The 140,434-nt window shown below is 55.6% G+C and overlaps 3 protein-coding genes across 3 annotated transcripts in view; 1 reads left to right on the top strand and 2 right to left on the bottom strand.

Annotated features, from left to right (window-relative positions):
* Positions 1-22,035: 22,035 nt before the first annotated feature.
* Positions 22,036-77,598, top strand: FAM222A (family with sequence similarity 222 member A). Its single transcript, XM_049619166.1, has 3 exons — positions 22,036-22,085; positions 51,241-51,368; positions 74,354-77,598. Exons 2-3 carry the CDS (start codon positions 51,287-51,289, stop codon positions 75,634-75,636), a joined length of 1,365 nt encoding a protein of 454 aa, XP_049475123.1. The 5' UTR covers positions 22,036-22,085; positions 51,241-51,286; the 3' UTR covers positions 75,637-77,598.
* A 7,940-nt stretch (positions 77,599-85,538) lies between these two features.
* Positions 85,539-120,947, bottom strand: TRPV4 (transient receptor potential cation channel subfamily V member 4). Its single transcript, XM_049619165.1, has 16 exons — positions 120,872-120,947; positions 106,317-106,733; positions 103,801-103,973; positions 99,913-100,065; positions 99,013-99,153; positions 97,686-97,984; positions 95,248-95,427; positions 93,856-94,014; positions 93,503-93,595; positions 93,177-93,250; positions 92,311-92,476; positions 92,020-92,086; positions 89,166-89,482; positions 88,259-88,386; positions 86,742-86,863; positions 85,539-86,285 (listed from the first exon to the last, which is right to left on the bottom strand). The coding sequence occupies exons 2-16, from the start codon at positions 106,700-106,702 to the stop codon at positions 86,128-86,130; spliced, it is 2,616 nt and encodes an 871-aa protein (XP_049475122.1). The 5' UTR covers positions 106,703-106,733; positions 120,872-120,947; the 3' UTR covers positions 85,539-86,127.
* Positions 120,948-131,760: 10,813 nt separating this feature from the next.
* GLTP (glycolipid transfer protein) overlaps positions 131,761-140,434 on the bottom strand; it is a 23,633-nt gene continuing 14,959 nt past the window's right edge. Inside the window, exons 2-5 of the mRNA XM_049619164.1 lie at positions 138,741-138,799; positions 137,573-137,706; positions 134,785-134,935; positions 131,761-132,924 (exon numbers count right to left, since the gene is read on the bottom strand). Of these exons, the coding sequence (XP_049475121.1) occupies positions 132,742-132,924; positions 134,785-134,935; positions 137,573-137,706; positions 138,741-138,799 (527 nt within the window). The 3' untranslated portion in view covers positions 131,761-132,741. The remainder of the gene's footprint in view (positions 132,925-134,784; positions 134,936-137,572; positions 137,707-138,740; positions 138,800-140,434) is intronic.

The raw sequence follows: 140,434 nt of genomic DNA, 5'->3' as shown, positions 1-140,434 counted from the left end.
GTGTGTGCGCGTGAGTGGGGGAGGGGCAGAGAAAGAGAGAGGGGATTCGGAGCAGCCTCCACACTGTCAACACGGAGCCCACGCCAGGCTCAAGCCCACAGACCTTGAGATCACGACCTGAGCTGAGGTGGGACGATCAACTGACTAAGCCACTTCCTAAGGGTAGACGAGCAACCTACGGCTGAGTTAAGGCCCCATTCATAACACTTGCCATTTATCAATTATCTGCCGATGGTCAGATACTGTGATTTCAAACCCACCAACATGTTGGTGAACGTGGGCTTGGGGAGAGACGCACAGATTCCACCGTATAGCATTTCCGTTATAAAGATGCAATAGGGAAAAATAACTTCAAATGCATACAAGTAGCACAATGTAGTTAAAGCATTAAGGGGGCACCTGAGTGGCTCAGTCGGTCGCGTGTCCAATTCTTGATTTCAGCTCAGGTCATGATACCACGGTTGTGAGATTGCGCCCCACGTCAGGCTCTGTGCTGACCATGGAACCTGCTTAAGATCCTCTCTCTGTCTGTCTCTCTCTCTCCCTTTGTCCTTCTCCCCCACTCATGCACGCTCTCTCTCCCGCTCTCTAAAATTAAAAAAAAAAAAAAAAGAAATGATGAGTTTTGAGTATTTACTAGTTATGATATGATTGACTTAGCTGTAAGTTTTTGTTTTTTTTTTTTTTAATTTTTTTCAACGTTTTGTATTTATTTTTGGGACAGAGAGAGACAGAGCATGAACGGGGGAGGGGCAGAGAGAGAGGGAGACACAGAATCGGAAACAGGCTCCAGGCTCCGAGCCATCAGCCCAGAGCCTGACGCGGGGCTCGAACTCACGGACCGCGAGATCGTGACCTGGCTGAAGTCGGACGCTTAACCGACTGCGCCACCCAGGCGCCCCTATAAGTTTATATAATTTAAATGTCAGTAATCACTGTGTGTTGTGTAAAAAAAAAAAAAAAAAAAAGTGGCTGAACTTTGTCCCTGGTTCCTGAGAGGAAGACTGAATCCTTGGACTTTCTGAAGTGATGGGGAGAATGTGTTATTTGTGAGCCCCTGGGATCACACCGGAGTTGATGCTAAGAGATGGGGTGACTCAGGATGGGGCCGGTCACCAGAAAAGACCCACCATGTGATTAGAAGGCTGGGGCTTTCAGGACCTCTTCTCCAAAGGGGCAGGGGGAGGCCTGGAGACTGAGCTCAATCACACGGCCAATGATTCGGTCAGCCCTGCCTAGGCAACGGGACCCCCATAAAAACTCTGGATGCTGCGGCTCAGTACAGCTTCCTGGTTGCTAAACACACTGATGCGCCAGGAGGGTGTTGAGCCCTGATTCCATGGGGAGAGGGCGCGGAAGCTCCGAGTTTGGGGCCCTCCCGGACCTCACCCTTCATTGGGCTGATCCTGATTTTATCCTTTATAATAAAATTGTAATCTTGAGCATAGTGCTTTTCTGAGCTCTATCTGCCATCTGCTCCAGCAAAGTCTCAACGCTGAAGGGAGTTTCGAGACTCCCTGAATCTGCACCCATTTGGTCGTGACCTTGCCATCTTGTTGGGATACATGCCCCTCCACCCGTCGGGTCTGACGCTAACTCCGGGCGGTTGAGCGTCAGACCTGGATTGGATTACGAAGCACCAGTTGGTGTCAGAAATACTGTTTTGACAACTGGCTCGCACGGCTTCTAACAATTGAACGGTTGGTTCCTAGTTCCACTCCTGGGCCTTCGTTTATGTCATTCCTTCTGGCTGAAGGCTCTCCCTCCGCTCACGTTCATTCCAGGGCTCATTCACTTACTGACCGAGTCTTTCTTGAGGGCACGCTCTGTGCCAAGCACTGGACTAGGTGCCCGGGGTAGAGAAGAAGATAGACATCGCCTGCAGCGGGTACAATTAGTGCCCCGCTCAGATCCCCCTAGGGTCCCTTTGGCCGTTTCTGTGTGCCCCTCCACCAGCTTCTGTGTGCTTTCCTTCCATTTGCCTACGTTTCTGACTCCTTTAGAGAACCGTCCTCCAGCTGCCGGAGCCACTTTGCTGGCACGTGCAGAGAGCCAGGGGGTTAGAACCCCCTCACCCCCAGGCTGGGGCGGTTCTCAGTCAATGGCTGGCAGTGGGTGAAGGGCCAGCTCCCTTGACTCAGGTCCCGATAACTGTGTGGTGTAACTCACACTCCCAAGCTCCTGTGTGAGATCGGGCTGAAGCCACCCTCCATGGGGCTTTGCCTAAGATTGCACCCTCCTTGGCTTTCTCCTATCCCCTGTCCTGCTCCCCCCACTCCCTTACTCATCTCCCGAGGGATCACTTCCTTAAACAATCCCTTGCATGCCAATCCTTGTCCCAGGGTCCAACCCAAGGCCTGCCCTATGGAGCTTGTAGTCTAGTGGGGAGACAGGCATTATTCACAGAGTCCTAAAAACACAAATTTCTTCATCAGTGAATATCAGTGCTTTGAAGGGAAGCAACAGAGTCAGAAACAGAGTCTCTGAGAGCTGTTACAGGGACATGCCCCATCAGAGTGATCAGGGAAGGCTCCCTGGAGGAAGTAGTGCTTCTTGTAGGATGAAGTCTGAAGGATAAAGGGGAGCTTAGCAGGGTGAAGGAGACAAGGGGGAGGGAGGAACTTTTGCAGGTAGATGGCATAGCAGGTGCAAAGGCCCTGTGGCAGGGGAGAGAGATCACTGTAGCTAGAGCACAGAGTGAGATGAACCTAGAGGAATTGATAAGGGCAGAACTGTGCAGCTTGGCGGTACAAGTGGGGATGTGGGTTCATTTTCTTTCTTTCTTTTTAGTGTTTATTTTGAGAGAAAGCAAGAAAGCATGAGTGGAGGAGGAGCAGCGAGGGAGAAAGAGAGAATCCCAAGCAGGCTCTGTGCTGTCAGCACAGGTTCCTTGTCTAAAAGGAGTGGAAACACATCTAAATGTCAAGTAGAGGGCTGACCTGAGAGATTTAAATTTTGAATTTTTTCACGCTTTGAAGTGCAAAGATTCTTTGACCCCCAGGAATTTGCCCTGTGAATAAGGCCACTTTCTTGTACAAGGATGTTCACTACAGTGCTGTGGATGATACAAAATGAAACACAGAACCTACTATAACATCCATCAAGAAAGGACAGGTTTGGGGGCGCCTGGCTGGCTCAGTTGGTGGAGCGTGTGACTCTTGATCTCAGGGTTGTGAGTTCGAGCCCCATGTTGGGTGTAGAGACTACTTAAAAATAAAATCTTAAAACAAAGAACAGGTTTAATAAATTTGGCTCATCCCTTCAGTGGACCCTCATACAGCCTTTAAAAAGTATGAGGGAGGGGCACCTTGGTGGCTCAGTCGGTTAAGTTTCCGACTTCGGCTCAGGTCACAATCTCAGGTCACGTGGTTCGTGAGTTCGAGCCCCGCATTGGGCTCTGTACTGACAGCTCGGAGCCTGGAGCCTGCTTCGGATTCTGTGTCTCCCTCTCTCTCTGCCCCTCCCCTATTAGCGCTCTCTCTCTCTCTCTTAAAAATAAAATAAACATTTTAAAAAATTTTAAAAAAAGGGTAACTGCCCTGGTGCTTGGCACATAGTAGATAGTCACTAAATATTAGTTGAGTGATTTCATGAATGAATACATTGTTGCTTCTGCAGAGAAGAATTGAACTTAAGAGAGGGTTTTGCTTGTTTCCTTTTCAGTCTCATGTTCTTCCAGGAGGATTAGTTTTCTACTTGCTGGTGGGTTTTTTTACTGTAATCGTTTCGCTTTCTGGTAATGTGATTTCCACACAACGAAATTCACTGACGATAAGCGTGCAACTGGGTGAGTGTACAAATGTATACAAATGCATATAACTTGGGGGCGCCTGCGTGGCTCAGTCTGTTGAGCGTCTGACTCTTGATTTCAGCTCAGCTCATGCTCACAGGGCCGTGGGATCGAGCCCCACATTGGGCTCTGCACTGAGTGTGGAACTTTCTTGGGATTCTCTCTCTCTTTCTTTCTCTCTCTCTCTCTCTCTATCTTTCTCCCTCTACCCTTCCCCCGCTCGTATGCATGCATGCGCGCACTCTCTCTCTCAAAAAAAAAAAATGCATGCAATTTGTATATAAATGAATATAGTCATGTAAGCGACACCATAATCAAGATACAGAACATTTCCATCACCCCCAGAATTTCCCTCTTGCTCCTTTGTGCTCCATCCCTGTCCTTACACTTTGACATGCCCCCGGCCACCCTCCATCTGCTTTCTGTCGCTACCCTTTTGCCTTTTCTGGAATTTCATACACATCACACAATACCTTGTCTTTTGAGTCTGGCTGTAAAGGTGGAGGGGGAGTTTAGCCAGGTAAAGGGGTCCGGGGGGGGGTGTGTGTTGGTGGGTAAGGGAAGAAGCTTTGCAGGCAGATGGCGTAGCAGGTGCAAACATACAGTGGCTGGGTTTGGTGTTGAGGTTCAGGCATGTTGCTTGTGTCAGGGCTTCATTCCTTTCTATCGCTGAGGAGTACTCCAAGGTACGAGTGGACCACCGTTCGTCTGATCACTCACCAGGTCATGCTCCTCACATACCTGTTCACATGCCCGCTCACACGGCCCCGCCTCCACCGCCCTGGTAGAAAGCCGGGAGAAAGTTGGGCAGAGAGCCAGACAGAGGGCCTTGGCTGAGGACGCTCTTGGTTGGGGCCCCAGCTTCTCTGGGTCTGGAGAAGGAAGCCAGGATGGTTCCTTCCAGGGCTACCAAGCATCCCCCCCATGCTCCCAGGAATGACTTCATGAGGTCCTTATACCACCCGGAGTGGGATGGGCCTCCCCATTTTGGAAATTGGGCAAGGGCAGCTCAGAGAGGGCAAGGGCTTGCCGGAGATCACACAGCTCAGAGAAGGTGCAAGCTGGGACTTCACCTCCTGCCCTGGCTATCTCCTACCGAGGTGCTTGAAGGTCCTGCAAAAAACAGAGAGGGGGTGGGGGGGAAAGCCCTGGACACACTGAAGCCACTGAGAATGTCTGAACGGCCCCGGGCCAAGTCATCCCGCTCCTCCTTCTGGGAACCAGGCAGGGAGCAGGAAACATTGCTGCTTCTCTAGACTGTCTGCTGTGTCTCTCTCTCCGTCTCCCCCCACCCCCCCACCCCGCCCCGCCATGAGCTCGCCTGAACCACTCCAGCTGTCACCTGACTGAAGAGGAGAGAAACAATTGAGGGGTCTCTCCGGAGCAGGCAGGGTGGAAGGCTAGACCCCAGGGCTAGGAGGAAGGGGATAGTCACCTGCCACACTGAGAGCTGTTCTTTCTACCCTACCTGCCTGTTTACACTCCCTGCCCCCCTCCCTCCTAATAAGCCGGTAATAATAATCCATTTTTTTAAACCCCCACAGTCCCTAGTTCTGGGCTCAGGGATGCGAGATAGCAGCCTCTGGCTGTCCATAAATGTGAGAGACAGATGTTGCCAACATCTGGAGATCAGGAAGGCTCAGTCCTGACTGGGGCTGGGAACAGTGCCCAGCTGGGTGGAGTGCTCCAGCGGGGAGGGGACCCCAACCTGTCAGTCATCTGGCCAGGGGCCACTTGCACCGCAAAGGAGGGCCCCTAGGCCCTGGGCAGGGCTCCCAGGCTTAGAGGCCCTCTGGAGGGGAAGCTGGGCGGGTGCTGCCTGCAGGGAGGGGACTTCAAAGGCTCCCTAATCCCCGGTGACATTTTCAGACACAGGAGTTTGCTTTTTTATGCTGCGGATCAAAGCCCAGAGCTTTATAAATAACCCTCATAAAAGCCAAGGAGCTTGTAAAGTTAAACAATAAGTCACAAACAGTGCAAGCATTCAGGGGCAGGACAGAGGCTGGGGGAGTTGGGCCTCTACCCCTTCTCTGCCACCGGATGGCCACCCACCTCCACCCTGTGGGGGGCAAGGCCCTGTGGGAGATCAGCAGGGGCCTGGGTTGGATTTGGAGTTTCCTCTCCAGGCTCTGCCAGCCCCCAGTAGCCATCCTAGAGCTGGCTGGCCATTCATTCATTAAATCATTTCTCCTTCCTTCCTTCCATTAGTCAATCAACAAACGTTTCCTGATCATCTCCATACGAGGCCCCTGGCCAAGGAGCATAAGCTTTGACATTACCAGGATTCAGATCACAGTGCTGTAACTTCCAAGCTGGGTGCCTTCCAAAAGCACCACCGCACCTTTCCGAGCCTCGGTTTCCTTATCTGTAAAATGGAGAGACATTTTGAACCTGTCCTAAGACAGTTGCTGGGAGGCCTTGGTGGGCATGGCTCCTGGTAAGGGCTCAAAACCTTTCCTGGGTGATTATTACTGTTAACCAGACAGCAAAAAACCTCATCAGTGGTCTCTACAGGGGGCTTCTTTTCTTTCTCTCCTACTCCCGCCCCCAAATTACTTCCCCTTCTGCCCCCATGCCATGCGGCCCCAGCTGGGAGGGGGTTTTTGATTTATCTTGTCTGTGTAATCAGATGGGCCACAGTAGGTGCTCAGTAAATGACCATAGAAACTTGCAGCCCTTCTCCCAGTGGAAATTTCCATCGGGAGATCCGAGCATCTGTGTGGAAGGGGAAAGAGGGACAGGATTGGCAGATGGTGAGGGTCCCTCAAAGCAGCACACTGGGAGCTGATGCCTGGGCCCTCCCTTGGGTGAGGAAGCCCAGTCTGGGACAGACTATGCCCGCATGGATCCCCCCCGCCCATCCGCCCATCCTGGGGTCTTCCCTAAGCACACACAGCAGCTCCAGGATGGAAGGTCCATTTCGTAGATGAGAAAACTATGGCCCAAGGTGGTGAAGGCCTTGCGTGATTCCAGATCAGCCTTTTCTGCTGCTCCCGTAGGCGCCAAAGGTGAACAGCCCAAAGCCGGCTTCTCCCCAGCAGCACCTACCTGACCAGGGCCATTCTGGAGAAAGCAAATGAGCTCCCCGAGCTGAGAGCCTGGCTTTACATCTGTGCAGCTGCCGTTACGGGGGATTCAAATTTAGCTGTTGCCACTCAAGCTGCCAGCTTCCTGGTTCTCTGCAAAGAGGGGTGGAGGTTGGGAACCAGGAGAGGTGGGCATGTGTTGTAGTCGGTTCGGGCTGCTGTTAACAAAATGCCAGAGCTTTGGAGGCTTATCAACAACAGAAATTTGTTTCTCACAGTTCTGGAGGCTTGATGTCTGATGTCAGGGAGGCAGCAGGGTGGGGTGAGAGCTGTCTTTAGGGTCGCTGACTTCTCACTTTTCCTCACATGACTGTTGGGGTGAGGGAGCTCTTGGGGGTCTCTCTTTTTTTTTTTTTTTTTTTTTGAGAGTGAGAGAGAGAGAACAGGGAAGGGGCAGAGAGAGGAGAGAGAGAGAGAGAGAGAGAGAGAGAATCCCAAACAGGCTCCGCACTCCCCAGCAAGGGGCTCAAATTCAGGAACCACGAGATCTTGACCTGAGTGGAAATCAAGAGTCAGACGCTTAACCGACTGAGCCACCCAGGGGCCCCTTGGGGCTTCTTTTATAAGGGCAGGGAGCTCATTACCAAAGGCTCTGCCCTCAGGACCTTGTCATCTCCCAAAGTCCCCACGTCCCAATGCTGTGATCTTGGGCATTAGGTTTTCAACATATGGATTTTTAGGGGGAGACATGCACTCCCCCTGTCTTTTAGGGGGAGACATAGAAGCATGTCAGGGAGTTCTGTTAACTGGTTCCCTCATTCAGTTATTCAGTGAGTGAGTCAGTCATCAGACAAACATTTATTAGCACCTGACACGTGCCCAGGCCCCATGCTGGATGCCAGATCTGCGGTGCAAACCAGATAATCCGGGTGCCTGCCCCCACGGAACTAACAGTGAGGAAGGCGAGATCAAAGGGGAGGCTAGGGGGAGCGCAGAAGTGAGACTCACCCCATATGTGGAGGAGGGGCAGTGAGAGGGCTTCCTCGTGGAGGTGTCAATGGAGGTGGGACCCAAACATGAGGAGAAGTTAGCTTGGAAAGTGGGCGGGGAAGGGCATTTCAGGCAGAGTGAAGAGCCTGGGAAAAGTGAGAAGGGACACAGAAGGGACCTCCCCCACCAAACTCCTTTGTTCTGTTTCAAGGTCAGAATCCTCTGAGCAGAGCAGGGCAACAGCTCACTTCCAGAATCCCCCCACGCCCATCCCCACATAGGTAGTATTCCCATTATGACACCTGAGGCAAGGGAGGCTCAGAGAGGTTGAGTAACTCCCTCAAGGCCACACAGCAAACTCACTTTGGATCTGGACGAGCTTGGTGGATGTGGGCATCAGGGACCCTCCCAGAGCCTCCAAGGTTTACAAACTGTGCCCCCCAGCAAATCACCTCCCCTCGCCGAGTCTCAGTTTCCTTATCTGCAAAATGAGACCCAAGCGCAGTCCCCCCGCACCTCCTCCCCCACCTGTTACAGCCACATCTCTCGCTGACCTCATTAGGACAGTTGGCCTGGAAGCAGCAGTCCCTGGTGGAAGGTCGGCCACAAACCCTGTCCCAACTAGGCCAGCCGCGACGGGATCCCCCTGTGGGCATCTGGCCTAATTGACACCCCCGTTCCCCCCACCGGGAGCTGTGCCAGCTTCTCTATGATCATTTGACAATCCAAGAAACACTCTCCTGGAGCCCCTGTGAGCCAACCTCAGGACTCAGCTCCTCTGTGGCCAGAGGACGAGGTTCCAACCCTAGTCCGGGCTTCTCTCCCTGCCAGGCTCATGCTGGGTGCCTCCCATAGATGGCTTCGCTTGATTCCCAAAGCACCCGGCGAGGTCAGTATCTATGTCCCCTCCTTCTGGATGGGTCCCAGGACAAAGCGATAAGGCGGGGGGGGGGGGGGACCACCCACAGAGCCCTCAGCGTGCAGGAGGCAGCCTTTGAGGGGCTCCCTGGAGTCCCAGACCCCGGTTCCCCCATCTGGAAAACGAGGATGGTGAGGGCCATCTTGTGGGTAAGGCATTGGCTTCAGTTTCCTCGTCTGTAAAATGGTGTGGATCTGACGCGCCCGGGGTCGTGTAAGAATCAACCACCAAATAATAACAACAGTGCATGATTATTGAGCACCTGCTGTGTGTCAGGTACTTTTTAGGGGCGCTGAGTGATTAACTCTTTCAATCTTCGTAGCAATCACAGGAGGTATCTCCTGTTATTATCCCCATTACGCAGTTGAGCAAACAGAGGCCCCGAGAGGTTAAGAAACTCACCCAAACACAGGTAAAGGCCTTAGCACAATAAAGGTTAGCTTTTATTTCTGTGCCACTCCCTTTAGCATCCAAAGAACCCCTTGCCACCCTCCCCCACCCTTCCTGTACCTTCCACCTCCTTCTAGACAGCGACAGAGGGTGTCATTCATGGGATCACATGCGGGACAGAGGCGCAAATGCTTTCCCCTTGACTAAAGTTAGACAGCAGAAGGAACTTCCCAGCCATGGGGGCTGCGAGGAGAGGAGCGCGTTCCCCACGGTCAAGGCCAAGAGATGCCGAGATGAAAACGTGAACTAAGACAGCAATAGGGACAGGTGGCCCCTCCAAGTTCCTTCCAGCCTTGGGATTCCAGAGGCAGGACAGCAGTGGGGCCCACGTGGAGCTGTCTGTCTTGGTTGTTTCTTTCTGAGGTTGGGGATGCCAGGCTATTGTCTGGCACTGGGAGAGGGGGAGTGCCTCGGTGACAGGATCCTGGGACTGGTGAGAACATCCCTTCCCCACCCTGCGCACGCCAGCCCCCCAGAGCAGCTGGGCAGCATTTCTGCTGTCTGCGGGCTCATTTATCATTCCGAGGGGGGCATTGCCGCCGTGAGGTCCCCCGGGACAGCTCTGCCATGGCCCCATCTGATTGAAATCCAGGCTCAGTGCACACTCGGCCCAGGAAGTGGCTGCCCAGAACCCGAAATAAATAATACCACAGGCAGGAGGCACAAATCTGCCGCTAATTACGGCATATCCTGATTAAATGGGGTGCATAAATAAATATTTCAGCTTGGAAGATGAATCAGCCAGGAAGATCGCCACACCAGCCGTACTCTGAGCCTCAGCTTCTTCCCCACAGGGGCAGACAAAGACAGAGCCTTGGCCCACTTGCCATGTGATTCGGGATCCGTCCCCACATCCCCCAGCTTGGCCTCAGTTTCCATATCCATCAAGTGGGGTGTCAGTGATCACCCCGCAGTCAAGCCCACAGATCTGGAGGGAGAATCAGAAAGGGCATTTGGGGTGCCTGGGTTTTGACAGAGTCAAGGAGGCAGTGATTATAAATAGTAAAGAACAAAGAATTCGGAGCCAGGCGGTCTTGGGTTTGAATCCCAGCTCTGGGACCATCCCTGTGCCTCGGTTTCTCCTTCTGTAAATCGGGTGGATGTGACCAGTCAATGAACACTCAGAGCCACACCTAGCACACAATTAGTAACCACTCTCGGGATTAGGAACACCACACGCTTGAATCCTGGCAGTTACTGTCATTAAACGTGGAGGTCCCCAGAAGACCCAGCCCCAGGCAAGGTCCACACTCTTCACACCCGCTTCAAGGCCCTGCCTAGAGACGTCCGTGCCTGTCTTCACAGATGCCACCTACTCATTTCCGAGAGGCAGAGCGATAATAGAATCGGGGGGCCCAGGGGAGGGGAGGAGGAGGGAGACTCATCCTGGAAAAGTTTAAATCAATTAACTCCCTTCCAGAAAACAGGCTGAGAAATGTAATGGAGAAGTAATGACTTTTCTCCACAGGATTAAATGACACAGACCAGGGCCCAGCGAGGAATCGGGAAGGCGGGCACAGGAGCCCTGTCTGTGACTGCCTGCGTGGCCTTGAGCGAGTCTCGTTTTCTTCCCTGAGCCTTAGTTTCCCTATCTGTACAAGGGGAGGGCTTGGGACGGCAAGGGAATGGCTAATAGAAGGCCTGCCTCCTGTCCCTGTCCCCACCCTTGCCCGAGCAGACATTGCTAATCAATTGCAGCGCTGTTCTCGTTGAGCCTGCAGGGGGTGGCAAAGCCAATCCAAGCCAGAGCTCCAGGCTTTCGCTCCGGATGGGCCAGGGTTGGCGTATAGGCACCAGACTAGGTTCAGATGGTCTGCGAGCTCTCCTGTAGCACTAGGGTAATACTCACCGATGGTGTTCTTACTGCTCTGGTAGATTCAGGGTCCGTCATACCACTGATAGCAAAGGTTAACATTGACTTGAGTGTTAGCTGTGGGCCAGGCACTCTTCTTTATATATTTATATGTGTGTATGCACACGTATATATATGTATATTGTATATACATTTATTTATTTTAAATGTTTATTTGTGAGAGGGAGAGAAAGCATGCTTTTGAGCAGGGGAGGGGCAGAGACAGAGAGAGAGAGAGAGAGAGAGAGAGGAGAGAGAGGGAGACAGGGGATCTGAAGCAGGCTCTGTGCTGAGGAGAGAGGAACCCGATGTGGGACTCGAACTCACGAACTGTGAGATCATGACCTGAATAGAAGCTGGACTCTTAACCAACTGAACCACCCAGGTGCCTATATATTTATATTTATATTTATATTTATATTTATATTTATAATATATTTTTTTAATTTTTTTAACATTTATTTTTGAGACAGAGAGAGACAGAGCATGGACGGGGGAGGGTCAGAGAGAGGGAAACACAGAATCCGAAACAGGCTCCAGGCTCTGAGTGGTCAGCCCAGAGCCCGACGCGGGGCTCGAACTCACGGACCGTGAGATCATGACCCGAGCCAAAGTCGGACGCTTAACCGACTGAGCCACCCTGGCGCCCCATATATATTTTTTAAAGTAGGCTCCATGCGCAGCGTGGGGCTTGAACACACAGCCCTGAGATCAGAAGTTGCAGGCTCCACCGACTGAGCCAACCAGGTGCCCCTATGCTTTCATATATTACCTCACTGAAACCTCATACCCATCAGGCAAGGCAGTCACTATGATTACCATGCTTATTCCACAGAGGAGCATGGCCCACCGCCCCACAGCTGCTATGCCGCGTCAAGATTTGAACTCGTGCTCGTCTTCCCCGAAACAGTCCAGGTCGGGTAACGTGACCCTTCTCTTTTCTCCTAATTGGAAGTCTGGGGAAGGGAGTGGCCACGTCTCCACGCGAAGCTCTGTGCCACGTGCATCACACACGTCGTCGGTTTGGAACCGAGGTTCTCCTCCTTTTCCACATGGGGAAACTGAAGCTCGGCGGGACGATGGGAACTGCCCAAGGCGTGTGGCCAATCATTGGTGGGGTGAGGTGACACTGTTCATTTCCCTCCTGCCCCTCTCCCTGCAGGAACGGTGCCCATGTATCCTGGAACTCTGGTGCCCAGCCCAGGCCGGGCACACAGGAATAGTAGAATGAATGAATGAATGAATGAGGCAGCTATACTAGAGTCGTGCCAGGGTTAGAGTACACCCCACCCCTTCCATTACTAGCCCTCAGACCCCTAAGTTGACTCCCTATCCCTGTCCCTTACTGACCCACCTGCCTGGCTGGATGACCTCTCACCTCTGCCCGTGGCTCCAGATGACCCTGGGGGCTTCTGGTCGGGGCCCAAATCCATCATTCCTGACTGGTCTGTTCCAGCCCTGCCTCCTCCCATCCATCTTCTCACCGCAGCGAGAGAGAAGGGGGTGGTGCTGGGGGGCAGGGGGAGGGTCCCACTCCAGAAAACTCTTGGACCTGCTGAAGTCCTCTCCAGTACCCACCTCCGCCACCTCCCACGCAGTCACTCCCTCCCTGCAGAGCGTTTGGTCAAATACCTTGGAACCCAACATATAAGACCGCCAAAGGCGGAGGGCTCTAGCTGGAGGGTGCAGGACGTGAAGGAGTCCTGCCTGGTGCCCCACCCGCCCCTTTGCGTCCAAGTAGCCCCCAGGGTGGAGCACCCCTCCCCCCCACCGAGAACCTCCAGGAAGCCATGGAGAACGACTCCGTCCTGGGGACCAGGAGACCTGGGTTTCATTTCCAGTCCGGCTACTGGCTCACTGTGTAACCTGGAGTTACACCGTCTCTCTCAACCTCAGTTTCCCCATCTACAACACGAGAGGGTTGAACTCAGTTTTCAGGCTTTTATGACTGGAACAGTGGAAACCTTTTGTTCAAATTAAATCACATGCTGAACTCTGATATGAAAAAGATGAAATTGGTCGTGCTGTAGTTGAAGTGGGTGGGGCAGAGGGGGGAGTGTGGACCCCGGAGTTCTCTCTGGGGAGAGATGCCCGGAGAACTCCGGGGAGTTCTCTCTGCACCTCCCCCCCCCATAACTAGTAGTCCCTGACATATCTTCCTAAAACCGTAAGGTTCCTAGAAAGATTTTGAAAATATAAGAATAGATATTTTTTCGATCATTTTATTATGAAGCATTTCAAACATACAGCAAAGTTGAAAGACATTTACAGTGAACACATAAATATCCACTAGTTGGGTTCTACCATTAATATTTTACCGTACTTGCTTTATTAAATAAGGGTCCCCTCTCAGCTCTGTAAAATTCCGTGACTCGGAGAGGACTGTACTGGTGGGTATGTGTTTGGGGGAGAGGAGGGGGAGGGAGGTGTTCTGAGTCCTTCCTGGGAAGTCCTGTGAATCTGTAACAGCAACACAGCAGCTGTAACAAACAGACCCTGGCGTCTTAATGGTGCAACTCAGCAAACGTTCAGTTCTCATATAATAGTCCAAAGCTCGTGCTGTTGGTCAACAAGTGGGCAACTTTCCTCCACCAGTGATTTAGGGCCCCAGGCTCCATCCCTCTTTTGGCCCTGCTCCGCCCTGGAAAGGTCCATCGTCTGCCTTGGGGCAGAAGAGAAAACTGTATACAAGAGGCATAATCACTTCCTACACTCGGCTTGCTCACATTTCACTGGCAAAAGCTACTCGTTCAGCCATGCCTGGAAATGTAGCCCTGAGCTTCATCCTCCCGCTGGGCTCTGCTTCCCAGCATCCACTCCACTCCGTGGAAGGAGGTATGAATTTCAGCCGGTGAGTTAGCCGTGTGTGCCATACGGTGGGGCTAGAAGCACCCCCAAACCCATCCTAAGTCATCCTCGCCGTCCCCTTGTCCCCATCCCTTTGTATCCCAGGCCGGATAGAGAAGGTCTAGTCGGCTCTCTAGAGGAGTTTACCCTTGTTCAATAACCACGTATTGACATCTTACCGTAGACCTGGGCTCTGTACCAAGCATTGACCATACAAAGATGAACAGGACTAGGTCCCTGTCCGTAAGAACCTTCCAGGAAATGGAATGGATAACTCTTTCCTTGGAAACCCTTTCTTTCCCGAGAGAAATCCCATGAGGTTTTCCATTTTATGAGGGTGGGTAGATCTGAGATTGGAACACTGGAGGAAGGATCTGTTTTGAGAAATCTTTCCAAGGCACCTTCTGCGCACCCAGAACATTGAGCTCATTTGTTCTTCTTCGCTCTTGCGAAGGCACTTTCCCCATACTGCATGAAGGGAAGGAAGGCCAAGGCTCAGGGTGGTAAAGTGACTTGCCTAAGGTCACACAGCTAGCAGTGGAGTTGGGATTATGAGCCCAAGCATCACTTCCTAGTCCCCTGGGGTCTTTTTCTGCCTCATCTAGGTGTCTGCTGGGATCTATAGTTGAAGAGAGACACAAGAGGGCCAGCTTCCCGACACAGACCCAAAGCTGTTTCTTCCTACCTACCCCCAGGAAGCTGGTGCTGTTATTCTTGCATTTCAGAAAACAGGAAGCCAAGGCTCCGAGAGGTGAACTGACTTAGTGAAAGTTACACAGCCAGTTTGGTTTCATATCCTGATCTATTTGACCCGATTGGGGCACGTCTTGACAAATGGGTGGTTTTTATGGCTAAACATAGAGGCAGTGGGATTGTTCCTTGTCACGGGGGTGGTTCAATAGGCAAAGGACTGCTTTTTCTATTAACAATGGCGTGAACTTATTTTAAGGCAAGGGAATGGCATCTCGGAGCAATATAATGGTTTACAAAACAGCTGCAGACAGCTTACCAGATCCCCTCCCTGCTGGATCGCCGCCAGGAAGGGGCTCTGGGGCAAGGGTGGAGGCACCTTTCTGGAGCTCTCTGGGTCTGAGCCGGGGGTGGGGCTATGGGAGGGAGCCCAAGGCCACCGGGCAGGAAGCAGGCACCTGGCCTATCGACAACGTGAGGCCCAATCAATGCTATCTCCCCAGGCCATGCCTGGCCAGACATTGATTTCTGCCGCTGTTGTTAACTCCCTGTTTATGTAACGCCTGAACTTTGCACAACTGAACCGTTTCATGTGCAGAAGAGAGCCCGTTGCCATGAAAACCAGGCTACACATGACAGCCGGGATGTGGCGGTATCCCTGTTTTATTGGCCTGCACTGAATGTATTTTAACCTTGATAAGTCAATAACTTTTTGTACAAAAGGAGATCTGCCAGGCGGGGTTGGGAGGGCCTGGTGGCCTTTCCAGGCCAGAGGGGGGGCGGGGCGGGCTGTGTTTAATCCCCTGGAAATCTCCCTGCCACTCAGAGCCTGGGAGAACCAGGCCCAGCTGGTCAGAAGAGCAGAGATCGACCTTGCGGGGGTCGTGGGGGATCACCTCCACATCCGGTCGCTGCTTCCTGTTTGTTCAGGCCTCCGGCTAAGGCAGAAACCTATCACACAGACCCATCAGGGTTCGAATCCTGGTGCCGCCCACCCAGGAGCTCTCTGCCACCTCCAGCAAGACCGCTGACACCAGCCTCAGGGTCGACGTCTCTAACACAGGCCAGCGGTTCCCCTTCGTGGGCTTTGCTGCGAGGTTTACAGATCATGTATGAAAAGTACCTGGGGCAGTGCCTGGTCCGTAGTGGGGAATTATTACTATTGTTGTCACTTTGTTTTACAATAATAATCATTGATTCTGTGTACAGAGTCCATTAGGCTTTTGGAAATGTTATATCTGTTTTCTCATTGTAGTCCTTCCTTGAGATAGGCAGGGCCAGGGTAAGTAGAGTCCCAACTCTCAGTTGAGCCCAGGGAAGCTGCCTGACTTGTCTAGAGGGGTCACATGATAAGATGGTGGTGCTGATTGAAGGAACAAAACCCGGGACTCCCAATCCAGTGCTCTTTCAACACTCCCCCTTCATAGGAATAGCCCCTGCGCTGCTGGTTCCCCAACAGCTAACCCCAGACTCAGCAGACGTCACTAATCGATGGCAGCACAGCCCTCTTTCCCTCCTGAGCCTGGGTGAAGAGGCCTCAGAATCCTCCTCAACACACAGCTGGTGTGTGAGATGAGCCTCAAATGAAACCGTATGCCCTGAGAGGGCTCTGGGTTCAAGTCCCACCTCTGGCCCAAACCTGCTGCATGACTTTGAGCACGGGCCTTCCCTCTCCGGGGTTTAACGGTTCCCAGATTCTCTTGGGTTCTGCCAGGTGGAAGGGACCCCACCACCTTCTGGCTGCTCTCCCAACTCCCCAGGCATCTTGAACCTTCCCCAATTCTGTCAGCAAAATAACGACATAGAACCTACTCTGTGCAAGTGATTATGCAATGTGCTGGCGATCCAGTACCGATGATGACAAAGAGTCCTCCCCACCACCTCCCCAGAGCTGACAATCTAGACTGGGAGACAGAAGAGAAACAAGTCAACCCACAAGGGCCCTGGGAGTTGCCGACAGTAATCAGTGCTGGGGAGGGAAAGCGAAGGAGGGTGCTGTCGGGGAATAATGCAGATGGGGTGGTCAGGAAGTGCTTCTCTGCAGATGTGACATTTGAGCTGAGACCTAAAGGATGATAATGCAAAGAGCAGAAGGAAGAGCGTTCCAGGCGGAGGGCACAGCTTGGGCAAAGGCCTCAGTGGAAACAGTTTGGCACCTGCAAACAATCAAGGGGACGCCAAGGTGGCCAGAGGGGAGCATGGCAGGGGCCAGTCCCCAGGGCTCCCTGGGCCTCCTCAGCCCCCCTCTTCTGGGCTCCTGGCCCCATCTCCCTGGCCTGCCCTGGAGAGAGACTCTAGGTACTTGGGGGGCAGGGCTGGGTGAATAACAAGGTTACACGTGCTTCTTCATCTTTCCCCTTTTCTCCAGGAGGAGCATAAAGAGCTCTTTCTTTTCTGCTTATTAATAGCTCTGATTAAATTATCTCTGAAAAACCTACATGGTGTGCACCAATGGGGGCTCGGCTCCCTCCAGGCTCTGGCCTAGATTATGGCAACAAGGGCAGGTGAGGCAGGTGGGGGCTGGGGAGGGAGGCTGGGGCAGGCCTTCTCCCCCCACCAGGACAAAGGCTCAGTCTCTGCCTCCCCCGCCTCCCTCCCCAGCCCAGCTCAGCCTCTGAACCCCCTCCACTCTTGGGACACTCACAGCCCCCTCAGTTGGGACACTGGACCTTTGCATTGGCATTGCCCTCTGCCAGGATGACTCTTCCCTCGCCCCTCCCCTTGGTTACCTCCTACCCATATTTTAGGGGCTGCTGAGCAGCCTTTTCACCAGCACCAGCCCACTGGCTGGGTCAGGTGCCTGCTCTATGCTTTTCCCTCCTGTTACCCTGGATGATAAGTGCTAGCTGTCTTATCTGTCCCTTCCCCCCCCCCCCCCCCCGCCATGAAACCTGAGCCCCACAAGGTCAAGGACTGTGTTTAGATTACTGCTGAATCCCTAGTGGCTGGCACAGAGCAGGTACTTGGGAAATTTTGAATGAATGAATGAATGAATGAGCAGAGTGAAACAGGGAACAGGCATGACTAACCTTACATATATAAGAAAGTGGGAACAAAAGTTCCAGCCTCCGGTCTCCTTGAGCAGTACCTACGTGGCAATTAACCCCATTTCCCGGTTGGGGAAAACCAAGGCACAGAGCAGATGAGCCACATGGCTATTAACCTGAAGAGTCAGGATTCAGATCCAGCCAGTGTGATGCCACTCCCTCCTCCTCTCCCTGCTTCTCCACTACAAGAGAACAAAACAAAACCTGGGCCACATTTATTCATTCGTTCAGAGATGGACTCAACAACACTTTACTGAGCGCCGACTGCATACCAGGCCTGTGCTGGGGTGAAAGCAGTTCAAATGCAGCTCCTGCCCTCACAGAGCCCTCAGGTTGGCGGGGAAGACTGTCAAATAATTGGGCCATTATAAAATAGACTGGGTACATCTAGGAAGGGGGGAGTGCTCCAGCCTGGAGGGCAGTAGTCAGGGAAGGCTTCCCGGAGAGGGGGCACCCTACCTGAAGTCTGAAGGAGGAGCAAAAGTCACCTACCTGGAGGGAGGATACTCTAGGTGGAAGGGACAGAATGGGTAAAGACCTGGAAGTTAGCCTGTGCACAGGGGCTATGCAGGTATTGCAGCAAGGCTGGGATACGGTGAGGGCTGAGGTGCTGGCTGTCCCACAACCCCTTCAGGGCCTCTTGAACCCCTGGTTGGAGCCGGCATTCAAGCGCTGGCCCGCCTGGTGGTTCTGTGGACCATGGCAAATCTATCTTGACACTGTCTCCATTCACATAATGCAGAGTTATTGCACGTGACCAATAGCAAGGGAAGGCTGGATCAAAGCTGGGAACTGGAGGGCTAGGGGACACTGACGGGAAGGCCTGACCTCAGGGAGGTAGGCACTGTGAGTATGGGAGGGTGTAAGTGAAGACCTGAGGTTGAGCATCTATGAGGCCGTCCACCTGCCTGGAGGGGCAGGAGAGGAACCTGGAAGACTGAGCTCTCCGCCTATACACCTGCCCTCCAGCCCACCGCTGCCTGAAATCCCACCATTAGCACATCATGGGCTCACAGACCTTCGGAGATGGAGGGGTCTTTTGAGAACTTCTAACCCCCTGGCTGTACATTGGAACCACAGTGGGACCTTTGGGGGCTACTGAGTCAGGGAGGGGTGCCAGCTCAAGAGAGTCCGATCGGTAGGGCTCAGTTACAAGCTCCACCCTCCATTTTACAACAGAGGAAACTGAGGTCCAGAGGAGGAGAGGAAACTTGCCCTCAAGGCCACAGCCAGTCAATTAGTGGCCGGTATGGGGTGCAATAAATCAAGTTCGAGGGCTCCGGTGTTCAGGACCTGGTTCTGTCACTGTGTGACCTTGTGCAAGTCACATGGCCTTCCCCGGCTGTGAGATGTGGATCACAATCGAATAGACCTCACGGGGTTGCTATGAAGGTAAGAGGAGATAGAAAGTGATATAAACAGCACTGAGCACACAGCCTGCACGTAGTAGGTATCAAGTCATGGTAACCTACTATGGAAAAAAATCCCAAACTTTGGAAAATAAATGGTGTGGCCCCATAGCCTTTTTCTGCACTTCCTTTCTTCCCACGTTTGGTTTGTTTGTTTGTTTGGTTGGTTTGGTTTTTGTCCCTCTCCCTGCACCTGGCTTGAGTCCTGCACCGTGTTCTCCCCACCTGTCCACACCCCAGGTCCACCCAATGTGTTGCCCAGGCAACCTGCCCAGGTGTCACTGGAAGCTCTGGCAGCTGGCCCCTGGAACAGCTTGAGCAGAAGCGGCTGAGGGTTGGGTCACGTTCCCAGGTAAATCCCCACCCCCACTCCAACTCCACGAGGGTTGGGTGGGTCAGCCCGCGAGAACTAGAGCAGGGCACCGAAGCCAGGAGCTACTGGGAATGGCACTCGCAGCAGCCGCGAGGACCTGAAATAGGGCCAGCTCCTGCCCTAGATAAGGCGGCAGGTGGCCTACTTGGTCGGGCCCTGGAGCTCTCCCTCTGGCGCCTCTCCCAACCTCTGGGCAGGGGGTGGGCTGGATCCTAAAAGTAGGCTAGGGCCTGACTGTAAGCAACCCATCTCACTGGGTACACTCACCAGGGTCTTCAAAGCCTTCCGTGTCTGGATGACCACTGTTGGCATTCATGAAGCATGTAGTGTGTTCTGAATCCTTTCCAGCAATAACTTTTTGTCCGCACAAGAACCCCCTAAAATAGGAATTACGATACACAGACAAGACAGGCACAGAGCCACGAAGACAAATGACCGAAACCAACAGCTAGCAAGGACAGGGATGGAAGGCCACCCAGGTTCCATGGGCTCCAAGGGGTCACAAGACACGGGCTGCGGTCACACAGACATAGCCGGCTGCGGTTTTGCCTTTCTGTAGGGACCCTGAAGTCTTTCCTAGAAAGCTGGCTCCCCAACTTGCTGTGTGATGGACACATGGCAACGGGGAGAACTGTCCCTCCCAGGACTCAATTTCTCCAGCTGTAAAATGGGACTGCTAAGCAGGCCACCCGTGGGCTCTCAGACAGACCTACTGAGAGCGTATGGAGCTGCTTAGAAAGTGAAACACAAGGTGCAGTACAGTTTGATGGATTCAAAATTTGGACACCAGGGGATACTGTGCCTCAGGTTCCCCATTTGTTAGGTGAAGAATGCCTGGGCCTGCCTCCCATACATGTGGTGTGGATACTATGAGATGGACCTTGTAAAGAGCCCAGCACGGTGCCTGGGTTTATAGTCAGTGGTTCACAGATCTTAAATGTGATGCCAGTAATCATTGGCTGCCAAAAATAGGCCTGGGGGCAAAACACTCAGGACAGAGTGTCACTTCACATCTCTTAGGCCCAATTTCCTCCATAAGCTGGGAGTATAATACTAGTACCCACCGTATCGTTTTTCTCATCTGTAAAATAGGGATGATACCAACCCTCTAAAGGGTTGTTGCGAGGCTTAGGTAGAGTCCTTCATTACATGAGAGTTAACTTGTTATTATTTTTAACAAAATTCCTCATAGGGTTGTTTCTAAGATTATATGAAACAATGCAGATAATGCTCTTAGCACAGTGCCTTGCCCCAAATATGCGCTCCATAAAGGATACTGGTTTTTCCACCGCTGGGTCCCGACAAAGGGACTACAAATACGAGCATGCTCTGCGCCCCAAGTCGGGGCCCCTCCGCCCGGCGCCGGCGCGCTGCATGCCGGGAGTTGCAGTCCTCGCGAGGTAGGCCCCGCCCCGCCCCAGCTTGGGGGAGGAGGTTGGAGAGCCGCCCTGCCGGCCTTTGAATTTTGCCGCGAAAAGCGCGCGTGGCGGCCCCTGGCCCCGCCCCCCGCAGGACGCGGCGCCGCGTCACCCTGGTAACCGCCTCTCGGCCGCCGCTGATTGGGCTGGATCGCAGGGGGCGGGCGGGGGGCGAGACGCCGCGGCCGCTGCCGGCGCTCGCGCCTGTCAGTCGGGCCGGAGCGGAGCAGCGGGCAGGACTGCCGGGCTGGCGGCTCCGCAGAAAGGCTGCGTGCTCCAGCCGGGGGAGGTGAAGAGCCCGGCCCGCCGCCTGCGGGACGCTGCGCGCGGCACCCGGGCCTGAGGCGAGGCGAGGCGCCGGCGCGCGCCAGGCGGCGCGAGGCTGAGGCCCCGGGAGCCCCTGCTCGCCGCCAGGGGCCATGGGCGCGTGAGAGCCCGGCGCGCGCCGCCCCTGCTGCAGCTCGAGAGCTCGCACGCCCGGTGTACCGTCCTCCTGGCCATTCCCACGTCCGCCCTGCGCCACCCGGACCAGTTATTTCGCGGCGCCGAGGCCCCCGGGACTGCATCCGAGCCTCCGCCGCCCGCTGCCGCCGCCGCGGCTGCCTCTGCTCTCCAGCTTCCCCTCCCCCCACACCCAGGGCTTGGAGTAGGAGGAGGAGGGGCCGGTGCATTCTCGCCGCCGCTCTTTGCAACCTGCGGGGGCCGGTGCATGCCCGGCGAGGAGTCGGGGCCGCTGCAGGTGCGTGCAGCCCCAGAGGAGACGACCCCCTCCCGCCCCCGGGCGGACCTGGGGGCTGCGAGCCGCGGGCGGGCGGTCGTGCGAGAGGAAGCAACAAAGACAGGCTGCAGCTGGGGCCGGCGAGAGGGGCCGCGGCCGCCCGGCTCCTGGCGCGGGCGGAGAGGGCGCCCCGGGGAGCGGCGCGGGCAGAGCTGCAGCCCTGAGCAAGACCCCGAGGGGAGGCGCAGCGCCGCCCGCCGGACGCGGTGAGCACAGGCCCCGGTGAGGATGCGCCGCCTGAACGCCCGCACCGCCCAGGTCCCGGGCGGGCACGACCCACGCTGAGCCGAGAGACCCGCCACCGCCGACTTCGGACGGCGCGGGCCGGTGCCTGGATCACTCTCACCGACAACGTCCCTTTCCACCCGGCGAGAGGCATCGGCCCCCAAGGGGGGCTCCCTCACGCAACCTCTGCCACCTCTGCATGGCTGCGACCCGGCGAGCAGAGAGTCGTCGCCGCTGAGACCTGGTGCCCTTCAACGGCCTGGCTGATCTGGTGAGTTGCGCGGGGCGGGGTTCCGGGCTGGAGCTGGGGGCACTCCCTGGCGTCTGGGCGGCCGGATCGGAAATAAAGGGGCCCTGAGCTGTTGGGAATCCTGAAGCATTGGTGCTCCTTGTCTTCCCCCCACCCCTTTCCCTCTCACCCGCAACTTGTCTAAGCCGGCCAAGCGGCCGGAGTGGAGGTTGTGGGGACTCCACGGAGCCCTGGGCGAGGCGTATGCCAGAGAGGAAAGGTCACCCCACCCCTAAAGCCAACAGACAAAGATAGCAGCTCTGTCATCCGAAAATTCCCTGGGAACTCCCGTGTCTTGGAGGGCTGGAACCCTTGGGGTTCTCCCAAGCAGCCTCTGAGATCCTCAGGGGACATCAGCTCAGGGGGTGGGGGGGGATGTGGAGTCCTGGCCGTGCAGGTGGTTGCGTTGAGGATTGCGCCCTCCAAGGCTAGACCATAGCAGGGTCTCCTGTACAGCCCTCGTTCTTCAAAAAATCTTGCAAGGATGGTGGGTTCTCCAATGGGGCCACAGCGTGACGTCACTGCCAGGCTTCTGACGTCACGGGTTGCCGGGGCGACGCGACTTGCCTTGACCCAGGGCCGGAGGGGGCGGGGTTGTGGTAACTCCTGGTGAGACCTGATGCCTTTGGGTAATGGAGGGGTGAAGGCAGATTCCCCCACTCTCAACTGTAGTCCTCTGACCTAAATCCCCAGCTCTTGGATGAGGTGGGGGAGGGAAACAGTGCCAGCTGTCCCGGCTGATGCTCCTCCCCCCAAGGACAGGTGTTCAGCTTTGCCCGTGTAGCCTGGCACTGCCTGGGGGCTCAGGACTGCCAAACAGAGCAGCAACTTTATGCTTTCAAAAGGGATGCTACGGTGAAGACCTCGAACCCCACCATACATACACCCAGCCAGGAGGCTGAAGTTCCCAGGGCCCCCAGAGAGACGGGGGACCCCTGCCTTAAAACAGGCCACTTCCACTCAGGAAAAAGTGTGTGCTCCCCCAGCCAGGGAAGGTGCAGGGCAGCTGCTGCCTGCCAGCCCTCAAGTCTAAGGGTTTCCTCTACTGCACAACCCCAAGATGAAGGGCCTCGGCCAAGCCTGAACTCCTGTCGGCCCTGCTCTCCTTTTGGCATTTAAGATGATTTTGACAGGCACAGTGTGGTGCTCATTAAGTGAACAGAGGGCAAGTCAGGCCCGTCAGTGCCAAGGTCTGAATGAAGTGTGCCCCTGCCAGGGGCCAGCTTTGATGGGGTCAGGCACCAGCCCTTTCTTCCCCACACCCTTCAGGCACTGGCCCTGTTCCTTGTGAAGGCCCAGAGATCCCCCCCCAGCCAGTATCCTGCCGCTGGTTCTTTGATTCCTCTTCTGAGTTCCTTCCAGCAATTGCTACCATTGTCGGATGTGGGTGAAACTGCCGAGATCACATTTTGTGGTAAAGGTTAGAGAACTGTGTCATTGCTTCAGCGTGGGGTAGGGTGAGAGCAGAGGGAAGTGTGTGTGTGTGTGTGTGTGTGTGTGTGTGTGTGTGTGTGTGTGTGTGTGCGTGCGTGTGTGTAGGAGGGGGTCATGATGAGAAGCCAGGCCCTAGTCTCTATGCAGCCAGCATTTTTTCTCTTCTCCTACCCAGCTCTCCAGCTAGATTAACAGGTCAATAAATATCAGTGGAGCTGCTTTTGGGGGCTTGGCAGGGAGATGATATTTCCAGCTGAAATGGTGTCGTTAAACACACAGGCTTCCAAGGACAGAGCAACAGCAGATGGGGGGAGAAGTGGGAGAGGTGGGCAGAAGGGCTGTTTGCACTGCCTCTCGAAGCTTCCCAGTTTAGAAACAAACCCGGAGTGCGCGCCAGAGATCCACAAACACAGGCAGTTGGAGGTCCTCCGTGGAGTATTTACACTTCCACAGCCAAAGCGGAGGGAAAGGCTGTCAGAATTGGGCAATTCCTTCTGTTCCCTTCCCTAGGCTTGGCAATAGCACCAGGCGACAAGCAGGAGGGAGTGCCAGCTTACCCAGTGTCTCCCTGTGTGCCAGGCATCGTATAGGATCTCAGTTATCGCTTGGAGTGGCTCGTGTGCTGTGGCCCATTTTACAGATGAGGAAACAGGCTCAGGTGCTCAGCCAGGCAGCTGTAGAGGTTTGGCTCTGAAGTGCCTTGGCTCTGGAGTCCTCGGGTCTTCCCACACCCTTCCACGGGTGGAGGGGAGGCCTTACACCACTTGTTGGACAGGGTCCCTGCAAAAGTCAGGGACTGTTGGCTACGGAGGGAGTCTGGCCTCACCAAGGTTCCTTCCTGCACTGAAACCTGGGTTTGAATCCTGCCTCCCCGTTACCTACAGGATAGTGTTGGGCAGAGTAGCAACTTCTGCCCTGGCCTTGTGGACACCCTGCTTCCCTCACCCCTGGCACCCCTCTTCTCCAGCACCGGGGGAAGGAAGGTGGGACATGAAGCCTGCCTGGCAGGAAGGGTTGAGAGAGCTGGCCCCGGGTTCCTTGTCATCTGCCCCTCTGGGCTCCCCCCAGGGAGGGGTGAGGCTTCAGTCAGTTACTGCAGGGACCCTCTTGGTAGGCACTCAGCTGGTAGGGAAGTCAAGGATGTAGGTGGGTCGGTGGCAACCCTGGTAGATGTGGCTCCTGACCCAGCCTGGAGGTTGAGGAGGGCCCTCTAGGAAGGGTACAAGGTGACTCTGGACAAACGGGGATCTGCCCGACAGAGAAGTGCAGAGCGTTCTGGTCATTGGGTGTGGCCTGTGAGTGCTCTGGGGGTGCTGAATGAGGGGAAGGGGTGGCCTTGGGGTGGATGTGTCCTGGAGATTGAGGTAGATGGGAGAGGTTTGGGCAGGGGAGAGGGTTGGGCAGGGGAGAGGATCCGGCAGGGCTCCCTTAACAGGGATGGTAACCCTGGACAGTCTCCTCTCTCAAGGTTAGCTCCCTCCCCCAACCCCCCAGTAATCCTTATCACTGGTCTAATTCCATGTAAGCTCGCCCATCCCCTATCCCTTCTGAGCGTCACAGTTGCTCTGGCGGGGAGGGGGCAGGGTTGGGCTGAGTTGCTTAACCCCCTGTGGTGGGCAGTGGCTCATGGTTAAGAGCCAGGCTATGGAATGGGTCCACCCTTGTTGGCTGTGTGACCTTGGGTGAGTAGCTTTGCCTCTCTGAGCCTCATCCTCAGAACAGGGCCGCGAATGACTCTTCCTGCCCCCCCCCACCCCCACCCCGAGCCAAAGATCAAAGACTGCAGGGTAGGCAGGGACCCTTCCAGCTGCCTCCGCTGGATCTCCCACCCACCTACCCAGGGCACCCCACGTGGTGAGCACACGTGGCTCCCATCTGAGCTCCTATGGGGCTGGGGCCTGGCCAGGGGCCCCTCCCCAGCCTTCCCGGGCCCCCTCCACCTTCCAGTCCCTCACGAACCGGAGGAAGCAAGCGGAGCAGCTCATATTCATGAACCGTAATTCAATCAGGCGGCGATTCCTCTGGGCTCGGGGCGGGGGTGAGAACGAGGAGGCGCGCACAAAAGGGCCGCTTTATTACCTCCCGCGGGCCGGGAATTGCTGTTCTCCCCCAGCAGCGGCCGGAGCCGCCTTTATTGTGTTAACCCATTTGCGTGTCAAGAGCTATTGTGCGCTTTCTCCGCCTGTGCCGGGCGGACTGCGGGCGGAGGGCTGCACGCCGGCCGGTCACCTCCGTGGGCGCCGCCCACCGCCCTGATTGGTTGCTAAGTGATTTGCATCCAAGGTAATCACTTTTATCTCAGAAGGATGTCGACTATAATTATAAGCTACTGACATCTTTTGAAATCTGCCTAATGACTATTTTAGTCTGCACTGGGCTGGGGGTGGGGAAGGGGATTCTGGAGGCTGGGGTGGGCGGAGAGGAGGCTGGAAGGGGGATGGATTCCTTACACCTGGACCATTGATTCGTTAGTTGAGAAATATCGGAGTGCCTACTGCATGCCTGGAACAAAAGAGGGGTTCCGAGATGGATCCGGGTTGCATTTGTGTGGGCGGAGTTAGTACCATTTCAGAGATGGGGAAATAGAGGCCCCGGGGAATATGAGCCACCTGCCCAGAATCACAGACCCAGTAAGTGGTTGGAACCTGAGTCTCTCTGACCCCCAAATTCACGTGCTGGCCGCCGGATAGGGGTGCAGACAGAAATAATAGTGGTGAGCATTCCTGGGGAGAGGTCACCTGTCTGGTACCTCCCAGGGTGGATGTCATAGCCCTAAGAAATGCAGATGCTGCTACCTGCCCCCCACCCCCATTTTACTGGTGCGTGGGGTGGGACCCGGGCACAGAGAGGTTACTTCGCTCCCCAAGGTCACAAAGCCAGGAAGTAGCTCAGGTGTAAAGTCTGTTGGTGGCCAGAAGTGGGGGGGGGGGGGCAGAACACAGCACGGCCAGCTAGAGGAGGATGAAGGAACAAGCCTGGGCTCCAACCACCCCCCCACCCCCACCCCCTGGGTCCACTTGGGTGTTTGGCATCAGGGTGGGCAAGGGCACCCTGCCTGCCACTGTGCAGGTGGCAAAGCTCTAAGAAATCAGATGGCCCACAGCCTCCACGGGGAGGAGGAATCTGCAACTAATTCGGATTCTGGTCAGAGCCCGAGCAGGGCTGGAGGAGAGACATGCAGGAGGGAAAAACCACGTCATGGAGGGCTTCCTGACAGAGGGGGCTTTTGCTTTCAGGCCTGAGGACTGGGTGGATCTGCCCAGCACGGAGTAAAGATGATGTTGCTGGCAGAGGGACTTTGAGATTCAGTGGCATGACCAGGAAGGGCAGGGGGAGCTTCTAAGAAGGCAGAGGTAAAGGGAGAAAAACTAGGACGGTGTGCAGGGCCTTGAGTGCTGAACTAAGTAGTTGACATGTCCAGAGGCAGAACAACCTGAAGCCGGTGAAGGCATCTTGGGGAGGGGTGAGGTATGATCGGAGTGCTAAAGAGGTCAGTCTGGCAACATTTGCAGGGAGTTGCAGATTAGGATAGAACCCTGGGCTTTTGCACTCTCACTGGCTGTGTGTCCTCAGACAAGCCGCTTTACCTCTCTGGGGCTCACTTTTCTCATCTGTTCAAGGAAGTAATAGCAGTTTTCTCCCCAGCTGGTGGGTGGGACGAGCTTGAGTGTGCAGAGTACTTGGGTGAGTTTGAGCCCTTCACAAGTGGGTGGGCTCAGGCACAGGCCCCAGCCAGTCACCCTGGCCCCAGAGCAAACCAGCATCCCGGCCACAGCAGCTGTTTGGGGCCCTGGGAGCCCCTGCCATTGTGCAGAGGGCACAGAGGACAAAGACCCGGGAGGTCAGGGGGTAAGGCCGAGGCTGGCTGTGAACAGGCTCCTGGGGACAGGGACTTAATGATGCAGAACTTAATGACCCAGAGTCTGTGGGGAGGGGTGGTCTCCCTCAGAGGAGGAGGTCGGTCCAGCCGCCAGCTGTCTGCTCCAGGACTCGTTGCCAAGGCGGGCGCAGCTGCCCCGTGGGGTCCAGGCCTGGGCTTGGCACTGGGAGACACAGAGGAGGCAGGGTCTTTCAGCCTGCAGTCCCCAGGCCTGAATTTGGGGCTTGGCCCTGGCCCTCAGCATCTGCGTGATCTCAGTCTCCTCATCTGTCGGATGGGCCAGGGGTCCGCTTGGGAGGGCAGCTGTGAGGCTTGGCAGTAACCCACAGCAAGTGAGCAGTAAACAGGAACTGCTATTTTTACTCTTGATTCATCCGTTCATTCAGAGAGATTACGGCTCCGTGCCAGGCTCCCTGCCAGGTGCTGGGGACGCAGAGATGAACAAGCCCAGTTGCCTTAAAAGGTGGTGAGGCCTCAGACACGCCATCACAGTGCAGTGGGTCCGTCGCCACAGTGCAAGAATTCACAGTGTGCAGGCATTGTGCCAGGAGCAGGGTCGAGGGGCCTGCAGTGAACAAGCCAGATATGGCCCCTGCCTTCCGGGGCCCCAGTCTCTCAAAGCATGCCGGGAAATCGGGTAGAAACTATTACTGCCGGCTGGGATAGCCAGGGAGGGCTCCGTGGAGGAGGAGGTATTTTCGACTGCTGACTTTGGAGATTCCTGTCTAAACGCCTTTGCCTATTATGGGAATCACAGGGCACTGTTGGCCTCTGCCCGTGCTCCAGGCTAAGCTTCCTGCTTGGGCATTTTGGCCTGTCACGTAATCCCCAAACGACTGTGGGAAGGGTGTTTTTTTTTTGTTGTTTGTTTGTTTTTTTTTATCCCGGTTGTATGCATGAAGAAACGGAGGCTCAGCAAGGTAAAATGACGGCCCAGGGCCACACGGCAGGACAACAGAATCCCCTTCATTATCCATGCAAGCTTCTGCCTGTCTTCTCCCTGTGAGAGGACCAGGCTGGGTGGGACTGTCATGGGAGGATCCTTGGGCAGGGTCTGAGGGGATCCAGTTCTGGGCCAGCTGTTTTCTTTATGAGATGCACGACCTTGAGCAAGTTACCTCCCACCCCAGCCCGGCCTCAGCTGCGTCCTCTGTAAAATGTCAGGGATGGCGTATCTGTGGCAGGCCTGGCTTGCCTCCCACCGCTGTGCCCTTGGCAGACATCGCCAATCAATTGCTGCCCTCTTCCCCTGCTGAGTTCTTCCCCTGACCTTGGGTTCTTTCCAGGGCTCTGGGCAGGCAGCTCCAATCCATCAGTGGGGCCTAAGAGCTGAAGCCCGCTTGCCTGCCTGGCCTTGATGAGCTCAGAGGCCACGCCAGCCCATCTCCATATGGTACCAGAATAAGGGACCCCGGGGGATCTTCTCTGAGGATATAGGTTGTTCAACAGTCACAGGAGCTGGTGAGGTATCAGAGTGTGTTACCTTTATCCAACGCCCAAACACACCTGTGTCTGTGTAGCCCAGTGCCTGCTCATTTCAAGTGCTTTAGGCCGATTCCAGATGCTTTCAGTCTGCATAATAATAACGTTGAGTGAGCTCTTCCTGAGAGCTTGGTCCTTCTTGGATACTCCGTCATTTATCATTCTGCAGAGCACCTGCAATGTGCCCCTCGACCACCTCTAGGAAGAAATCTTAACCCATTGTAGAGATGAGAAAACTGAGGCTCAGAGCCATTAAGCAGAAGAGGATCATGCCCTTGCTGAGTGGCTGAGCTGACAGTCACACTCAGGTCTCGAGGTCCACAGCCTGAAGCAGGGCTGAGGGTGGCAGGCAGACAGGGCAGGCTTCCTGGAGAAGGTGTCACTAAAGGCCTTACAGCTTGGTGGGCTTCTGACAGGTAGGGCTGGGTCTTCTAAGAAGGTGACGGGCCCCTCTGGGGGAAAAGAGCAGCCTGAGAAGCAGCTCAGAGGCAGGCAGGCAGGCATGACTAGTGTGGGTTGAGGGACCAGCATGTGGCTGGATGTGCCTGGAATATGGAGACACGCGGGGCCTGTGGAAGGAGCCAGGGCTGGTCTTGGCATCTGGACTCCGTGGTAGGGATCTGCAGTGGCTCTTTGGGCAGAAGAATGATCCGGTCCCATCTCCGTGTATTTCGTCAGCATCTCCTCGAACCCAGGGTGAGGTTAGCTGGTGCTTGGGGCTACCCCCGCTCTACCTGAAGTCTCACCTAGAGCACGTTGAAGGAATAAATGACTGAATGCTCAGCTGCCTGGCTGTCGTGCTCCTGACCTCCCAGGGGGCCCAGCTGCAGGGAGGAGAGAGGCCAGAGGCCTGGGGTGGTGGCCGAGGGAGGGAGCCAGGCAGGCCCTAGGGGCCAAGGCTTCCCTCCCGGCCCTCCTCACCTTGCTGTCCATCCCCGAAGCCCCTCCTAGACCTTCCTGCAGTGCGGTCCACGTCTGGCGGGCAGCCTGGACCCGGTGCTTGGGGGGATAAAAGATGAAGGTTCGTGACCATTTTTTAACTCAATAAAGGGAGAGACAAGCTGCAGGCTGCAGGCCGGAGATATAATTAGTTCGCAGCAGTGGCGCTTTCTTGATTTAGCTTCTGAGAGAACAAGACAAGGATGTTATACCCAATTAGCAGTAACATCCAGTCGGAGCCTCAATAGGTGAGATAACAAGCTATTTTTATGACTTTTCTTTCCCAGCTTGGAAGGGGCGGGGGAAAGGGGGTATCAGGGCCTTATTTCTTTTCACCGGGGAACAATTATTAGCGATCTCAGGATTTCCCAAAGCCAAACGGTGCATTTGTTAACCCAAACAAGCACGCATCCCAGGGCAGCAGCTGGGGTGGCCGGCTGGCATTTTGAGGCCAAGAGGAGTAGAAGGGGTATAGGCCCCTTGCCCCCATTCTAGAAGCCCTCTGAAAAGGCTCCTAAATGCAGAGAGCCTGTTGGTTTGGCAGGGGAAGCCCGGGCCCCTGAGAGGTTCTTGGTGCCTGCCTTGATTTCCCTACCTGTACAGAGGCATAAGGAGGCTGGCCGGTTCTCCTGGGGACGAGGAAGGAGCCAGTTCTGGCTCTTGGCAGTTCTTCCTGGCACCGTGCTGGACCTTTGTGCCAACTGGGCCAGTGGTTCTGGCTCCTCAGCCTTGAACCTGCCATTGCACTCTGCTTGCTGGACCCCCATTATGGCTCACACTGCTCGACCACCCTCCTGCCTGTCCTCATCCCAGACCCAATCTCTGGCAGGGCTGAGTGGTGATTAGCTCCTCTCTCTCCCTCCTCATTACCCCCACAGCCAGGGCACCAAGCCCTGGCCAAGTCTCTGCTGGGCTGGGAAACCCTGCCAAGCCCCACCCCAGCCGCCTGGCCATACTCCCGACTCCTGGCGAGGGCTGGGGGATGCCCAGAGAGGGAGCTGGCGTGGCTGTCCTGCCGCCCCATCGGCTTGGGCCCCAAGCCCAGAGCAGGTTCCTGGGCCTCCGCCCATCCTGCAGAATCTGGCCCCGCCCTGCCCTGAGCCCCATCTCCCCCGTTAGCGTGGAACCCCACACTTGAGGTTCAAACAACTGACAAATCCAGCCATGCAAAGTGGGAGTTTAATTGCAAACAGTTTTTATGGATCATGGGCCCATCTGTGCCACCATATGCAAAAGGAAAAAAAAAAAATCCCCATTAAAAAAAAATTTCTCCCTGCCCCACACCCCACACTGACTCTAAAAGAAACATTTGCCAAGGTTTTTCTGGCTGGAGCCAAGCACAGAGCAGGGACCCATCCAGGGGACTTACTGCAGGGAGGGCCTGGCAAAATCAGGGGGCTGGGTGAGACCCGGGTGGCTGCTGAAGAGAGGCTAGGGCCTCCTCAAACGGAGGGCATTTTGAACCCCGCCCGCCCCCACCCCCTGGGTTCTTTTATAGCTCTGGGCCTTTGCATGTGCCATGTAGCTGTCCAGGGACCCGCTCTTCTTTTGCAGCCACCTCGCTGATCCTGTTTGCACGTCTTCCACAGAGAGACTTGTCCCAGAGCGGGCCCTGCCCAGTGTTGATGGAGATGTGGGAAAGAATGTCCTGGGGCCCACAGAGGAGGGACTTCCCCTTTCATTTCTAGCCCAGCAGGATGGGGCTGTCCAGGGCCTCACAAATTCCCTTCTTCCTGGTGGTCTAGGCCTCCTGCCACGGTGCCCAGATGAGACCCACTCAAGGGGTCAGCCTTCCGCAGGCCCTTAGAAAGGACTTCCACCCACGTCCCAAGTGGGCTGGCCATCAAGTGGGTCTGAGAGGTCTCCCCTCTGAGGCAGCCTGCCAGAGTTCGATTGCCTGGGTGACTTCATTTCTCCCTCTCTGTGCCTCAGTTGCTCCCTCTGTAAGACGGGGATAAGTCGATGGGATAGCACATCCGAAGTGCATTTATATCTGTCGTGTCTCTTCCCCAAAGGGAGGATCTTTGCTTTGTTCAGTGATGTCCTCCCAGGTTCCTAATGAGGACGCTCGATGTTTACTGAAAGGATGTGTGTGAGCGAGTAAAGTATTTGGAAGGCTCTCCTGGAGGTCATGGGACACAGGCTCATGGCAGGCCAGAAATTCAGGGTTTTTACACCCTTTCTGCGGGAGTCTAGGAACCAATCTGCAGCCTGTGGGGATTCTGAACTCCCAGGTCTGCAGATGAAGAAAACTGAGGCTCAGATCAAGGGGCTCCCCCAAGGTCATGCCGCTGGGACTGGCATGCCGACCTGTATGCCTCTGGCTGACCAAGTCCCTGTTACATTACAGGTGCAGAAGGCCAGGCAGGCCCTGAGTGGGGAGGGGATTTGGGCAAGGTCACATGACAAAGAAAGAACTGCCAGCATTTGTGGGGTCCTTCCTACCCCACGTCCTGAGATGAGGGAACTGAGGCCCTGCAGCCTCAGAGCCACACCAGCCAAATACCCCTGTGCTTCTCCCTTCCCTCCCTCCCTCCCTCCCTCCCTCCCTCCGCCCCAGGTCTGCGCCCAGGATCACTGTGCCTGTGGGTTTGCCCATCAACTCATAAGCCAGCAGCTTGGCGTGTGTCGGCAGCCAGGCCCCGTGTGGGGGGGTCCTGGTGCCCAAGGCTCCGGACTTGATGCAGCCCTCCCGCAGGTGGCCGGGGCAAGCGGGACCCCTGGGACCCAGGCAGGCACAGACTGGTCAGACCCCTGGCAGGAGCCCAGGCCAGGCGCCAGGCAGCCCCTTCCCCGCCCGGCAGCGATCACCAGCTCCCGTTGTAATCATTAAAACTATTAGAAGGAAATGTTCGCTTGAAGCAAATGTCAGGCGCCGAGTTGTGCTTTGTAAACGCTCACAATTAATGCCAATCAGGCCCGGAAAAAAGCCGGCCCGGAATCCTGTCTGTTTCGTCTCATTTGTCAGCTGGTGCCGCTCCATGTTGCACATTTTCATACAATTGCTATAAACATAAAAGGGAAACTCCATAGTGTTCCTGGGCGCCCGGATGGTGTGCGCCGACTTAATTACTTGGTATTCCGCTGCTCACTTGGCCGCCCCGAGCGGGTGGGAGAGAGAAAAGGGGGACTTTGTGCAGCAGGGTGAGGGCTCCTGGAGGTCAGCCAGGGGGATGGGTCAGGCTCCAGGCTCGGGTCTCCCGTCCCACCCTCCGCAGGCCGCATGGCCCACAGAGCCGAGGCCGGCTGTGAAACGAGAAAAAACTGCCCAAACACGTTTGCAGAAGAGGGCGAGTCAGAATCCACTGGTCTCGGTCGGCTTCGAACCCCGAGCCCCTCTCCAGAATGATCCAGCAGGTTTATTGCCCTCCTCCTGCACACCAAGCACGGCGTGGCTTGCCAGCTGGGCCTCGGTTTCCCCTTCTGTGAGTTGGGAATGATAGCTCAGTGGTCAGGAGTTCAGGCTTCCTGGGGCTGTGCCCTGGGCTGGGGGCATCCAGCAGCTTGTCCTCATTGGGCTGTTGAACTGACCTTTGGGAGCACACTGCCCTTCTTATCCGCAGAGCGTGAGGAGTCTCACGGATGGAAGCGGTGCCGGGCTTCCGACCTGTCTCACTGGACTCCAGAGCCTGTCGTCATTGTGCCACCCTGCCGCATGTTCTCAGGGTAGCAGCGGGGTCGAAAGGAGACGATAAATCCTAGCGCACAGTCGGCATTTCGTAAACCGTAGCTACCGTCATCCCGCGGGTTGCAGATGGGCTAGGGCCGGAGAGGGCTCACCCTGGCCTGAAGGTCAGCCTAGGTGGATCTTGCCGGATGGAGAGTGGGGATGGAGTGGTCCACAAGGGGTGCTGTGCCTCCTCCCTCCCCAGGGGGCTGGGCCCACCAGGCCCCCAGGACAGGGCTCCCCCAGTTGCCTCTAATCTGACTCTGAGGTGCTGTGTGCTGGGCCCTGCACCGCCTGACTGAGCCCTCAGGAGCCCCAAAAGTTGGGCATCGTCTCCATTGTACAGATGAGAAAACTGAGGTCTAAACTGACCGAAGGCCGCATACACAGCTAGGGGCAGCTGGAGCCACATTCAGGTTCGTCGGCTCCAAAATCTTTTTCACGCCTTCCTAGCTGCCTCCCCATCGTGGCCTGGACGTGAGGCCTCGCCACACACTGTGAACCCACCCCAAGCCCCTTTTGAGCTCTCTAGCTCTCTGTGGACGGGGTCTTCTAAGGCCAGGCTGGCTTGGCAGGGACACACCGGCCTTTGTGTAGGCTCGGGCCAGGCAGGGCCACCAGCAGAGTGGGGAGAGGGCGGCGCGGCCCAGCCGGCCAGGGATAAATGCTCAGAGCAGGGAATAGAGGCCCCTTTGTGTGGTGCTCAGTGGGGGAAGGGGATGCTGCCAGCTGCCACCCTGTGTGACCGGGGAGGCCCGAGCCCTCCACAGAGGTCTGCCACCAGCCCCAGGGGACTAGCCAGGGAGCCTGTCATCTTCTGCCCCCCCCCCCCCCCCCCCCACCGCCACCTTCCACCATTATTTGCCTGCTTTTGTTTTCTGGGACCTTTGGCTGCTCGAGAAGCCAAGGGCAGTCATGAACCTGGTTGGCGGTAGGCCTACTGTGTGCCAGCACCGGGCCAGATGCTCCGCCAACCCTGCAGGTAAAAGGGTTGAAAGGGGGCAACAATTTTAAAAGTCCTAGCGCATAATCGGTGTTTTCATAAATGACAGCTGCCATCATCCCGCTGCCTGCAGATGGGCCAGGGCCACGGGGGCTCACCCTGGCCTGAGGGTCAGCACCAGCCAAGGCAGGTAAAGGGCAGTGGTCCTGTTACCAGTGAAGACAGGCTCAGGACAGCGGACTGGCCATACTCACAGCTGCTCACGGGGCCAGTATTTGGCCAACTCCAAAGCCTTTTCTTTCCATGGAGTTGCCTTTGGTGCCCTGCTGGTGTCGGGTCCCAGGACCCGGGGCTGCAACTTGAAGTCCCACCTCAGCTGCCCAAGTAGCTTTAGGAAGGCTGTCGGCTGTCTTTGTTCCTTGGGCAGGCACCAGGCACCCCTTCTGTCCCTCGGTCCTGGCCAGGCTCTGCGGTAGCTGCCGTAGCTTTAGTGGAGATCCGGGACAGGACCTTGTTGAGGGCCACCCTACCTACTAAACTTTCTCTGAGTCTCAATCACCATAGCTTAAAAATGGGAATGGAACAGAATCCCTGCATTGGAGACGTGCTAGGACATGGGCAAAATGCTGAGCTTAGAGCCTGTACGTGCTCAGGCTTCATGAACATGTCCTGGGCTTTCTGGCATCCCTGCCCCCTCCTGGGAGAGGTAAGAGGACAGGTGAGGCAACGTGCAGGTGGCAGGGATGTGGGGTAAGCCTTGGGAGCATAAACACATGGCAGGGATTGTTTCAAGGGGTTCCTGCCGCAGCCCTATTTTACAGATAGGCAGACTGAGGTTCAGATAGCTGAAATGACTTGTCAGGGGTCCTAGGATCACAGGGAAGGTGGTTTCCTGGAAGGCCAGTCCTTAGTCTCTTCCTGACCTCCACCCAACCCACTGGGCAGCTATCCACTGTAGACACTGACCAAGTCCCCTCTGTGCTGTGGGAGGCCCAGAACACCCACCTGCAGCCCCAAAGGCCACTCGGCTTCCCAACCTGATCAGGTGCAACCTGATACCCCAGCTCGCACCCACCAGACCATTCCCTCCCCTGTGGCTTCTACTGGGGCTGCCTTCCCTGTTCACCTTCCCAACACACACACACACACACACACACACACACTCACACACACTCACACACACTCACACACTCACACTCCACGCGTATCCGCATCTTCTCTGCAGAGTAAGTCCACCTCGCCTCTTCCTAGTTGTCCCCCATCCCGGAGGGGCTTGGAGTCCCCCTCTGGGTTCCATACCCTGCCTTCTGCCACCAGAACCCCAAGCCTTTTCACCTCTCCCAGTTCGTTGCCACAGTATGGTGCACAGTAGGCTGTCTCTGAAGTCCAAGGTGCGGCCCTGGCCTCAGGGACCTGGCCCCCGCCCAGCCAGAGAAATGGATACAAGCAGATCAGAGATGAGGTTGCCTGTCCGGGGATGGGGTCAAGTGCAGGACACCTGGGGAGCAGGAAGCTCTCACCCCAGCCGACCCTCTTCTCAAGAAGGGAGCCAACCCTTCCAAGCCCCCAATGTGCTCCTGAAAATTTAGCCGTCTTAATTTTAATCCTCCCGAGTTTCACAGATGGGAAAAGGAGCCTCGGGAAGGCAGACACTGGCCAAGGCCACCCAGCTGTGGAGGGCAGAGCCTTGGCCTGAGGAGCCTTGGCCTGAGCCTCAGACCACATGACCCCAGAGCCGGTATGTGCTTTTCTCCAGGGTGGAAAACTCAGGTGCCCACTGGGGCCAACCAGGTGACGCGATGAGCGAATGCACCTGCCCCACTGGGCCTCATGGGGGTGTGGGCTCGGTGGTTCCTGAGCTGCCAGTTTTCATTCGTTTGTTTTCAAGGCAAACCAGACAAGGAGAATTTGGAGGAGAATTTTAGTTTTTCTTTTCTTTTTAATATTGGCAACCATGTCACTTTTTTTCCCCCCACTACAGCAAACAGGGCAAAGAAAAGCTGTTTGTGGGCGGGATTTGTACCCTTCAGGGATGTGGTGGTGCCTGGGTAGAGAGCACAGCCAGCCAGAGCCCCCAGAACCCAGCGGCAGCTCCAAGCACCTCTCAAGACACCCCCAGATGCCGCCTTCACTGCCAGAGGCAGGAGGCAGGGCCCAAAGCCCCGCGAGGGCACCACCCAAATAGCTATAATCAGCAGCCTCGCCAAGACTTCAAACTCACCCAATTATCCTGCGAGGGGAAAAAAAACACAAAATGAAAACAAATTAACATGTTTGCATAGAAGCTGCTGCAGCAACACACACAGCCGCGCGCGCGTGCACTTGCCGGCGCATGTCCCAGCCAGGCCCCGAGACGCCGCTGCCACCACCGCCTCCCCGAGCCCGGCACCCACTGCCAGGGCTGGGCTGTGCCAGTCTGTGCCCACTCCCCTGGGCCAAAATGTGCCCTAGGCCCAGCGACTAGACCGTCACCAAACCCGAGGGGGCAATGTCTCAGTCCTCCAGCTTTCAGGGTTTTTTCTCCGCTCCCCCCCCACACCAATTTAATAAATACCTGGAATTCACTGTGTGCCAAAATCCAACCTCACTGATGGGGAAATAAACAGAGAGGTGAGTTGACCTGCCCCAGGCTGCACAGCTGGTGAGTGGAAGAGGTGGGGTTTCAATCCAGAGAGGCCAGCTCCGGAGTCCTCCCGTAACCACCAAGGCTTCTCTGTGGCTCCCTCTTGTCCGTGGATGAGGTGCCAAGACCTCAGCCTGGCCTTCAAGACCACCACCCCACCCCAGCCCCTCCAGTCCGTGTCCATTCTTGCACACCCCACCCAAATTGCCTACCCCTTGTTTTTTTATGCTGAGGGGCCGTGGGTGGGGTGGTCATGATCGCGGAGCCACACGGATATGGGTTCAAATCCCCGACCCACCGGTCCCTCACTGGATGGCTTTGGGCAAGTGGCTTCCCTTCTCCGTGCCTCAGTTTCCCCTCCTGGAAGACTGGGATAATAATGGTCTCTACTTCAGGGAGGTTATGAGGATTCAGTGGGCGGATGACGGCTAGGTACTACCTCTGGCATCTGCACGTGGGGTGGGGTCTTCCACTGGAATACATTCCCACCCCTGCTCTACCGTTCAGTGAGCCCTACAGGCCTGGCTCATCAGACTCACTAAGCCCCTCTCGGTGTGCCATGTGCTCCGTGCAGCACCCTGCTCTGGGCTCCCTCGGAGCTCCATCTGACCGGGGTTGGGGTCGTCGGGCGTGTGCCTCACCATCCCTGCCGTGCCTGCTGGGTCCCCACAGCCCGGCACTGCAGGTGCTCAGGCAAGGCTTGGAGCATGCAGCCACCAACGCCCACTCTGACCTGAGCGTACGTGGGGCTCGTCCCTGCGAGCTGAAGGATAAACCTTACTGGAAGAGCTGGGGTTCAGGTCTTGGAGCCCAAGGGTCCCCAGGCCAGGGCCACACGTACCTCGTCGGGTCCCCTCGCGCTGCTCTGCATGGGCCGGGGACAAATCCCTCCCCTTGTTGAAGCCATTGTCCTCTCTGGCCCACGATGGTGAAAGTGGGGGGTGGATGCTGCCGGCACGGTGGGCACCCAGTGGGCGGTGGATTTCAAGGGGCTAAGAAGGCACCGCCGAGCAAGTGACTGCACTCCACGTGCTCCTCATCCTGCCCAGTCTTCTCGGCCCGGTGACAGAGGTGCCGTTTCTAGCCCCAGTTTTCAGATGGAGAAACAGGCCCCCGGGGACCTGCTGACTTAGGAGAGTCCTGCCGGAAGTGGCAGAGAGGGCCCCGGGTCGCTGCTTCAGCCTTCGCGCCCACTGCAGGGGCTAGGGGGGCCGTGCCTTGCAGCTCTGGGGCGTGAGGCCCAGCAGGATGCCATCCTGGTGGTGGCGGTGGGAGGCTGACTTCACTGTGCTCAGGACGGCCCCTCTGGCGTCAGCCCCTTCCTTGGCCTGCAGTCCTGCTGACTACTCAGAGTCAGGGCAGTGTCCAGGGGAGGTGGCCCAGTGCCCACCCCAGGAGCGACCAGTGGGACGCCGGGCGCCCACTTGGAATCCCAGCCTTCCCTTGGTCTGCCCCAGCCGCCGGCTTCAGAGCGCAGCAGACCCTGCTTCGTGTGCAGACCCCACCAGGTGACCTTGGACAGACCCTGGGCCTCGCTGAGCCTCTGCTTGAGGCATGGATATGCCTGTGCTTCTCAGGGCGGGCTCAAGGCTGGGTGGAGCGAGGGGCGCCCCTCCCCGTCTTCCAGAATCTTCCCAGCCCTTGAGCCTCCGTGACACCACTTGGGGTGGGGCTCACGTTGCCGCCCGGCCCACACCCCACTCACCCATCTGCACTGTCAAGTACCCACTTGGTTCTCTGGGGGCCTTCGTGTTCCAGATGTGTGGAGGGGTTTGTTGGACTGAGGTGGTAGGTACACGGTGCGGTCAAATGAGGGAGAGACCCCAGGGGCCAGGGCACGTCACCAGAGAGGAGAGCTGTGGGCCCTGGGTCACACAAGGGGTGGTCGGGAAGGAAAGGCCCAGTGCATTCCTCTGTTCATTCGGTGGGAATTTACTGAGCATCTACTGTGTGCCTGGCCTTGGTGTAGAAAGAAACTAGAGATGGGCCTGTGAGGCCCCAGGTTCGGCCACCTTCCTGCTGAGCACCGCTGGGCCAAGCCACAGTCTCTCCAGACCCAGCCTTCTCACACAGGGTTATGGAGAGGGTCACTGGGAGGTGACGTTCGGTGCTAAGTGGTTGAGAGCCTGGGAGTCACACACGGAGGTTCATCCCCTGTCCCACCCCTTGGGGATCAGGTAGGAGCTGGTCCATGGAGCTATGTCATGGAGCTATGTATGACAGGGGACACGTGCTCACCCTTCTGAGGCAGAAGCTGGGAGCTGGTGGGGTGTAAGAGGTAGGGAGAATGTTCTCTTTCCTCCCTCATTACAAAAGTAAAATTAATCTTTTAGTATTTGGAAGCAATATGACTGATAAAAATTCAGCCACCATCCAGCTGCCCAGAGCTCAGCACTTGGTCTCATGCTGGGGACATTCCCCCCAGGTGTTGGGTGTTCGGGAAGGATCTGGTTTCACCTTGTATAAATGACGCCCTGGTCAAGTGGGGCTTGTGTGAGTTAGTGTGGACAAGGCCAAGCCCAGGCCTGGCCTGGAGGAAGGGCCCGCGCCGATAGGCACATTCCGGCCTGGGCTTCTGGGAGCCACCTGCCCGCCCGCCCAGCAGCCCATTGTCTGGCATGTGGGGGCTCGGAGCAGCCGTTGTTCTGCACACATCTGATCCTGTCTTTTCCACATCAGATCATTTGTAACCGTCACCAGGCAATCGGGCCCGTCGCTGATTCAATCTCGGCTTTGTGCTGTCACAGCTGTTTTTCCGCGCCGGGCTGATTTTGAAAGGAGGCCCATCTTCTGGGCCCGCTCTTCAGAAGCAGGGGGAGGGGGTGGGGGGTCTTTATGTGTGTCTGTGGGTGTGCGCGTGCCCGTCACCCCCACCCCCTGTGCATCCCCTGCCCCAAACACACATACACACGCCTCTGCCTCCCCTCGCCGGAGTCGAATTCGGAATGAGGTACACAGATAAGGGCCCCGGGGCCCCACCCCATCCCCTACCACCTGCCCACCCCGGGCACCTATGTGCCCCAATGTGCAAACACAGTAGAGATTGTGCTCCAGTGGAAGAGACAGATGCTAAATTGTTCATCAATAAGGTCATTTCAGAGTGGTAATGACAATGAAGGACCTAGAGCTATGATGGAATAGTGGCTGGAGCAGTCAAGGAGGGCCTCTTAGAGGAGGTGATGTTTGAATTGAGGTGTGAATGAGGAGTTGAGCTGGCACAAAAGTGTCCCCCCTTCTGAACTGAGATGGTCTGTAAGTGTAAAATCCATCCCGGATTTCAAAGGCTTAGCCGGGGGTTGGGGGTTGGGGGTGGGGGGGAGGGTGGGACATAAACTATCTCATTAGTAATTTTTAAATATTGATTACATGTTGAAGTGATCCTATTTTGGACATATTAGATTAAATGAAATGTCATTAAACAGAATTTCCCTTGTGGATACTAGACAATTTGTAATTACATTATATTTCTATTGGAGAGCACTGGTGTATTTAGGAGAGACAAAACTATGAGCGCAAAGGTCCTGGGGTGATACCGAGGTTGACCATTGACCTGTTAGAAGAGCAGGGTAGCAAGAGGAGAAGGATAGTGTAGATAGGGAGTGGAAAGACGCTCACATAGAGCCTTAGAGGATATTGATAGAAACGCCATGGAAGCCAGTGGGGGAGTTTAGAGTAGAAAAGGAAGTGAGTTCCACGTAGAAGCTCAGCCTGGCCCCTGCGGGGTGGAGAGTAGAATGAAGGGGCCCTGTGGAGGCTGGGACGTGATGGGGCGCATGGCCAGAGCATGGGTCTGTTGTGGAAGAGCTGCAGGAAGGACCTGCTGGAGGGTTGTCTGGACCAGCTTTGCTTCCCTTCACGCCTGGATTTCAAAGCCTCTGGGCCCTCTCGTGCTCCTGCCTCTCTCTCTCTCTCCACCCATCCCCACCTTTCCCAGCCACTGCCTCCTCCCTGAGCAGCTGCTCCCTGTCACGTCCAACAATTTATAATACATCCAGCTCCTCGCCTCCGGGTGGTCAGTGGTTGAAATCCTTTTCAAAAAGTTACTTAAGGGGCACCTGGGTGGCTCAGTCGGTGGAGCATCCAACTCTTGATCTCAGGGCTTGATCTCATGAGTTCAAGCCCTATGTTGGGTATGGAGCCTACTTAAAAAAAAAAAAAAAAAAAAAAAAAAAAAGTGATGCACAGTCACTGTAGAAAAATTAGAAATAGAAGCACAAAGAAAAAGAATCAGACTCCCTAGAGATAAACACAGTCACATGGCCAGGCTGTGGCAGAGCTGGGGTTTGAACCCAGGTGGGTTGGCCCCAGCATCCCAGTGCTGAGATCACAGCACCCTGTGGCCAGATGACACTGAGGGAGCCCCTCTCCCAGAAAAGGGCTTAAAGACGCGGCACCCCAGCCCAGCTCACAGCAAAGGACAGAAGCTGGACACCTGGCCCACACACAAGTGGGGCTTGGCTCTGGGGGGTTAACATATATATAAATCTATTGATGATATAGTTGGGCTAGAGTGCCTCGTCTTGTTTCCCTGTCCCCTGTCCTTTGAAGGCTCTGCTCATTTCTGTTCTAGCCTGATCCTCTGAAGCATCTGTTGATCTTTGGCTCCTGGCTCAAAGTGAAGAACAAACTTCAACCAGACACTTTTATCCACCCCTCCTCTTACCCCACCCCACACCTGGGCGTCTGTCTCCTAGTCTCCTAAGCACTCCTGGCCTTCCTGCCCTGGGCCCAGTTTTCTGCCCTTCCTCCCTCCCCTCAGGGTCTAAGTCTGGCCCAGCCCAGCCCTGCCCCTCCACCAACTAACTGCCTGCTCTGTGGCCCTGGACAGCGCCACCCCCACCCCCCCCCACCGCCTCCCCACAACTCTGTCCTGGCCTCTGTTTCCTCATGGGTACACAGACCGTAGTAATCTCTTTCTCTAGGTTGTGGGGTTGGTTAAATGACGTGATGTCTGTAAAGTGCTGAGCCCATGGGAACACTAAAAATAAAAATCAGCTCCTATTATTACTCTGATTATTAGATTTTCTGCTTCCCTGTTGTTGGGTTAAGCCTGAACTGTGGGGTGCAGGGACCTGGGGGCATGCAGGGGGATAGGTGAGAAGATGCATGGGAGCACTGAGCCCCTCCCAGCTCCACGATGGGTCTTACGTTTGCCCTTTGCACAGTGTTCCCCCTTCCGGACTCATTATCCCCAGTCATCTCTCTGGTAACACCCGGTATCGTTTTAGTTTCCACTTGTATGTTGCTCCTCCACAAAGGTTCCATGACCTCCAACAAAAATACTGGGTTGGGGCCTTTCTGCTGCTGACATTCAGTATATTGATGCCTGGCTTCACCCCCACCCCCCCATCCCTTGGCTGGAAGGTAACAGTGGAGACCTTGCTGTCACTTATGCCTAGGTCAGGATAGGGGAAGAATGGATGACCTGTACAGTCATGCCACCACCACCCCCGCCCCGCCCCCCCAGCACTTCCCTTCCTGGGATCTGGCTCTCAGGGAGTGGAAGCTGGGTAGGGGTCTGAGATTTGCTAGCTTTGCTTCCCTGGCTAGGGCTTCCTGAAGGCTCCTTTTTGTGAGAACGAGCCCCACCCCCATTCACTCCCCTGGTGCTCCTGGGCCGTCTTTGATTCTGGGAGGAGACCAATCAGGTGTGATGCCAGTGCCAACAACTACCCCCTCACCCCATCACTAGAGGGAGCGGTTTTCAAGCCTTTTTATGGACCCACCCACCCACCCAGCACCTTCTCTTAGCCTCTCCCTGCCCTGAACCAGCACTTGGCCACAGGAGGTGGATCTCGCCACCTCGTGACTGAGGTCCCTGCCCCTGGTGACCCTGCCTGGCCTTAACGCAGATGGGGTGCTCTTAGTTACTCATCAAGAGGGTTCCTTCTCCTTCCTGGAGCTGCTGCAAGTTCTTCACATTCCCGTTTTTTTCCAAGTCTTCATAGGGACCCTTTCTCCTCCCCTCTTCACCTGTTTACTACCTATCTGTTGATAATAATCATAAATGATACTAATAACAGCTACCACTTGGACAGTTACTACTATGACCCTGGCACCTTATTTGTATGATCCCTGGTAAGAAATTAACCCCTTTTTCAGAGGAGGAAACTGACTCTCAGAGGGATTTGCCCTAGGCATCAGAGTTAAGGGATAAAGCTGGGGTTCAGTTAAGGGATAAAGCTCAGACATCTGGTTCCAAAGCCTGGAACAATATTGTCACTCTCCTTAGGAGGCAGTGGAGCTGTCCTTTCATTGTGACACCCCTAGGCTAGGTAGGGTGGCCCCATCATGGCTACCCCTTGTCTGCCTTGTCGTTGCCCTTCTGACACCCTCATCCCGCTGTCAGGGTCTGTCACTGCCTCAGCATCTCACACAGGACCCCACACACAGTAGGTGCTTAATTTGTCATGTCTCCAGAAGTTGGAGTGCCACCCAGGGCAAATAACATCTAGATTAGTTCCCATGGTGACTGACGTCACTGTGCTCCCAGGCTCTGCCCTGCCCCTTTCCGCCGGGGCGCTCGCACTGGGAGCTGGCCGTGGTGCTGAAGGGCTCGGGAGAGCCACCCACCCTAAACCGCCCCCTCTGTCCTAGTTGGTCATTTTCTGAGCCCTGTTTTGCCTCAACACCCTGGGCCAGCTTCTTGCCCATCCTTCCTTCAGGAGATGGTTTCCTAGGGGCCCACTATGCACGGCCACTGGTCATAGTATCATATACCCATGGAGAAGGGATCAGAGAGAGCCACGCAAGGAACTCCCATTAGTTTGATTATTGATCAGACGTTTATCAAGCACCTTGTGTGTCTCTGAGAGGCCCTTGAGGAACCTGGGCTCCAGCTGAAAGTCAAGTAGAATTTCAAGGGGCAGGTAGAGACTCAGGAAGGGCTTGCAGGCAGAAGGGATTCCATGGGCAAAGGCCTGCACGTGTGGTGGTGAGAAGCTTGCGCTCACCACAAGGCTCCGCTGAGGCTGCCTGCCCTCTGAATTCGTGATTGTCAGTTCACTTTTTGGTGTCTCCTGGCAGCCCAAAACTGCCCGCCTCTCTGGCTCCAGTGCCCAGCTCAGGGCTGGACCTAGACTGAATGGAGAGTTGTCTCCCAGGCCAACTCCCAGGATGGAATCTCTGTCCTGGGAACAGAGGGAGCCAGGGATGCTTTGTGGCCAGATTTGCATTTTGGAGAGACCTCTGGCCCTGTGGGGGTGTGGGGATGGATGCAGCAGTAATCCTGGCGGTAGATGAGGCGGCCTGTTGAAGGGGGCAGTGCCCCTCCACCCCAACCTTTGAAAAAAGAAAGTGAAAATCCCCTTCTGGTGCTGCAACCCAAATGGCAGTGGGGAAATAATCACTTTTCACAGACCCCTTATCCACAGCCAAGCCCTGCGCCAGTTTAATCAGCAGTGGTGGTGCGACTTGAAGATTCCCGGGCTTGAGAGATCAGGAGAGGGGTTAAAGAAAATTACCCTCGCCTCCTCCATGCTAATGTAATCTCTAACCAGATCTGCCTAGCCGCAGCTCAAATTGCTTTTTAGATTAACATTTAATTATTAACAGGGTCCCCTGGAAGGCCTCAGGCTCAGAACAGGGATGGGGGAGGGAGCTGCAGGAGGGGGGATGGGGGTGGGCTTCTACTCTGGCTGCCCTGCAGAGAGACAGAGTGGGATGGGGGGGGAGGAGTAGGGGAGAGTGGGGTCAGGAAGAGAACAAGAAAGAGGGACAGCAGGAAAGAAGAAGAGAGACGCCAGGAGGGGAAGGCAGATGGAGTAAGGGACAGGGAGAGAGACCAAGAAGAGGAAGAAAGAGACAGACAGTGGATCTTCCTGTTGTGGGGGAGGGGCTGTGCACCCTGATTCCCTATGGCACTCCTGGGCAAGGGTCCCTCCGCCCCTCTGTCCTGGCCAGAGGCAGGCGATGTTCCTGCCCCTCACTGTTTATGGAGGACTGAGCTTCTGAGGCTTCGAGCTGGCCTGACTTGTGGTGCTGGAGATGGTCACAGATAAAGTGACTTGAGGCCACACAATCAAGATCTGACTCCAACTCTCCCAGGCTCCCAGTCCAGTGCTCATTCCCTTCCCCAAGCCCTGGGCCTCCCACCCACCTCCACTACACATCTTCCCTGTAGGTGGGGGTCAGGCTCTGTGGCCAGGACAGGGTGAGGAGGAATAAGGCTTCCTGTAAAGCAGCGGGGGCAGGGAAAGGATCAAGGTGAGAACTGTGGGCAGCTCCTGCCTCCTCCCCCTTGGAGGTTTGTGGGGCCCCCGAGGAGTAGTGGGCAACTCCTTCAACCCCTGTTAGGAAACTCAGAGTCCTAAGAGTCCTAACGGTCCACCCAGCGCTCCAGGTGAACTGCTGGATTTCTCCAGCTCCCTGTCTTATCCCAACTCAAGATTCTGAATCCCTCAAGTATAGGCTGCATCTAGAACCCCCCTCCGTGTGCCAACAGAAGACCTAGCCCTGTTGCCTTGCACACAGTTAGTGCACTGGATTGTTTGAAAACTAAATCGTAACATCCCCACATGTCTAAGCTGGAAGCACCTCCTACAAGATCCGCTGGTCTACGCCCCATCAAGGTTCAGTGAGGGAACCTGAGAGTCAGGGAGGGATGGTGACTTCCTCCAGGTCACTCAGCCGATCAGAACCCTGGTGTGGGCACGTGCCACCCACAGCTTTCCTCTGTGAACTCCTATTCTCATCGCACACTGGGAAGGGCCTGGCATGACCTTACCCTCCAAGCCACAGCTAGTCTTTGGCCTTGAGTAGAGCCAAGGAGGCCAGAGCAGGCAGCTCCAGGAGCAGGGGAGAGACACAGGCTGGAAGTGGATGGCCATGGCCTTCATGAGGTCATAGCCTCTCCAAGCATGTCCTCATATTCTGCCCTGCTTTAGGGCCAGCCCGGCCTGGCAAGGGACTATCTGCTGACCTGCAGGATGCATGAGGGAAAGCTCTGTCCAACTGCCACCTTAGAGAAATAGGAGCAGCTGGTGGAGGGAGAAGCCAGGAAAGTTCACTTTAAATGGGCTAGATTCGGGAGTGGGAAGTCCGTTCTTACTGGATGTTCTCTTTAGCAGGACGTTCTTAACCGATTTTTGTACAGCCCACGAGGCACTGGACTGGCCCTCAAAAGATGCTCAGGGAGTGTTTGCTGCCTGAATGAATGAATGAATGAATGAACGAACAAACGAGGGAGGGAGGAAGGGAATGGGTGGGTAGATGACAGGCACCTCAAAACGTTCTCACAGAGGCAGGGTCTGCAATATATTCAGCTCAGTATTGTTCTGCCCAACACAGGCCTCACACGCTGTCCTCTGTGAATGTTTATGGGATGAGTAAGTGGCCTCCTGGGAGTCCCTCCTCCTCCTTCCCCTCCTCACCTCCCTCTCTGTGATCCCAGCCCCTCCTGGAAGAGAATCAAAGTGGATTTGGGCACTGGAGAGAAGCAGGCCTTTGCCTCTGCTCCTTCCTGCCCAGCTGCCTAGAAGCTGGGGACTGAGGGCCCCCCCCCACGATTGATCCAGGGGTGGGGGCCACATGGTGTGGGGCTGAGGGTGCAGTCTCTGGTTGGGAGTGACACCTAAAAGCTGCATGACCTTGTGCAGATTCCTTCCCTTCTCCATGACCATTTCCTAATCTGTGAAATGGGGCTAAAACAGCACCCACCCCAGAGGCTGCTAGGAAGCTGCGGTGAGGTATAACGGACATGATGCACGTGGGGTGTGGCACAGAGGGAAACTTCGATAAATGGGAAGCGCTATTATTAGTACTAATGTGTGTATAGTTACTTGTGAGCTTCCCCCTCCCACTGGCTGGGGCTTCCCGAGGCCCCCTGCAGCCAGACAGGCTGGGAGAGATGACAGAAAGCAGGCAGGCCCAAAGGCCCCAATTCCCTGTTCTTTTAATAAAAATAAAGACCCTTTAGACATCCTTCTCCTATGCATTGTTCTGCCAAGGCAAGCAGCACAGACTCAATTCCTCCTCGGACTTGGAAAGTTCCTTCCTTTCTTTCCCCTCCCCTGTCACATTTCCTTTATCTAAATCCTCAGCCATGAAAGGGCATATCGACAGCTGGGGGCGTTATCTGGTGGAGGGGACCTTTTCCTAGGGGTGCCTCTGAGATAAGACGTCTTATCAGCCCCCACGTCAGGAATGATGCCAAAGCATTCTAATCATTGAGGCTTGCGACATTTTCTCCCTCCCTCCCCCCACCCCCTTTTTTTATTAAAGTCACAAAAGACCTTGGGCGTATAAACAGCCTGATTTGCAGATAGGGTTTCAAAATGAGCAGCATTCCCAGGACGGTCCCTGGCTTGGGGAGTCATGAGTCTGGGTGGGGCTTCCAAGGTGCTGGCTTTCTGCAGATGGGATGATGCCAAGCAGAGAGGGGGCAAGGTGGGGTCAAGGCAAAGAACCTGAGTGTTTTAGGCGCCTGCCCCATTCCTGTCCCCAGCTTGCTGTGTGACCTTGTGCAGGATGCTCGACTTCTCTGGGCCTTGGTCACTTCGTCTGACAACGGATTCATTGATTCAGCCCTTCATTCAGCACCTATGTATTAAATGATTGCTCTTTGCCAGGCACCAGGAGAAAGAGACAAATAAGACATGGTCCTTGCCCCCGAGAAACTCACAGTCCAGTGGAGAGAGACAGACGTGAAAATTGGCACTTACAACTCGGCGTGACTAGGACCGTGAGGGGGGATGCCCAGAGGAGGGGACAGCTGAGCCAGAGTCTGAGTTAAAATGGATTGGGGTGGCGGTGCTGTGGGCAGAGGGGCCAGCACAGGCAAAGGTTTGGGCGTGTGGGGCAGCCAGCTGGAGGGAGGTCTAGAAGAGCTAGGGCGGTGGAAGGGGAGGGTGCAGGCAAAGAAGGCTGGGCTCTATTCTGGGGCCAGAGAGACATTGAAGGGCAAGGAGAGGGGTCTTTGTCCTGTTATAGATGGTTGGGATGATGTGGGAACTGGTGGTAACCCACTCGTCATCGTGCTTGGCCGGCTCCTACCCCCTCCCACCCACAACGTGCCCCAGCAGTAGGGCACAGGGTTCCTGGGAAAATGAGCAGTGAATTGGGATTAGAGGCACAGAGAGAAAAGCCCTTCCTCTTCAAGTGAAGATGGTCTCTCAGACAGCAGGGCCCTGCCTGCCGGTCCTCCAGAAGTGAGGGATAAAATGATTCAGGCAGTTGCACTGAGCTGAGGCCTTAACATGGATTCTGTTCCCTCGGTGGTGGCAGGGGAGGGGGGGCAGGATCCTCTGTCGCCCCCCCCCCCCCCGAGATGGGGCAGGTGACCTGTTGGCTCCCAGAACCGCCTAGGTGTCCACCATCAGAGCATTCTGAAAACCAGAGCCTCACCGGGAGGGCAGCTGATGGGGTCCAGAGAGGCCCCAAATGAGGCAGTCTGCCCCTCACCCCCAACAACTACAGCCCCCAGCCTGCCCCTTTCAGCTGCAAAGCATGCTGTAATGTGTGGCCCAAGGGGAGTTGTGGGGGGGCCTGGACAGGGGCTGGGCTTCTTGGGCTCCTGGCACCCAGTGAAAGGCAAGAGGGAGGAAGGACCTGCGCGCGGGGGCCGGGGGGGGCGGGGGGGGGGGGGGGGGGGGGGGGGGGGGCAGTGTTGGGCATTGTCTGGACCCTGGTGGATAATGACCTGGGAGGGTCAGGGAGCCTCTTTTACAAGAGAGGGGCGGTAGCTCCCCTGGGGTCACACAGTGGGCACCAGGTTGCCTGGCCTGGCCTGCAGGCTGCCTGCTGGGGGGGGGGGGGGGGGGGGAGGCTTACACAGCCACTGCCTGCTGCGTGGCCCTGCGCAGGGTGTGGCCTCTCTCTGGCTTGGGTTTCCCCGAGAGGACTTTCACCTGCAGCTGGCAGGCCTTCTCCAGCTCTCCCCTCTGTCCCCCAAACCCTGTGTCAGAGCAGTGAGAAGGGGGCACCATGCTGGGCTGCTGGGCTCTTACCTTCCACCTTCCACGCACCACACCGTTGTGCGTGACCATGGACAGTCTACTTGTGCATGAGAGGGCGCCAGGGGGCGTGGAGGGGCGCGGCACCACTGGTAAGGATGGGCAGCACTGTGCCCATCTCGGGAGATGTCCGTAGTGAGCGTGTGACGGCATCGTGCCCACGTGTCCCCAGGTGTCCGAGCGGGGCAGAGTGTGTGCACGGCTATATCCTGAAGGGCCCAAGTCCCCAGTCCCCGAGGCTCAGTGCCTCCTTCCTGCAGTCAAGGGCTTTCATCCCTGCAATAAGCCCCACTTCATTCCCTTTTTAAACTGTGTAATTTCTGCCTGATTGTAATGGCATATTTTAAAATTACCAGAAATCAAAGCCGGGAAGTAGATACTGCAGCTCTGACTGCGCGTGCATCGTCGCTGCGTTAAGGCTGGCGATTGGGGGTGGGGGGAGGGGGAGAACCACCTCCCCTCCCCCATTCACCCCTACTTTTTTTTTTCTTGTCTTTCTTTTTTTTTTTTTTTTTTTTTGAGACAGTAATAGGAGAAAATTGGTTTTGAAACTGAATAAAAGTCCCTTTCAGAGTAAATCATTTCTTTCAGGGTACCTTTGCTGAAAGTAAAATAGAGCATAATGAAAGGTGGTTACGTGATTGTCTTTCATTTACCGAGAGGCCAGGACAGACAGGAGGCTGCAACCATCTCGGGGAAATTCAAGATTGGAATAATTGCGCCGTAACAAGGAGCTTGTTGTGAAATTAGTATCTTAAGAAAGTAGTGAAAAAAGGCTTTTCCTCATGAATACTTCATTATTAGAAGAAAGCAGCAGAATTTAAGGGCTCCAGACACCTGTTTAGTATTAAATAACTCCCCTTTCTTCCCCTTAAACACACACCCCCTCCTCTTTCTTCTTCTCTTTTTTTTTTTTTTTTTTAAAGAACTGGCAAGAGGATTGAGCTGGCCCAGCTTGGCTGCTCAAGACGTGGGTGGGGTGGGGTCAGGAGGTAGTGGGGATCCAGTGCCCGGGGTGGGTGGACATCAGGGGTGGCTTGGGCCCGTGGCTCTGGCCCCTTACCGAGGAGAGAGGAAGGGAGGGGCCCTTGCAGGGAAAACTCCTGTCTTTTTTCCATGGCCTCCAGGGCAGGCTCACCCTGCCCCTCAGAGGCTCTGTGTTCTTGGGCAAGTGGGTTTTTCGAAGATAAGAGTGCACGTTTCCTTGTAAACACTGGGCATCTGACTCTGGGCAAGTGAGCACAACGTGGACCTGTCTGGAGCCTCATCTGAGCTGCCACCTGTGGGGGACCCTGCCCAGCCTGGCAGGGTAGAGCTGCCTTGGGCGGCCCTGCCCTTCCTGTCTGGGGTGGGGAGCTCAGGCAGGGGGTCCTTGGGACCTGGGCTCAGGGCTCAGTCAGGCTCAGTGGGGATCAGGGCGGGAGATCACGCTTTCTCCCAGCAGTGCCGTCCCGGACGTCTTCCTGTAGGGGTGCCGGGAGAATGCCCCAGATCAACATTCCAAAACGCTGGAACACCCACGTGCACACTGGCAGTTCCTGGGTACCCCTCACGTAGCTTCCAAAGATGACCACATGGGGCCTTTGCCCTCCATGAGCCCGAGGCTGAAGAGCAGGGACAGAGGTGGTGACGAGAGAGCCAGAGGACACAACCCACTGGAAGGGAGGGGGTGCGGACGTGTCCAGGCGTGGGGGCATCAGGGAGGCCCCCTGGAGGAGGTGACCCGCACAACGGGCAGGGCCAGGACGTGTCTGACCGTTCTGTTCTGGCCCCATCACAGTGGAAATCCACCACTCGTGACCTGGATTCTTTTTTTCTTAAGTTTATTTTTGAGAGTGGGCAGGGCAGAAATAGAGGGAGAGAGAATCCCAAGCAGGCTCCATGCTATCAGCACAGAGCCAACTCAGGGCTTGAACCCACAAACCATGAAATCATGACCTGAGCCAAAATCAAGAGTCAGACATCTAACCGACTGAGCCACCCAGGCGCCCTGAGATCTGGAATCTTTTCCTTCTTGTGAGGCCACGGATGAGCCTCTTCACGCCTCCGGGCCTCAGTGTCCTCCTCCGCCAGATAAGGGAGAAGGGGCGTCTCCTCTGAAAGTCTCTGACGCTCTGCTGGGTAGTGGGGAGGCTGCTGGCAGTGACCCCAGCCCGGGGAGGTGGGAGGCCCGCACGGAGCAGCCTGAGTGACAAGCACCTCGTCTCCCTCCTCACAGGGACCCTGCCACAGAGTGCGCCCCTCCGCGGGCCCCCAGCTCAGCCATGCTGGCCTGTCTCCAGAGGACCCAGAACCCACCGGGCCAGCACCTGGCCTGCCCGAGCAAGAGCCGGGAGCTGCGTAAGTGTGAGTGCACGCCCTCCCCTGCCCCCTTCTGCTGTCCGCTGAACCCACAGAGCGTGCCCTGTTCCTAGACACGTCCTGCTCCCCCCACCCAAGCCTCTGTGGGGCAGACGCAGAGGGAATGCCATCCGAACTGGCATGTCCGCCCACCGTGACCCTGCCCAGAACTCACCCTGTTCCCGGTCTTTGCCTGTGCTGTGCTGCCTCCCCCACGACAGCACCTACCCCCTTTGGCTGACTCCCACTGGGTGCGACCTCCTTCCAGGAGCCCTCTCTGACCCCGGCCCCCTGTGTGTGACCCCACGATGCACCACGTCTGTCTCAATCACCATTTTCCTGTGCTGTTAGCAGAGAGTAGACTATTTGTGTGGAAGCAAATAGTCCTGAATGGGATCCTAGCTTGGGGCCTGATTTGCTGTGTGACCTTGGGCAGGTCCTTGCCCTCTCTGGGCCTTGCTTTTTCAGTGTGTCAAATTAGGGAGCTGGACTTGGTGATCTCCAAGGGTCTGTCTTCCTTGGCCATCTAGGATAGGGATGACAAACCCTCTGATTATTTGTAGCCACCATAGGGTTTTTGAAAAGTTGCAGTATTTGGAAACATTTGAAAACAGGGAGATTTGCATAATAACCTGGATTTTTAATGTCTCTTGGGAAAAAAAAAAAAAATCAGAGGATCTGGCAACATAGGCCTGGGTTCCTGAACTGCAGCTGTTGGTTGGAACTGAACTGCTCTCGTCTCTTTGAAGATCTCTGCCTCCTGTTCCCCACAGTTCCCACCCCCTCCCCGTTGGCTCCGTCCCACAGCTCAGGAGTGGTTGCCACTCATCACTGTGCTTATGCCGCTGCTCTTTTTTCTTTCTTGTTCTGTGTTTATCTTCAGACAAGGTAGTACACTCATGTGGTCCAGTATACAAGAGGAACGAGGGGCGTGTATACAGACAAAAGTCCCCATCTCGCTCCTGTCGTACGGCCGCCCACTCCCCTTCTCAGAGGCAGCCAGCGTCGTCCTGTGTGTCCTTCCAGACGTTCTCTGCACAACCCAGCACACCTGGGACATAGCCACACATCCTCCCAGTGGGCCCTGTGGGTCAGCATCTAAAGAGCTTCTTCCTTCTTCGGCCCCTTAGTTTTCCAGAGCAAGGGCGAACTGTGTTTCATTTGACCAGTCCTCTATATATACTGGACCTGCCCGTTGCCATTACAAGCAGTGCAGCGATCAGCAACCACATGTATGTGTCACAAAGGTGTGAGCAAAACTGCAGGATAGGTTTCTCGAGGGTCCAAGGTATTTGTACTTGTAATTTTGAACTATGTGGTCTGATTAACATATTCAGACGACTGTGTGTGAGACAGCCTGTCTGCCCACACCCTCGCCCATCACGGCACAGTCTCAAAACTTCTAGGCTCTGCTCACCTCATCAGAGAAAAATAGGATCCCAGCGCAGTTTTAGATTAACATGTAACATGAATGAGGATGAATATCTTCTCATGTCTGGGCCATCTGTTTTCTCTTTGAACTGATTCATCTCCTTGGTCCATCTTTTTCAGTTGGGTAGGTTTTGTCCTTATTGAATTACAGGAGCTCTTTGCATATAACGGAATTAGACCTCGGTCTGTCATTTGAATTGCATATGGTTTCCCCGATTTATCATTTGTCTTTGATTCTGCCATGAAGACATTTTCTTTGTGAAGTGAAATCTGTATTTCCTTTTATGGCCCCTGGATTTTGTGTCATACTTAGAATATCCTTCCTCATGCTGAGATCAGGGTTTCCTCTAGTTCTCTTATGGTTTAATTTTTTAAATACATGGTATAAAGCGGGAGGTATGGATCTAAGCATATTCATCAGTGCAATGCTATGGTAATTATTATAGTTATAATACATTAAGAATTTTAATGTTTTTGAAATATGATTCACATACCATAAAACCCACCCATCTGAAGCATACAACTCATGTTTTTTTAGCATATTTACAGAATCTTGCACCCATCAGCACAGCAAATTTTAGAACATTTTTGTCACCTCAAGAAGAAACCCCTACCCCATTAGCAGTCACTCTCTGATCCCCTGCTCCCCTTCTTTGCAGAGTCCCCTATTCTGGACTTTGATGAGAAGGGAATCCTACAGCACGTGGCCTTTTGTGACTGGCTTCTTTCCCTGAGCACCACCACGCTTTCAAGCTCATCCCTATAGGTTCATCCCTATTGTAGCACGTAGATGACCCCCTTTTCATATTTGGGGGGGGGTTGCTGTTCCTGTTCATTCCCCAACCTCCCCCACACACAGAATTTCCTGGGCTATTTTTCTGTCTGAACTTATAGGAGCAACTTATCTAGGAGAGAGCAAAAAATCCTGTTGGGTGTTTTTTCCCCAGGATTACATGAAATTTATGTTTTAGGAAGAAATTATTTTTTTATGTTGATGCCCTCCAGGAACATGATAAAACCTTTGTTTGCTCAGATTTTTTTTTTTTTTTTTTTTGTCCCTGGGAACGTTTTGATGTCTGCCTCATCTAGCTTTTTGCACATACGTTAAAAGTTGACTTCTGGATAGTTACCCGTTTTGGGCTACTCTTTTCTTCCTGAAACGGAAGTTATTTATATAAAGGCTATTAACTCCCGCCCCCTTACTGAATTCTGTTATTGTTTGTAACGGTTTTTCAATTTGGTTTCTTAGATTTTCCAGTTAGGCTATTAGATTGTGTGCAAATGATAATTTTACTTCCTACTTCGGAAGTTTTATACTTTGATTTGTCTTATTTAATAGTGTCTGCTGCTATCCCTGGAACAATGAAAAATAATATTCGTGATAATGGACACTCTTGCTTCATTCCTGACTTTAATGAGAAGCTTTGATTATGCAAAATGCTGGTGTGCAGGGGGCAGATGTTTAGCAGGTTAAGTAAGTGCCCCTGTGTTCCTGTTTTATTAAGAATTTTAAAAAATCAACAATGGAAGTTAAAGCTTAGCAAATGCCTTTTCAGTGTCCATGAAGATGACCATATGGGTTTTTTTGTCTTTTAATAGGAATAATGACAGGGATTCCTTACCATTGAACTACCCTTGCATTCCTGGTCAAATCCCACCTGGTCATGGTGAATATCTTAATATATTGCCAGACTGGCTTTGTTATTTCATGTAGGAGTTTTGCTTCAATTTCATTAGTGAGATTAGCCTTCAGGTTCTGGAATGCCTTTTGTTGGGTTTCGCTATCACTGTTCTGCTTGCCTCATAGAGAGAACGGAGGCTTTCGGCTTTCTCGATGCTTTGTGACAGCTTAAGTAGAAATGGATTATCTGGGGCACCTGGGTGGCTCAGTCAGTTGAGCGTGTGACTTTGGCTCAGGTCACGATCTTATGGTTCGTGAGTTTGAGCCCCACGTCAGGCTTTCCACTGTCAGTGCAGAACCCCCTTCAGATCCTCTGTCCCCCACTTTCTCGGCCCCTCCCCCACTCATGCTCTCTTTCAAAAATAAATAAAACACTGAAGAAGAAAAAAAAAGAAATGGATTATCTGTTCCTTAAAGATTCTTTGATCCTCTCTGAAACAGTCTGGGCCCGGGCCTTTCTTTGGAGTAGCTCTTTGATTCTTCTGTAATAACTGATCTGTTGTGACCATTCTGTTCCTTAAATGAGTTTGGTAAATTTTGTCTGTCTAGAAAAGTATTCATTTTACCCACTTGTCCAATTTACTTGTATGAGACTGAACAAATTAATTTACAGTTCTTTTATTTATTTTTATTTATTTTGAGAGGGGGAGAGGCAGAGAGAGAGCGAGAATTCCAGGCAGGCTCCACACCCCTAGTGCAGAGTCCCATGTGGGGCTCGAACCCACGAACCATGAGATCATGACCTGAGCTGAAGTCGGACGCTCAACCCACTAAGCCACCCAGGAGCCCCTGTAATTCTTTTAAAGGATGATTTCATTCTTATTTCTTGTCTATATTGTGCATCCCTCCCCCATCCCCCTGCCCAAACCCCATTTTTCTTGATTAGGTTAGCTGGCTAAAAGCTTACCTCTCTCCCTTCCCCAAAGATCCATCTTTAGTATTTAGTTATTAGTAATTACCCTTTTCTCACTTCATGCATTTCTCACTTACGCATTTATTTTTATTAAATTATTCCTACTTTCCTTGTTTTATAAAAAATTTCTTAAGTTAGAAGCATAACTCTTTATACTGATAAACAAGGAAAAAAAGGAAAAAGTAAGGCTACAAATTCTCTGAGCACTGCTTTAGTGATATCTGATAGGTCCTAAGAGGAGGTATTTTGTTTTTAAAACCTCTTGTGATTTTGGTTTCTTCTTTGACCTAAGGCTCATCTGGGTTCCACCTATCTACCCAGGTGGTAGGTGCTTTTGTATTTCATTATTTCTGGTTATAATACATTATGATTCAGAGAATGTTGCTCAAGATTTCTACTTTTTTTGGACTTGAATAAATTTTTCTTTGTGACGTCATCTGTAGTCATTTGTTTGTGACTTTTCTTTTTAAATGGGACTTGAAAAGAAGATGTGAGGGGCGCCTGGGTGGCTTAGTCAGTTAAACATCTGACTCTTGGTTTTGGCTCAGGTCACGATCTCACAGTTTGTGAGTTCAAGCCCCATGTCAGGCTCTACACTGACAGCACAGAGCCTGCCTGGGATTCTCTCTCTGCCCCTCCCCTTGCGCTCACTCGCGCTCTCAAAATAAACATTAAAAAGAAAGAAGATGTGGCTGTTTCCAGGATTCAGAGTTTGGCGTATGCCAATTATGTCTTCCCATTAACTATGTCGCTTATGTCTTCCATGTCCTTACTTACCCGTCATGGATGGAGAACTGAATTAGATGCCTACCGCTAATGTGTTCCAGTGTGTTTCTTCTCGTAGCTCCTAATGCTTTGGCCTTATGTATGGTGATGCCATGTCATTTAACACAGAGATCTCAATACCTTAAATCTTCACAGTGAATTGCATCCTTCTTTGCCATATTTAATACTTTTTGGCACGAGTTCAATTTTGTCTACTAAGATGGTAACCTCTGCTTTTTTACTTCACGGTTTTTCTTGAAACTTTACCAATCCTTTCATTTCAACCTTTCTGAATCACTTGGTTTAGATGTGACTCATAGACCATAGAGTTGAATTAAGCTTTGTGATCCAATCTGAATGGCTTTTTAAATTTTTTTGAGAGTTTTAGCCCATTTACGTTTATTGATATGACAGGTGTCTGGTCTATTTTGTGCTTTATTTTAATTGCTTTGAAAAGTCTACGTCTATGTGATCTGTGCTGCTTTGCATACCTACTAATCATAAAGAAGGTTGATTTTGTTCTAGTGCTGTAACTTTAAATAATACCCTAATCCTCTATTTCTTTGGAACAGTATCTATTACTGTCCTTAAAATGAGCAAACTGATGAAATCAATGTATTTCCTTTTTGTCTCTACATTTTCTTAGAGTTCCTTTCTTTGTATTAAGCCTCCATTACCTGACATCAGTTTTAAATGATATCTTTTGGGGCTCCTGGCTGGCTCAGTTGATAGAGCATGCAACTCTTGATTTCAGGGTTGTGAGTTCAAGCCCCACAGTGGGTGTAGAGATTACTAAAAAAAGGGGAGGGGGGCATGCCTGGGTGGCTCAGTCAGTTAAGCGTCCAACTCTTTTTTAATGTTTGTTTTTGAGAGAGAGAACGCACACAAATGGGGGAGGGACAGAGAGAGAGAGAGGGGGGGACACAGAATCTGAAGCAGGCTCCAAGCTGTCAGCACAGAGCCTGACACAGGGCTTGAACTCACAAACCGTGAGATCATGACCTGAGCCAAAGTCAGACACTTAACCAACAGAGTCACCCAGGTGCCCTTAGGCGTCCAACTCTTGATGTCAGCTCAAGTCATGATCTCGCAGCTTGTGACTTCGAGCCCCGCATTGGGCTGTGCACTGATGGTGGGGAGTCTGCTTGGGAATCTCCCTCTCCCATTCTCTCTGCCCCTCCCCCTCCTCACACTTTCTCTCCCCCTCTCAAAAATAAACATTAAAACAAAACAACTTTAAAACAACTTTTTAAAAAGGATATCTTTTGGGGCACCTGGGTGGCTCAGTCAGTTAAGCATCTGACTTCGGCTCAGGTCATGATCTCACAGTTCATGGGTTCTCGCCCCGTGTTGGGCTCTGTGCTGACAGCTCAGATCCTGGAGCCTGCTTCGGATTCTAGGTCTCCCTCTCTCTGCCCCTACCCTGCTCATGCTCTCTCAAAAATAAACATTAAAAAAAGAAAGGAGATCTTTTATTCCCAATTATTAAATATGGGGATATCTGTGCGCTTCTACTGCCATCCCTCCTTTCCCTCCCCGCTTTGTTATTAGCGGTACCATTACTCTATCCCAGGGCTCGTAATGGTGGTTACATCACTACGCCCAGTTATTTTCAGTCTGTCTCCGAGAGAAATAGGGCCAGTGCTCACCACCAGTTCCTGTGCCTCAGTTTCCCATCATCCAAAGTTGGTCCACTTGTATATGGCTTAAGGCCTCACGTGAACAGCACTTCGAGAGTTCCCAAGTTCAGAAAGGTCTATCTGTCGACTTTCTGCTTGAGTGAATGAAAAATAATCCCTGGGTCACTTTGTTTCCTTGAGGGTCTTTGCAGACCATATTCTGTTCTCCTCTAATGTTGCCATGGAGAAGTTGAAGGCTGATTTTTCTTTCTTCGTATTTTACTTTGATCTTTCCATATCTTTCATGTTATTACTTTACTAGCATATGTCTTGGGGTTGACTGTTCAGAGTATCTTTTTCCCAGAACACAGTACCCGTGCCCTTTTGACAGGCAGATCCAAGGCTTGTATTATTTCAGTTTCCTTCTTTGGGGGCTCTGGTTAAGCACAGATTGGCGGTCTTTTGCCTTTCATTTTACTTTTTTGGTGTGTGCCTTGTTTTCCTTATGCACGCCATTTTCCCCTTTTGCTTTTACAGTAAGTTTTTTCTTCTACTCTTGTATATCTTCTTTGTGGTTTTGCTTTATGGAAACCATTGTTTACTAAGTTCTCTCCTTCACGATGAAATATTTAACTATAATCTTCATCTCTTCTGTGGCTACATTTTTCTGATGGGAAGTAGTGGTTTGTTTTGTTTTTTGCCAGCTTTTACTTACGCTTTGCTTTTCCTTTCGATTAAGTACTGTGGTGGTTCAATTTTGATTACTTGCTACTGGAGGAGGCTATTTCCGTCCAGTTGCCTCACAGACAGGTTCCTGCAAGTATGGCTTATTTGTGGGATTTCTTTTGTAGCCCTACCTTCTTTGCTCTTCAGAACCAAGTGGGTCTAGGGAAGGTCTATAACCAGCTGATGCATCCCTGGTTCCACTGCAGCAAAGAAGGGGTTTAGATTTTGTTAAGATTTGTACAGGGTGTATCTGTCACAGTTGGGAAGGATACACTACTGGCTGTTTCTGGAATCTACAGCCATGGCACCCACCCTCTCTCTGCTTCCTCCCTCAGCCCCACTTGATCTCTGTTGCTTTGGGGAGCCTGCCCACCTGTTGTTTAGGGGATTAGCTATCACCTAGTTTTGCCAGAAATGGAACTTGCATTTTTGCTTCATGTTGTTTTGGGGTTATTTGTAGGAAGAGAAGTTATTATATCGACATCCTCAAAACTGAGGGTCTTCTGCTGGTGTTCTTTCGGAGATAGGAGTATAGAGAAATAACTCGCCTTATCAAAAACCGAATGATGACAGATAATTGTTGAGGGCGGGGAGGGCTTTGGTTTCAAGGAATAATGTTTTTTAATGCCTAGTCCCCTTCACTCCTTTATAGGACCTCCAGGGAGAACATGTTCTCTTTTGTTATATTAAGTACTTCACTGAATAGGTTGTCCATGGCACCCAATTCAGAAAGAGCAAGAATTTAAAATGAAAAATAACTCTCTTTCCCAGAGGAAACCAGTGTTAGCAGTTTCATAAATACCCTTCTGAAAAATACACACATGCAGGAGAAGCATTAAATACCTCTTATACCTCCTCCCCTTCTCAATCCCTTGCCTTCTTCCTTACCAGTATGTCCTGGCAGTTATTCACCACCTGACAGAAAGAATGCCTTCATTCTAACAGCTGCACGGTATTCCATTACATGGCTAAAGAATAATGTTTTAACCATCCCTCTCTGATAGACATTTAGGTTGTTTCTAGTCTCTTGCTATTGTGAACAGTGCTGTAATGAATCTTTGTACATGCACGTGTATCTGTGAAAAAACACACATTCTTCCATGGTGGACTTACTGGCTCAAAGAATGTGTGTTCTCACCCATGACTGCCCCTGTGCAGCTGGCTGGAGGCAGGGCGAGGCATGACGACCTGGACTCGTCCATCCTTCGGCTCCAAGACTTGTACTGGTCAGCGTGGAGGGCCACCAAGGACATCCTTCTTCTCTGGCTCACTCAGACCCTTTGACATCTTTGTACTTACTAGAAAAGATACTGACTCTGCCTGTAATTGAAAAGCACAGGGAAGAGGGAGGCAGGAAGGGAGATAAGCAAATTGAATTGGGTGCCCTGCTGCTGGTCAAGGCCTGGACAACTGGCAGAGTCGTCTCCTGCCCTTTCCTCCTCCTGGACATGACTTTGGGGCAGTCAGGCCCTAAGGCAGACCCTCTTGTGCCTGTGGCCCCTCAGACAGAACTGAGACAGGAAGGGCTCTCCCTGAGCTCTGTGACCAGACCGTGGGCTGTGCTGCATTTCTTACCACGGAAGAAAGGTCTCAACTGGGCCATGTGCAGTGTGACCTTGGACAAGTTGGTCAGCCTCGTAGGGCCAGTGTTCTCCCTTCTGTAAAGCAAGGCGTCCGGTCAGGTGGACCTGAGAAGCCATCCAGCTCTGACCACCTGTGACAATAAAACGTCAGAAGCCTGGTCAGGGGAAGACATGGCCCAGTCTGAGAGTCCCTCCCTCCGTTCCTGTAAACTGGGATCCGAGCAGCCTGACAACACAAGGCTGCACAAGGCACGGCAACCACATATGCCCAGAACACGGCCGGCAAACCATTTACCTCTCTGGGACCTGAGGTCAGACAGACAGAGGAGTCAGGAGTGTGGGTGGCCCTGTGTCCAGGAGTCTGGGCAGCTGGCTCTTGTAGCCTATGCCGGGTGACTGGAGAAAGTGACCTGCAGACAAAGGAAAAAAGATGTGTATGTGTGTGTACGGTGGGCAGGGGGAGTCCATTTCCCCTCCTCTACCTCAGGCCTAAGATCTTGGGCTACTCCCAGCGGGCCAGAGTCCCTGGGTCCCAAACAGGACCTGCCCACACCTGGGACAGAAGCCTGTTTTTCTCAGCCGCTCAGGGCCTTCCCTGCTAATAAGTATTTGACTTTCTCATCATGGTGTTGATACATCAACTTTGAGTCACCGCCGCTCTAAGTTCAGGCTGGGCGGAGCGCCCCGGCGAGGCACCGTAGGGGCTTGGGGGGTGGCTCTCAGGGACCTGCCATCTGAGAAGGGAATGGCAGCCGCCCCAGGAGACTGATGTGAGCCACCGCTCTTGCTTCTTTATAGGTGAGAGCAGTGGACCCACCCTACCCTCCTTCCCATAAGCCCCTAGGGCACAGGCCTTGAGACCAAGATGGTCTGGGGGTCAAATCCTGGCTGTACCGTGAATGGGGCGTGTGTGTTCTTGGACAAGTGAGTGGCTGGCCCTTTGTGGGCCTGTTAACTCCACTGTGATGTGAAGATAAGAACAGGAGAGAACCCCCAGGGCCTGGCAGCAGGCTCCAACACTTTACCTGCCCCACCTCCCCCGGAGAGTGGGAGCCCCCTCCCTACACCCACAAAGGGACAAGAGGTTCCTGGCCCATCTCATCTTCACAGGAGGAAGGGCTCGCTGACCCAGGAGGAGCAGGGAGAGGCTCTTCTCCCCAGTTCCCACCCCTCATCCCCCCACCCCAACCCTGACCCCAAAAGGCTAGAACCACAGCCCCATGACATTCCTGCCGGTGCACCTGCTTCCACTGGCACTAATAAAAGACGGAAGAAACAAAGCAATTTAAAATTCCAATAAAATTAAAAACAAACCTCTGGTAGCAGATTCAATTATGTAGCTGTTGCGGAGTGCAGCCTGGGGACAGAAGGAAGGTCCGGTGCCGCCCCCGCCCCGGGAACCATGGCTAGGAGAGAAGAGAGGCTCAGAGACGAAGGGCCATGAGCAAGCCCCCTTTTATGACTTGCCAAATAAAAACGAGCTCTCATAAACTAGGAAGGTAGGCAGCTTCCTCTGTCACAGCGGATCCAGCCACAGTCCACAGCAAAGCAACCCGAGGCTTGCTAAGACCAGAGGCAGACGAAGACCCGAATCACTGCCTTTCCACACTGCACAGAGGTCGTGGCCGGCCCAGTGACAGCGAGAAAAATAAGTTACAAGGACTAGAAAGAAGGAAAACTAACTGCACAGAAACCCCCAAAAGAAGTCAGTCAGCAAGACTGCGGATACAAGAGCGACGCACAGACGCAATCGTGTTCCCCTACGACGGGAGTTGGCAAACATTTTCTGCAACTTTGATATTTTCATCCCTGCAGGCCATCCAGTGTCTACGGTAACTTACCCACCTCCGTCACACTGTAGCAGGAAAACAGCCGCAGATTCACGGACATGAATCGGCGCGGCTGTGTTCCAATAAAACTTTATTTACAAAAACAGGCAGCAGGCCAGGCTTGGCCTGTATGCCACGGTTTGCTGGCTCCTAACGTTACACCAAATACAAAGAGCTAGAAATTACATTTTTTAAAAAAGATACTATTACCGATTTTTTTGGCAACTGCCTTACGCCGACGGTAACACCTACCATACGATTCACCCACTCGGACTGCACTAGTGAATACTTTCCAGTGTAAATTCACAGGGTTGTGCAGCCGTCACCACTACTAAATTTCCAAATGTTTCCTCATCGCCCCAAACAGAAACCCCACACCCATCTCCAGCCGGTCCCCATTGCCCGCAGCCACCTTCCAGCTGTAGGCAACCACGAAACTTCCTGACCTACTTTCGGTCTCTGCGTTGGTCTCTCTCGATGTCCCGTATAAATGGAATTGTACCCTGTGTGGCCTTTTGTGTCCAGCTGTTTTCACTCCCTGTGTGTTCTGGGTTCATCCACGGAGTATCAGGTGTCCGTGCCCGGCTCCCTGTCACCACCGAATAACATTCCGTTACGTGGCCGGGTCGTGATTCACCGCCGATCAGCCGACAGGGCTTTTGGGTGTTTCCACATCAGGGGCGATGGTGTGAAATGCCGCTCGGAATGTTCCCGTACAAGTTTTCATGGGGACGTAGGTTTTCATTTTTCTTGCATGTAAACCTACGAGTGGTATTGCTTGGGCACAGGACAATTCTATGTTTAACTTTTCTTAATAATTAAAAGTTTTTTTAATGTTTCTTTTTGATAGAGACTGAGTATGAGTCGGGGAGGGGTAGAGAAAGAGGGAGACACAGAACCTGAAGCAGGCTCCAGGCTCTGGGCTGTCAGGACAGAGCCCGACACGGGGGTCAAACTCCAGAACCGCGGGATCATGACCTGAGCCGAGGTGGGACGCTTAACCGGCTGAGCCACCCGGGCGCTCCTTAAAGCTTATTTATGTATTTTGAGAGAGAGAGAGAGAGAAAGCATGCCTGCGTGGGGGAGGGGCAGAGAGAGGGAGAGAGAGAATCCCAAGCAGGCTCCATGCCTAGCTTGGAGCCAGACACGGAACCGTGGGATCGTGGCCTGAGCTAAAAAAGAGTCGGGCGCGTAACTGAGCCAGCTGCCCAGGCGCCCCTCTGTGGTTTCCCGAGTGGTTGTGCTCTCTTCCATGCCCACCAGCAGTGTACGGGGTTCCGGTTTCTCCACATCTTCACCCAAACCTGCCACCCAGCTTTCTGATTCCAGCTGTCCTGCTGGGCACAGAGTGCTTGCTCACTGTGGTTTTGATCTGTAGGTGGTGTTCTGATTACCAGGTCAGCCTCTTTATTTGTTACAGGTCCATTCAGATTCTGTTTCTTCTTAAGTCAGATGGGTAGTCTGCATCTTTCTGGGAACTGTCCACTTTATCCAAGTTATGGTACTATTACAATTTATTAAGGAACTAAAATAAATTGGTAAAAGAGGTAAATGACCTTTGTGGAGAAAAATTTATATTGTGATTTCTCTTTAAAATGTTTTTATTTTTGAGAGAGCACAAGCACGGGAGGGGCAGACAGAGAGGGAGACAGAGGATCCAAAGCAGACTCTACACTGACAGCAGTTAGCCCAATGTGGGGCTCAAACTCATGAACCACCGGATCATGACCTGAGCCAAAGTCGGATGCTTAACCGACTGTGCCACCCAGGTGCCCCAATCCAGTGATATTTTTTAAAGACCTAAATAAACGTGGATGTAGATTATGCACACGGACAGAGTTTGGTATGGAAAAAAGTCAACCCAGTCCTTAAATCCTGACCGTGTGTGTGTTGGGGAAGGGGGGTGTATAATTTGAAAAGCTGATTTTGTCAGCAAAGTCACCTGTGCCTTGCCCATTCTTGGCCTTTTGTTCTTATCAAAGTAGTATTAGGACAGGGGACCGGGCTAGTGCCTCCCTGGCTTTACGGCTGAGGTGGTGGGAGCAGCACAGGGACAGAGGGAACCAGGGCAGGAAGGAGAACATCTAGAAATGGGTCAGTGTGCATGTGAGCTCCATCCGGGACAAAGCAGGCCTTGCAGGTCCCTGGGGACAGACAGGCAGTGCGGGAATGAAAGACGTCGGAGCCCTACCTCACACCACACGGCAAGAAGAGTTCCAGACAGACTTAAAAACCTGGCGCCGGGGAATGCAAAACCTTATCCCTCTTTGAAGAAAATGGAGAGTATCCACCAGGAAGGATTTGCAAACGGAGAGGGAGAATAAAGCACAAATAAAGGAAACACATTGGACCGCATTAAAATTAAAAACTGCAGCTCGGCAAAATACACCATAAAAAAAAGTCAAGGCTAGCCAAAAATAGAGAGAGGGTGTCTGCAGCACTTATAAGGGACCAGTATCCAGAGTAGAGAGAGCCAGGGACGAGGCTGCAGAGAGAGACAGCGATGGGGAGGGGCAGGGTGAGTGGGGAGGGAAGGGTAGATGAGTCAGACCCACGCTGTCCTGGATGGAGACAGACAGGGGTGTGTGTGTGTGGCCAGAAGGAGGAGAGAAGAGGCAGCAGTTCTAAAGGGCACTGGGCAGGCAGGCAGGCCAGCAATGCCGCAGGCGGGTCGGGAAAACAGCAAAGCCAGGGTCTGGGTACCGGGAGACGGTGAGAAGTAAGCTCTCAGAAGCCAGTCAGGGAGCAGCAAAGGGAAAGAGACGACGAGAGGCAGGAAGGTCCAGCTGGGGAAGCATTAAAGCCCACGTTGGCCGCTCCAGGGCGTGGATACCAGGGCGTGGATACCAGGGCGTGGATACCAGGGCGTGGAAGGTGTGTGCCTGTGAGCACCTGCTGGTCTTTGTGAACAGGATGTCCCTGAATATCTGGGCACAAGTGGCTCCACGTGTGTGCCCTAAGCGCGCGCGTATGTGTGTGAGAACCTGCGTGCATATGCACACACGTGGTTAGAGAATGAGAGGCTCCTTTGTGCAGCGCCCAGTGATAACCACCATCCTGCACTGCCTAGTCTGGCCTAGAAAGAGCTGGAAGCCAGGTGGCCAGCCTTTTCTGAGCATCCACTATGTACCAAGATTTCTCATTTAATCTTCCTTCACTCTGTTCTCATAGGACAAATGGAGGCCAGGGAGCCGCGGGGTCACCACCGTGAGGTCACCCAGCTAGTAATGGGGGCACCGGGATTCGCACCCCGGTCAGTGGGCTGGGGGGAGGTCAGGGTTGTTGGCTGCCACCCCTGTCCCTCCCCACATCCCTCCCAGCGGAGGCCAGAGAACAGCTGCATCTGCCCCGGCCCAGCCGCCCTCCCCACGCACCCCCCTCCTTCCTGGGCGGCCTCATTAGGGATTCTGCCGGTGCCACCAGCTAATTAGTGTCACGTTAATTGAGCATTCAGGAGGCTGCCACCTCCAAGGGCAGAGTGTCGGCAGCAAAGGGGAATGCAGATGCAGACTGCTCCTCCCTGTGGGCTCGGGCCAGGCCCTGTGCCCAGGGACCCCTTGTGCCCCGGAGCAGCCCGGGACACCCCTCCCCCCATTTCAACAACGTAATGCCCGCCGTGACTTCCTGAGCCCGAAGGCAAGAGGCAACAGGCAAAATCTGCAACCGCAGGAGAAAAGAGGGGACGTTTGCTGAACGCCTACTGTGAGCCTGGCATACCTTTAGCCCTCCCTCTCCTCCTACGGGAGAGCTGCAGTTACCTCCATTTCAGTCACGAACTCCAGGGTCCGCCAAGGGGACGGCTTCTGCAGGAGTGTGTCCAGTGGACCAGCAGGAGCCTGCGTTCAGCTGGACGGCACCTGGAGGGGCCAGCATGTAGCCACGGAAGGTGCCTGGAGTCCCACAGAGAAGCCTAGAGCATGGGGGCAGGAATTCCGCGCTGGCATCTCACCCCTCACCCACCCCCACACCCTCCTCCACCTGCCCCTTGGTGAGCAGGTACCGCACACCTTACAGGACAGAGTATCACACGGACTTCAGCCTCCTGTGATCTGTCCACCCCTTCGTCCCCTTAAAGATGAGAAACGGGGTCACGTTAAGTGACCTGTCCAAGGTCACCCGGAGCAAGTGGTCACACTGCGCATCTGTCCGCCACGGCCTGACTCCTGCCAGAGTCCGAGCTGTGCACCTGTGCCCTGTGTGGTCTCTCCAGCAGAGCCCTCCACCCCTGCTTCTCCCCCTCCCGATGCGGTGCCGCCGAGTCCCACTCTCCCGTCTCCCTGTAGCAACATTAAATCCCACTCAAAGGGCCGCTTTTAATTGGCTTAATATACTCGTTAATAACCACGTCTCTTTAACGCACCTGTAAAAGGCCCATAACATTAACGTAAGGGCAGTGACGGCTCATCCGCACTTCCAGCCAGCCTTTTAAATTTCCTTTAATGGGGGCCACGGGGCAGGGGCAGCCCAGCTCACAGGGTGGGTGCCTTTGTTTCCATGCACGGGAGTCGGGTGCTGTCTGCCTGCTGCCCCTCAGCCTCTCAGAGTCCTCAGAACAGAGAATTCTCTGGACTCGGCAGCACTTTCCAAGCACCTGCCGTGGTTCCACACATTTTTTTTTTCAGGCGTCCGGGTGGTGAGAAAGTGCAGGGCTTGGCCTCAGTACCTAGCCCTGGAGACAAGTCAACAGGCAGTTACAGCTTGGGGAGCCCGTTGTGGGGGTGGGGGGCATGTCCCGGCTGAGACCGGGAGCACCGGAGCCAGCTACCCAGGGCGGGTATAAGCAACCTTTCGTACTTCATTCTCCCAGCACGAAATCCAAGCATCCTCTGTGCTCCAGGCACTGTTGGGACAATTGCACCCAACCCCAGGCTGACCACTCTCAATCAGGAACCGGGGAGGACCCAGAGGTGTCTCAGGGCGCGGGAGACAGACGGACGCAGACTGAGTTGGGTGTGTGAGGGAGGGGAGCACAGGGAGGCCTCGTTCCAGCCGGGCTCTAAAGGACCAGTGGGAATTTGGTTACAGAGGGAAAGCGTGTCGGGTGTGCGAGAATCATCCCAAGCCACGGCGTCTGTGGTGCCCAGGGGATACATGGCCAGGGCTCAGATCCTGGCTCACGGATCCTTTCTATGTGACCAGAGCTCTCAAAGTGACGGTCCTTGGGCCGTTTCCCACCCGCCAGGTGTATGATTTGCCCCACTCAGTGACGGAGCCTGATTTCAAGGGTGAACGCCCCCAGGCAGGGCACGGACTCCCTGTGCCCCTCACCTCAGTCCCTGCCCCGCCTGGGCCTTCGGCTCATTCCCAGCCCATCTGTCTTTCAGTCCTCAGCAAAAATCCCCACTTGACACCCTGTTCCTTGAATGTCTCACCTCTTCTGAAACCCAGGGCTGCCTCCCAGGCTGCCACGAGGACTTCAGGAGGGCGGGGCTGTAAGGATTTGGCACAATGCCTGGCCTGGGGCCACACTCAAGGGAGGGTGGTTGTCCGCTCGTGAGAGGAGGCCCGGGGGCCACCATGTGTGTGTCCAGGGGCCTGTGGGGAAGGAGGGTTGCAGAGAGAGGTCAGGGTCAGATGGCCGGGGCCTCGAATACCATCCTGAGCAGTTCAGATTTCACAAACACTGGGGCCCACTGGAGGGTTTTACAGAGACCCCCCCCTGGGGACTTGGAGACAGTGGAGGGAGCTCCAGTGAGTTCATCACCACCAGCAACTACAGCACCGAGGACAGGACCCTTTATGGTCCTCACAACAATCCTCCAAGGACAGCAATAGCAGCAGCGTCCCCATTTTACGAGAAAACGGAGGTTCCCAGAGGGGTCGTGGCCTGCCCGAAGCCACACGGTGCGTGTGTGGCACAGCCGGGATCTGAATCCAGATCTCTGGGACTCGGCCCCCATCCGCCCCCCTGCACCATGATGCCTTTTCAAAAGGCTGCCAGCCGCCCTCCGTGCTCTGCCTGGGAGCAGAGGCAGCCGGACAGTGACGGGCGCCCAGGCGGGCAGACAGGGAGGGCCTCGGGCCGCTCAAGGCCGAGGGAAGAGGAGGAGGGTTTGAAGCAGGCTGCGTGACGCAAACGTCAAGGGCAGGAGGGCCCTGGGAGAAAGGAGAGCTGTGCGCCTGTCCCCCACCCTAAAGCAACGCAAGGTCACGGCCAGCCACTGGCAACGACAGAAAGCACAGAGAAGAAATGAAACGCCCCCTCACCAGGCAGGGCCATGCTGGCATCTGCGGCTCTTTTCTTCTTCAGTCTTGATTTGACCCCCCCAACCCTTCAACGGGGAAGGAGAGAGACGGAGGGCTCTTGAGTACAGCCCCTCTGTCACCTCCTCTTTCCACATACCTGGACTCTATACCTTTGCCCACTTCGTCAGAGCCTTCTAGAACCCAAGTTTCAATGCCCAGCAAAGCACATTGCTGCTGAGAACCTGCTGGGTGCTCTGTCTCGTGGGGACAGGCTGCTCCCAGGACTTCCTCCTGATGCCCCTTTTCCTGCCCTATTTTCCACCCAGTAGCTCAAGGGGTCCCATCAAAACTCAAGGTAGGTCACGTTCTTCCTCTGGTCCCCACCCTCCAACGTGGACCAGGAGCCCAGGTCCTCAAGCATGCCACCCTTCTACAGGCCTTCCCTGCTGGCTCTGCTTCCCCAGACACACCTCATCCACGCCCCTGGGCCTTGGCGCCTGCCGTCCCCCTGCGGACACTGCTCTTCGTCAGACAGCCTCACGGCCCACTCGCTCACCTTCCCGCCCTCTCTCCAAGGCCGTACCATCAGAGACGCCTTCTTCACCGATCGCCGAGTCCGCACTGAACACCCCTCCACCAGGTCTGCCCCGTCCCCTGTGCCCTGCTGTTTCTGTTACTGTGCTTGCACAACAAATTACCCCAAAAGTCAGTGGCCTCCGACAGCCGTGTGGTACGCTCAGGGGTACGGACAGGGCACAGGCTGGGGGCTGGAACCTTCTGAAGGCTTTTGCTTCCTCATGTATCAGGTGGTTGATGCTGGCGGTCGGGAAAACACCCACACGTGGCCTCTCCACGTGACCTGGACTTCCGAGAGCACAGTGCCTGGGTTCCAGGGGTGGACGCCCCAAGGCACCGACACAGAGCCACCTCGGGCTCCAGGCGAAGCCACGCCGCAATGACCCAGCCACACAACATCGTGTCTGCCGCACTCTGCTCAGTAGAATGGAGTTGCCCAGTTACTTCCTGTTCGAGTGAAGGAAGAGAGGCCTCCGCGATTTGTGGGAGGAGTCGGAGAATTCGTGGACGTGTTCTAAAACTACCACACCCACTCTATCCTTGTTTCCGGGGCTGGTTGCTGCCTGACTCGACGTATAGGATTGTCGCCCCACGAGACTGTCGGCTCCATGAGGGCAGGGACTCTGCCTGGGCTTTGGTTACTGCTGCTTTTCCCAGGCCCTGCATAGTGCCTGCATAGACGAGGGCCCAGGAAGCATCTGGTGGATGCGGGGCTGAGGGGAGGCTTCTGAGAGGCAGCTCTCCACGAGGCTGTCCGCTTGGCTTAGTTCCTTCCAAGTGTCATGACTGGCAGTGAACAGGGCCCCCCAGGCTGGACGGGTCCGTCTGGGCACAGCGTCATCATTCACTGAGACGTTCCTGAGCACCTACTATGTGTCCTGTAGACACCGGGGACTCCGCAGTGAGCAAGCCAGCTCAGGGAGCCCGAGTCTGGTGGGGGAGAAGGACAAGTCCCCGGCACGTGGTGACCAAGCCCAGGCACTGATGGAGCCCAGCTGGGGGGACCTGAGAAGGCAGGGAGGGAGTAGCACTGAAGAGAGGCCCTGGGATCCCCCAACAGGCCCCCTCCCCTGCCACCCGTTAACCCTGTGAGCGCTCTTCCCACGTCCCCCATCCTCACCACTGCTTAGAAGCCCGCCAGAGACAGCCGGCTCGGCTGGTGCCGTCTGTGAGGCCTTTTTTGTGTCATCACAATGGCCACACGGGGGTGTGCAAGAGCACTGAACTGGTGGCTGGGCCCCCCTCCAGGAACCCTGGTGGGAAAAGCTGGGTGTGAGGCACCCAGGGTGGCTCAGGAGAAAGCCCTTCAGGAACAAGGCACAAGGCAGGGGCTGCGGCAGCCACGGCCTCAGCACAACTGGGCCAGGTTTGGGACCGGGGACTCTGGTGACCTGCAGGGGCACACCCATGCCCCCACCCAAAGGCACTCCCATTCAAGACACCGGAGAGCCCTGAGCACATGCCGGGTGAGACCCGCTCAGGGCCGCGGGCTGGCAGGCCCTAGCAGCCAGCCAAGGGCAGGGGTGAGAGCTGCCGGGCCTGTGACCTCTAACGGCTCACCTCCTGCCTCTCGGAGCCTCCAGGCTGACTCCGGGGTCCCTCCTTTGGATTATTCCTACCCTCCCCCCCCCCCAGTTCTATGGAAGAGGGAGAGCCTCTCGAGTGTCCTGGCTTCACGGGGGCCTGCCTCGTGAGGCGAGCGTTATGAAGACTTGGAAGGAAGACACGCCGGGTCTAGTCTCAGCACCGCCCCTTGCCCGTGGCGTGGTCTTAGGAAGCTCTGAGGTCATACCCTCATCTGTAGAACAGGGGCCTCTGCTAGTTATCTGTTGCTGTGTAGCCGGTGACTTCAGAACTTAGCAGCTTGAGACCTGGACAGACGTGTGTTCTCGCTCATGGTCTGTGATCAGGGATTCAGGAGAGGCTTAACTGGGTAGTTCTGCTCTGTGTCTTCCATGAAGCTGCAATCAGGATGCTGGCCGGGACCGTACTCATCCGAAGGCTCGACCGGGGCTGCCTCACATGGCTGTGGGTGGGAGACCCCCGTTCATCTCCCCCGTGGGCCGCTTCCCCCGCAGCAAGCGATCCGGGTGAGTGAGGAGGAAGCCACAGCGCCTCCGTGATCTGGCCCTGGCTGGGTCCACAGGACCTCACGGGTCACCTGGGTCAGCCCCACTTGGGGGCGGGGGGGGGGGGGGGGGCACCCGCAGGGCATGGTGACCAAGGGGGGGCGGGGGGGGGGGGGGGGGGGGGGCCCCCCGGGGGGCGCGGGGGGGCCCCCCCGGGGGGGGGGGGGGGGGGGGGGGGAGCAGCACACGGGCATGAGTACCAAGAGGTGATAGTGATGCGGAGGGGTGTGGCACATCTTGGTGGCTGTCTGCTGAATGCTTTGACTCGTCTGCTGCCTCATCTGTAAAGTGGGGACCACCGCTCACTTCTGAGTGGTCAGGTGCTCCAAATGAGACGTCAAGAAAAGCCGTAGGCCCAGAGTCTAGCGCACGCTCCGTGCTCACCAGAGGGCAGGCTCCATCCACTCCCCCAAGTGCTGCAGGGACCAGCCCACCCTCCTGGAGCCCTGATGGCCAGCAGGGGGGCAGATGGGCTCCTCATTTCAGTGAATGGGAACCAGTAACAGGCAGTACTTATTCCCAACCCCCCACCCCCCGCCCTGCTCTCTTCTTCTTCTTAAAGGTTTTAAACACCTAATTTATTCCATCCATTAGATAGATTTTGTAGATTTAATCATTTTCACAGTTGGTGGCTCATTGGATACTCAAGATAAACTCCAAATGAAAGTATAATGGTGAGGACAAATGAGTTTTCACACCACAATGGCAGAAACCTGCTTGGGAAGAGGGTTTAAGAGGAACAAAAATACATACAGATATAATTTTTTTTCCCCGGCAGCCGCTTTTGCTGACTATAGTAGGTTACCACAGTTAATTTCACCAGTTTTGTTCATCTGTAAAATTGCATAAAAGTGACATTTTTGTGCTCATTATAGCAACTGCTGATTTATGGCTGGTAAATGAAGAGCTGGTCCCTTTTTTGCGGGACTCTCCGAGCGGCGCTAAGTGCCCATGAAATTGCTTGTATAATGTAGTTTAAATCCAATCTCAGAGAAAGATTCCCCCGTTGGCCAAAGTGACATTTCCATTCTCCACACCGAGTTTATTTTAGGCCACTTAGGGAGGGGGCTGCCCCAGGCAGGGTCAGGATGGGGGCCTGTGGCCAGCCAGGGGTCAGCTCCACCTGCCCGGCCCCGAATTAGGCCCGAGGGATGAAGGGGCACTCCCCTAGTCTCCTTGGCATGCTGAGTGCCGCCTGCCTCTTCCCTGCCTGCTGCCCTGCCCAGGTCAGACCACATTCCTGCACCTTAGGGCAGAAGGGAATGACCTTTGCAACACGCATGTGTGCCCCACCCCTCCCCTGCCCTGCGGCGAGGAGGCCCCTTTGCACTGGCCCCCTGCCCTCCCAGGCCGCCTGTCTCTCCTCTTCCACGTGCCTGATCCGGGCTTCTGCTCTCATTCCACATTATTTACAGTTCCTCACTCAGGACATGCTTCCTCACCTCTGGACCTCTGCCTGTGCTGTTTCTTCTGCCTGAAATATGTTGCTCTCCCCTCTCCTCACCCCTTTTGACATCGCCTTCACTGGGATGCCCTTTCTTCCAGAAAGCTGTCTCGCTTTCCAGAGCCCCGCTGGGTGAGGCCCCCGCCCCATCCCCAAATGCCTTAGCCTTCCCATCACAGCACGTGTCTTGCTCCTACCGACCGGCTGTGAGCCCAACAAGGGGCTCAGGGGCGAGGCTCTGGATGGATGGGATGTGGGGCAAGACCTTCAAGGGATGGGCAGGTGGGGTCTGCACTCCACCCCAGCCACAGTGCCAGGACCCCCCGGGCTGGTCAGAAGGAAGGGCAGCCCGAGCCCCTGCCCCTCCGCCCCCAGGAAGGCCCGCATCCCAAGCAGATGGGGAGGGCGTCAACACCCCCACTTGGAGAGCACCCGATGCTGCCCACACTCCACCATGCACAACTCATGAAAGTTCGCAGCCACCCTGGGAGGCAGCGTTCATGGCAGTATCACCTCCCATTTTACAGATGAGGAAACTGAGGCGCCCCATTCTCAAGTTCCCCCTGGGAGTCACCGGTGGGCCCCAAGGGTGTCATGGGACAGGAGAAAGGCAGTGTGCTGCGGAGACCTTGTAGGGAGGGGCCCCTCGCCCCAGGGCCTAGACAGGTGACCATCTCCCAACTCCGACTCTGTGTCTCACCCCCTTTGGCAGCCATCACTCCAGGCCACCCTGCACAACTGACACAATCATGATCCCCGGTTCACAGGTGGGGAGGCTCGGTCAGGCAAGCCACAAAGCCCCACAACCAGGCAGGACTCCACTCAGGCCAGCCAGCTCTAAAATCCGGAGACCTCCCATCTGTCTCCCACAGCCCGCCCCCGCCCCACCCTCCTTTCCCCACCTGGGGAGGGTCCTGGGCAGCACTGAGGAATGTCTCAGGCCCCGGGGAGGGGCTCTGGATGGAAGAGGGGGGTCTGCCCACCAGCAGCCCACCTCCCCCAGGACGGTGGCCGGTAGGACGGTCAGCCTGTCACACAAAGTGCAGCCTCCGGCCCCACAATGACAGTGTGCAGAAGAGGCAGTGGTTACCACCCTGGCCTTGTAGGTGACAGGCAGACTTGGGGATGGGACGGGCAGCCACTGTGGCTAAAACCCCTCCTCCCCTGCCTGCTGATCAAGGCAGGTCATGTGAGCAACCGACGAAAGACAACGGAGCAGCTCCTGTCTGTCTCAGGCCTTGTGCTGGGCTCTGTTCACATAGCAACACATTTAACCATCCCATAGAGGTCAGCAGGTGGCCATCATCCCATTTTACATCCCATTTTACATCCCATCCCACCAAGGGAGGCACAGAGAGGATGACGAAGAAATAGGAGGAAGGGCCTGCCACCAGTGTGGTGTGAAGACGGGGGCGCCAAGCATCAGTGAGGGTGCGGAGCCCCCGGAACTCCTGTTTTCCGCCGGGGGAGCGCGGCCCGGCACAGGCTCCTTGGCAAAGCGTGGGGTGTCTTCTCCTGAAGCTGCAGGTTCACCTGCCCCGAATCCCCGTCCCGGGCAAAGTCCCAAGAGAACTCACTGGGTACTCGCACACCAGGAAGCGTGGCAGTGTGTGTGTGTCAGCCCCAAACTGGAAACCACCCAAATGCCGTCAGCAGCAGGAAGGAGGAGTCCACACGAGGACCACACGGCCGTGAGGAAGCGCGAACCACGGCCACCTGAGTGAACCTCACAAAACACCTTGGGTGGCAGAGGCCGATGCGGCCGAGGACGCGTGGCGGGATTCCAGCCCGCGTGTACAGACGCTGCCATCGGAAGTCAGGACGGCTGTGCGCTTGGGCGGAGTCGCAGGCGACACTCTGGGGGGACCGGCAGTCACCCATCTCTCGGCCCAGCGCCTTCCGTCCGTGAAAGCTCAGCTTATGATGCATGCAGTTTGCTTTCTGTACCTTACACCCAAGGCGAAGCTCTGGGGTTTAGAAGGGACAAACGGAGGGGCGAGGGGGCAAATGGGGAACCAGAGGAGGGAGTGGCAGGGCTGTGGCCACACCACCTCCCCGGGTCGCAGGGTCAGCCCTCACCTGTGCTTTCCTCTCCGCTTATCTCTGCAGGCGAGACGGCCACCAGCTCCATGCATTCGTCCCGCTACCCGAGCCCGGCCGAGCTGGACGCCTATGCCGAGAAGGTGGCCAACAGCCCGCTGTCCATCAAGATCTTCCCCACCAACATCCGGGTGCCCCAGCACAAGCACCTGGGCCGCACGGTCAACGGCTATGACACCAGCGGCCAGCGCTACAGCCCCTACCCGCAGCACGCCGCCGGCTACCAGGGCCTGCTGGCCATTGTCAAGGCCGCCGTCTCCTCCTCCGGCAGCGCCGCGCCTGCCGGGCCTGCCAAAAGCGTGCTCAAGAGCGCCGAGGGCAAGCGGACCAAGCTGTCACCAGCTGCTGTGCAGGTGGGCATCGCGCCCTACCCGGCGCCCAGCACTCTGGGGCCCCTGGCCTACCCCAAGCCACCTGAGGCACCCGCCCCACCACCCGGCCTGCCCGCGGCCGCCGCCACCGCCGCCTCCGTCATCCCCCTGCCTGGCCGCGGCCTGCCCCTGCCGCCTTCCAACCTGCCCTCCATCCACAGCATCCTCTACCAGCTCAACCAGCAGTGCCAGGCCCCGGGCGCCGCGCCTGCCGCCTGCCAGGCCGTAGCCGGTCCCCACCCCAGCCCGGCCAAGCACGGCCCCGTGCCCAGCTTCCCCGGCATGGCCTACTCGGCCGCTGCCGCCGGCCTGCCCGACTGCAGGAAAGGTGCCGAGCTGGGCCAGGGCGGCACGGCGGCCTCGACGTTGGCTGGGGCCACCAAGCCTGCAGGGTACGCCGACGGGGGCCTGGATTACCTGCTGTGGCCGCAGAAGCCGCCCCCACCCCCACCCCAGCCGCTGAGGGCCTACAGCGGCGGCACGGCGGCCAGCAAGTCCCCCGAGGCGTGCGGGGGGCGGGTGTACGAGCGGGCCAGCGGGTCGCCCCTCAGCTGCGCCATGGGGCTGCCCACCGGCTTCACTGTGGGCCAGTACTTCGCCGCTCCCTGGAACAGCGTGCTGGTGACTCCCACCAGCGATTGCTACAACCCGGCGGCGGCCGTGGCCGTCACGGAGCTGGGGCCGGGGGCGCCCCGGGAGCTGGCGGGCCCCCCCGTGGAGGCCCTCTCGGGCCTGCCCAGCAAGAGCGTGTGCAACACAGCCGTGCTGAGCAGCAGCCTGCAGTCGCTGGAGTATCTCATCAATGACATCCGGCCGCCCTGCATCAAGGAGCAGATGCTGGGCAAGGGCTACGAGACCGTGGCTGTGCCCCGGCTGCTCGACCACCAGCACGCCCACATCCGCCTGCCCGTCTACAGATAAGGCCTGCCCGGTGGACGCGTGGACAGACGGACAGGGCGTCGAGCGGGAAGGCAGGCCGCAGAACAGGGTGGGCGGCGCACAGGGGCGCCCAGCCTCGCCCTGTGCCCGAGTGCCCGTGGGTGCCCACAGGGAAGCCGGGCGGGCTGCTGCCGTGCGGCCACCTGATGGGGAGTGGCGGGGCCGCCTTTCTGCCCAAGGCCCCTCCCTGCTATCGGCTGCCCGAGGACACGGGGAGGGCCCAGGACCACCACTGACGTCCACCACTTCCTCCATCCAAGCTGGCAGAGGCAGGGAGAGAGAAACCACTTTAAAACAGGAATGGTTCTTTCTGGCTTTCCCAAGAGAGGGGCTCAGGCCACGGGGGGACACAGGAGGAAATGTGATGGTCCAGAGTCAGGGTGGGGTCAGAGCAGCCCCCAGGGGTCAGAGAGCTCCTCCCCCCACGGGCTCCCCGTCTCCTGGAAAAGGAGCAGAGAGGGGGTATAGGAAGTCACAGGGCCTACAGTGTCCCCCACTGGCCAATCCAAGTGAAGGCCACCACTCTGAGAGAGGCTCCAAGGACCACCAGTCCCCCTGCTCCTCCTCCTCTAGATTCTCCTTCCCTCCTCCCATCTCTTCCCCAAACAGAATTACACCCCCATCCCCACCCTCCAGACCCCGTACTACCACCGTCCCCTTTCTCTCCACATCTTACAGGGCTGCTGGGCACGGCTGTACAGGCTGTGCACCGCACAAGGGCACCTCGTCCAAGGAGACACCATTTGCATCCTAGACATGTATATTTATTACGGCAGTTTTCTGAATCTTGAGGAAGGGGCGCCATTTTCCTATTCGCACAAAGGCACCACAGGGGCTAACGGTGGGCCTGCCATCTTAGACACCAGTCAGAGGGACCCTGCCCTGCCTTCCTCAGGGGTTCTCCTCAGAGCCAGTGAGAGGCAACCTACTGGTTTTAACTGGGAGACCCAATCCAACGCCTTTCCTGCAAGCTGCCCTCCAAGGCCCACCCCACACCACGGGGAGGCAGGCAAGGAGCCCCCTCTTCAGTCCCCAAGGCCCGAATTCCCCAAGTCCCGGCCCCTCTGGCACTCCGGAAGCGGTACTGTATCTCTCCAAGGCCTGTTCGAGCACTAAGTGCATTTACAAATCTCTGAGAATGTTTTTTTTTTATACTAAAATTGACCATTATATTCTACTGTGAGAAGTGCAGTCTGCACTATATTGTTTTAAAAACGAAGAGAAAGAAAAAAAAAGGAAAACACAGATGGTGTCTCAGCTGTGGAATTGTTTTGTTCTGTCCTCCCTCCCCCAGGAGTAAAACGGGCTGTCTCCCCCGCTGCCGACCGGGCTTGGAGCCCTGAGGAAGCAGGCCAGGAACCTCCTGGCACCCGCCGGCCACTCTGCATTCAGTGTTTCATTTCCTTTTCCAGCTCTTTCAAGGTAGACACCGTTATTTACCCCGTTGACATGTCCGCGCACAGGCGGAAGGCCACTGGGTCGTGGCCGGCGACCGGTCTACAGAGCGGCTGAGACAGAACCAAGCCCGGGCCCCTTGGCTCGTTCCCCGAATGGTGCCGAGGTGGTCTGGGGATGGTGTCTCCCTGCATCACGAAATGCCTTCCCAGCTTTTCCCCTATGCCTGACCCGCTCCAGGCGTCCATGGGCCAGTATGGCCGTGGGCAGGCCAGAGTGGCTGTGGCAGTGACCTTCTCCCTGGCCAGCCCCAGCACACACCCACTCCAGGCCCCGGCACCTGGAGATCTGCAGACCCCCCCACCCCGGGACACTTGGCATTCTTCGGGCACCTAACTTTGTGCTGGGCACGTTCATACACACTGTATCTCACTGGAGCCTCGCCACATCCTTGCAAGGTAGTAGGTGTCAGAGGAAGAAACCGAGGCTCAGAGATGTTAGGTGACCTGCCTAAAGTCACACAGCAATTCTGAAAAGTTGGGGTCTGGACCCCACAGCATGGACTCTTTTTCACATCCTGTCTCTGCCCTCTCCCCGGGCAGGGGAGCCCGCCATCCGGCCTGGGGGACCTGGGGAGCCCCCAGTTTGTTTTCGTTGTTATTTTTTTTAAGTTTTTAAAAATTTTTTTTTAAGTTTATTATTTTTGAGAGGCAGAGCGAGCAGGGGAGAGGCAGAGAGAGGGACGGAGTTTGTGAAGCGGGCTGTGTGCTGACAGCAGAGAGCCGACACAGGGCCTGAACCCACGAACCATGAGATCATGACCTGAGCCCAAGTGGGACGCTTAACTGACTGAGCCCCCAGGAGCCCCACCCCCAGTTTGTTTGATGCAGGCCTCCCTTCCCATGCTCCGAGCCCCACCTGGGTGCCAGGGCGGGACCCAGGCCCTTCTGCACATCACTGTCACGCCCTGGGGAGCCCCGGGGTCCTGCTGGTGACAAGCTGAGAAGGTACTGCCAGGCAGGCTGCTGGGGGTGATCATAAGTGGGAAGCAGAGAGCAGTTGACAAAGAGCTTTTCTGACCTCCTGAAATGGGAGTCTCACAGCAGCTGCATCAGGTACGTATGCAACAAAGTCATCCCCGTCTTACGGGATGAGAACGCAGAACCCGAGGATGGCCTGGCGGACCGACAGGAGGGGAGCGTCAGGCCCCGCCCCCCGGGCTCGGGCAGCCTCCGCCCTCACGCAGAGCTGCAGCCCGCCTGGGGCCGCGCAGTGCCGAGGAGGTCCCTGGAGGTGGGCAGCCCAGAAGGCCCAGACTCTGGAGTGAGCTAGAAGCAGGCTGGAGTCGGAGCTTTGCTCCTCCGAGTGACCCTGGACCAGCGAGGGAATTCAAGAACACGAAAGCGCCGTTCTGGAACTTGGAGAGGGGCAGAGAGACAGGGTCTAGGGCTAGATTCAGGGCTGGATGGCGGCCTGTGGCTCAGCTGTTCCCAGGGGCCACCTCCGCACCAACGTGATCTCCCGGTAGCCCAGGTCCCCACGTCCTGGGCCCACGGCCAGGGGCATCAGGGGAGCACACGGAGGCAAGCCTGGAGCCACCTGTCCATTTGGAGATGCTGGAATTGCAGATTGAGGACCCGCCTCCTATCCGGGAAAGGCTCCACCTTTGTGGGGCGGGGCCTGCGCCGTGGGCGGTGGGGGCACGTGGCACAGACAGGCTGGGGCGGGCCCCAGGGTCCGGCTGGGGTTCTGGCCCTGCCCTAGCACCGGCTTCCCCCGGCGCCTTGGCCGGGCTCCTTCTTCCTAGGAGCTGAACTCGCTGAGCGCGAAGAGCCTTCCAGAATCACCATGCTGACATGCCGCAGCCCTGCCCTTTATATCACCGCCTCGCAGTGCAGGCGACCACGACGTTACTATCGACGCTACAATCACCAAGGGCCCACAGTCACCCCAGGCACACTGGTCACCAGGCTCGGTGCTAAACGGTGTTAGTCGCCACGACCATTCACGATACGGGTGCACGTCCCCGTGTCCCAGGTGAGGCTAGTGACGCCCCCAGGGAGGGCAATCGCTTTGCCCGGCCTCAGCTGAGGCCGGAGGAGGGCGAAGCAGCTGGGATCGAACCCAGGCCTGTCTGACCTCTGACCTGCCGCGCTTTGCGGAGAACAATAAACTACCACCAAGCCCCAGATGTGGCCCCCTGGGCTCCAGCACAAAGGTCCAGCCTTGGGGCCCCCACTGCCGGCTGCAGGGTGTGGTGCTGGGTCAAGGGGCAGAGGGAACAATCTGCCCTCTGTCTGTCCCCCCCCTCCCCAACCAGAGCTGAAAGCCCTTCCCTGTCTCCAAGCCCCTCCTGGCGACCCCAGGCTCCTCCTGCTGTGGGCTCACACCCCTGAGAGCTGAACTGTCCCACGCGGTAGCCACACGTGGCTGGCACGGAACTTCGAGGATTATTAGCACTTACTTCATTAACAAGGGCTACAAGACCACCCCATCTTACAGACTCCAGAGCTGCCCGCGAGGGGCCTGAGAGCCTGGGCAAATATTTCAGTGGAGGGTCCGGTACGGGGGACACTCACCTTTCCGGGAAGCTCTGTGCTTTCTTGACCCATGTGCCAGCCTTCAGAGCCCCTCCCCACTTCTGGAGAGGGGAACCTGAGACCACGTCAACCCCTGAACTTGCCCCGCAGCGACCTCGAACCAACGCTAGGGCTTCCAGCTGCACCGAGACTCCGCCCCCACACGTGCACCCTGTCCCACTGCGCCTGCGCATTCCAGGCTCCCTTAAAGGGCCCTCGTGGGGCGCCTGGGTGGCTTGGTCGGTTAAGCGTCCGACTTCGGCTTAGGTCACGATCTCGCGGTCGGTGGTTTGAGCCCCGCGTAGGGCTCTGTGCTGACAGCTCAGAGCCTGGAGCCTGTTTCAGATTCTGTGTCTCCCTCTCTCTGTGACCCTCCCCCGTTCATGCTCTGTCTCTCTCTGTCTCAAAAATAAATAAACGTTAAAAAAAAAAAATAAATAAATAAAAAAGGGCCCTCGTGGTCCCACCCGCCCCCTGCGCGGGCCTGGAAGGTGGAGCCCAGCTAGGGGGGCGGGTGGACTGAAGGATTTCTGTTCAAATCACCAGCACGGCCAGCTCACTAGGACCGTGGTGGCCGGAGGGAAGGAGGCCGGGAAACTGGCTTCAGTAACTCTTCCACTCCATAGGTGACCCTGGGGGGACTTGTGTGGCCTCGATTCCAGATCTGTCAAAGGAGGTCGTGGCATCTGAAGGACGGGATGTCACCAGGTGATGTGTGATCAGAATGACAGGGTAAATGGGCCCTGTGAGAGGGACCTGCCTGAGGGCAGTGGGGTTAGAGGATCAGAAAGACCTGGTTCCAAGGTTGACACTGCCCCTCATGAGCATGTGGCCTTTGGCAAGTGACCACCCCTCTCTGAGCTGCCTATTTCTCCACTGTAAAGAGACTGGTATTATCTAATTCAGTCACCAAGTCGCATTATCACCGTGTGCGGTTGAACATTAGGAAACAGGTGGCCAAGTCCCCTAGGGAACAGAATCCGCTTTAGAGAAGATGCCCCCAAAGTTAGGTGTGTTATTTCTGTCATCACCTACTCCAGCTGCTTTCACCTTGGAAAGTGCGTTTCCATGTAAAAAGAGGTCCAAAACAGATGCATCCCTCTCCCTCTACCTTGGAGATGCCCAAATCATATTAGCATATTAAAGGCTCTGAAAAGTCCTGCAGGCAAAGTATCCATCCTTTTAACCCAGCATTTCCCTAACTTTTTTTTAGTTCTTTTTTTTAATGTTTGTTTATTTTTAATTTTTTTTAAGTTTATTCATTTTTGAGAGGCAGAGACAGAGCGTGAGCGGGGGGAGGAGCAGAGAAAGAGGGAGACACAGAATCCGAAGCAGACTCCAGGCTCGGAGCTGTCAGCACAGAGCCTGATGTGGGGCAAGAGCTCACGAACTGCAAGATCATGACCTGAGCCAAAGTCGGATGCTTATTAATGTTTATTTATTTTTGAGAGAGAGAGAGAGAGAGAGAGAGAGAGAGAGACTGAACATGCGCAGGGGAGGGGCAGAGAGAGAGGGAGACACAGATTCTGAAGCAGGCTCCGGGCTCTGAGCTGTCAGCACAGAGCCCGACACGGGGCTCGAACCCACAAACTGTAAGACCATGACCTGAGCTGAAGTTGGATGCTCAACTGACTGAGCCACCCACGTGCCCCTATTTATTTTTGAGAGAGAGGGAGAGAGTCGCATTCACGAGCCAGGGAGAAGCAGAGACAGAGAATCCCAAACAAGCTCGAACTGTCAGTGTGGAGCCCAACGCGGGGCTCGAACTCATGAACTGTGAGATCATGACCTGAGCCAAAAACCGAGAGTCTGACGCTTCCGACTGAGCTGTCCAGGTGCCCTCCCTAAGTTTTTGTTTCTATCCACTAATATCCCAAAGAACAAATACTTCAGGAAATACTGAGTCCTACCTCTTGTACTGCAATTAGGGAAACTAAGTCCTTCTCTCTGGTGATGTGCGGATCTGTTTCCCCGGTTGCAGCACAAAGACTCCTAATGAATTTGTGGCAGAGCAACGGCTGGAATCCAACCCTGGCCTGGAGTCATTGGGCCTCAATTCTGGGGCCACCACATCCTAGTTGGTCCTTGTCCACCGTGTTGAGCTAGGCCCAAAGAGGGGAAAGGACCCCCAAGAAGAGACGGGAAGACTTCATTCGACAAGTGGGAGTGAGTACCCCTATTTTGAAAATGACAAAAGTGAGGTTCAGAGAGGGAAGGCAACTTGCCTGAGGGCACACAGCAACTAGGTCTAGACTCTCCCCAGGCAGATCTGGGCCACCTTCTCTCCTTCTCTCGTTGTTGGGAGGTGCGGGACTTCCTGAGTCTTACAGCCTGGGGACATACCCCATGGGGAGCTCAGCTAGGGGTTCTTTCCAACTAAATTGGCTGCTTCCAAGTTCCCTCTGGCCTCCTCTGAGGAGGCCCCCGGGTGTGACTACAGCGGCCCCTGGTGGCCAATCTCCAGGATCCGCAGTCCCACCCTGCTCCAGCCAAAGGCTGCTGTGTGGGATCCAGTGGATGCGTCCCAAACCGAGGGGGGCTAAGAGCAAGCGGGCCTCTCTCTGATGTCACTGGGCACCTGGATTCAAGTCCCAGTTCCACCCAAACTCCTCTGTCCTCTCCCGTTAGAAGCCATCACAGATGTTACCATGGAGAAATGGAATGTGCACATGCTCTGGAAAGGCCAAAACACTAAGGGAAAAAAAAAATCCCGCCAACCTCCTAGAAGGGTTCTCCTCCTAAGACAGAGGGGGCAAATCCTGACTCCACCACATCTAAGCTGCGTGTTCTTAGGCAAGGGTGTTCACTTCATGGGGTCTCACTTTCTTCATCTGTAAAATGGTGATAAAAATGTATTCTGATTTGGGCAAAGTATCAAGAAACCCTGACTCGGTTGTTAAATGAGAAAGAAAAAGGATCATCTCAAACAACCATAAGAAGCCTTAAGGTAGGGCGGCCCCAGGGTTGGTTAATTCAGCAGCTCGACGGTATCATCGAAGACCCTTTCTCATCCTTCTATTCCACTAAACCCCTTTATGGTCACAAAATGGCTGCTGCAGTTCCAGGCATCGCATCACAGACCTGAGAGTGCCCAGCAAAGGAGAAGACAGTGTCTTCCTAGATTGCCCTTATTTTCCCAGAAGCCCCCTCTTCCTTCAGCAGACTTCTGTCTTATAGGTCAGAACTGGTTCACGTGGCCATTCCTCTACCAATCCCTAGTAAGGGAAACAGAGTCACAGTGGTTGGCTCAGGGGAGCGCATGATCGGAGGAACAGAGTGAAGAACTCTGAACTAAACAGGTGCTGTGGAGAAAGAAGAGGGCATGTGACTCCTGGAAAGGCACCAAACACCTGTCTGTCAGTTCCCAAACATGGTTCCTGAGACGTGAATGCAGAACCCTGAGCACAACGCCTAACACTCCGTGTTCACCTGCTTCCTCCTTCCACCAGAAGATGCCGAGCCCGCTCTCCTTCCCTGGGCTTGGGTCTCCACTGCCAGCACCCCTTCCATCCCGTCCTCTGCCTCCACCACTACCCCTACTTTTCACTTCAACTCATAAGCTTGGGCGAACAAAGATCTCCCCATTGTCCACGGTGGCTTTGAACTCCTGGAAAATAAAAGGTAGGGGGTGCTTGATTCTCGTGCGAATGTTTTTACCAGGGAGCCAAAAATTGATAACAGTAGGAACAGGGGCCTGGAGTATTTAATGGCTCCGTCCAAACAACTGAAACGATCAGAACACACGGTCGTCTGGGCGAGGCGTGGAGACTGCCGGCTACGACATCGTTACATTCGGAAATGTCAGACGCGTGCGTTCCGGGGAGATGAACAGTGTGGTTGAAAATGGCTTTTGATTTTTAAAAAATCCCCAGCATTCATCTAAAACAATAATAACAGCTAATAATAACAGGGCATGTAATAATGAAGTATTCATAGGCATAAGAGGTAATTGTTCAATTAAGATCTGAGAGTTTCTGAGACTGTCTTTTCTGATGGGGTCCCATTGTTTTTGACTCTGGTAGCACTAATTATTTCCCAGTAGTGCTTTAAACTTGAGATGAAAAAAGCTCTCCTGTCAAATATGACATACAAGTGCTTTATCATTATTAAATACACATACACGCACATAATAAGAAATCCGGGTTGGAATAAAGTTAGGGGTATGTTCAAAGAGAGAGAGGGTTCTAAATGGGAGCCGACAGTCTCAGGGCTCAGCCAAGACAGCAGGCGACAGCCGGGGTCTTCAGGGCAAAAGTGACCTGGCCTTGTCACCTGTCACCCTCAGGGATCAGTGTTTTCTCTCCAGGATGGGCTCTGCGGGCACAGAATACCTGGGTTCAAATCCCCAGCCAGGTGCCCTGGGCAAGAGTCTTCACCTCTCTGAGCCTGGGGTCCCTCATCTAAAACGTGGGGCGCAGTGGACGGTCTGCATCCGCTAGCTATTGCCATAACATCGACGCTTGCGCTTAAATCACAAAAACTCATCGGCATAAAAAAAAACCATTCTTTCTCATGCATCTTTGGGGTTCCTCTGATCTCACCCAGGCTCCACAGATCTCCTCCCATCCTCCTCCGGCGGGGATGTCCAGGCATGTCCACTGGCATGTCCTCCAGGCATGTCCACTGGCACGCGGTGATTAAAACAGATCTCACAGCCAAGCCGGGGATGCAAAATTACGCTTTGCCCACAGTGGGAGAACACCATGAGGTTATCTCGCAAAGGCACGGACAAAGGGAAGAGTGGGGAATTGGGGCCGCGGACACACTCTAGCACAGGTACCAACCTTGCAACTTTCCGCGGTAAGCGTCCCCCATTCTCGGTCCCCGTGGGCTAGGGGAAGCCAATGTCATCCCCGGCGCCAGCTCTGCCTTTCAGAGGTCCTGAACCTCAGGCTTTCTCTGTTACAGAGATTGGCAAGTGACGGAAGAAAGCCGCTGGGGTGCAGCTGGGCGTCGGGGGAAAAAGCCCCGTAGCAAGCAGACCCTAGTGGGCCCGCCCAGGCAAGAGGGATTCCTGGCTGGGGACACTCTTTCTCCAAGTGTCCCTCTGCTTTAGGACACTGCTGCTTCCCGCCGGCTGAAGCAGGAGACACGTGACCCTATTCTGGCCAATGATACAAGAGGGGAGGTCATTCGGGGAAAGGTTTCCTCCCTTAGAAAGAGAGAAAAAAGAACCACCATCATCATTCTCTTCACTCCAACATTACTCTCCCCAACCAATCTTACTCTTTCCACCAATATCACTCTCCCCCAATATTACTTTCCACCAATATTACTCTCGCCCGCCATTATTCTTCCCACCTGCATTACTCTCTCTCCACCAACATTACTCTCCCCAACCAATCTTACTCTTTCCACCAATATCACTCTCCCCCCAATATTACTTTCCACCAATATTACTCTCCCCACACCATTACTCTCCCCCCACCAATATTACTCTCGCCCGCCATTATTCTTCCCACCTGCATTACTCTCTCTCCACCAACATTACTCTCCCCAACCAATCTTACTCTTTCCACCAATATCACTCTCCCCCCAATATTACTTTCCACCAATATTACTCTCCCCACCATCACTCTTTCTCACCCACATTACGCTTCCAACTAACGTTTCTCTCCCACTGTTACTCTTTCCCACCAACATTCCTCTTTCTCATCATTACTTTCCCACGCCAACATTACTCTCCCCTGCCGGCATCGCTCCGTCCCACCATTATTCCTTCCTGCCAACATGACTCTCCCCGCACCTCCGTTCTCTCCTCCTACTAACATTCCTCTCCCGCCCAGCATGATCGCCCCCCCCCCCCCCCCCTCCTCATCCCCGCCCCCACCGGCATCTCTCAGCTCCCCCGCCTCGTTGCTGTCATCCCCACGCCCATTACCGCTCCCCCCCCACCATCACCCCCACCATCTTCACCATCAGTGAATGCGCATTTATTGAGCACCGACAAATCCCAGACCCTTTACAGAACACACCGCAGGCGCAGGCGCGGCCCCACGCCCTAGGGCCCCGGCCCCACAGCAAAGCCACCCCGCTGCTGCGCAGGGTGCTGTGCGCAGCCCAGGGCGCCGGCTGGGGCTGGGGGCTGGCCGGCAGTGACCTGGAATGAGGTCCTGAGGTCTCGGCCCAGGTTCCATTTGGGGGCAGGGATCACACCACTTTCCTGAGTGCAGAGCAAATAAATAATGGAGAGGCAGGTGTCGGGGCCCCCCGGGACAGAGAGGCCCTGGCATTGGCTTATGTGACTCCATGGGAGTAAGACAGGCGGCCAGGAGCCTGGTGGCCCAGGTGGGGAGGCAGAGCTGGGGGGGCGGCAGCCTGGGGACCAGAGGGTCCTGGGGCCTCCCCTTCATCTCCGCCCGGCCCTCGCCTCTGGGGGTCAAGGGAGCATGTGGGGGATGCCCTGGGAGGCACCACTGAAATGCGGGTGGAGTAGAAACAGGTGGGCGGGGGGACGGGGCTGGACGGCAGGCCAGAGACCCTGCCCCGCCCACAGCCCCTAGAGGGGAGCAGCGTCTGTCCTCCACTTGGGGGGGTAACTCTGCTGGTGGCCGTCGCAGCTGGGGGTCCCCATGTTGTCCAGAGGCACCACCACATCGTCTGGGTTTGAGTTCTTGTTCAGCTCCACCACGCGCGGCACCACCGAGGACCACCGATCTGTTGTGAGCACGACGGAGGGAAGGATGAGGGTCGATAGAGAGCGCACGCGTACACACCGAGCACCTGCTGTGTACCGGGCGCTCCGTAGTGCTCTAAAGGGGCAGGCGTGCTTATCCCCATCGTTATAGACACGGAAACTGGGGCTCAGAGAGGTCAAGGCGCCGCCCGGGAACACACAGCAGTGAACGGAAGAGCCAGAATTCAAGCTCAAGGCAGAATGCCTGAGGGCCCATGTCCTGTGTGCGGCGTCTCATGCACTCGGCGTAGAGGAAGGGCATCCCAGGGACGCACAAGCAGCGAAGGCAACAGCCAGCCCATCATGCCCTCCCATTCTATAGATGCGAGCGGCGAGTCCCAGAAAGAGGAGAGGACAGCTCAGAGCAAATCGGGGATGAGGATGACCAGGGCCCCCCCGCTCTGCACCCCCGAGTCTCCCCACCCGCTTGCACTCACCCCTCCGGAGCCGGCCCACGGTGTGCGAGAAACCATAGTACTGGTAGTTCTCGCTCTTGCCCGGGTCCTCATTGATGATGCCCAAGTTCTGGTTCCAGTGAGACCAGTTCACCTCGTCCACCCTGCCGGGGCCACAGCAGACAAACGGTTCGGGGGGGAGCCCCCACCGAGACGGCACCCCTTCCCCGCCCCCAGGCAGCCGCCCTGCTCCAGCCATCCCAGCACATCCTCCTCCTTTTCCTAAAACTTCTGGTAAAATACACATAACATAACGTTTGCCTTTTGATCCCTTTTTAAGTATACACTTCAGTGGATTAGCTATATTCCCAGGCTTGCGTTACCATCACCGCTATCTAGTTCCAATATTCCCATCACCCCACACAGAAATTCTGTACCCGGGAAGCAGTAACTCCCACTACCTGCCCCGCCGGCCCCCGTAACGCCCGGACCCCATGTTCTGCTTTTTCTGTCTCTGTAGATTTCCCTATTCTGCACATTTCATGTAAATGGAATCGTACACTGTGTGCCCTTCTGTGTCTGGTTGTTTTCACGTGGCATCGTGTCTTCAAGGTCCACAGCGTCCCGAACTTCCTCTGGATGCACCCCGTTGTGCTTCTCCCTTCATCTGCAGCGGACCCCCTCCTTCCTGACACCCTCTCCCCGGCAAAGGCAGGAGGCAGCCTCTTGGGCCCAAACTGGCTCAATACGCTTCTCCCCTTTTAGAGTGACTTTTTGTTGTTTTCATTCGACCTCCATATTTCGGGCAATTTCCGTGTGCTAGGACCCAGCAAGGAAGATCCATCCACTCCCCTCCCTTTACAGCGAACTGAGGTTTCTGAACGCTGTTCCCGCAAGGTCACAAAGCTGACATATCGGAGTCCGGATTTGAGCTCTGGAGCCAAACAGAACAGGACTGGCTGGCTGGCCCGTGGGGTGGGTGCTGTCATCGTCCCCACTTCACAGAGGAGGACGCTGGCTTTGCCTGACCCCAAACATGATGGTTGTACTCTATGCCGGCAATGGCTTTACAAAGAGTCACCTTAAAAGAAAAGAGTCACCCAGGGGTTCCCCTGAGAAGGTGGCCCTCCCCGTGCATCCCGGGTAATGGCCCAAGTCCGGGAGGCTCATTCCTCAGTTTCCCCTTTCTGCCGAAGCACTGAAGTGCACCCATTGTTTTGTCAGTAGAAGATGATGCCTGCAGGTCCCTGCTGTCCCCCCAGCGAGGGACAGAGGAGCCATGTGGACAACCCAATGCGCATGGGGTGCTAGCTGGGCTTCCTTCACGTGCTAAGGCATCTGATCCGCACAGCTGGCCTGGGGGGGGGGGGCGGTGCTATCATCCTCCCCATTTCAGGGATAAAGAAACGGCGGCTGGGAAGTAAACCGACTGGCCCAACATCACCCAATAGCACCGAACTCCACTCGGGCCCATCGGGGACTCAGTGGCTTGGGAAGTTGCAATGGGTAGAAAGCATAAGGAGGCTCCATCTGTGCAGGATGGTTCTGCCCTGCCTCACCTGAAGCACCATCTGCGGTCTGGGGTGCCGTCTGAGCTCTTGCCCACGGTCACCATCTCGCCAGAGCGGAAGGCCTTCCTCAGGAACACGGGGAAGGAACGCTCGATGTCCAGAATGGTGGTGGCCCACTGCAGGGAGGAAGGGGCGGGCAGGCCATCGGTGAGCACCCGCTCCCCACTCCCCTCCCCACCGCCTACTGCCCTCAAGGTGCCAGGGTGGGCGGGGTTATCCATTCCACTACCCACAGGGGCCCCGGCAGGAGCACAAATGAGTGAAGTAGGATCCGAGCCCTGTGACGCACTCACAAGGTCACCACTCGCCGTTGGGAACACTAGGGCGGGGTGGGGACTGGAGCAAACCAGGGAGCACCCGCCCCGCGTAAAGGAGACAGCTGCTGTCGCCCATCCTCGCACACTGCCAGAAAGGAACGCGGGCCCGCCTTGCCAGGCTTCCAACTTTCAAGAAAGGCCAGAAGTCTGGATTTTTACTTGCTACCTCTTAACTGTAAATCTTTGCGTTCACTTTTTTTTAAATATGGCAATGCAGAAATTAAGTAAATAAATCTTTGCTGCTCAAACCCAGTCTACAGGCTGCCAGTCTGCATTTTATGAGTTACACCCAGTGGGGAAACTGAGGCCTGGGGAAGTAAGTGGTGTGCATAAAGAGCAGGAGAAGCCTGGGGCTGGTAAAAGCCCCCCCGATACAGATACTGATGCCTCCCTGCACTGGGGTGGTCCACATCCACGCCAGCCTGATCTCTTGGGCTGTTGTGGCGGGGGGGGGGAGACGAGCAGTTGGCCCCGAGCAGAAGGGTGAAGGGGTGCAGTGGGCCGGGTCTCTCCGTTCTGGAAGGGGGCGGTGGCTGGCGGGGTGGGGGTGGGGGTGGGAGGCCCCCCCGGGGCGTCACCTGCAGCTTCCAGATGTGCTTGCTCTCCTTGGACACCTGGCCCACCGTCTCCCCCATGAGGGCGATGAGCATGTTGAGAAGTAGCACGAAGGTGAGGATGATGTAAGTGACGAGCAGGATGATGAAGACCACGGGGTACTTGGTGCTGCTCAGCATCTCCAGGTCACCCATGCCGATGGTCAGCTTGAAGAGGTCCAGGAGGAAGGTGCTGAAGGTCTCGCTGTCGCGGCAGGACGGGTACGTGGGCACCGTGCAGTTGGTGTGGTCCTCGCTGCACACCTTCATGTTGGCGCACGGGTTCAGGAGGGACACCAGGGCTGTGGGAGGGACGGGGTGACATTCCCTGAGTGGCGACACGTGCTGAGAGGTGCAGAGCGCCATTCCCATTTGACAGCGGGGAAAGCTGAGGCTCGGTGAGGGGAGCGCACCGGCCCAGGGTTACCCAGCCTATAAACCAAGCCGAGGGTCCACAGCCTCTGCTCTTTCCACAAAGTCTTGCTAATGAGGAAGAGGTTCCCAGGATCTAGCACAGCGGTTCTCAACCAGGGGCCGCTTTTCCCCTAGGGGACATCTGGCAGTGTGTGGCTGTCACAACCAGAGAGGCAGGCAGTGCTACTGGTACCTCGTGGGGAGCGGCCGGGGACGCTGTTAACCACTCCACCATGCACGGGATGCTCCCCACAGAGAATTATCTGGCCCCAAGTGTCAGCGGGGCCAAGGCTGAGAAACCCCAATCCAGCCTATTGTTCTCAGAGGTCTTGGGAGCCTGGAAGGCCAACATTCCCAGGGGGCAGGCTCTCTGTCGTGCTCCTATTTCCCAGCCCACATCAGCTCAGAGGGGACAGGTGGAAGCCAAAACCAGGTACCAGCGCTGACTGTCCCAGGAGCCATGCTTGCCAAGGCCCTTGCCCTCCCCAGACATCTCAAACCGATCATGGTGCACATCCCTTCCCACTGAGCCCAGACGAGGCTTCAGAGTCCTTCTCAACACAGTTTAGCAGCAACGATTAACCCTACGCCGTCCAGGGCAGGGAGCACGAGGAGGCCGAGCCCCTTCAGTCAGCGGGGCATATCTCATAGCACCTCCATCTGGGATTGCGGCGAGCGGGTTTCAATACACATGTCGTGGCTGTTGAGTCGCGGAGTGGCTGCTGACCTGCGTTGAGAAGGATTCTGAGACCTTATCTGGACCTATCAGAAAAAAATCACTCTACGATCCATTAGCAATGTCTGCCATGGGCACAAAACAGAATAGTGGCATGTTTGTGTTAGGTCAGCTTCAGGTGAGGGATCCAGTGTCCCCTATCAGGAGAAGCCCTGGAACCAAGCTGACCACGAAGTTGCTAGCCTCTAAGCCTCTGCCTCAGTTTCTATAATTAGGACTGCAGTGAGGCTGGCCTCTTGACCCGAATCCCAAAACACTGCAGAACCCTTGACGCTCTGTCTAGTTTCTTCCCAGTCCTACCCCTGGGAGGGGGCAGCTGTATCCTGTCCCTATCTCCCCAGCTAAGGCTACAGTTCTTCTTCTCCAGCATAATCCACACAGAAGCTCGGCCTCATCTGGGTTAAAATCTCACCACTATCAGATTCCTGTTTCAGTGCTTGTCCCCAGACCAACCAACCTCCTCAGGTGTGAATGTGGCCTGGTGAAGTTTGAGTCAGCTGCTCCCTTTTGGATGCTGGGCATTGGATGGCAGCTCACCCACCCCTTGGGGACCAGCCCAATGGCTCAGTCGGTTTCCCCATCTCTGGCCCTTCCCCTATGGCCTGTGCCACTGAGGTCCCCTGGTATCATGACATCCCGGAGCAGGCATATTGGAGACAGCCAGAATTGACCTGAACTGTCGGATTAAGTATGAAAATGCATCCTTCCCGGGGTGCCTGGGGTGGCTCAGTCGGTTGAGCATCTGACTTCGGCTCAGGTCATGATCTCACAGTTTGTGGGTTCGAGCCCTGCATCAGGCTCTGTGCTGACAGCTTGCTCAGAGCCTGCAGCCTGCTTCAGATTCTGTGTCTCCTTCTCTCTCTCTGCCCCTCCCCCACTCATGCTCTGTCTCTCTCTGTCTCTCAAAAATAAATAAATGTTAAAAAAAAATTTTTTTTAAATGCATCCTTCCCTGTCCCCATGTCCCTTCCACGTGGTTTTGCGGATCTTTTCTTCAAGAGGCAGAGTCTATCTCCCCGCCCTTTGAATCACAACCGGTCTGTCACTTGCGTTGGCCAAAAGAGAAAAGCAGCAGTGACGGTGTGCCAGGCAGCGACAGTGAACACTTCTACTTGAGTTCTTGGAACCCTCAGACCACCATGTGAACACGCCCAAGACGGCTAGAGGATGGGTGACCATGAAGAGAGCAAGATCACCATCCCCCATGGCCATCCTCACTAGACGGGCCGGCCAGCAGCCAACCCACAGCTGACTGCAGACACAGGAGCCCATGGAGATGGGCCGGACCTGGCCCGGGTCGGCATGACCACCCAGCTGACCCCAAGACGTGTGAGCAATAGTAGACGATTGGTTGTTTTAAGCCCCTAAGGTTTGGGTGGCTCCTTTTGCAATAATAGCAAATCCACCAATTTTACCATTTCCTAGCTTTTGAACTTGGGACGAGTTATTTAACCTTCCTAAACCTCAGTTTTCTTATCTGTAGAAGGGGTAATAAAGGCACTCACGCCCCCGACCCATCAGGGGTACTGATGAGGCAGGGATGGGACAGGACTCAGCCCAGTGCCTGGCGCACAGGAAGAACTCAGCACACGCTGGTTACCGTCCTTCGCGTACCACGGCCACCCCACCCCGTGGGGTCCTTGCCCCACCCCGTGCCCCGGGCCCACCACCCGGGCTACCAGAGCTCACCTGAAGCATAGCCAATCATGAAGAGCAAGTAGACCAGCAGGAAGCGGAAAAGGTCTTTGAAGAGGATCTAAGGACCCCGGTGGGAATATGGAGACACAGATGAGACACGTGGTTTCTTGCTTTCTGGTCTTTTCCATCCCAGATCTTCCCACCTCCACCCTATCCCTTCCCCCTCTCCAGCAATGTCCAGACCCTGCCTGCTGCCCCCACAATGCCCCATGTCCTTAGGGCTGAGGGCACCATCTACATGCATAAGATGCACACAGTCTAGAGGGTTCCCCGGGCCCATACCTTCTGGATCATGATGCTATAGGTTCCCGTCAGCTTCAGCCCGCGGGTAAAGTAAAGGGCGTTCATCCAGCCCAGGACCAAGGCAAAGACCATGACAGCCAGGTAGGCTTCAATCCCCGCCAGGTAGAGGGCCGCTGAGACAATCACTAGCACAGAGTAGATGAAGCTGGAGGGCAGCAGGGGCCAGAGGGGAGAGGGGATGATGAGGCCCTGGAGGTGGAGACATGCCCCCAAGCCCTCCAGGGTACCAGGACATCCCGATGCCTTCTAGACCCCCAGAAGAGAAACAAAGTGGATGCACTGGGTTCCCCAGCATTCCTGTTGGTCAGAATGCTCAATTCGTTGGCAACTGATGTGTGCGATGGCCCCAAGGCCCTCCAGGATCCCAAAGCGATGCCCTTTGGAATTGTTAGAGAAGGTGGTGTTCAGTGGAGATTTTGTGGCTAAGTGAATTTCATTGTTGTCTAAGAAAAAGGGAAGAGATGTAGTACACATACAGCAACTCATCCTGTGCCCCAGGCAGACATCATTAATCAAGCACAGCACTCTTACCCACCAAACACAAACATGCCTGAGGATGCTTCACATGCCACTCCTGGCAGACATTAGCAATTAATCACCAGCATAAGACATTGCATTATTTCTATAGAGGTGTATATGGTGAGAACCCTCTAGCAATCATGTCTTGCTTTAAGCAGAAGACTCTATTGCTTGACATTGGCCTTGTCCTGATGTTGGGCTACAGTTGTCTGGGCTGGGTGAACCCGCTCCTAATAAGAGTCACCTCCCCAGCAATCTGGATGCTGTCCCTGCCCCAACCGTGCCTTCCTCACCCAGAAGCTGCCAGCCTGGGGACCTCTACTCACTAGAGTAGCTGGAAGGAGCCATCGATGAAGAGAGAATTCACTCCCGGGCATTTCTTCATGAACAAGTCTTTGATCTGGAAGAGGGGAGGAGGCATGTGAGAGCGGGGTAGAGATGGCAGGAGTGCAGAGGGGAGGGGAGAGGAGAGAGGGAAGCAGAGACCAGATGATGGGCTCTTTTCTTTTGGGGGAGGAGGAAAAAGCAGAGAAGGAGGGTACAGGCTTAGAAGAGGAGGCAGGAACAGGGAGTGGAAGGGGGGACATAAAAGGAGGAAGGAGGAAGGGAGGAGGGAGGGCAGGGTGGATGGGGTCGGGGGCCAAGCACTCACGTTGGTAAAGAAGAACAGGATGCCGGTCAAGAGCGTGATGATCTCTCCCGCCAGCCTCAGGTAGTCCACGGTGGTGCGGTAAGGGTACGGAGGCTGAGGGGGCAGGTGGCGCACGGGTCCTCACCCAGCCCCTCCAACATCTGGCCCTTGATCCAGACGCGCCCCAACGCCCCCCACACACCTGGATCCTGTGGACCCTCCTCCCTCACTCTCTTCCCCCTGAGTGCGGGGGAGGGGGGCACCCCCCATCCTGTTCCTCAGCTCTCTCCTGTCCCTCCCACAGGGGACCCCGCCCGGGGGTGGGGGGAGGCCCCAGCTGTGCCCCAGCTCCTGCCCGGCTCGCAGCCACTCACAGTGCCCTCCAGTGGCTGGTAGTAGGCGGTGAGGGTGAAGATGACCATGGCGCACAGATAGGAGACCACGTTGATGTAGAAGGAGACAGCCCCGAACTTGCGCCACTTGTCCCTCAGCAGTTCATTGATGGGCTCCACGGCCAGCATCTCGTGGCGGTTCTGTGGGAGACAGGGTGATCAGGGGCCACCCTTCCCGGCACGTGGGATCTAAGCTGGCTGAGTCTGGCACGCCTACCCCCACCCTCTGCCTCCTCCTGACCCGCTCTTGAGCGACACTCAAGGATTCATGGGGAACTGGATGGGGATTCAGAATCAACACCAGACTACTGGGCTCAGTATTCGAGGCTCCGCCCAATTCTGCCCCAACTTACCTTTGTAGCCTATTCTAGGCTCAGAGAACCCAGAGCTGGAAAGCTATTCTCATGGTCCCCAAACTCCAACCTATGGATTTTGCCGGTAGCAAAATCACCTATGTAGCTCATCAAAAATATAAATCCTCGGGCTTCAACCTCAGAAGTTCTGAGTCAGGAAGCAGGAATGGGAAATTTAGCCCCAGGATGACAGACAATTGACTCACCCCGATGCTGAACCCTAGGAAGACATCAATAATTGAGCCCTGCACAATAGTTCTCTATACTGTTGTTTCCCAGGCAGACACTGCCAATCAATCAAAGCTTGTACCAGAGATGCTAAACCTCCCACCACCCCGATTCGAAATCAAGCTAGTCACTAAGTCAAGTTAGTCACTACTTCCAAAGATGAGGGAAGTGAGCTCCAGCAAGGGAAGGCATGTGTCCCAGCTCACAGAGCCGGGGAGGAAAGGGAGACCTTCTGCACCTAGTCCCCAGCATTTGATCAGTGTCCCGTCCCTTCAGTGACTTGACTTTCTTCATAACCATGGATCTGGGCAACAGCATAGCCACAGAGGTGCTATTGCAGTGTTATTCCTGAGAGTTAAAGGCAGAAACAAACCCAAATGACCAAGAATAGAAGAACGGTTCATTAGAATGTGGTACATTTACTCGCAGCAATGATATTGCAGAAGAATATTTAATGGTGCAAAACGATGTTCGCAAAATACTGCTAAGTGAAAAAAAGAGCTTTCATAACTTCATCTAACGACTACTGATGATAATAGCTGACATATAATGTGTATTCTGTGCCAGACTGTTCTCAAATGAACTCATTTGGTTCTCCCAACAACTCCAAGGGATGTGAACTATCCTTATCCCCATTTTACAAAAGAGGAAGCTGGGACTCAGAGAGGTTGGGTCACTTCTCTGGAGCCACACAGCATGTAAGTTACAGAGCCCCTCCCAGCCCCGGGGTCCCTTCCCTGATCCCAGCCACACCCTTCCTTCCCTAGGCTCTGTCCCCTGCCTTGGTGCTCACCTCAATCTTGCTGTTATACACCAGGATCTCCAGCACAGAGGCCTCTTCCCCACACGTGTCCAGGGAGGAGAGGTCATACAGCGAGGAATACACCGGCCCGTAGGCCCAGTCCTTGAACTTGCGGGACAGGTGCCTCGTATCCTCGTCTGTCACCTCCCGGCGAATGATGTGCTGAAAGACCTGCACGGGGTGGGGGCGGGAGGGTCAGGGGGCCCCAGGGAGGGACACCAACGCTCAGCTTCTCACATCAGAGGGACCCCGGGGGCCCTGCACAGCCCATCACATGGTGCCTCCCCAGAGAGCAGCACGTAGTGGGGAGGAAATATGTACTTAGCATGTCCTGGGCGCCGGACCCCGTGCTCACATCATCTTGTTCTTACTCTTACCATCTTAGTCTTCAGATGAGCAAACAGAGGCTCAGAGCAAAGAAGGGTGTTCCCTGAAGCCGCACAATCAGTCAGCTGAAGCCAGACTGAACCAGGCCAGCCATAAAAATCTGAATTGTAGGGACGCCTGGGTGGCTCAGTCGGTGAAGCGTCCGACTCTTGATTTCGGCTCAGGTCACGATCTCACGGTCGATTGTGGGTTTGAGCCTCACATTGGGCTCTGTGCTGACAGCGCGGAGCCTGCTTGGGATTCTCTCCCCCCTACCCCTGCCGCCCCCCGCCGCCCCTCCCCTGCTTGTGCTCTCTAAATAAATAAATAAATAAATAAATAAATAAACTTTAAAAGATGTTTTTGAGGGGCGCCTGGGTGGCGCAGTCGGTTAAGCGTCCGACTTCAGCCAGGTCACGATCTCGCGGTCCGTGAGTTCGAGCCCCGCGTCAGGCTCTGGGCTGATGGCTCAGAGCCTGGAGCCTGTTTCCGATTCTGTGTCTCCCTCTCTCTCTGACCCTCCCCCATTCATGCTCTGTCTCTCTCTGTCCCAAAAATAAATAAAAAACGTTGAAAAAAAAAATTTTTTTAAAAATGTTTTTGAAAATCTGAATTGTAACGAATATCTTTTTTATGTAATTAAAACAACAATTAACCAGTTTTATTAACATGTTAAATCTAGAAATAATTGTTAGATCCAGTCCCTCCTGATGCCACTGCGACTGTATGTGGCCTACACACAGGATACTGAGGAACAGAGAGAGGGGGTGGAAATTGCCCAAGGCCACACAGGTTAATAGGGCAAAGCCAGAATTTAAACTTAGGCCTTTTAAACAGAAAATCTTAAAAAATAATAATAATAATGGGGCATCTGGGTGGCTCAGTGGGTTAAGTGTCCAACCCTTGGTCTTGGCTCAGATCATGATCTCATGGTTCATGAGATCGAGCCCTGCATCAGGCTCTGAGCTGACAGTGAGGGGCTTGTTTGGGATTCTCTCTCTCTCTGCCCCTCCCTGATCATGCTCTCCCTCTCAAAATAAATCAATAAACTTAAAACACACACACACACACACACAAAAAACCTTAAAGTCAGGCCTTTTCCACCACCTCAAGACTCTTTTATAAATTGGAATTTTAATAACTTTTGCTATGATTTTAATAGGACAATCATAACCCCTGCCATTTACTGAGCACTTACCACCCACGCCAGGCTCTTTATTAAAAGGCTTTAAATGGATCACCTTATCTAGTTGTCATGTGATCCCGAAGGGCACTATTTTCATCCCCATTTTACAGACGAGGACACTGAGCACAGAAAGGGGAGGGGAGATGCCTGCAGTCACACTCTGGGAAGTGGCCGAGCCAGGCTTTGGACCCAGGTGCTCCAGACTCCAGAGCGCCCCAGTTTTGGTTCTCAATCAGGGCAGTGGTGCCCCCCACAGGGGACGATTTGGCAATGCGTGGAGACTTCGGGGGTTGTCCCAGCGGTGGGGAGTGCCACTGGTATCTGGGGTTCGAGGTCAGGAATGCGGCTAAACATCCTTCACTGCACAACACAGTGCGCACACCCCAGAACAATCTAGTCTCAAATGTCAGTTGTGCCCAGGATGAGAAATCCCCTCTGGGCCCTGTGCTGTGAGGCCAGAGGGGGAAAGAACCTGTGCAGGGCCCTCGGGTTGGGGGCTGAGCTAGGACCCTGACAGTGGATTATAGGGGAGTTCACATGGGTGGGGCCCTGCGGCTTAGATTTCTATGAGTGCCTTGTCCTGGCTGGCGGGAGTGGGGCATGATGCTCCCAGTGGCACGGGATGAGGACTGAGGCTCTGGGATGAAGTCGAGCAGTTTGGCTAGACAATAGGGAGCCACAGCAGGTTCTTGAGCCAGGACATCTGCACAATGGGGTTGGCATGACAGCAAGTGGGTGTGCATATTAATAATAATGAACGTCAGCGCAGCCCCCTCCAGTGTGTGTGCGTGTGTGTGTGTGTGTGTGTGTGTGTGTGTGTGTGTGTAGAGGAGCGGGGGAGGGGCTGCCTATGCCCCACCCTCCACAAGCCACTCACCCCAATCTTGCCGGTCTTGGCGGCCATCATGAGGGGCGAGAGCCCATCGTTGTTGAGCACGGCCTCCAGGTTGCTGTCGGGGAAGAGGCGGGCACACTTGAGCAGCAGCAGGTCGTACATCTTGGTGACGAACTTGGTGTTCTCACGGGTGTTGTCGGCGATGGCCACCAGGGCGTGCAGCACCGTGTTGCCGCGGGAGTCCTGCCGCCGCATGTCCGCCTTCTTGTGCGGGTTCTCTGTCAGGTAGTTGACGATGTGGGGCTGGTTGGTGCAGGCCGCCAGCGACAGGGGCAGCTCGCCTGCAGGCCCGGGAGGAGACAGGGAGAGGTCAGTGAAGGGGGGCCCCGGGGCAGGGCTCCGCCTGTGGGTGCTCGGGGAACACGCGTGCCCCGGAGACACTGGACACAGTGCCAACAGTCCGTGTCCACGTCACACCGAGGCGGTTGCACATTTCTGCAGGTGACATGCGGGAGACGGGCTGTGGGCTTGCGATTTGGACGCTGCGAGGGATTCTCTGAGGGACCTTGTCCCTGAACTTCAAATAACATGTGCCTTTAAGCAGGGGTGAAATTCAGGGGCACCTGGGTGGCTCAGTCAGTTAAGCATCTGACTCTTGATTTCAGCTCAGGTTGTGATCGCACGGGGTTCGTGGGTTTGAGCCCCGCTTCGGGCTCTGCAATGACTGTGCAGAGCCTGCTTGGGATTCTCTCTCTCTCTCTCTCTCTCTCTCTCTCTCTCTCTCCTCCCCCTGTCTGTCCCTACCCTGCTCGTGCTCACTCTCTCTCTCAAAACAAATAAATAATTTTTTTAAATGTTTATTTATTTTTGAGACAGAGAGAGACAGAGCATGAACGAGGGAGGGTCAGAGAGAGAGGGAGACACAGAATCTGAAGCAGGCTCCAGGCTCTGAGCAGTCAGCACAGAGCCCGACGCGGGGCTCGAACTCATGGACTGTGAGATCATGACCTGAGCTGAAGTCGGTCGCTTAACCGACTGAGCCACCCAGGCGCCCCACAAATAAATAAATTTAAATATATATATAAGCAGGGTGAAATTGAGACTCTTTCCTTGGTTCAGCCGGGACGTGGTGGTGATGGGGTTTGGGCCCTGCGATCAGGCCACTGGTGGGTCTCAAGGACATGTTGACAACCTGTCCCAGCCCCAGAGGCTTTCATGGTCCCACTGCACAGACGGGGAAGCTGAGGCTCAGGGAGGTGAGGCGACCAACACCGACATGGGGCCAGAGCCCTTGGCCAGCAGGGGCTCTAAGTGTCTGGGGAGGGGTCAGGGCTGTGGACACCACCAGGCACCCCAGCCCCCTCCTCACCAAAGTAGAAATAGCCTCCCTCGTCCTTGGGCTGGAAGAAGCGCCCCCGGGCCTGGGCATGGACGTCAGCTCCTTGGGCCACGAGGAGCTCCACGTAGTGTTTGCAGCGGCGCTCGATGGCGATGTGCAGGGCAGTCTGGCCTGGGGAGGGGGGTAGGGACTGTCACCGCAGGCAGAGACCGGACCAGGCTGGAGCGCGGTGGGGTGCAGAGTGTGGAAATCAGGCGAGGGGCTGCAGGCCCGGGCCTTGACCGTCTCCACCCAAGGGCGGCAAACGGACCTCCAGACACTGCCCGGATGTGGGATCTCTGACGCACGAAGCCGTGACGTGCTGCACTGGGCATGCAGAATTTTAGACTCAAAGGAGATCCCACATGTAGGGTCCCAAGTGTGGGGACTCTGGTCAGACTCACAGGAGGCCTTAATCCAGGAGGAAGCAAAGACACTGTGGTCTCACAGAGTTTGGGACTCGGATAGAAAGTTCACAGACTTTGAATCTTCATATCCAGAAATCTGAAAGGTCAAGTCTGAGTCATAGAACCTCAAAGTTTAGACCCTGACACCTTTGCCGCTTAGCAGTGTGGGCCTGTACAACTATTATCATCGAGCCTTAGGGTGTCCGGAACGATAGCATCTCGGGATCCCAGACTCCAAGTTCACGGATCACTAGGCTCCCTGCGTCTCAGAGTCTTGGGTTCAGAATCTGGGATTCTGAAACTCAGAATATCAAGATTGGAAGGGGTAGTTATCGTTCCTTTGTTCATTCAGTGGCCGGTTCCTGGACGCAATGCTGGCACCTGGGGCACAGACGGGAGCTCTTGGGGTGCAGTGGGAATCAGACAAGCAAGGACGGTGCCCCACCGTCACCCTGCATCACCCCTGCCCCACCCGGGGCCCCACCTCGGTAGTAGATGTCCCGGAAAGGCGAGTTGATGAACTCCCGCATGTTGCCTGTCCGCTCGGCGATGTCCAGGAGCACAGGGATGGTGTCATTACGGCCACTGCTCAGATTCAGCAGGGCCTTGGGCAGACAGGTCTTCCCTGTGGACGGCTCTGGGGGGAGAGACATACAGGAGGAAGGGCCATCAGTCTGTGGTATGGAGCTCCTGGGCTGCAGGGGACAGGGCACCGGGCAGGGAGCCAGAGGTCCTGGCCCTGCCGCACCTCCCTTCTGAGCCTCTCCCTATCTGTGCCCGTGGTCCCGAGGGGGTCCAGTAAACTCAGAGGGGGAGTTTTTCCAAATGAGGGAAGCTGCAGCCTACAGAGATTGGGATTTTCCAAAGCATAATTGGGAGGGAATTTTAAAAATCAAATAAGTGGTGAGGAAGGCTGGGTTAAACAAAGCCAACCATATTTATTACAGGATTTGTCAGAGCCTTTGATATGCTAATGGGGACTGGGAAGCTCTAAAAGCCAGACGCAGCAGGCAACGTTTGCCACCTATTGGAACACAGGATCCTCTTCCCGGGAAGCATTTACACCAGTGTCCCTGGAAGGGACCAGAAGGGGTGCAGCAGTCCCCGACGTGCAGACTGCCCCCCAGAGTGGATATGAAATTACCCAGGAGGGGCGGGAGAGGGTTTTGACACAGCACCGGTAACACTGAAGGCCTGCCTGTCTTGAGCAAGGTTTCATCTCGTTGTCAAACCTCTCTCATGAAGCCGGTCTCCATGTGGTCCCCAACGGGTCCCCGCACTGCCCACGGACACTCGCTAATGTCCCTTTGCAATTTTCTTTCCCTTGTGTTAACTTCTGTGGTTACACAACTTGACTTACACCTTGAAAGAATGAGTCGATGGAAAGAGAACTCCCCCTGGGAACCCGGCACGGGGCAAAATCGTGCTGGGGACTCAGGAATGGTCGCAGCAGGGACGGAATCAGGAATGGGTGAGCTGAGCTGCCTGCTCTGGAGCCAAGCACCTTGGGGTTCAAATCCTGGCTTCCCTCCCAGTTTCCGCGTGACCTGTCGTCTGCTTCTCTTTCCTTCCCAGCTAAATTGAGGCCACGGAGGAAATCGAAGAGCTAATACATGTTTGCTGATGAGCCCGGCACCAGGCAGATGAAAGTCCTCAAGACATGGTGCTGTTGTACCTGTTACTCCAACTCCGAGGGAGGTGCTTCGGGAATTTCTCTCTAGATGTCAGGAGTCAGCGGGGAGAACGTGCAGGACTCACAGAGACCTGAATTCGGTCCCAGTGCCCGCAGGACTGCGGTCTCCTGGACAAGCCTCGTCCCCAGCTGCTTCCTGCTGAACCCCTCGTGCCCAGAGTCACCAGGGAGCTGTTTTCATGAATGAAAAGCAGACTCCAGTTCTCCATCTGTGTAAGTGCGGGGGGCCCTGAATGCTGACCTCAGCATCTTTCCCTCCCCAAACCCACCCCCCAGCCTTCATGTGTCCCCTCTGCAGAGGATGGTGTCCCCATCCAGCCAAAAACCTTTGTGCCACTCTTGTCCTTGCCTCCTACAGCCACCGCCAGCATTTCCTATTCAATCCCTCTCCCACTCCCTGTGTCCACTGCCACCCCCCTGGCCCAAGACCCCAGCCTGGCTTCCACCAGGCTCTCAAGCTTTCCTTCAATCCACACAGCAGCTGGAGTGGTCACCTCAGAGTACAACGTTGACCACAGTGAGCCACAGGGCCTTTGCACATGCTGTCCCTGCATTCCCTCCATGGTCTTTCTTTCTCTTTTTATCTGGTTAACTGCAACTCATTCAGATTCAGCCTATCACCTCTTCCGGGAAGCTCTCCCAGATTTTCCTGACTAGGTCAGATCCTCCAACATAGCTGCTCGTTGGCACACATTACAGATTACAACTGTTTTTATTCCTGTGATTGCTTGATCAATGTTGATCTCACCCAGGAAACTGTGAGCAACCTGGACAGTGTTGTGTCCGCTTCATTCACCACTGTTCGCCCCATCCCCAGCACAGCATCGGATGAGCTGATCGCCGCATGTAATTCCAAACCACAGATCACCGAAAGGGGCTTGTGCAGAGCATGGAATCAGACCTTGGATTTGGGTTTCTGCACCCCCAGACCCAGGCTATAGCGGGGTTGGGGGGCTGCCAGCCTGGGTCCTGGGATGAGATGCCAACAGCAAGATCTTCCCAGAAACGCCAAGGGACACGCAGTTCCAGGACTCCACCACCAGGTGGCGAAGTGGCTCTGCCCTGGGAGCCACCAGGGGAAGGGGGACTAAGTAAATATGTCAAATTGGAGGGTTGTCAAACTTTGAGGGGTGGTGGCCACAGACTCCCCTGAGAATCAGATCAGCTCATGAGCCTCTGACTAGAAAATCATGCGGCGGCGGATCCAGGCTTTGCGGGGGCTCAGACTTACAGAATTTGGGGGGTACTGTTTATGAAAAGAAACATGCAATTATGAAATCAAAATTAGCTCCAGGGCCTTAGAAGGGGCCAGAGCAAGCGAGCAGCCCTACAGATGGCTTAATTTGCGTCACGGGCCTCCTGGTTAATGCCCCTTTACACATGCACTATTCTCTGCAGATTCAGGGGACCCCTGGGGGTCCCTCGCCCGGGCGAAAAGTCCCTGACTCGGTCCTGAACTCAGAAGAAGCTGGAGCCTTGCAAGCCCAGCCTGGAGCTGCACTGTCTCGCTGATGACTCGGGTTTGCTCTACCCTGAGGTTTCCCTCTTGTGCCTAATGAACTTGGGGAGGGGCTTGGAGGGGCCGTTTGGTCGGGGCTTAAATGTGGGGTTACCTCCAAATGAGATTATTCACGTAGTCACTGACACCCTCCGGGGGCAGGTCGGACCTGCGGCCCCAAGCTGCGGCAACCCTAAGCTCGTGCCACAAACGAGCCACATGGTCTGGCTGGGCACCACGAAGGAATATTTTTTATAAATCCAGTCATTTCTCCTCTGACCGCCATGACGATACTGCACAGTATCATTCTGGTGTTCAGAGAATCTGGCCGATAAAGGCATACGTGAAAAATGTACCGCTGACCAGGTCACCCCGTTTGGGCACTTCATTTACCTGAAGTACTCGAAGCCTCAAAAAATGGGGCCCCTCACCTCCCCGAAGCTTCATCAGCCCCGAGCCGCAGACTGCCGCCGGCCTTCTTGAGACTGGACCTCCCTTGTGGCAGGTGCCACCGTTCTTAACATTTTACGTTGATTTGTGGGGTCGCTTGGCCAGTGAATTACGGCTCCTCAACCTGGTACCTGGCACGTAGCAGGTGGCTGACGCGGGCCCAGGGGCTCACAGGCCAACTTTGCCAATTTGCAGGGGAGGCCTGGGGCGGCAGAGGGAGCTGAGGCCCCGAGGTGACGAGGCTGAAGGGTGAGCCCTCTGGGCTGGGAGAAGTCCAGGGCAGTGGTGACTGCGGCCTCAGCCTAGGGAGGGGAGTCCGAAAGCTGGGTGGGGGTAGGGCAGAGCCCGGGAGCAGAAGCAGGAATATTCGCTCTGCCAGGACTATGCTATTATTCCCTAGTTTACAGACGAGGACAGGGAAGCCACATATCTGTAAGCGGTGGAGGTGGGATTCGAACCCAGGTGAGTGGACTCTGCTTACCTCCGACACTGACCTTTCCATAATTGAAGGCTGAAAGAATGAACGAAGGTAGCCAAAGCTACCTTACGAGAGGTAGTAATATGTGAGTAATACGGCGAAGGACACAAGGGTCAGACTCCCTATCCAGTGCTCTTCGTGGCCAGTGCAGCCCATTGACCCAGGGGAAGACGCTAAGAGGAAAGGTGGCCCCCAATGCCAGGCCTCCCCAACCCCCGGTGGCCCGCCCATTACCCCCACCCGGGTGGCTCACCCCGGAACTCCTCGTCAGTCAGGCGCTTCTTGTGGGTCAGCAAGAAGGGAAGCAGCCCATCCAGGTCAGTAGTAGAGCCCCGGGACACGATGTCAAAGAGGATAGGCCGGTTGAAGACTTTAAGGATGGGGGGCGGCTGGGGTGCAGGAGCTTTGGGGCTCTGCGGCTGCTTCCTGGAGGTGGGGGAAGGCAGGGTGATGGGAGGGCTCATCCCCCGCCCACCCCGCTGTCTCTGGCCTGAGGGGCCCAGGGGTGGTGGGGGGTGGAAGGGGGCAGCTAGAGCCCTAGGGTGGAACCAGACCGAGGGGAGGGATGGCTGGAGAAACAAAAGAATGTTTTATCCCAACGAAGTCTACCTGGTACCTACTGTGTGTTAGGTGGAAACAGACAAAAGAAACAAGCCTACCCATCCATCCACCCACCCACCCACCCATCCATTCATCCACTCTTCCATTCGTCAGTTAGTGAGTACTTACTAAGCCAGAGACCGAAAGAGACACGGATAGTGAGAAAATAAAGGAGGAACACCAGACTAAAAGATAAAGCAACTCATTCATTTATTCAACCACTCGCTCATTAATTTATTCATTCAACAGACTTTTGAGAAAAATGAGCACATAGGTGCCTGGTTCAAGGCCCACCACACAGTGAACACTCAATACACGTTAGCAGACATTGCTTTGTTGTTTAGCGCCCACTGTGTGTCCGCAGCCTGCATGTGTGTTTGAAACACTGAGCTACAGGGGCAGGTAGAGACAGGACGCGACCCACAGGGGTCTGGGAGTGGGGAAGCAGAGAGACAGAATAAGGGAAAAAATGGATAGTCCTTTGGTCATTCGACAAACACTAACTGGGCACCTACTGTGTGCTAGGTTTTAACAGACAAAGAACTGGGAGCAGCGTGAGCCCAGGGGGCTCCACGAAGGGCGAGGGTGCTCTCAGCCACGTCTCCACCCACCCAGTGCCTGGTGCATACGGGGCACACTAAGAATCTGTTAAATGAACGGAGGAAGACAGAAACGGAGACAGTGTAGGGAGCCGAGGAGAGAGGAGGGGAGCCGAGGGGGAGCAGTGACAGAGGCGGGCAGGCAGGAGGGGAGACTGAGGTCAGGCTGTGGGGCAGCAGGAGGGGCTGAGGGGCAGGGAGAGCCGCTGGCAGGCCAGGCGACGGGGACAGCTGCTCTCCTTCCTTCCTCTGCCTGGGCCCCAGACCACCCCCCACCTTGAGGCAGGGCTCCAGCGGCAGGGTGCCAGGGCAGGGGCAGGGCTGCCCCCCCTGAGGATGAGGGCACAGACCGCTATGATCCTGAGAGCACCTGGGAAGCCCCCATTTCATCCGCTCCCGACCTGTGAACTTGGAACCAAAAACGAAATGGACAGGACACCCTCACACCCACACCGCACTAGGTGGTGCTTGGGTCTCTGGAGACTTCAGCCACACCCCCAGTTCCTGCAAGGCCCCTCCAAAGCCACTAGCCCTGACTGTCTGGGGTAGGGGCGGGGTGAGGCCCGAAGGAGGGGGTTGGGAAGGGAAAGGGAGGCACGGAGCCCACCAAGCTTCCAGCCGGACCTGGAAGAGATGGGGACACCGGGGCGCTTTGCTGTCCTCTGAGCACAGGTGGAACCGATTGTCCAGCAGCGTGCGGACGGCTGTGAGATCTCGGTCTTTGGGCACACCCAGCCTCTTCAGCCTCCGGCCCTGGTGCATACACTTCCGTCCACTGGAACACCACCCTCACCCCGTGTGGCTGCCCCTTCTCATCCCTTAGCTTTGAGCTAAAATGTTGACTCCTCCAAGAAGCCCTCCTGGAATACCTTGCCCGTATCAGCTCCCCTCTGCCTCAGCACCTCCCCCAACTCGAACTGTGTGTTCACGTGCCCATTTGCTTGCTTATCGCCTGCGTCACCTTCCACAATGAAGGTAGCAGTGGAGGCTACTCAGCATCTGAACTCTGTAGGAGTGGTACCTGGTCTGGCTCACCCCTGGAGCCACGGGGCCGACCCCCCTGCCAGGCACGTGGTGGGTGCTTGAGAAACATCCACTAAACGAATCGGTGACTCAGTGAACGAAGAAAGGAGACAGCTCCTGCCCAAGCAAGGGCTTCATCCAAGGGCACAAATGAGTCTGTGATCAGCAAGGAGGACAGACAAGGACCAGGCAACAGGCCATCTCCGGACTTCAAGACTGTCCTCCAGACACACACAGAAGCCTGAGAGGGGTTCTTAGGGGTTTTCACGGGGGGACAGCCGGATAGATAGATGACAGATGGGGAGGGAGACACCTGATGAGTGGATGATGGACGGGTGGACAAGTGGACGAGCAGGTGGACAGACAGGTAGCTGGATGAATGAACGAGGAGATGACGGATGGAGGGATGGCGGATGGATGGACAGACGGGTGGACAGACGAGTGTATGGAAAAGTGGACAGGTGGGCGAACAGGTAGGTGGATGGATGGATGGGCGGACGGATTCAACACAGAGGAGACCATTGGCCAGGCAGCCAGCAATACTCACTCGATGACCTTCTTCCTCCACCGCCTGTTGTCGCTGGGGTGATGACGATAGGTGCCATAGTCAAAGAGCGAGTCCATGGGTGCCTTCTTGGGTCCAGGCACCACCGAGGACTCATACAGGGTGGACTCCAGCAGGTCGATGGGGTTGGGCACCCCCTTGCGGAAGGCACCCTGGAACTTCATGCGCAGATTTGGTCGCCCATCACCTGGCCCAGCGGGGCGGCTGGTGTCAGCCGGGGAGGGGGAGGGGGAGCCATCCTCCCCTTCAAACAGGTTGGCCAGAGAAGAGAGGGGGAAGGCCTCAGCCCCGGGGGTCCCGCTCTCGTCCCCGGGGGTCTCAGCCACCTCCCCGGGCCCCGCGTGGGGGCCTCCGCTGGGATCCGCCATGCTGACCCGGGACCCGTCTGCGCTGCTCGGCCTGTAAGGGAACGGGAGGGGAGTCGGGCGGAGCCTGGCCAGGGGTGGGGGCTCCAGGAAGCCCCCTCCCACGTGGGCAAACAGCACGGCTGCCAGCTGCTTCAAAGCCACCGTTGTAATGACAGGGGTGCGGGGTGACCACTCCCAGATGTGGTTGGCTGGCAGCCCCAGGCAAGAGCTACAACAGGAGCCTCTTTTAGGGACCTGGAAACGTAAACGGGCCTCGGGTCCAGCTACCCCGGGCAGTAGGTGGAGAGAGGAGGAAGGGCCTCAGAGTCATCCTGGGACCCCAGACCCGGAGCCTGGGGCTTACTCCCAACCAACCCCACCAGCTTCAGAGCCCCGCAGAGCAGGGTTCAAATCCAGGCTCCACACTCCGCAACTGTGTGGCACTGGGCAAGCTGACATTCCACGGCCTCGGTTTTCTCATCTGTAAAATGGGGACGTCCAGGCAGAGAGCATGCATTCAGTGGTCAGTGCCTGGCACACAGCAAGCACTAAAACGTAACCATTAAATGCATGCTTCGGGCCCTGCAGGTGCTCAGCAAACAGGTGCAAACCCACTGTGTGAGCCAGCATTACTCCGTCTCTCCTAGGGCCATCCTTATGACTCCCATTTTGAAGAACAGCAAACTGAGTTTCCAAGACTATAGCTAACTTCCCACGGTGCAAAAACTCTGCTTCCCACTGCCGAGTGCCGGTCCCTCCCCTCCCCTGTTGGCCTGCCTATCCCCTACCCATCTGTGTTCCCAGCTCAACTGTCCCTTCCTCTGGGAAGCCCTCCCTGACCATCTGTTCGTGGGATTAGTTCATTCCTGGGACGTGAGAACCAGGAGGCAGGGAACGCATCTGTCCTTGTTCACTCCTGCGTCCCCAACACCGAGAAAGGTACCACACGGATGAAGGTATAATTCGTTCCCCCCGTTTCTCAGATGGAGAGACTGGAGGTTTTTGTTTTTGCTTTTAATTTTTTTTTTTTTTAATGTTTATCTTGTGAGAGAGACAGAGACAGAGTGTGAGTGGGGGAGGGGCAGAGAGAGATGGAGACACAGAATCCGAAGCAGGCTCCAGGCTCTGAGCTGTCAGCACAGAGCCCAATGTGGGGCTCGAACTCACAAACTGCGAGATCATGACCTGAGCAGAAGTCAGACGCTCAACCGACTGAGCCACTCAGGCGCCCCAAGAGACTGGAGCTTTAAGAGGGGCAGTCATGCAGCTTGTGGGGAGAAGAGCTGGACTTGAACCCAGGTCTCTCCAGCTCTGGGCCCGACCGCTAACCAGGAGCAAGGACAGGGAGGCGCAAAGCCCTGGCAGGCCCCTGCCCTCTGCGGCACACTGCTCAGTGGGCGGGGCTGGGCACTGAGGGCGAGTTTCCCGGAACTTTCACCATCCCACCCGGGCTGCAGGGAGATGTCTGAAAAGCTCTCTTTTCTATGTCTTCCTCTGCCTGCCCAACACATTAGCAGAGGACCAAATAAACACTGGTTCCCACCTTGTTTGTTTTCTGGCTGCCAGGAGGGAAGCCTGGGCCAGAGAGGTGAGGGCAAGAGGCCCCTGTGGGTGGGTATGGCAGAGCATCCCGAGGGTTGGAGCTCCTGCCGGGGATGGGCCCTTTTCTGGGCACCAGCGGGGAGGGAGAGCATGGGCTTTAGGGTTATTCAGGCATGGGTTCTAAGCTCACTTCCTATGGATATGCAGCGTGACCTTGGGCAAGTTGCTTTAGCTCCCGGGGCCTCAGTTTCCTCCTCTTTAAAATGGGTGCAAAGGCAGCAGCGTTTCATAGTTTTGCAGGAAGAAGTAAATGAGGTCAGGCATTCCCAGTGCCAACTCCGGGAATAAGTTGGGGGCTATCGATGATTCTAATCAAAGGAGGAAGGAAAGGTTAGGAACACAGGTTCTGAAATCAGATACACCTGGTTCCTGTCCTGGCCCTGGTAACTAGCAGCTGTGTGATCTTGGACAAGTCACTTCCTCTCCCTGGGCCTCGGTTTCTCCACCTGTAAAACCGGGGTGAACACACCTCCTCCTATAGATCTTGGGAGATGTCAGATGGTTTTGTTCTGCAGCAGTGGGGGGCGTGATGAGGCAGGGACAGGTATCCATTGGGGTGCAGGCATCTGAGGGGGAAGATTACATTTCCCAGGGCCCAGCCCCATCCACCTCATTGGGGACCCAGGGGTCAGGGGAGAGGAGGCATTGGGGCACATGCCTCCGCGGTCAACACCCTCCCAATTACCACACCCCTTCCCCCACTGGAGCAGAGCCAGACGGACACCCCACCTCAGGGAGCTCTCAACCCCCCACCATGCCTGCGCCCCTTCTCCTAAGGAACCCCAACCCAGACGGCATCCAAGGTTTCTGAGGCCTCCACGACAAGGAGTCCGAAGTCAGCCGGCCCCAGATTCAAATCTCCTCTCAGCCGCTCACGCCTCACTGGTAGCCTCAGGCAAGGCACATGTGACCATTATTAGCGTTTAGTTACAACGAATAATCATGACAACAATGCACAGGAGAGTCCCCACCACAAGGAGGGATCCGGGCCCAGAAATATCAATAGTGCTGAGACTGAGAAACCCTGCCCTGGAGGGAGGTACGGCTCTCATTCCCACTTTACAGACGAGGAAACGGAGGATCAGAGAGGTTAAGTGGCTTGCCTGCGGCCACACAGCAGGTTAGCAACAGAGCCAGGATTCAAATCTGCACACTTGGCTACAAAGCTTGGGCTACCCTAACCCCTCAGTTGACTGGGCAGGGGCCGGCGGCCAGGCACAGCGCCGGGCACCTACAGTATCATGTGCGAGCTGTACAACCTGGGAGCCTGGGAGCTGAGGATTATTACTACCAGCCTGGGCTAATTTCTCTGAGCCTCCGTTTCCCCACCTGTAAAATGAGGGTCGTAATGACAGCATCTGTCCCGTAGGGCTGCCGTGACATAAGGCAGGTCACGTGTCTCTCAGGCACCTAATAAGCACTTGAGCGCTTTAATCGTCATCGTCACCGACATGGTACAGCGAGTTCACCTGTCCTCCTCACCCCCCTCCGCGCGCGCGCACACACACACACACACACACACACACACACACACACACGACAGCAAAGCACCCAGCCTGGCATTCATGGCCGGCGAGAGCCCACAAAGCTAGACTACTGCTCCCATTTTACAGTTAAGGAAACTGAGGCCCTGAGGGGCCCCCCAGGGAGCAAATGGCCATGAAGATAGCCTCTGAATCCTAACTCTGCTACTCCTTCCTCATCAAGCAATGTACACACCAGTGAGCACATATGCACACACATGCACACGTGTGCACACACACACACAGCCTGCTCTGCTGCTTGCTCTGTGGCAATTCTTTCCGCAAACGCTACCCTGTTCTCTGTGGTCAGGGAGAGTTCACTCCCTGTTCTAATTTGCCCTGTAGCCTATTATTACACGTTCCAAACCAATCCCAGACTTGGGAGAGAAGGGGGGTGCGGGCAGGGAGAGAGGCTGCGAGTCCTCGTGGGTCTCCTCAGCGCGTGAATGTCGCGCATGCTTATTCGCGTCTTTCCCCCGTGTGGTGTGCGCATGCGCATGCCCGCTGTGAGCCCACCGGGGCCCACCCCTACCGGGACTCACCCCTACCCGGGACCCACCTCTACCCGGGGCCCACCCCTACCGGGGATCTTTGCAGCGGGCGGCACCCAGCTGGCAGCAGGGCGCTGGGGGCTCAACCAAGGACGTTTATGCCTCAGTGGGAACCTCCCCACACACTGCGCATCACCACTGCATTCACTTCAAGCCGTGGAATCACACATCTTAAGCACAGAGCACGTCTTCTGAATATAAAAACCAGACTGCGGTCCACGCAGAGGGTGGTAGGACAGGGTGAATGGAGGGGGGGGGGGGTCTGAATCTCAGGGCCCAAGGAGCAGGATTAGAAACCACTCATCTATTCGTTTATTGACCAAATATTTGGTGAGCACCTACAGGGTGCCAGGTGCAGGGGACATAGATGGGAACAGACCTGAGAAAAACCCCCGCCCTCCCGGGGCTGACCTTCCGGTGGGGAACAGAGTAAACAGCCAGACAAACCAAGAAGCAGAGTCATGTCCAGCGGTGTTCAGAGCTGTGTAGACCAGAGGGGCTCAGGAGTGCTGAGTTAAGGGGTGCAGAGGTCCTGAGCAGGGTGAGGAGATACAGTGATGAGCCAAGGTCCCCAAGCCTCCCTCTCTGCCCTGACAGAGGTCCCAGGCTCTAAAGGATCTGGGGACTCAGTGAGGATGGCCAAACCCACTCCCTCTCCCCCGAGGAGGAGCCCCTGGAGGGAGCTAGTGGGGCATGGAAAAAGTGTGCATTTTCATCAGACAGATCAGGGGGTCGGCTCCCATACCCACTGCTCATCAGCTGCGTGAGCTTAAGTGACTTAACCTCCCTGGGCCTTGCTCTCCTCACCTGTCCATGGGGATCTTAACTGGGTCGTTGTGCGAATTATACAGGTTGAGTCAGGCACCTGGCACAGAGTAAGCCCTCAATAAATAGCGAACTACACGCTCCATGAACGGCAGGCACCTTCTCTCTGAGAATCTCAGACCCAGTGGGGGCGGGGGCCTCCTGCACCATCTGCCTGCCCCCTCCCCTTGCGGAAGGTGGAAGAAGGGGCCCATCCTCACCATTACCCGTGGCTTTGCCTGATCTCATGGAAACCCTGGCACATATTTGTCAAATCCCATCCTCCTGATTCCATGACCCAGGAAAGCTGCTTAAATCTGGTGGCAAGTTTGGGCGTGCAGGGCCACTCCACCCCAGGGAGAAGAATTCCAGGGAGCTAGTTCCTCTCCGTTCCCTCCCTCCTGGGATCGATTCACTCTAACGGGCATCTGTTGAGTGCCACCTGTTTGCAGGGCGCCCAGGGAAACATAAAAGAATGGAGCTTCGTAAGAGTCTGGGAGAGGGGGAAGCAGAGGGATTTTTCCTTCTCCAGACCTTAGCCAGGGCTGTCCCCTCTTTCCCCTCTAGCTGGGTCCCCTTACTCAGGTCCCCCTCTTCACAGGCACCTCCTGTGAAAAGCCTCCTTGACCTCCAGTCTAAACCAGCTTCCTTGCTCCTCTTTCTGAGAGCAAACTACGCCTCCCTTTATAGCTCTTTCCAGGATTAAACTTGTGCATTTACTTATATTATTCCTTTATTCATCTTCGCTCTTCTCTGGAGTTTTAGTTCCACGAGGGAGGGACTACTTTGTGTCTGTTGTTTCCCCAGCATCCAGCACCGGGCTGAGGCAGAATGGGACATCGATAAATACTTGCTTTCGTAAACTATAAGGCAGGGTCTTTCTGAAGCCCCCCGAGGGTGCTTGCAGATCCTTTGACAGGGATGGGGACAGGCTGCAAGGAGGAGGGGGTCTGGCCTGGGCCTGACAGCTGGGACAGAGACAGCAAGGTCCAAAGTGTGGGGACAAGAGAACGTAGAAGGCACGGGGGACTGATGTGGCCTGAAGCAGGGGAGGAGGAAGGTGGAGGAAGAAAAGATGGGTAGGTGGGTGGGAAGAAGGCAGAGCAAGGGTGGGGGTAGTGTGGGGCTCCCAGACAGACCCAGGGCACTTCCTCCCGGCTCCAACCTGTGGCTCCATGCCGCATCTTTGGGGCCCCCCATTTCCTGCAGTCCCCTTGGAATAAACACGCCTGTGAGCACCAGTCATTCCAGGTCAGTCTTGGAGGGGCGGTGTGGGTGGGGAAAGGGTTAAGAAAACAGGGATCCTGGAGAGAAAACACCAGCTCTGTCCAACCCCCACCCCCACCTTCCAGGTGAGGAAACTGAGGCTCAGAGAGGTAGAGTCACTCCGACAGTGTTGCCCAGCTTCTGAGAGGGGGAAGCAGGATTCAAACGCATGTGGTCCCAGAACCTGCGCCTTCAGTGGATACTTTACAAAGACTGGGGACTCCCAAAGGGAAGGGTGGAAGGAGGGGGTGGGGAAAGCGGCGCTGGGTGGGTGGTAGGGACCACGGGCCCCCGAGGCAGATGGCCAGCTCGCCAGCTGCGCGCCCCTGAGCAAGTCACCTGGCCTTCCTGTGCCTCGATTTCCTCACCTGTACCTGGTGATGGTGACAGCACCCACCCCAGGGGACTATTGCGAGGCTGAAGTAGGACAGTGCGCGGAATACCGAGCCCGGCACCTGGAGAAGGCACACTCCATAAAGAATGCTGTTGTTAGCGTCCTCGACATCGCTGTATTATTATTATTATCATTGTCATCATCAAAGGGTGGATGAACAGATGTAGGACCAAGGGAGGTATGTATGCCTGCCGGGGAGGGCGGAGTGGCTGGGCCCAGAGCCTGGGACTCTGGCAGCCACCTTGGAGCAGCCGGCTGCGAGCTCAGCCCCTTGGCCAGGCGAAGCCTGCTGCCTGCCAGGCTGTTCGAGGCTCCCTGGCCCCTGGCGGGCGGTGGCCGCAGGGGGCATCACGCCATGCCAGGCACCTTCCCCAGCCAGCCCATGTTTACCTAGCAGGTCTCGGCCCAGCCCGCTTCCTGTCTGCTGCACAGCGGCCGCCTGTCCGGGGCAGACAGAGACCCAGTGTCCTGTAGCCGCCCCCCCCCCCCCTCCAGGAGAGTGCCCCTCTGAAGCTCACACCACCCAGGCGGGGCAAGGCTGGGGTGACTCATCAGGCCCCACAGCGGGCAAGGCCGTGGGGCCACCGCAGTCACTCGGTCATGCTGCGGGTCCTTGGCTGGAGGGGTCCTGACTGTGCACAAACATCTCCCTGAGCTTTCGCGGGCAGCCATTCACGTCCAAGGGGCCCGAGCCCTGGGGTAGGGGCCACCAGGAGGTAGTACGGCTCGGTGGTTTTAAGAGCGTGTGCCGTGGATCGCAGAAGGCCACACGCTGTCCGATTCCATTTACATGACATGTCCGGAAGAGGCAAATGCATAGAGACACAGAGCTGGCGGCTGCAGGGGGCGGGAGAGAGCGCGGGGATGGGGACTGCCGAGGGGGAGGGGGCGCTTTTTGGGGTGATGAAAACACACTGGAGCTAGATGGTGGGAATGTACGTACAACTCCAAATACACTAAAAAACCACGGAATTGCGCACTCTGAAAGGGTGAATTGTGTGGTACCACATCTCAACTCCCCTTCCTGGCTTGGTGACCTTGGGCAAGTGGCTTCCTTCCCCAAGCCTCAGTTTCCTTGGTGTAACACGGGGATATCGTGGGGCGCCTGGGTGGCTCAGTCGGCGAAGCGTCCAACTTCGGCTCAGGTCATGATCTTGTGGTTCATGGGTTCAAGCCCCGCATTGGGCTCTGTGCTCACAGTTCAGAGCCTGCTTGGGATTCCCTCTCTCTCTCTCTCTCTCTCTCTCTCTCTCTCAGTCACTCTCGCTCTCTCTCTCTGCCTCTCCCCTCTGTTTCTCAAAAAAATAAACATTAAAAGAAAAAACCACATGGGATGGTCATGAGGATTAAGAAGGTGTAAAGGGTCCAGCAGAGGGTCTGGCCCAGAGCAGAGGCTCAAGAACATGGTGGCCCTGTCCCAGAGGGCAGGGCAGAGCGGGTGCTTGGACCCAGACTTATTGGCTCCAAGGCCAGGGCTCAGGACCGTGCTTAGAGACCTCGCCTTCCAAAAAGGTCTTCTGGCCCCTCATGTCCTTCTCTCACCATCTCCGGGAGGCCACACAGCCCCATTTCCCAGCTGGGAGGCTGAGGCCCAGAGGGGACAAGACCCCCACCCGCCCATGCAGGCATCCGTCCTCCTCATTCTCATGCGCAAAAGGCCTGAGGCTGCCAAGTCAGAGGAGGGAGCAGATACCCAGGGAATGAATGGGTTCATCGGGCCTGGGAAGGGAGCCTGACGCAGAGCAGAAAACCAGTCTGAGACCCTCTCTCCGCCCCAGCCCGCCTCACCAGCAGCCTGTGCCAACAGCAGGCTGTGTCTCTGGTTAACTGCTTAAAGTCATGGCCGAGGCTGGTGCCTGAGATCCCACCGTTAGCAGGGCCTGCCCTCACTGGCACCTTCCACACAGCACCGATCTGTCTTAATCCAAGTCATGACTCCAGAAGTTAGATACTAGATATTATTGTCTCCATTCCCACGCGCGTAAACCACGTCCCGGCAGAGTGGAGGCGGGGCGGGGGAGGGGGGCTATTTACCCAACACCCACCAGGCACCGAGCGCCTTTACATCTGCCTCTCCCGTGAGGGAGGCATTATCGTTATCCCCGTTTTACACAGCAGCCCAGCGAGGCGCAGAGAGACAAGGGACCCAGCCGAGGTAGCAACTCAACAAGAAGGGACTGTGGCTAGGATTCCAACCGTTTGCTTTTAACCCCATGTGAGTTCATCCCTTTAGGCTCTACGAAGCCCTCTCTCTGGGGTCACCCTTCTACAGCCGCACCCCGTGGAGTTCATCAGGCAGGTGGTGCAGTACTGAGGCGCTGGGATGCTGCAGGCAGACGGACGTGGAGTCTGAACCTTGGCTCTGCTGCTTAGTAGCTGTGTGACCCCCCCCCCCCCCCCATGGGTCACTTCACCTCTCCGAGCCTCCATTTTCTCCTTTCTAGAAGGAAGCTAATCACAGCACCCACTGCTGGGTTGCTTGTTCATCGTGGGTGTCAGAGCCTCATCAAGGGCAGCCCCGGAGTGGCCCAGTCGGTTGAGCGTTCGACTTTGGCTCGGGTCACGATCTCACGGTTCGTGGGATGGAGGCCCGCGTCGGGCTCTGTGCTGTCAGCACGGAGCCCGCTTCAGATCTTCTGTCTCCCTCCTTCTCTGCTCCTCCCCTACTTGTGCTCTCTCTCCCTCAAGAAGAAATGAAACATCAAAACAAACTAAAAAAAAAAAATAAAGTGCAGCCCCAAAGGCTGTGGGGGAATAAAAGGAACTTTTCTGTCCGGTCACCACTGAGTCCCCAGGGCCCAGAACAGGGCCTGGCACTTAGTCGCTGCTCAAGATATACTTGCTGAATGAACGAATGAAGGAATGGACACAGAGGGACCTCTGCCCAACTACCTGCCTAGGTGGCTAACGTCCTGCCTCTCTCCCAACCTTTAACAGATAATTTATGGAGCACTTACAGTGTGCTGGGCTTTCTGACCTGTGAGACCCACACCCACCATGAGGACGACAGCTAATCATGAGTCCGTTTTGCAGGTGAGGAAACTGAGGCTCGAGCAGACCAGGACACTTCCCCAAGCCCACTCCGTCTCAGCCAGAGTCTGAATTCGAGTAGGTGGTTTTTTCTGATGCCCCTGCCTTATTAATTTGTCTGTTCAGTCACCTCTGCCTCCCTCCTTCCCACCCTTCCTTCCTTCCTTCCTCTCTTCCTTCCTTCCTCTCTTCCTTCCTTCCTCTCTTCCTTCCCTACGTCTACAGGTTTTCCTGAGCTCCTCGTCTTTGCAAGAGACAGGAGTGAACCGGGCCGACAGGTCCCTGGCCTGAGGTTCACTGGCCCCCTGCCCACAGGGGTCTCCCCTGAGCCTGTGGGGCACACTCGGGGCATGTGTTACAAGTGCCCCCCCCCCCCCACCAGTACACACACATGAGGAACCATCCCAGAAGGTGGTCACCCTCCCGGTCAGCTGGGTGGAACCCAGGCCACTCCACCCTCAGGGAAAAACAGGCGCCGGTGAGACTGAGGAGCCCTTTGTGCAGGGGGGTGGCAGGGCGGGCGGCCGTTACTCACCACCCAAAGAAAAATAAGAGTATTCCCATTTGGTCAATAGCCTTCCTGTCTGCCCCCCCACACCCTCTCCTCCTTCTGCAGCCTTTCCCATCCTCTGACCTCATCTGGAGCAGACCCAAGACCATTTATGGAGGGCTTCCTATGCCCATGGCGCGGTGTCTGATGCTCCCTCACCAATGAAGAAACATGCTCAGAGAGGTGAGGTGACCTACTTGGGGTCACACAGCAGTGGCCAGGGCTTGGGACAGAAAGGGAAAGCCAATGATCAGGAAGGGGCTCAGAGGCAGGAAGGAAGTCAGAGTCACGGTGAAAGTAGGGGCCTGGCCTCCCTTCCTCGTTCCTGTTCGGCCAGCGTGCCAGTTCACGGGACCCAAGGGAAACCCAGGCAGGGGGGAGTCCAGGCTGGGGCAAGGGTAGTGGCCAGAATGACCCAAATCCCCCTCAAGCTGACGAAGCTCCAACCTCCAGCAAATCCTGGGTGGCAGCCCCAGGAACAGAGAGGTCAAGCTACCACCTGAGGTCACACAGCAGCAAGTAGCAGAGCTAGAGTGGGGACCAAGGTGGGTCTGACTCTAAGAGGGGCTGGTCCAAAGTAGAAGCTGAACTGGCCACTGGGCTTTCCAGGGGCCCAAGGGGACCAGAGTCACTTGCTTCTCCCTTGGAGCCCCAGTTTTCTCAGCCATAAAATGAGCTTCAGCTTCCGTCCTCTGCCCATCTCCAGTGGGGGCAAGGCTGTGACATCATCGAGGTGAACATCAGGTGACACACTATGTGGCATTGGAGACTGCCCACATCCACCCCACAGAACAGGCACTCTTACTATCCCAATTTTTCAGATGGGGAAACCACAGCCCAGGGAGTAAGGGAACTTACTAAAAGCCGGGAGTTAAACCAGATAGCCAGGTTCCAGCCCTAGTATTTTTGTTTTTATTTTTATGGATTTATTTATTTTTTAAAGTAGGCTCCACACCTGTGGAGCCCAAGGCAGGGCTTGAACTCACGACCCCGAGATCAAGACCTGAGCTGAGATCAAGAGTCGGATGCTCAACTGACTGAGCCATCCAGGCGCCCCCTCCAGCCTTAGTCTTTAAAGCATTAAATCAGGAAAGTAGGAAACGTTGACGGGCTCCTGGCACTCAGTCAATGCCCATAAATATCTCACGGCTGAAAAGGCATCGTCCTTTGTCCAAATGCAAGTCTAGCTTTGCCCCTGCTACGTTCCGCCCACCTGCCTGGCACAGAGGGGCTCTCAGAGGGTGCCCTAGGGACGAGCTGGAGGAAAACGTGTCCTGGAACAGGATGAGGATGAAGACAGTGCTCCGGAGCCCCATCCGTGTGCCTCGGACTGTCTTTGCAAAGTGGCATCTGAGAGCGCCATTTGACAGAAGAGGAAACTGAGGTTCAGAGAGGCCAGGTGACTTGCCCGAGCTTCCCTGGAGAAGGAGCAGGAGACCTAGGACTTAAAGCAGGGCCTGTCTGAGCAATCCAGATTCTTCTCTCTATACCGCACAGTCTCTTCCCCGTGACTTCAGGACGGGACAAATGGGGACAGGCCACCTTGGAAGTTAAGGGCATGGATTTTGGAATCAGACAAACAGAGTTCAGATCCCAGCTCTGCCCCTCCCCAACTAAAAGACCCTGGGCAAGGGGCTTCACTACCCAGACCTCGCAGCTCCGCCCTCTCAAAAATGGGAACGATAATAGTTTCATATCCAAATGTACTAAGAGTGTTTGGCTCAGTGCCTGGCACATAGTAAGTGCTCAATAAATGCTCGCGACCATCATAAGGACTACTAATGCGGCCCAGGTTTGGCTAAAGCCAGGCAGAACTCAGTGATCAGAGCACCAGCTTTGGGGCCTAGGGCCACAGGTATCTCAAGAGATCTGAATTAATCTTTAACAGGTGAATTCCACTCCAAATGGGCCATGTGGAGCATTCCAGAGGGCCCGCTGGCATGCAATGTTCTCTTGGCTCCCCAGATCTGGTGTGTGATGAGAAGTGGAGCTGCTCTGTATGGCCCAGTGATTTGGGGAGGGGCCTGCAGTGTCTTTCCCAGAATCAAAAGGGGGAAACTGAGGCAGACAGCAGGTGGTCAGGGGCCTGTGAGGGGTTGAGATGCCCACTCCATGCCAACTCCCCCTCCCACCAAGGAACAGGTAAAGGACCGCAAAGGACTTGGGCCCTCTCAAAATGATGTAGTTCAGTCACTCAACTGTGCAGTAGAGATTTATGGAGCACCTGACCTGTGCCGGGCACAGTGAGGCCAATCCCTGCCCGATTCTCTCCCTCCCCCCATCGCCTGCCAGCCACCCCTCTCCAGTCGCCATCCTGGGCCTCAGGTCCCGGGCCGGGATGGCTTCTCCAGCCTGGGGACCAGCCTCCTTGCCTGGCCCTGGCTCTGCAGCCAGAGGGACCTTTCCAGACCACACATCTGGCATGTCCCTCCCAGCCTGGACTTCAGGGCTTCTGGGTCTGACCTAGCCCCTGCCTGCCCAATCCCTTGCCCTTCCTGGTCACGTCACACATTCCAGACAAACGGAACAATGTCTTGGCCTTACAAAGTCTAGCTTTACCCACCTGGCAGCAGGTAGTGGTCAGGTCTTTGCTCATAATGTCCTTCCCTTTACCTGAGTGCCCTTTCCCTTACTTATTCTTCAAGGTGTGGCTTGAACCCCCACCTCAATCAAGACCTCCCCGATCCCTTCCCAGACTTCTCTCCTGACCCCCATTCATTTGAGAGCACACATTTGCCAAGCATCTACCATATGTGTTCACCTTGCTGGATGCCCACCTGCCTGGAGGGCACAGCTGGCCGGAGAGGCAATCCCAGTTTGGGGGAAGCGGTGGAGGGGGCCAGAGCCCTCTGGCTAGACCCTGCCCAGGGTCCGAAGCCGACACGGGGGGGGGGGGGGGGGGTGGGGAGGGGGTCGTCGGGGGGGGGGGGGGGGGGGGGGGGGGGCCGCCCCCCGCCGGCCGGGCCCCGCGGGGGGGGGGGGGGGGGGGGGGGGGGGGGGGGTGCTTTCCAGGAGGCCTTGCTAGACACAGGAGAAAGTGGCCAAGGCCCTGCTCCCACCAGGTGAACATCTTCTCAGCTCTCACCCACACCCCCTCCTCTCACAGCGACCCCACCCCGGGTTTTACAAACCAGACCCTGCCTTGGCCCATGACCTCCGCCGACATTTGTTTGGGGAGCTCCTCCCCACTCTGATTTACCACCGACAAAGGTGGGAAGAGGGGCTCCCTACTGTTATTCGAACAGAATCAACTAGAGAAATGGGGGAATGGCCAGTTACCTCTTTTCACCTCTTCATTACCGGAGCAAGCAAGCACAATGACGCTGCTGGGTGAGTTGGGAGTGTGTGGCCAGCTCCTCCCAGGCGGTCTGTCCTCCCCACAGCCCTGGGGTGGCCCCCATTTCACCCCCATTTTACAGACGAGCTATCTCTCAGACAGCCAAAGGACTGACCCAAGGTCACACAAAACTGGGGTGGCACGGGGGGGCCCACATAGGCCTGACCCTTCTACTTGACCTCTCTAAAGAGACCACCTTTTCAACTTCCTCATTTGGGTCATGGAGTTACCCCCGTCCTCGCCCCACAGATAAAGTGGCGAAGCTTAAATCCCCGAGTGGGTCTTAGCTCCCAGAACAAAGCTCACACACAGCATCACACAACCCCAGCCCCAGCAGAGCCCCGCGGTAGAGGCTGAGCCAGGCCCCCCCCGCCCCGGGGCACCAGGCAGGGAGGGCTCTGGAGCCCGGCAGCCCTGGGTAAAACTTCCACCTGGCTCCACCCCCGACCAGAGCCTCAGTTTCCACATCTGCAAAATGGGGAGGGCAGACTGGTCGAAGGGCTGGGCAGGGCCAGGCAAGCGGGGTGGTGAGCAGCCCCGGCAGCAGTCTGTGGCGGGTCTCTGCAGGCTAGTGGGGAGTGCGAGAGGTCTCTCCCCGTCCTGGCGGACCTCCCAGGAGGCTCTGGAGGCACAGCCGGAGGTTAAAGATTGTCCTGCCTCTTGGAGGAAGAGCCGTCTCTGGGACTAACTGAGGCCAACGAAGAAGTGGCCCTCTGGAAGTTCCAGACTTCCAATTCCCTCCCGCTTGCTTAGCCATAGAAGGCAGACCTCAGGGCCCCCGACAGCCCCTTCCCAGCCCCCCGAAATGGGGATGCCTCTAAGGTGGGCTGCAGGGCCTCCTCGCTTCTGATTCCTGCGCTTGGCTCTTGGGGACCCCGGGACCTCCCTCCCGCAGACAGGGCGACCCCACGGCCCACGCCGGCGCCCATTTCACAGGTGATAAAACAAACCGAAGCCGAGAGAGACGAGGGGGCGGGTGCGAGGGCACGCAGCGGGGCAGCGGGAGCTGGCGGGACCCCGCGCCTCCTTCCCGCGCCCCGGACCGGAGCCTCGGAGCCTCGGAGACGTCCCCGGGGGCGCCGCGCCCCCCCCCTCCCCAGGATCCCTGCCCCGAGGGCCCCGGCCCCACTCACCTCCGGGACCGCGAGGCGCTTCCTGAATCCCGGCCGCCCGGCGCCCGCCCGCGCGCCCGCGCCGCGCGACTCTCCTCCCCCGGCTCAGGTTCCAGCGCCGCGCGCCGCCCCCGGCTGCCCCCGCCCCCGCCGCTCGCCGCCTCCGCTGGTGGGGGGGGGGGGGGGACGGGGAGCGGGCTCGGTCCCCTACCCGGGAAGCCGGGCGTCGCGATCGCGGCCGCGGGGCCACAGGCGCTTCCCGGGGAGGGCTCTGCCTGGGGCCCCCGAGATCCCTCCCGGGCTCCTGACCCCGCCACCCCCGGGCAGCTCCTCCTCTGGTAATGGGCGCCTGGCGGGTCCTCCCACCCGGGCATTGGCTCATTCATTCATTCATTGGTAGACAGCGCCCCCCACCAGCCCCCCGACAGACGCGGCTACGGGGGACCCTGCCCTGGGGTAGCCCCAAGTCCCACAGGGGAGGCATCTGAGATCCAGACCGTGCTGTCTGGGGCTAGATTCACGTGAGCTCCCTTTCTTCCCCTCTTTACCAGCGCTTAGCAAGGGGCCTGGCACCTAGGAGGTGATCAAGGTGTGTTTTTTTGATTTTTGTTTTTTAATTTAAAAAAATAATTTTTTTTTTTTTTACATTTATTTATTTTTGAGAGACAGAGACAGAGCGTGAGCAGGGGAGGGGCAGAGAGAGGGAGACACAGAATCAGAGGCAGGTTCCAGGCTCCCAGCTGTCAGCACAGAGCCCGACGCGGGAAATCATGACCTGAGCCGAAGTCCGGCGCTCAACCCACTGAGCCACCCAGGCGCCCCTGTTTTAATTTTTTATTGGATGGTGAAGGTGAGCTCCTGACATGCAGTCTCGCCTTTTACTTGAATGCCTCCACAGGATGGGCAGCTCACTTCTGCTGGGACTGGTTGGAAGCCCGGTGGGCCTGAGCTCCAGAGCCAAGCTCCCTGAGCACCCCCCACCACAGCTGTGGCTCTGTGCCCTACCCGAGCAGCCAGTCATCTCCACCTCTGCGCCTCTGTGTCCCCACTGTAGAGTAGGGTGTAGGTATGTCCCCAGCCCACAGCCACAGTGGAGAGGCTGGGAGCACCAGGTCCCTGCAGAGCACAGGGAACATTCTTAGCCCCTTTATCATTACTGTTCTTCTTTAAATTGAGCTGGCTCCGCAAAAACAGTGGGGTCCCTCAGCTGCAAACAGAAATGGCTCCCATGAGGTGTTGGTTCAGCAGCTAGAAAGTCGGATTTTGGAATTGCTGCAGAGGGAGAGAGAGAGAGAGAGGGAGAGAAGGAGAGAGAGGAGAACCTGAACAGACATGACGTGTTCAAACGCCAGTGCAAAACATTTACCAAAAAAAAAAACCCCAAAAAACCCTAATAATTAACTCACTGAGAGTGGCGGGGGTGTGGGGAGGGAGATTTGTCAAGTAAACCTGCCTTCCAAGCAGGCTGTGAGGCAGGGATCGCCCGTGCTCACTGTAGAGATGGGAATCTGAGGCTTGGAGAGGAGTGTGGCTTCTCCAGAAGCGGCTCCCTCCATAATGGGGAGGGGAGAGAAGGGTTTTCAGGATCTTAGGGCAAACAGGCAGCTATCTGGCTGTGGTGAGGAATGTAAACAGAAGAGGCTCCCTCAGGCCTTCCAGACTGAAAGCCTCTCTGCTGGGGGCCTTGCTGGCTGGGAGGAGCGGGCATCAGGCAAACGAATCTGGGGCCCATTTCTGCAGAGAATCTGGGGCCCATTTCTGCAGAGAGGCGCCTCTCGAATGAAAAGAAAATGACAAGGATGATCCTGGCTACCAGGAGCCTGATGGGGACAGTGGGGCCGGGGACGGTACCTGCTCTCCTCCAAGGTCCGGGGTTAGAGCTGTGAGCCGTCAGCACTAGGGTAGCTAACCTAGGCCCCTCCGGCCCCACATTTCACAGACTGGGCAACTGAGGTCCCATGCAAGGAAGTGACTTTTTTTGGTCCAGGAGGTGGGATGTTGGCTGCCGCTGATTCAACGGGAGCCACGAGCAAAAGCCTCCCCTTCCAATGCCTGTGTCCTTATCTGGAAAATAGTACTGGTTTCCATGAGGCAAGGGATCACATCTGTCTTTTTTTTTTAAGTTCATTTATTTTGAGAGAGAATGAAAGAGCATGCATGTGTGCACGTGTGATCGGGAGAGGGGCAGAGAGAGAGAGAGAGAGAGAGAGAGAGAGAGAATCCCAAGCAGGCTCCTTGCTGTCAATACTGAGCCCAGACTCAGGCTCGTTCTCACGGAACCGTGGGATCATGACCTAAGCCAAAATCAAGAGCCACCCAGGCACCCCCACATCTATCTTGTTCGCAGCTGCGGGACCAGCTTCTGGCACTTAGTAGGTACTTTAAAAATACTGGTTGGGGGGCCTGGGTGGCTCAGTTGGTTAGGCATCAGGCTCCTGGTTTCAGCTCAGGTCATGATTTTTTTTTTTTTTTACTATGAAATTTACTGTCAAATTGGTTTCCATACAACACCCAGTGCTCATCCCAACAGGTGCCCTCCTCAGTGCCCATCACCCACCCTCCCCTCCCTCCCACTCCCGTCAACCCTCAGTTTGTTCTCAGTTTTTAAGAGTCTCTTATGTTTTGGCTCCCTCCCTCTCTAACCTCTTTTTTTTTCCCCCTTTCCCCCCCACCCCCACCATGGTCTTCTGTTAAGTTTCTCAGGATCCACATACAGCATCTGTCTTTCTCTGTCTGACTTATTTCACTTACCATAACACTCTCCAGTTCCATCCACGTTGCTATAAAACACCATATTTCAGTCTTTCTCACTGCCAAGTAGTATTCCACTGTGTATATAGAATGATTTCATGGTTCATGGGATCCAGCCCCGAATCAGGCTCCCTGCTGTGGGCTCGGAGCCTGATTGGGATTCTCTGTCTCCCTCTCTCTCTGCCCACTGCTCTCTCTCTCTCTCTCTTGCTCTCAAAGATAAATAAATAAGCTTTTAAAAATAATAAAAAGTAGTAAAAAAAAAAATAAAAAATACTGGTTGATCGAGAGCATGGAGGTCTGCCTTGCAGGGAAGGGGTGAGTAGGAAGGGGAAGTGAGGTGCCTAGGACACCCCACAAACACTCGCTGGATTTACTGAACGTGAACAAGGGCCACTGCTAGGATGTGCCTGCCATTATGTGACTGTTTTTGTCACTGGCGAAGCTCTCTGGCCTCTGTCCCGGAAGGACAAGGGCTCTTAACACACAGAAGGAACGTGTCTTAAGGAAGGAAAAAATGTCAAGGCCTTTAGCGCAGGCAGAATCCTGTAGAGGCTACAGCCCGGCCTGGTCCTCTGGCCCACACAGGTTCCGGAGAGCCCCAGGGGGGCTCAGCCGCTACCACAGAGGGAGGTCCCGAGCTGTACCCAGGGTCTGCACTTACCAAGCACCTAGTGTATGCCAGACTCCGGTCCAGGCACCGGGAAGAGATCAGTAGGCCAGATGGGTCAGCATCTCAGGGACTTCACACCTGGTGCACCTGCCCCCAACCCCCGGAGGGTGATGCCCAGTTATGAAAACAAGACGGGTGCACCTCACTTTCCACTTGGCACGACTCTGATGATGTCTCCAACCCATCTCCTGACAGCCTGGGAGGAAAGGATTCTTATACCATTTTCCAGAAAAGGATGCAGACAGACTACTCATCTGAGATTCCACAGCTGGTAGGATTTGAACCCACGCCCAGGAGACTCTACTCAGGGTAGCACAGCCAGTAAAAATATGGTCTCAAAAAGACAATGGGGTGCCTCAGTCGGTTATGCGTCAGACTCTCGATCTCGGCTCAGGTCGTGGTCTCATGGTTCGTAGGATTGAGCCCTGCCCTGGGCTCTGTGCTGTCAGCGAGGAGCCCTCTTGGGATTCTCTCTCACCCTCTCTCTTTGCCCCTCCCCTGCTTGTGCACGCGTGCGTGCTCTCTCTCTCTCTCTCTCTCTCTCAAAAATAAAGACGTAAATAAACATTTGAAAAATATATGGTCTCAAAAAGGCAGACAATGAGAGGCTCATGGGTGGCTCAGTCTGTTGAGCGTCCAACTCATGATTTTGGCTCAGGTCATGATCGCAGGGTCGTGGATAGAACCCTGTGCCGGGTTCATACTGAGTGTGGAGCCTGGTTAAGATTCTCTCTCTTTCTCTCTCTCTCTCTCTCTCTCTCTCTCTGTCTCTCTCTTTCCTGTGGCCCCTCTCCCCTGCTCTTGCTCTCAAATTAAAAAAAAAAAAATGACAATAATAAATGTCCTCGAGGATGGTGCAGCTGCTTTGGAAAACAGTCTGGCAGTTCCTCCAAACGTTAAATGTAGGATTACCACGGGAGCCAACAATTCCACTCCGAGCGATAAAGCCAAGAGAAATGAAAACATAGGTCCACACAAAAAAACTTGAATACGAATGTTCATAGCATCGCTATTTGTAATAGCCCCAAATAGAAACAACTCGGATGGTAACTGGCTAAATACAATGTGGCATAACTACACAGTGGAAATTACCCAATAATAGAAAGGATGAAGTTTCGCCACTGGCCGCAACATGGATGGGCCTGCAAAAGGAAAAAAGCCGGACAGACATCGGAGGCCACATGCCGCGTGATCCCGTTTGTGTGAGATGCCCAGGACAGGCAAGTCTACGGAGACGGCAAGTAGGTGAATGGTCGCCAGGGGCTGGGGGGAGGCGAGGCTTGGAGGGTGTGGCCCAAAGCGTGTTGGGTCTCTTTTGGGGGTGACGACAATGGTTCTCCAGCTGATGGGTGACAGTCTCAGTGTAAATATACTACCACGGCCTCAAGGCGGGGAGTCTTCTCCAGCCCCTTCCGCAGGCGGATACACTGAGGCTCCGAACAGTGAAACCCCTTGCCCAAGGTACCCGCCAGGATGCGGTCAGGATTTGAACCCAGCACCGTCTAAATTCAAACGACACCCACCCCCCACAACCCCTACAGCAGCCACCTGGCACTGCCCCAGCCACTGGATGGGACTGGAGAGTGCGGGGCCGTCCAGGTGAGAAATTCTGGCCGGCCTTCTTGTCCTCTCTCCAGTGAGTGCACGGCGTGGATGGGCCCAAGCCGCAATGAGAAGAAAAGACAGAAGAGACAACTGGGGAAAGGTGTGTGCCAGGTGGTGCGTAGGGCTTTCTCCTCATGGATTCCCCCCAGCTACAGGAGAGGAAGCGCACCCAGAGAGGTGAAGGAACCGGCCTGAGGTCACACAGCCGGGAGGGAGGGCGCCGTGTCTCCGACAGTCTCTTCTGGGAGCCTGCCCCAGGAGACAGCAGGCCCCCCATGAAATCACATCCCCTCACATTTGCCAAGAAGCCACTGAGACAGGATGCAAGAGGCTGGCGACAAAGCAGCTGGTTTGGCCACCCCAGCGCTGCTTGTGGCCCAGAGACCGGAGGCCCTGCCCGGCCAGACGCCTTCAATGGGGCTCCTCTGGAATTCTCCCTGGGGCAGAAACCTGAGAGCAGGTGGGAAGGAAGCCCTTCCCTTCAGAGGACCGTTGCCATGGGCACAGCCACCCTCCTGTGGGTGTGGTTGGGCCTCTGCTGCCCACTGGCATTTCAAAGATAGCCTTCATCTGGAGTTGTGGCGTGGTGAGGGAGGGGGGCATCTAGGCCTCGGTGCCAGCGGGGTCTGAGTGATTCAGGGCTCCCCAGCTGGGGTCCCGAGGTAGGCTGCTGGGGGGTCCGTGAAGGTCCCTGGAGTAATGAGTGAAATCCTCACAGGGCCTCATAGGCCTTTCACAGAGGCCTGGGACCCCTCCCACTCACACATACTTGTGACGAGGGCTCCATTTTCTCAGCCAAGAAGAGGCGCAGGTGGGGGGTGGGGAGATAGCCTCTTTTCTGAGTCCAGGAAAAGAACCCATGGAGATCCTAGGAAGGAGCTTTGTAAACTGTGAATTGGCTTCCTCGCCCTCTGTTCAGAGGCTTATGACTTCCCTTGCTCTTAAAACAAAAACCACACCCCACCTTAATCTCCAGGCTCCAGCCACTCTGCCCTCTCTCCCTCCTTAGTACAAGCTGCTTTTCCGCCTGCCTCAGGGCCTTTGCACTAGTCGTAGCCAGCCCCTTTTCATGGCCTGCTCTTTCTCCCCCTTCAGATCTCAGCTCAAATGTCACCTCCTCAGAGAGCTTTCGTGCCCTCCCCCATCTCCGTCTCCTCCAGTGGTGCAGGAGCCCCTTGGAGGATGGGGCCTTATCTGTCCTTTCCCTGCAGGACCCCCTGAGCCTAGCTCAGGGCCTTGCACATAGTAGGTGCTCAGCAAACAGCAGCTGAACGACTTGCCTTCCAGACAGTTCTCTCTGGGCTAGATGAAGGGCTGCCGAAGGGCGAGTCATCGAGTCATCGTCCTCACTGTCCTTTCTCAAGCACCCTGTAAGTGCCAGGCCCTGTGCTAAGCGCTTTGCATGTGTCATTCCCCTAGAGGTCATGAGAAAGGACTGATGTCCCCGCTTGAGGGCGTAGTGTTGATTTCACTGGAATCACGCGTGCATACCAGGGGCTCCTTACGAGTGACAGAGTGACACGAGGTGGCTCCTGGAGATTGACAGCGGGGAGGGAGCTTTGAACTATCTAACCTCCTGATATTATAGATGAGGAAACTAAAGCCCAGAGGGGAGAAGGAACTTGCCCAAAGTCCCACAGCAGATCAGGGCAGAGTCAGAAAAGCAGCCAGGCTGCACAATGTTTCTTGGGCTTTTCCGCTGGCGTGTTCACATGGGTCCTGCTCTGTATCTTTAAGAACGAGGAGTGTGTGAACATGGGGCGTGTTAACTGCATTAAGGGCCAGGTTGTCCCTTCAGGAGCCCCTGGTGTGTATCCATAACGCTATCGTGTTCAAACGCTCTGACGCCATAGTAATTTTAATAATGACCATCATCATCATATATATATATAATCATAATATATATGATAATCATAATACATTTAAAAAATGAATAAAGGCCATTTCTTGAACATCTTCTACATGTCGGGCACTTTACACCCATTATATTACGTACTCCTGCTAGGTAGAAGTGTTCCTGTCCCATTTTACAGATGCAGAAACTGAGGCTCAGCGTGGTGAACTGACTTCCCTGGATCACGCAGCTACAAAGTTATAGAACCTGGACTTGAACCCCAAAATGTGCTGGGTGGTGGTGGTGACGGTGGCGGTGCCTGACGTGCAGAAGATGTATCTCGTAGGGGTATCTTGTAGGGGAAGTAGCAGCAAAAGCAACAAGACGCACCTTTGACACAGAGGCTGAGCTGAATGAAGTCAGAACCCCAAAGCCTCCGCTTGAGAGGCTTCAAACTTTCCCACCAGGATTCAGATGGGGCTCCTCGCTTGGCCCTTGGAAGCCACCCGGATGACGCTAGCGGGGGCCCGGGCGGAGGCGGGGAGATCCGGTCCGGGACTGGCAGGGACTCGCGGGGACTGGCAGGGACTCGCGGCTGTGCCTCGGGGGCGCAGTGCCCACAGCGCCACCTACCGGGCCCTGCGGGAGCCGCAGGCGGTCAGCGCGCAGGCGCGCGGCCCCAAGCGGGGGGGGGGGGGGGGGGGGGGGGGGGGGAGGGGGGAGGGGCGGTGGCGCGTACACCCGGGGAACTCATCCACCAACCCACCAAACCCGAGGAAGGGAGGACCCCGCTATTCTCCTGTAACTCTCCGTAAACGAAAATCGGGCCAACACCGAACGATCACGCAGCCCAGCGCCCTAACAGGCAGTTTCATTGACTCTCAAGTGAGCTGGGGACTATTACATCCCCCTTGTACAGATGAGGAAACTGAGGCTCAGAGAGCCGCAGTGGTTTGTCTGTGGCCACTCAGCTGTAACAGAGCCAGGATTCCCTACTCCATCACATCATCCTATACACCCGAACGCATAAATATATCTTTGCAGTTTTATTTAACACTAAGACAGCTTTCTATGCTTCAGACACTTTTAATTGCTTTGCAAATAGTAACATTTATGTTATTTTTTAAGTATATTTATTTATTTTGAGAGATAGCATGTGCGCAAGCCGGGGAGGAGCAGAGAGACAGAATCGCGTAGGCTCCGAGCTGTCAGCGCAGGGCCACACGGGGCTTGAACCTTGAGATCATGACCTGAGCTGAAATCAAGAGCCAGTGGCTTAACGGACCGAGCCACTCAGGCACCCCAGTAACATTTCATTTAAACCTCACAACCCGTGGAGCGACTGGGTGGCTCAGTTGGTTAAGCGTCAGACTTCAGCTCAGGTCACGATCTCACCGTTCCTGAGTTCCAGCCACCCATGGGGCTCTGTGCTGGCAGCTCGGAGCCTAGAGCCTGCTTCAGATTCTGTGTCTCCTTCTCTCTTCTGCCCCTGCCCTGCCCGCACTCTCTCTCCCTGTGTCTCTCAAAAATAAGCATTAAGCTTTTTAAAAACAATTTAAGCCTCACAACCTGTGAGGTGGGTATTAGCAAGACCCCTGTGTTACAGAAAAGGAAACCGAGGCTTTTTTTTAGGGAGAAATGGGTTTCAGTTCCTTGTCTATAATAGAGATGTATTATGATGGGTTTGAAATATTTATTACGGGCTTGAACTATCGTTGTGTTTAGAAGAATGAACCAACAGGTGAATACACCGGTCAACCTCTGTCCAACTTTTGGGCTCATCCAGGTTTCTGCGCACTGTCAGGTTAACGTGGGTCAGATAAGTGACTCCCCACAGAGGGATGTCCTGGCAGGAAGATGTGCTGGGAGGCGGGCTGACTCTGTCAGCTGGCGCAGAAGTGGCCACAGCTGACGGGAGATACAAATTCAGATGTGAAACCCCAGTGCCTGGCCGGGTCACCCTGGCCAAGTCCTCTTGCCCTGTCCTCGGGGTTCAGTTTCCTCATCTGACAGATGGGGCTCCTGAGGCCAGCCCAGGGGGTTGTGAAATGGTGCCTGTAAACCACTTGTACTGGGTGGGCCGGGTACACAGCAGGCGCTCAATGTGTGTTCCTTCCTCCCTGGCCCCGGGGCAGAAATCAGTCCCACTTTGACAAAAACGAAATGGGAGGACGTGGATGCACTGCTGGCTTTGTGTCTGGGCACCCAGTGTGCCCCCTGGGGCCCAGCAGGTGCCAGGAGTGAAGGAGGCTGGCCTGGGCAAATGCCGACCTTCCACAAACACATTGCCTTCCCGGTCCCATCGTATTATGTCAGAGACACGAAGAAAAGCCTCTCTTTTTCTAAAGTAATTTCTATCCCCACTGTGGGGCTCGAACACACGACCCCAAGATCAAGAGTCTCATGCTCGGGGGCGCCTGGGTGGGTCAGTCGGTTAAGCATCTGACTTCAGCTCAGGTCATGATCTCATCGTTCCCAAGTTCCAGCCCGGCATCGGGCCCTGTGCTGACAGCTCAGAGCCTGGAGCCTGTTTCAGATTCTGTGTCTCCCTCTCTGTCTCTGCCCCTCCCCCACTCGTGCTCTGTCTCTGTCTCAAAAATAAATAAAAATTTTTTTAAAAATTTATAAAAGGGGCGCCTGGGTGGCTCAGTCGGTTAAGCGTCCGACTTCGGCTCAGGTCATGATCTCGCGGTCCGTGAGTTCGAGCCCCGTGTCGGGCTCTGTGCTGGCAGCTCGGAGCCTGGAGCCTGTTTCAGATTCTGTGTCTCCCTCTCTCTCTGACCCTCCCCCGTTCATGCTCTGTCTCTCCCTCTCTCAAAAATAAATAAATGTTAAAAAAAAAAATTAAAAATTAAAAATTAAAAAAAAAAAAGTCTCATGCTCTACCAACTTAGCCAGACAAGCACCCCAAGAAAGTCTGTTTTTTATTTTTTTAACGTTTATTTTTGAGAGACAGAGTCAGAGCGTGAGCAGGGAAGGGGCAGGCTCCAGGCTCCGAGCTGTCAGCACAGAGCCCAACGTGGGGCTCAAACCCACGAACTGTGAGATCATCACCCGAGCCGAAGTTGGACGCTTAATCGACTGAGCCACCCAGGCGCCCCTAGAAAGGTTGTTTCTAAAATGAAGACGCAGAATTCCTTTTAGTTGTGGCAGAATTAAAAAGCCTAAAAAGCAGTTGGAGCTTGGAAAGCCCAGTAGCATTCCTACCACCAGCAACACTGGAAAATATAACGAAATCAGAGACAGTAGAAATCTCGGTTCGGGCGTCCATCCCTTGGTCGTGCGAGAGGCAGCCTTCCAAACTGGTTACCTGGCTGATTGAACAAGGACCCTTGAAGGTGCTCCATAATTTTCAGGGTCAAGTTCATATCCCTTCATCACATGATTTCACACACACACAGCCTGCCCTGGGTGTCTCGCTTATGCCTTGGAGCATCCGTCCCCTGCCGTCCTCCTCTGCCAGGCTCTTTCCCACCCCACCGCTTCCATGGAGGCTCAGGGCAAGGCATGACTCTCTAAGAGGCATCCCAGGATGCGGCCCCTCATCTGTGGCCCCGGGCACCCTCTGGGCACGGACTACTCTGTATCATCCCTATTGATTTACTGGCCCATCCTGCCCACTAGCCTGCCAACTCTGTAGGAGCAGGAATGAAGTAAAACAAAGATTCTCTCTCCATTTAACCCAAGTATCAGAAAAAGCATCAGCCTACGAGCAAGCGAATAACTTCAGGTCACAGGTTAGGGAGGCAAGAGGGATTGGTAGGGACTGGGGCAAAATGGAGAATATATTTGTCCACTCGTCCTACCCAGCCAAGGGGGCAATTATTCCTCAGCTCCTGCCACGCAGTCTGATTTTTCTTCTAAAGAAGCTAGAAATCAAGATTTGTGTGTGAAATTTCTCCAGTTTCTCAATGTGGCAACCACTTCTATTTTTGTAAACCACGGAGGCCAGAAAGCAGGGCCCTGGCTGGTCCCCAGTTGTAACCTCTTATCCAGAAGCAGGAGGGTGGGAAAGGGATCAAGAACCAAAACCAGCACACCAAGGTGATTCCAAAATAGAGATTTGTTTATTAAGGATCATTTAGTCTCTGCATAAAAATCACCAATTGTTCCTCAGTGGGTTTTAACACACATCAATTCTTTTGGGGCTGCTCTGTTCGCCCCAACACTTTAAAAAATACAGCTCTTTTTAGCGCCAAGAAGGACAGTTAAGGCAGCGAGGCATTTTTCTTGGGTCTCAGTAGATGGAGGGTTCATCCTCTCCCCCTTGAGAGAGTTCACACAGTAGGTAGTTTCTTAGGTTGGAAAAGCTGTCCCTGAAGAAAATAACTATGCAGAAAAATGCAAATATAGTCACATAGGGCCACTCATTTGTGCCTGATAGCTTTAAAATAACCCTCCCCGTGGCCATCAAAGGCTTGCTGGTTGGTTTCGGCTATAAAAAAACTGTCTGGCAAAAGACAGTAAGAAAGAGCAGTATCTTTAATGACTGTTGTGAGGTCGGGCTGTGCAAACCACATGAGAACACACGCCAGTTTGCTTTAAAAAAAAAAAAAATCCCACAACAGGGGCTCTGTGTAATTTCAGATCAAACTCCTCATGGTCCTTAAAATACCCAAAACATCATTCAGCCAGATCCTAAGGACACATGCTTCTTTTTCAAGGGAGGGGTATGACACACAGTTCCCCCAGAGTTATGCTCCGCGTGGGGGGAGAAAAAAAAACAAAACAAACCTTAGAACTTGATTAGAAACATTAATTGATCTTTCCCACACTGAAATGAAGGGATAAAGTCAGTCTGTGCTGCTGTGAAATTCAAAGGAGATTCGGAAGTAGGATCGTTATTTATTGCTCCGTGAGGATAAACCCCCAAAAATGACTTAAAAAGAAAAACCTGGGCCGCCCGGCCCCTGCAGACCCTGGCCAGACTCTGGGCCGCTCCGGGGTGGGGGCACGCGGGCCGGTGCGGGCGGCCCGCCAGCTTGATTCACAGTGATTCGGGTTAGCCGGTTGCTGGGGTGCGCGTGCCTACACCTTGTAGTTGAGCTCGGCGTTCATCTTGGTGTACATCTCGTAGATGACGTCGATGGTGGCCGTGTAGTTGACCAGGAAGAGACGGACCTTCTCCAGGCACTCTTCCTCTGTCACGTTCTGCCCCTTGGAGAGCGCTTTCAGGAAGTCAGACTTGTAGGGTGCCGCGTAGAGCGCTGCCTTGAGACGGGCGAGAAGGGAGGGGGCACAGAGTTAGGGGACCAGCAAGGGCCGCCAGGCGGGGCACAGTGGGGTTCTGGGAGGGGGTGTCCCCGAGGTCCCTGCTACTCATGGTGTCGGAAGGGAAAGGAAGAGGGAGATGTGTGTTCCCTTCTACCCCCGTGAGGGACAGCAGGAAGGACACCAGCTTCGGGGACAGACAGACCTGGGTTCAAATTCCAGCTTGTGCCGCCGACTAGCTGTGAGCCTTGAGCAAGTTACTTAGCCTCTCTGAGCCTCAGTTTCCTCATCTGTAAAATCGGGATGATAATGGCACCCACGGGCATCAGGTTGCTCTCGTAAGGATCAAGGAGGTTGTGCAAAGTACTCAGCATGGCACCAGGCACACAGTAGGTGCTCAGCATGGACGAGCCGCTTCCCTCTGGGTCCCCTGCTCTGGAGAAGATGGACTGCTTCTTCAGAGACCGCACTTTCGGACCAGGGGGGAGGGCTGCTGACATGGACGGGGGCCTCTTTTCTCCTTCGGGGGGGGGGGGGGGCTACACATCCCTAAATTTCAAGGCTCCCCTGACACTTGAAAAGTACAGAGAACAGGTAACGCGCAGAATTGCAGAGCCAGAAAGAAAAGGTTGCAGCTGAGTCAGAAGCTTAGGCTAGGAGTTAGACAGGCTGGGGTGGCTATAAATAATAAAATCATGCATACGAACAGCAGCAGTAAAGCTTTGATTTACTGAGTGTAAACCAGGCACCAAGCACTTTGTACATATTAACTCTTTTAATCTTTACTACAACCCTTGGAGGTGAGGCCTAGTTTACGCCCATTTGAAAGATGACGATGCTGAGGCTCAGGGAGGTGGAATCCCAGACCGCATCGTACTGTGTGACCTTGAGCGAGATAATTAACCGACCTCTCTGAGCACCAGATTCCTCATCTGTGAAATGGAGGTGAGGATGTGCGTTCGTGAAGAGTAGAATGTGTGGGCAGCCCGCCCTGGGCCAGGCACACAGGACATGCTGTTATCACTCAGGTGCGGGTTGCAAGGACTTTGTAGGGGGCAACACAGCGTGGGGGAGGGGGAGCAGGGCTTCATGGCACCCACCTGGGCCCTGCCCCCAGCCCCACCAGGGGGGACAGCCAGGGGCGCCACCTGGGGGGCCACCAGAGGTGGCCCAGCTCTTCCTGCCTGTACCCAGACTGGCTCCTGACCCAGCCTGTGCCTTGTGGGAAAGAGACCAGCCTGTTGGACCCCGGTTCTCAGGGGACAGGGGATGGGCTGCAGGGGAGGGTGGCCAGGACAGGCTGGGCCAGACGAGGGGCCAAGAGACGAGAGTTAGCCAGAGACAGCATGGGGGGCACCCCAAGGACCTCCTGACATCTTCCCGATGGGCCTCTCAGCTGGCGATCCTGGGGGCCCCCAGGCAACCAGGCTGGTGCTGAAGCCCCACTTCCAGAAACCCTGGCTAATGTCACCCCAACGTAAGCCACCAAGAGCCCTGTGGACCCGCGTCTCTTTAGCAGATGCCCCGGTGGGTACAGGAGCCCTTCTTCCCCTCCCTTCCCGGGGTGAGGATCCGGGGAGAATCCAAGGGGCCAAACAGGCCTGCCCGCCAGCGACCCTCGGTCTTCAAGAGTCTCCGCCAGGGTTGCTCCCACAGCCCCCCGGTCAGGCGTCACGGGACACTCAACGGAAACAGCACGGAGCAGCTCTGGCAACACCCACCGCGGCCACAGGTGGGGCTGAGCGAGCGCACGTGACAGGGCCCCTGCGTGAGCCAGCCTCAGCCCGAATAGGCCCAGCTGGGCCCAACCGGGTCCCCCAGGGCCACGGCTAAGCCGTGGCAGGAGGGGGGCCGGCCCACCTGGAAGATCTTCTGCACGATCCAGCCGTGGTACTTCTTGAGGGCCATCTCGTAGGCCTTGGTGGCGTTGACGCGGATGAGGTTGGGGTGATTCTCGTCCCGCTCCCCGTCGCAGATGCTCTGGAGGAAGACCTGGATGAAGCGGAGGCCCCTGCGGCCCGGGAGAGAGACGGCGCTTCAGGACCGGGCGCGCTCGGACCCGCCACGCCGCCGGCACACCCCTGCACAGACCCTGACGCACTTGGACCCGAGCGCCCGCTCTGAGCCGCGGGTACGCGCACACACGCACGCGCACACACGCTCCCGGTGGTGGTCACTCCTCAGGCGGTAGCTTCGACCCCGCTTACGTGTAACGTGACCGGCCGGCTCAGCGCAGCGGCTCCCGGGCACCTTGTCCAGAGGAGACCTGCCGCTGGCCGCTGGCCGCGCTCCCCGCCGGGCTGCGAGGTCTACGAGGCCGGGTCTGGGCCTGCCTTGCCCACTTCTGTGTCCACGCGGCCAGCCCCCGCCACGCGTCAGCTCGCGGACCACGGACTGTGGACACACTGACCGGCCCGCCTTGTGCCTGGACGCCCCGCCTTCACCACCGCCCCGAGCCACTGTCTACACCCTCCCGTGGCCGCTTGAGCCCCTCCTCCAGGCCCTTGAATGCACGGCATCTCATCTCCGGCTCCCTCGGCCCCAGGAGGCTAGGCTTGGCACAACCTGCGCGTTTCACAGAGGAGAACATCGAGGCACCCCCGAAAGGCTCAGGCAAAGGCCAGGATGCGAACCCCACTGTCTGACCCCCGAGCCCGACTCCTTCCTTCCCCATCTTTCCCTCTCCCCCCGGAGTCCCTGGATGAGCTGCTCTGTTCCTTCCCTGCAGAGAGGTGGGGATCAGGCTGGCGGGGGATGAGGGGAGGCTTTTAGGGGCAGGAGCACTGGGACTAAAGGGTCTCTTTGTCACCTGTGAGGTAAAGGGAAGTCCTCCATACCTGAATCAGAGCCCTTAACCATCAGGGATCAGCCTGGGCTGTGGGACTGAGCCCAGGGGACAATCCCAGCCCTGTCCTGCTCAGCCACCTCTGCTGAGCCCCTGCCTCCCCACAGCCCTAATGACCGCCCTCTACCCAGCAGCCGGGATGGGGTACCATCTGACCCTGTGGCTGAACACCTTCATGGCCCTCGGTGGCTCCCCAGCACCCCGATCAGGCTGGGACTCACCTCTGTCCAATCCCACCTGGTCCCTCCCTGCTCCTGCCTCACATCCAGAACCTGTGAGACCAGACCCTCCCAGACTAGCAGGCACCGGGTCTCTCCTGCCCTCCCACCTCTCCAAGGCCTCGTCCTCCTGGGACCCTCCTGCTCAGTCCCAGAGACTCTGCCTGGCACCTCTCCTCCAGGAAGCCCTCCCTGACCTCTCTCTGCTCCAGGCACTGCTACCCTGCTGTCAGGATGCACCCACCAGCCAGATACCCTGCTCAGGCTGTGGTGTCTGAAGAGGGACCCCACTTGTTCGATGCGGCATCCCACAGGCCCAGCACACAGCAGGTGCTTATTATGTGCTCAGCCAGTTGGCATCTCCCTTCACCCGCCCTCCCAGTCATCCGGCTCTGCCCATGTCTGATCGGGACACGAACAATCTAACCGAGCTGAACATCACCATCTGCCTTGCTCCTCCTAAGAAACCGGCAGAACTTGCCGATGGATGAACCAGGGAGCAGGCCTCACCCAGGCCTGTGAGTCTCTCACCGAGAGACAAAAGTGGGTGGGGATGGTCCCTAAAACATGCTGTGAGGGCGTTAACTGCAGCCCATCCACCCCCCTGACGTCCTCGGCTGCGCCCTCCAGGTGGGAGACTCTCTCTGTTCCATTTCACCGAAGAAGTATGTGGTGGGGAGAGGCGGCCGGCTGGGGCTGGGGAGAGACACAGGGGAGGAGCACCCTTCCTGACTCCAGGCCCAAGAGAGGGCAACACTAGGAACATCCGTGGGGCGGAGTATGTGCCTGGCTTCATGGCAGCTGCCAGTGGTGTCTACACAGCTAAAGGAGAATTCTGTGGCTGGTAGAGAGCTGTGTGAGCTCAGCCAGCCAACTGCCCGGGCTCTCTGAGCCTCGGTGGTCTTATCTGTGAGATGAGAACAACTGGATGTGGGGTCAAGTATCTGCTGGAAGGATGATATATATATATAGTGATTATGAGCATTCTCAAGTTTGGGGTAAGACTGTCTGGGTTCAAATCCCCTATCAGGGTACCCTGCCTCCAGCCCATGGGACAATTCTGTGCAAATCAGAGAGAGTGCCTTCTCCTCAAGATGCTCTATTCCTGTCAAGAAGCTCCCATAAAGTCAAACCTGGCACATGCATGATGCAACCAGCCCTAGATAGGACACCTTTGTGCAGCGTACAACCTGCACAACCGTGCTTGGCCATTGGGGTCCAGCTCTGACCCTGTGACCTGGGCACATTATTTGGCCTCCAGAGCCCCAGTGGCCTCCCCCTGTGAGATGGGGATGATCACCACACCTAACTCACAGCACACGAAATACGATCAGACGTAAAAAAAACGATTAGAACGACATCTAGAGTATGCACTCACTTGCTATGCCTCTGATGGGACTGGAACAAGGGAGCATCACCAGCAGGGGGGCCTTGGCCCTTTGGGCACTTTTTCTCAGCATTTCACACACGTGAAAGGAACGGGGGTGGCCTCGGAGGACAACAGTAGGGTTGGACACTCCTAGTCTGCAGAGCAGGGCCCCCGGGGCTGCACGGCCACACACGCCCTGCCACCCAAGCCCATCACCTTTTCAGCCACATCAGCGCCAGCGTGGCTCCCACTTTGGGCCACTCTGCTCCGTACATTTCCTTCTCCACCTCCAGGATGTTCTGCAGGGTCCGGAATTTGGCCGGGTTGCTGTCGTACACAGCTTTGATTTTCTGAAACAGAGCACACGGGGTTCTCCCTTGGAAAGGCCGTCCCCACGGACGGCCGTCCCCCACGCCTGGTCGGGGAGCACCCCTCTCCTTCCCACCCGCGCCAGCACCAGCAGCAGGGGCTTGTGCCGGTAACTACGTGACAGTAACTACCATGACTGTTCACGTTTACCGAGCACCTTCCGTGAGCCGGGAGGGTTGGCAAAGCCCTTTGTGGGCGCTGCTCTACTGATCCTCCCAGTGATCCTGATGTTGCTGTCATGATCCCCGTTTGCAGTGGGGAAAGCGAGGCTCAGACAGGGGAAGGGATAGCTGGCAGTGGGATCCGGCGTAGACCGGTTCCAGGGTCCATGCTCGCCAACCAGGATCGATGGCGCCTCAGACCCTGAGCATCGGAAGTGGACGGTCGCTTTGGGATTCAAAGATGTCCGGGAACAAGGCTCCTGAATCGGAGCCAGGCAGTTTGGATCTGAATCCCACCTCCGCTCCTTCCTTGCTGTGTGACCTTAGGTGAGCCCTTCCACCCCGCCGAGCCCCGGCTTCCTCGTCTGTAAAATGGGGATAACGACAGACCAGCCTCAAAGGGCCGCTGGGCTGACAAAATGAGACAATCCAGCGTTGCCAAGCGGCAGGCCGGGCCGTACGTGGATCCTCACGGGGAGAAGGGCAGTGGCTGGGTGACGGCAGTCCAGGGGATGACCCAGGAATGGGGAGGGGGGAAGGGCCGAGCCAATGCACCCGTGGACTTTGGGGTTTACTTCTTATTTGGTCGGGGTGGATACAAGAACCAGGAGGTTCCTTCCCAGGTCAACCCTTCAGACTGTCATCCCCGTCAGGCTGTGACTGTGGGGTATATGATTTCAAAGGAGCACCAGGAGCCCTGGGCCAGATGACCTGGGGGCCAAGCCTGTTTTCCACGTCTCCTTCCTGTTCCTCAACCTGGGGAGCCTGCGGCCAGGAGCAGGGCACTGGTGACTAATGCAGGTTCACAGTCCCAGTGGAGGTTCCGGGCTGTGGCTGCTGGGCCAAGTACATACCGTGATGTTGCCACTTATGTCTGCCTTGATGGGAGTAAACACTGGGGACCCGAGGCAATCTGGGGACAAAACCAGAAGAAAGATTCAGATTCCCAACAAGGAGGAGATTCAGGAACTCCATAGGCCACAGACGCTTGGGAACCGGAAGGCAGTTTAGGGACGAGCGGAGCTGTTTATAGGTGGTAAGAAGGCTTGTGGGCGAGTTAATTTGGAGCGGTGGGCTCCAGGTGAGACCAGTTTCTTGTTGCAGGACTTGTCAGAGCCTTTAAAATCCAACTGGAATATCTAGGGGGCAAATCCTTTTATCCGCAGCGCCCTTTGTTCTTGGACAACACTGCCCAGAACTTTCTGCAGTGATGGAAATGTTCTGTATCTGCATTAATATAGACCCCACGTGGCTACCGAGCACTTGAAATGTGGTGTGACTGAGGAATTGAATTTGTAATTTTACTTGACCTTCATTCATTGAAATGTAAATAGCACATGTGGCCGGTGGCTACCTTATTGATCAGCACAGCTGTATACAGTACCTTGCAGAAATAACGTTCTGAGAAAGCCCTCTTGGCCAACAAGGCGGATCACTGCTAACAGACCAGTCTGAGGAATCTTATGAGGCAGAAGGGCCAGATTGATTAAAAATGACCTTCTCGGGCGCCTGGGTGGCTCAGTCGGTTAAGGGTCCGACTTCGGCTCAGGTCATGATCTCGCATTTCATGGGTTTGAGCCCCGCATTGGGTTCTGTGCTGACAGCTCAGAGCCGGGAGCCCCTGCTCCCGAATCTGTGTCTCCCTCTCTCTCTGCCCCTCCCCTGCTCATGCTCTCTCTCTCTCTCAAAAATAAATAATAAACGTTAAAAAAAATCTTTTTAATGACCTTTTCATTCACCAGCCTGTAAGAAAGAAACTGGCGACACAGAGGCTCCACGGTTCGGAGACCCAGCATCAGAGCCCGGGAGGACACGTCAGCAATGGGGTCCCAGTCACTTAACACTGCGTGAGGGACGCCGGCTCAACCTCCACCCTGCTCTGCAGGCACTGGCCTCAGCCTTCCCATCTAGCCAGTGGGGCAGCAGGACCGATCAGAGATGCCGCGGGCAGGGCTTGAAAGAACCCACCTCCAAGGCACACGTTTTGCTTATGTCTGGAATCGGAATGTTCTTAATTGGAGGGGGTTTTCCCTTCTTGGTGTTACTGGTGACACCGTTTTTTGTCTTTGTTTTTGAAGTTTATTTATTTTGAGAGCGAGAGAGCGAGCGAGAGGGAGAGCACGGGTGGGGGAGGGGCAGCGAGAGAAGAAGAGAGAGAGAGAGAATCCCAAGCAGGCTGCACTATGCCAGCACAGAGCCAGACTCCGGGTTCAAACTCACGAACCATGAGACCGTGACCTGAGCAGAAACCAAGAGTTGGACGCTTAACCAACTGAGCCACCCAGGCGCCCCGCCAGTGACACCTTTGAGTCCATGAAAGGCAGACCTCGAAATGGGCGGGGCCTGGGACTCTGAGCAGCCTGCCCCCCTCCTTTCCCTCCTTTGTGACCCTCTGGCACTGTCGTGAGGACCTGAGACACCCCACAGGTCAGAGCCTCTTGCTGAGGGCTTGGCATGGAGGAAACACGCAGGGAAGAGCTGGTTCCCTCGTGAGCAGGTTCAGCGCAACCCTCACCCTCAGAGCCTGAAGCCAGCTGTGCTCCCCCAA

Source organism: Panthera uncia, assembly GCF_023721935.1.
Source record: "Panthera uncia isolate 11264 chromosome D3 unlocalized genomic scaffold, Puncia_PCG_1.0 HiC_scaffold_8, whole genome shotgun sequence".
Lineage (NCBI taxonomy): Eukaryota > Metazoa > Chordata > Mammalia > Carnivora > Felidae > Panthera > Panthera uncia.
The sequence above is the reverse complement of the archived record's forward strand: the minus strand, read 5'-3'. Positions and strand labels throughout refer to the sequence as shown.

What these genes read in the sequence shown, in the direction of transcription:
- FAM222A (XM_049619166.1), top strand. Translation starts at nt 51,287, where the DNA reads ATGCTGGCCTGTCTCCAGAGGACCCAGAACCCACCGGGCCAGCACCTG. An exon ending in GAGCCGGGAGCTGCGTAAGT is followed by an intron (nt 51,369 to 74,353) that starts GTGAGTGCACGC and finishes TTATCTCTGCAG; the next exon opens with GCGAGACGGCCACCAGCTCC.
- TRPV4 (XM_049619165.1), bottom strand. Translation starts at nt 106,702, where the DNA reads ATGGCGGATCCCAGCGGAGGCCCCCACGCGGGGCCCGGGGAGGTGGCT. An exon ending in TGTATAACAGCAAGATTGAG is followed by an intron (nt 94,015 to 95,247) that starts GTGAGCACCAAG and finishes TGTCTCCCACAG; the next exon opens with AACCGCCACGAGATGCTGGC. An exon ending in ATAGCATCATGATCCAGAAG is followed by an intron (nt 92,087 to 92,310) that starts GTATGGGCCCGG and finishes CGGGGTCCTTAG; the next exon opens with ATCCTCTTCAAAGACCTTTT.